This window comes from Muntiacus reevesi, chromosome 15 (genome assembly GCF_963930625.1).
Source record: "Muntiacus reevesi chromosome 15, mMunRee1.1, whole genome shotgun sequence".
Classification (NCBI taxonomy): Eukaryota; Metazoa; Chordata; class Mammalia; order Artiodactyla; family Cervidae; genus Muntiacus; species Muntiacus reevesi.
In genome coordinates this window covers 10,762,775-10,906,953 of record NC_089263.1, presented here as the reverse complement: position 1 = coordinate 10,906,953, position 144,179 = coordinate 10,762,775, and the positions used below count along the sequence as shown (strand labels likewise).

General features: G+C 39.2%; 1 long non-coding RNA gene across 1 annotated transcript; it reads right to left on the bottom strand.

Moving 5' to 3' along the window:
- Window positions 1–40,793: 40,793 nt before the first annotated feature.
- LOC136147482 (uncharacterized) lies at window positions 40,794–132,743 on the bottom strand. Its single transcript, XR_010659194.1, has 5 exons — window positions 132,686–132,743; window positions 88,051–88,151; window positions 58,963–59,028; window positions 49,178–49,241; window positions 40,794–41,162 (listed from the first exon to the last, which is right to left on the bottom strand). It is a non-coding gene; the product is annotated as an uncharacterized lncRNA (long non-coding RNA).
- Window positions 132,744–144,179: the final 11,436 nt, after the last annotated feature.

The window sequence follows — 144,179 nt, the reverse complement described above, 5'->3', positions numbered from 1 at the left end:
AAAAGCATCAATTTTTTGGTGCTCAGCTTTCTTCACAGTCCAACTCTCACATCCACACATGACCACTGGAAAAATCATAGCCTTGACTAGACGGACGTTTGTTGGCAAAGTAATGTCTCTACTTTTTAATATGCTGTCTAGGTTGGTCATAACTTTCCTTCTAAGGAGTAAGTGTCTTTTAATTTCAAGGCTGCAGTCACAGTCTGCAGTGATTTTGGAGCCCTCTATATAACAAGGAATTGTTACAAAACATTTGTCAAGTCAACAAGAAGCAGAATTTACAAGTGGTAAGTGCTGTGGAATGAAGTATGTCTCTCAAATTTATATGCTAAAAGCTCTAACCTTCAGTGTGACTGTATTTGGAGACAAAGCTTTTAGGAGCTAATTAGATTAAATGAGATCATAAGGGTAGGGACTTAATCTGATAGAATTGGTGGCTTTATAAAATGTGAAAAATTTCTGTTTCTCTTTTTCTCTGTCTCTTTTCACCATATGAGAATACAGAGAAAAGGTAATTGTCTGAAAATCAAAAAGAGAGCCCTCACCAGAATTAGATGGACTGGCACTTGATCTTGAACTTCCTAGCCCCCCAAAACATGAGAAAATAAATTTCTGTCTCTTAAATCCCTCAATCTATGATATTTATTATGGCAGCTCCAGCAAAGCAATAGTGGTGGAATCTAAAATAGTATAGCTGCTATGAGAAACACTATGGCAGTTCTTTTACTTTTTCAAAAATTTAAAATAGAATTATTATATAATTCTGCAATTCACCTTCTGGGTATATATCCAAATTAATTGAAAACAGGATATGTCAAAGGATATTTGTATACCCATGTTCATAGCAGCATTATTTATGATACTGAGGAGATTAAAGCAAACCAGGTGTCCATCAATGAATGAATGGATAAAGAAAATATGATGTTCGCATGTGCTGTACTGTGCTAAGTCACTCAGTCGTGTCTGACTCTTTGTGACCCCATGGACTGTAGCCCGCCAGGCTCCTCTGTCCATGGGATTCTCCAGGCAAGAATACTGGAGTGGGTAGCCATGCTCTCCTCCAGGAGATCTTCCTGACCCAGGGATGGAAACTGCATCTCCTTCGGCTCCTGTATTGAGGAGGGATTCTTTACTGCTGAGCCACCTGAGAAGCCCACATGTGTTATTATTAAGCCTTAAAAAAAGGCAGTTGTGACACATGTCATAACATAGATGAGACTGTGGACATCTCGTTAAGTGAAATCAGCCGGTCACACACACACAAAAGAAACAAACAAAAACCAAATACTGTGTAATTCTACTTATGTGAGGTATCCAGAGTAGTCAAATTCATAGGAACAGAAAGTAGAAGAGTGAATATCCGGGGCTAAGAAGAGGGAGGGAGTGGGAAATTGTTATTTAATGGGTATAAAGTTTCAAGAAACAATGTGAGCATACTTAACACAATTGAACTGTACACTTAAAAATAGTTTCAATGAAAATTTTATGCTATATGTATTTTATTTTAGTTTTAAAATTAAAAAAAAATCTTAAGAAAGTTTTCTGACTAGATTTACTTTGAGAATCTGCAAAGAGCTGAGTCCTTCACCAAATACATCTCCAACAATCAGAAACATCAGTTGTTAATCACAGTCAACTATTTATTCCAAAGGTCCTGTAAATTTATACAGTTATCTACATTGAGATTAAAAATAGTCTAGAATAATGGTTTGAGGCCCTATATTTTGCACATCTAAGAAAATTGTGTTTCTTTCTTTCTTTGACGGAATTGTGAGTTTGAAGAAAAAAATAATGGAAAGCCTTTGCATCAGGAAATTAAATGCTGCATTGTGCAATATTTGTGAGTCTGAGATATTTAGGTTTATATCATAGCCATGTGTTTTCAATATGTGTACATCAGTGGACACTTTACTCTTTGTATCCTGTTGTGCTGAAGATTTCAAAGCACTTTATGAATAACAATTTCCTGAGATGCAAGCTTCTGGAAACACAATCTGTTTTTTTTTTTTTTTTTTCCTTTCCCCCTTAGAAGGGAGAATGTGCTTCATCTTGAAAGGTATAGTGGGAAAATGTGGAAAAGAAACCTTGCCTGTGTGTAGGGGCAGATTTGGAGAATGGGATGTGAGGAAACAGGAGGAAAAATGTGTTCCCCTTTGGTCTCTGGAGGTAAAGTTTACAAAAACAAAATGAGACTACTTATAATGGCATTTAAAAATGATAAATCCATACTATCTTCCCTGAGTAAATTAATGAGTGAAAGAGTGGACAAAACAGGGAGAACTGAATATTGGGGATTGTGTATGACAGTGAGAAACACTTAGTTCCTGACACTGAAAGCTTCTTGTGTATTGGTTTTCTCTTGCCGTGTAATGAATTACCACAGATGGAGCAGCTTAAAACAACATGGCTATATTACCTCACAGTTGTGTAGGTCGGTCTTTCGGGCAGTGATCAGATGGGTTCTCTGCTCAGGGGCTTGTTAAGCTGTGATGGAGGTGCTGGGACTGCAGTTCATCCAGTGCTCAGAGAGTCTTCCAACCTCACTGCTGCTGGAAGAATTCATCTTCTTGGGGCTGTAGGACTGACATTCTCCTTCTTTCTGGTGATGGCCCTTAGCCCCTGGTACAGTTCAGTTCAGTTCAGTCGCTCATTCCTGTCCAACTCTTTGCAACCCCATGGGCTGCAGCACAACAGGCCTTCCTGTCCATCACCAACTCCTGGAGTTTACTCAAACTCATGTCCATCCATCGAGTCGGTGATGCCATCCAACCATCTCATCCTCTGTCGTCCCCTTCTCCTCCCGCCTTCAATCTTTCCCAGCATCAGGGTCTTTTCAAATGAGTCAGTTCTTCACATCAGGTGGCCAAAGTATTGCAGTTTTAGCTTCAGCATGAGTCCTTCCAATGGATATTCAGGACTGATTTCCTTTAGGATTGACTGGTTGTATTTCCTTGCAGTCCAAGGGAGTCTCAAGAGTCTTCTCCAACACTGCAGTTTAAAAGTACCAATTCTTTGGTGCTCAGCTTTCTTTATAGTCCAACTCTCACATCCAAACATGATTACTGGAAAAACCATAGCTTTGAATAGATGGACACTTGTTGGCAAAGTAATATCTCTGCTTTTTAATATGCTATCTAGGTTGGTCATAACTTTTCTTCCAAGGAGTAAGTGTCTTTTAATTTCATGGCTGCAGTTACCAGATGCAGTGATTTTGGAGCCAAAAATAAATAAATAAATAAAATCTCCAGTTTTCTAAGAAATCTCCACACTGTTTTCCATAGCGGCTGTACTAGTTTGCATTCCCACCAACAGTGTAAGAGGGTTCCCTTTTCTTCACACCCTCTCCAGCATTTATTGCTTGTAGACTTTTGGATAGCAGCCATTCTGACTGGCGTGTAATGGTACCTCATTGTGGTTTTGATTTGCATTTCTCTGATAATGAGTGATGTTGAGCATCTTTTCATGTGTTTTTTAGCCATCTGTATGTCTTCTTTGGAGAAATGTCTGTTTAGATCTTTGGCCCAATTTTTGATTGGGTTATTTATTTTTCTGGAGTTGAGCTGCAGGAATTGCTCGTATATTTTTGAAATTAATCCTTTGTCTGTTGCTTCATTCGCTATTATTTTCTCCCAATCTGAGGTCTGTCTTTTCACCTTGCTTATAGTTTCCTTTGTTGTGCAAAAGCTTTTAAGTTTCATTAGGTCCCATTTGTTTGTTTTTGCTTTTGTTTCTAATATTCTGGGATATGGGTCATAGACGATCCTGCTGTAATTTATGTCAGAGAGTGTTTTGCCTGTGTTCTCCTCTAGGAGTTTTGTAGTTTCTGGTCTTACATTTAGATCTTTAATCCATTTTGAGCTTATTTTTGTGTATGGTGTTAGAAAGTGTTCTAGTTTCATTCTTTTACAGGTGGTTGACCAGTTTTCCCAGCACCACTTGTTAAAGAGGTTGACTTTTTTCCATTGTATATCCTTGCCTCCTTTGTCGAAGATAAGGTGTCCATAGGTCTGCCATATGACCCAGCAATCCCACTTCTGGGCATACACACCAAGGAAATCAGATCTGAAAGAGACACGTGCACCCCAATGTTCATCGCAGCACTGTTTATAATAGCCAGGACATGGAAGCAGCCTAGATGCCCATCAGCAGATGAATGGATAAGGAAGCTGTGGTACAGATACACCATGGAATACTACTCAGCCATTAAAAAGAATTCATTTGAATCAGTTCTAATGAGATGGATGAAACTGGAGCCCATTATACAGAGTGAAGTAAGCCAGAAAGATAAAGACCATTGCAGTATACTAACACATATATATGGAATTTAGAAAGATGCTAATGATAACCCTATATGCAAAACAGAAAAAGAGACACAGATGTACAGAACAAACTTTTGGACTCTGTGGGAGAAGGCGAGGGTGGGAAGTTTCAAGAGAACAGCATCGAAACATGTATATTATCTAGGGTGAAACAGATCACCAGCCCAGGTTGGATGCATGAGACAAGTGCTCAGACCTGGTGCACTGGGAAGACCCAGAGGGATCGGGTAGAGAGGGAGGTGGGAGGTGGGGATCAGGATGGGGATACATGTAAATCCATGGCTAATTCATGTCAATGTATGACAAAAACCACTACAATATTGTAAAGTAATTAGCCTCCAACTAATAAAAATAAATGAAAAAAAAAAGACTCTTGATGAACTGAAAAAAAAATAAAATAAAATCTGTCACTGTTTCCATTATTTTCCCATCTATTTGCCATGAAGTGATGGGACTAGATGTCATGATCTTAGTTTTCTGAATGTTGAGTTTTCAGTCAACTTTTTCACTCTCCTCTTTTACTTTCATCAAGAGGCTCTTTAGTTCCTCTTTGCTTTCTTCTACAAGGATGGTGTCATCTGCATATCTAAGGTTATTGATATTTCTCCCGGCAATCTTGATTCCAGCTTGTGCTTCATCCTGCCCTTCATTTTGCATGATGTATTTTGCGTATAAGTTAAATAAGCAGGGTGACAATATACAGCCTTGATGTACCCCTTTCCTGATTTGGAACCAGTCTGTTGATCGATGTCCAGTTCTAATTGTTGCTTCTTGACCTGCATACAGATTTCTCAAGAGGCAGGTCAGCTGGTCTGGTATTCCCATCTTTTAAGAATTTTCCACAGTTTTAGTGATCCACAGAGTCAAAGGCTTTGGCATAGTCAATAAAGCAGAAGTAGATGTTTTTCTGGAACTCTCTTGCTTTTTTGATGATCCAACAGATGTTGGCAATTTGATCTCTGCATCCTCATGGATTAATGCAAAGCAAACTCATTGGTAACCTAAATTATAGTCTCCATATTTCTCTTCCATATGTAAAGTTATGTAATCACAGGAATGATAACCTATAATATTTAAAGGTTTTATTCACACTAAAGAGAAGGCACCTGATGCAAACAGCTGACTCTTTGGAAAATTCCCTCATGCTGGGAAAGACAGAGGGCAGGAGAAGAGAGTGTCCGAGGATGAGATAACTGGATGGCATCGCCAATGCAATGAATATGAACTTGGTGAAACTCTGGGAGTGGGTGATGGACAGGGACACCTGGAGTGCTGCAGTTCATGGGGTTGCAAAGAGTCAATATGACTGGGTAACTGAACAATAACAAAAGGGAGGCAGTAATACATGATGGAGCAGGAATCCCGGAGGGTTCATCTTAGAATTCTGGGTCCCTTATGAGAGAGTTATTGTTGTCACTTAAGTTGTGTCCAATTCTTTTGCAACTCCATGGACTATAACCTGCCAGTAATTTCCTGCCAGGTACTGTACCTCAGTTCATGGGATTTCCCAGGCAAGAATAGTGAAGCAGGTTACCATTTCCTTCTCCAGGGGATCTTCCCAAGCCAGGGGTTGAACCCATATCTCCTGCATTGCAGGCAGATTCTTTACTGCGGAGACATATGGGAAGCCCATATCAAAGAGAGAGGTAGATAAATATTTAATGCACCATTTTAAAATGGCAAACGTTATGAGTTACCTATTTAGGAGCTGTGAAGACCAGATGAGGGGCCCTTGGCTGAGTCTGAGGGTATAAGATACCTTGGATAATATAAGGCCACTTGTATTGGCTATGGCATAGCCATGGTCATGGAAGCTATGCAAGATTAAGGTAGGCAAAATAGGTTGAGGTGGGCATGGACAAGCTCAGAAGAGACTGGAGAAATACTGCTTCAGACATGTGTTAAGTGGATAAAGAATAACACAGAAGCCAAAGAGGTCAAAAATGATAACAAAGAGTGAGCAATTGTATTAGTGTCCTAAGGTTGCATACTTAAAATACCACAAAATAGGTGGCTTAAAATAACAGAAATGAAAACCCTCATAATGAAATCCCTGGAGGATGAACATCTGCAATCAGGATGGCTAATGGGAATGCTGTATAGCGCAAGAAGCCCAGCTCGCTGCTCTGTGGTGACCTAGATGGGTGGGATGGAGAGAGTGGGAAGGAGGTCCTAGATAGAAGGGATGTATGAACGCTATACTGATTCCCTTCATTGTACAGCAGAAACTAACAGAGCATTGTAAAGCAGTTATACCCCAATTTTAAAAAGTATTGACACAACCGTGTTCCCTGTGAATGTTCCAGGGGAGGAATTTTCTGTTCTCTTCTTTTTTTTTCCTAATTAATTTTTATTGGAGTATAGTTGCTTAACTCCTTTCCTTTTCTTAGTTTCTGGTGGCTGCCTATAAATCTTGCCTTTCCTTGGATTGTCAATGCATCTCTGCATTCTCTGCCTTTGTCTTTACATAATCTTCTTCCCTGCATGTCTGGACACCAGTTATTTCATTTAGGCCCACTCTTATCCCATTCTAGTCCAGTGTGAACTTATTTTTACTTGATGGCATTTGCAAAGACCCTGTTTCTAAATATGTTCACACTAATAAGTTCTGGGATGAGAATTATAACTTATTTTATGGAAAGGGAGGCACAAGTCAACTAATGATCAAGAGGAATAGAGAACAAAGGAATGATCAAAATGTAAAGGTGATTTTTGGCTTTACCTGGGAATTTAAGGGTGAGTTCTGTCTGAGGGGATTGGAAGCCTGATGGCAGAAGGTTGATTGGAGAATGGGTGGTGCAGAAATACAGACCTGGAAGCAAAAAGAGCAAGTGAGAACTTAGAGGAATCCATGTCTGGGATCAAGGGAGGTGTTGACAATTTTTAGGTAAAAACGGCAGCAGATAAAGATAAGTACAGCATACTTACATGGAGGCCCAGTGGTTGAGACTCCATGCTCCCACTGCTGGGGGCATGGGTTCGATCCCTGGTTGGGGGAAGATCCCACATGCCATGCAAAGTGGCCAAAAAAGGAAAAGATGGGTCTAGACATGACCACTTCTTGGGGAATGTCTGGTAATTACAACTCACTGCTCATGGGCTCAATATGTTTCATGAATTAGGATTTGAGACTGAGGAAGAGACCACTGTTGGGGGTTGGGCTCTTGAGGAGAGTAGTGACTCAGCAGTAAAGAATCCACCTGCCGATATAAGAGATTCAGTTTCGATCCCTGACTTGGGAAGATCTCCTGGAGAAGGAGATGGCAACCCCCTTCCAGTATTCTTGCCTGGAGAATTCCATGAACAGAGGAATCTTTTACAGTCCATGCGGCTGCGAAAGAGTGGGGCAAGACTTATTGACTAAACAGTCACAACAACATGAAAGAGAACTAACCTGTGATGCTGAGGCCCAGCTGAAGTTGGAGACTGCTATGTGCGATGCAGACATCAGCAGCTGGGGAAGCTCCTTATCAAGACTATTAGATTAAACCGAACACTACCCTTCTGTGGGAGCCAGGGCTGGCTACCTAATTTGCAGGACCTGGGGCAAAATGAAGATAAGGAGCCCCTTGATCACAAAGCAGGAGGAAGTTTTTTCCTTCCTTCTCTCTCTTCTCGTGTTGTGGTCTTTTTTAATTGACTATTTAATGTTATAGTGCCCCCTCTGACTTCAGAAGACCTGTGGGTGATGTGAACACTCACAAGGTCTCAGGGCCCCACTCCACACTTGGGGTATGGGGAGCAGGCACCCAACCATGACCTTCTCCATCTCTTTCTTATCCAGGCCCCTCTGGCAGTGAAGGCTGCTGGTGGTTGCTGGGTGGGGATTGGAGAACAGGCATGTAAGAGCCTCTCCTAGGAGGGTGAGGAGGGCTCATGAAGGCAGAGAGGCTCCAAGTCCCTGACACCCCCTCCATTATCCCATCGGACAAGTTCTAAGACACAAATGCAAAGGTGAAATTATTAATAATTTCAAGATGGTGAGTGGAGAGCAATAAGTCCCAAGTTGGGGATCGATCACCTTCTGAGTGGGTGACCTTGTGTGACTACACTGGTCTCCTCCCCAGGAAGCCAGCCCCAATGGATACATCAGGTGGAGTGTGTAAGGCAGAGGATAAGGTGGGTTCGATGGAGTCCAGGGAGAAGTTATCCAGAGGGTTCCAGGTTGAGGGTGGAAGGAAGAGATGACAGAAATATTCTGATAGAAGGAGTGCAGGAATGAGGAACTAGGAATGCAGTGGAGTTGAAAAGAGTGAGGAGTGTGAAAGAGCTGAAACAGTAGGAGATGATGATCTCAGAGTGAAATGTGAGTCTGACATTTTGGTGGTCATGGTACAGGAGGCTGAAATGGAATAAAATGCAAAGAATTCTGTTCCTGGCAATGCAGGTGCCCCAAGGATGGATATCAATGTAGGCTTGTCATCATCTTCCCTCCCTGTTCTCCTCCCAACCCCCATTCTTCCATTTACCAGGATTCCTGTAGAAAGTCAGGGGAAAATTGAATCACGATGTTTTAACTCGAGAGCACTACTAATTTTTCACCATCTCCTACGGCTCCCCAAATGTACATACACAAGCCATCAATTTGCGTGAGTTGAAGAAGTGAAACCATACCCTGGAGTTCAAATATCACAGAACTGCTTTCTTTTATTCTAAAACAAAATCACAACTGTGTATGGGAGACGCATAAATGCAACCGTGTGTTATTTGTGTGACCTTGTTCTTGGTATCTCTAAAGGCAACGTGGAAATGCAACACACATAGACAATGTAGGCTGTGTATTTAAGAAAACAGAAAAAGGCTTTATAATATTTAAAGTGTATAACAGAATATCATACATTCATATAAACACCTTAGGTTTGGAAAGGAAGACCAAAATATAGGGCACTATTATTTTCTCTTGTTGTGTTTTGTATTAATCTGTTTTAAGCATAATTGATAATGATAACATATAACAAATACCTCTAACTAGAGAAGCAGGCCACTGAGAAAAAATGGACTCTAATGATTCTTTCAGGATGTTTTCTTATTGTTAAAGTTCACAAAGTTAGCAAAATGCTGGGTGGCTGGATCTGAGAAAAAGCAGTGAGTGCAAAGACAACTATGACACAACTATAAGAAAGAAATGAATGCCAAGGAGCTGTAATTTCCTTATATTTCTACATTCAAAGAACCAATGCCCTCTATCAAATCTCAATTAGAGTTTATATTTTCTGATACATCTTCATCTATAGATGAAAACATTGTACTTAAAGAGAAACCGGCAGACCCACTTGAACTCTGAATGCATATAAGTTTAAGGTTGAAGCATTTTGTTAAAAGGAATTATTAGGATATGGTGACAGCACTTTTTTTTTCCTCAGAGGAAGCAGGTTAAGACACATCATTTGAAGACCAAGTACCCAACAGGAAAGAGTGTAGAAAGGGATGGTGAAAAGGCTTCTTTTTTTTTAATTGCCATAATTATGGGGGTTGCACCTGCCTGGACTCTCTCCCATCAGCTTGCAGTAAGGCACTGACATTTTAAGTGGACATTCGGACGGATGCTAGGAAGGAGGAAAAGGAGAACATCAATGGTACCTCTTGTTGGGTGATTTTAGTGCTACCTGGAATCCTAAGTGCAATCTTGTGGTTAAACTTTTCTGATGGCATTAAACACTGACCAGTAGGTACTCATTAACAATATCCAGTCTATCAGAGGATCAGTTTAATAGCCTGTCTTAGTCCCCTGGCTGAATTTCTGGTTTTAAGTATCAAATTCTTCCTGGTATTTCAGAATAGATGCAATAGTACACAAATCAGGTTACAAAAAATAAACAAAAAGTATTTCATAGAAGATTCTCAATGCTAGTTTTTTTCTGGATCTCTCTTTTGCTAAATGATAGGGTTTCATAGACGAAAATAAAATCCCATTCAAATTTTAAACCAAGTGCAATTTATTATATTTAGATGATGGATGAGATTGTTTTAGGGAAAATGTGCATTTATCTATTTATATAATCAAAACATATTTCAGAGATGTTTAAAAACAGCATCCTGGTGGCTTAGATGGTAAAGAATCTGCCTTCAATGCTGGAGACCCCAATTCAATCCCCAGGTCAGGAAGATCCCCTGGGGAGCAGCTGCAACCCACTCCAGTATTCTTGCCTGGAAAATCCCATGGACAGAGGAGCCTGGTGGGCTACAGTCCATGGGGTTGCAAGGAGTAGGACACAACTGAACGACTAACACTTTCACTTTCTAAAGAGTTGGTATCTTCTTGAAACACAAAGCTTTTTCAAAGCATATCAGTTCTTGAAACAAGAGGCTTGCTGCTCACCTAACAGGAGAGGGAAAGATCCATCAAATCGTCAGACATTAGGGGTTTAAGTGCAAGTGAATTCTTTTCGGCTCATTCAGGTGGCTCCAACCAGGCAATGAATTTGCTTTGCGATACCATTAGATGGCCTGGAGTTCTTAATTACCAAACAAATGGAAAGTTGCTGCCTGGTGCTGACAGCTCCTTTGTGCATCATCTTCACAGAACATGAATGATTAATGGAATTTTCCCAACACAGTCAAAGTTGTTTACTGATGGAATTAAAGCTGAAATTGGCAAGGTCCTAGTGGGAAGACTTTTGTTATAATGTCATGGACCTGCCAAGCTCTCCAGATGAAAAATAGGAACAATTAGTGATGGCTCTTAGCAGTTCTCAATATTCTTTGGGTTTGATCTCAATTGAAAGTCATCTTATTTGGATGCTGTATTGAAGTAAGGTACTGACAGTCAGTCTCTCTTTGTGGCTTATAAACATCAGTGACAGGGTCTGTGTCCTGATGAAAGCCCTGTGCCCAGCCAAGTAGTAAGGTGACACCTTTCCAAAACCTGAGCCAGCGAAAATGATCAAGGTACAGATCTATTCATTTTGGCTTTTTTAGTCTAGAAGACCCAGTACATTTCTTCTTAAGCTCAAGCCAGGTGGTCCAGACATCAGTGGAAGATGTTATCCCAGAAGGGGAAGATTGTTAATATCTAGCTTTATGAATAGCTGTGGCTCTAGAGACAGAATCTTCTTAGTGATTTGGATAAGAAAAAAAGAATGGTAGAAGCTAAAAGAATAACTAGTTAAGCATAATTAAGGAGAACTTTCTGTCTACTCCAGGTTTTTCTCTCAATCTCTGCCTGCTGTGCCCAGTTACACACTTTTAATTCTGTGTCTTATAATTTCTTGCCAAAATATTGCAAGAATTTGACTCAACTCTGTTACCCCCTTCACATGCATACATCTGTCTAGTTCCATAACAAAAATCACTGCAGCTTGATTTTTCTCAGCCAAGAGTAGCTTGCAAACAATCACCTCTCTAATTATTCCCAAAATTAACAGTGACCTCTGTAGCATGGTGGTATTTTTGGACTCTTGGGTCCAATGTTCCAGGCAATTGATTGTGGCAATGCAGATGGCCTTAATGCCTGGGCAATAGGACCAGGAATTTGCCTCCAAGTTAAGAACTGGCTGGTAAACTCATGGCCACTGTTCTTACGATGTAAAACTGATCACACCAAACGGACCCAGAGTCGACATACTTGCACACTTTTTGGTGTTAATCAATGTTGCCATTTCGCAATGAAAGAAAGATTTGGCAGAGTACATAGCTTCTTAATCCCCATCCAGATGAAAATTGTGGGTGCTTTTGTTACTAGTTTTGACTGGAAGTCATGGGCCCTCTGCTTGTACTTTTTGGCTTCGCTTAGCCAAATCAGCATGTGGTTTCATACAGAGAATTTATAAGTTGATATTGAGTCTGTTTACACATACATATATGTGTGTGTGTGCATATATATATATATATATACACATATATATATATTATTTTATTTATTCACTTGTGGCTGCCCTGGGTCTTTGCTGCTGTGTACAGGCTTTCTCTAAGTTGCGGTGAGCAGGAGCTATTCTTCTCTGCAGCGCTCAGGTTCTCATTGCAGTGGCTTCTCCTGCTGCAGAACATGGGCTCTGGGGCACTCGGGCTTCAGCAGTTGTGGTGCATGGATGAAGCTGTATATATTTTACTGAGTGATACACAGTTTAAACAATACTCTGAAGGTGAATTTTCTCACTGTCCCCTGGAATAAATAGTTGTTTTTGAATTTTATATATAAGCCATCATGTGAAATGCTGACTCAGTTTTGGCTTGGGGTCTGGACAAGAGTCAACTTACTTCATTTTTCCAAAGAAAAGTTTCTGAAAAAAACAACTGTTGCACATCAGTGTCTTTGCAGCACTGAACGCTTTCGATATGGAACAAGCTCATTTGCAAAAAAAATAATGTATTGCATCCACATATTAAAGAATCCAGCATTATTGTGTTAAGTATTTGACTAAAAAAGCCAAAACAAACAAACAAACAAAAACTCTTGGAAGACAATGGCTCATTTGTATGTGATAACACCAACCAAGTTCCAGGTAAGATTTGTGCTTGATAACTTTTCTGATTTGGGGGTTGGTATGAATAACAGGATATCAGAGTGCTTCATTAGTTTCAATTGTCAATAAACCTTGTCAAGTGTACTGGGTGCCATTGCATGTTGTTTCCCTGTTGTTTATTAAAATCAGCTCCAAATAAATAAAAAAACAAAGGACACATTTTGATCCTTTTAAGGGCACTTGGGGCTGATCCTACATTCAGTGCTTTGCAGATCTCTCTACCTCTGAGTGAGCTGGTGTATTTTCACAGCTTCACCTTTCCATGGAAAGTGCCAGGCACCATGCAAGCAGGCAGATGCTAGGGCCATTAACTAGAAAACCATGTAGATTAACCTCCTCTATTAGCATGTGGTTCCAGTTTGGAAAGGGATGTGTGAGTTCTCTCAGTATGTTTCCAACATCATCAGAGAAATATAATCATCCCCCCTGGGAGAGCAGAAGGAACAACAGATCGCCAAGTATCTCAAATCCCCAAGGGAGGCATTATTGTATAATAACCACATTCTATCTTTGCGTTATCTTACTGTTGGTTCATAACAAAAATTACTTGGGCAAATCAGGGTGTAAAGCACATAATATCTCAGAGAAAAAAGACTATTTTTTCTCCCTAACTCAAAGTCCAGCTAGTGTTTAAAATCTGGCTCCTGACTCAGTTCAGTTCAGTTCAGTTACTCAGTTGTGACCGACTCTCTGCAACACTATAGACTGTAGCATGCAATGCCTCCCTGTCCATCACCAACTCCCAGAGCTTACTGAAACTCATGTTCATTACGTTGGTGATGCCATCCAACCATCTTATCCTCTGTCGGCCCCTTCTCCTCCTACTTATCATCTTTCCCAGCATCAGGGTCTTTTCAAATGAGTCAGTTCTTTGTATCAGGTGGCCAAAGTATTGGAGTTTCAGCTTCAGCATCAGTCCTTCCAATGAATATTCAGGACTAATTTCCTTTAGGAAATCACTTGGATCTCCTTGCGGTCCAATGGACCCTCAAGAGTCTTTTCCAACATCACATTTCAAAATGTGTTTTTTCAAAATCAGTTCTTCAGTGCTGAGCTTTCTTTATAGTCCAACTCTCACATCCATACATGACTACTGGAAAAGTCATAGCTTTGACTAGACAGACCTTTGTTGGCAAAGTAATGTCTCTACTTTTTAATACACTGTCTAGGTAGGTCATTGCTTTTCTTCCAAGAAGCATGTGTCTTTTAATTTCATGGCCGAGGTCACCATCTGCAGTCATTTTGGAGCACCAAAAAAATAAAGTCTCTCACTGTTTCCATTGTTTCCCATGAAGTGATGGGACCGGATGCCATGATCTTAGTTTTCTGAATGTTGAGCTTTAAGCCAACTTTTTCACTCTCTTTTTCACTTTCATCAAGAGGCTCTTTAGTTCTTCTTTGCTTTCTGCCATAAGGGTGGTGTCATCTGCATATCTGAGGTTACTGATATTTCTCCTGGCAATCTTGATTCCAGCTTGTGCTTCATCCAGCCCAGCGTTTCTCATGATGTACTCTGCATATAAGTTAAATAAGCATGGTGACAATATATAGCCTTGATGTACTCCTTTACCTATTTGGAACCAGTCTGTTGTTCCATGTACATTTCTAACTGTTGCTTCTTGACCTGCATACAGATTTCTCAAGAGGCAGGTCAGGTGATCTGGTATTTCCATCTCTTGAAGAATTTTCCACAGTTTGTTGTGATCCACACAGTCAAAGACTTTGGCATAGCCAATAAAGCAGAAGTAGATGTTTTTCTGGAACTCTTGCTTTTTCGATGATCCAGCAGATGTTGCTAATTTGATCTCTGGTTCCTCTGCCTGTTCTAAATCCAGCTTGAACAGCTGGAAGCTCACAGTTCACATACTGTTAAAGTCTGGCTTGGAGAATTTTGAGCATTACTTTGCTAGCATGTGAGATGAGTGCATTTGTGCAGTAGTTTGAGTATTCTTTGGCATTGCCTTTCTTTGGGATTAGAATGAAAACTGGTCTTTTCCAGTCCTTTGTCCACTGCAATTTTCCAAATTTGCTGGCATATTGAGTGTAGCACTTTCAGAGTATCATCTTTTAGGATTTGAAATAGTTCGACTGGAATTCTGTCACCTCCACTAGCTTTGTTCATAGTGATGCTTCATAAGGCCCACTTGAGTTTGCTTTCCAGGATGTCTGGTTCTAGGTGAGTGATCACACCATCATGATTATCTGGGTCATGAGGATCTTTTTTGTATAGTTCTTCTGTGTATTATTGCCACCTCTTCTTAATATCTTCTGCTTCTGTTAGGTCCATACCATTTCTGTCCTTTATTGTGCTCCTCTGTGCATGAAAATTTCCCTTGGTAGCTCTAATTTTCTTGAAGAGATCTCTAGTCTTTCCCATTCTCTTGTTTTCCTTCTCTTTCTTTGCACTGACCGCTGAGGAAGGCTTTCTTATTTCTCCTTGCTATTCTTTGCAACTCTGCATTCAAATGAGTATATCATTCCTTTTCTCCTTTGCCTTTAGCTTCTCTTCTTTTCTCAGCTATCTGTAAGGCCTTGTCAGACAACCATCTTGCCTTTTTGCTTTTATTTTTTGGGGGATGGTCTTGATCACTGCCTCCTGTACAATGTCACAAATCTCCATCCATAGTTCTTCAGGCACTCTGTCTATCAGATCTAATCCCTTGAATCAATGTGTCACTTCCACTGTTTCATCATACAGGATTTGGTTTAGGTCACACCTGAATAGTCTAATGGTTTTCCCTACTTAATAATTTAAGTCTGAATTTGGCAATAAGGAGTTCATGGTATGTGCCACAGTCAGCTCCTGGTCTTGTTTTTGCTGACTGTGTAGGGCTTCTCCATCTTTGGCTGCAAAGAATATTTTCAATCTGATTTTGTTATTAACCATCTGGTGATGTCCATGTAGTCTTCTCTTGTGTTGTTGGAAGAGGGTGTTTGCTGTGACCAGTGCATTCTCTTGGCAAAACTCTATTAGCCTTTGCCCTGCTTCATTCTGTACTTCAAGGCCAAATTTGCCTGTTACTCCAGGCATTTCTTGAATCCCTACTTTTGCATTCCAGTCCCTATAATGAAGAGGACATGTTTTTTGGGTGTTAGCTCTAAAAGATCTTGTAGGTCTTCATAGAACTGTTCAACATCAGCTTTTCAGTATTACTGGTTGGGACATAGACTTGGATTACTGTGATATTGAATGGTTTGCCTTGGAAATGAACAGAAATCATTCTGTGATTTTTGAGATTGCATCCAAGTACTACATTTTGGACTCTTGTTGACTATGATGGCTATTCCATTTCTTCTAAGGGATTCTTGCCCACAGTAGTAGATATAATGGTCATCCGAGTTAAATTCACCCATTCCCATCAATTTTAGTTCACGACTCCTAAAATGTCGATGTTCACTCTTGCTGTCTCCTGTTTGATCACTTCCAATTTGCCTTGATCCATGGACCTGTGCACATCCAGATTCCTGTGAAGTATTGCTCTTTATAGCGTTGGACTTTACTTCTATCACCAAGTCACATCCACAACTGGGTATTGTTTTTACTTTGTCTCCGTCTCTTCGTTCTCTCTGAAGTTATTTCTCCACTTTTCTCCAGTAGCATTTTGGGCACCTACCGACCTGGGGAGTTCATCTTTCAGTGTCATACACTTTTACCTTTTCATCTGTTCATAGGGTTCTCAAGGCAAGAATACTGAAGTGGTTTGCCGTTCCTTTCTCCAGTGGACTGCATTTTCAGAACTCTCCGCTGTGATCCGTCAGCCTTGGGTGACCCTACACGACTTGGCTCATAGTTTTATTGAACTAGACAAGGTTGTGGTCCATGTGATTAGTTTGGTTAGTTTTCTGTGATTGTGGTTTTCATTCTGTCTGCCCTCTTATGGATATGTGTATATTCTGGCAAGTAGTAATTTTTACAGGTGAAGGTTAAAATCAGAGAATATTTGTTACCAAATGTAAGTGTATGTGCGTGAAGCACAGTGATGCCAAATAAGCCAAAACGTTGGAGTTTGGAGCTGAGAAAGGTTTATTGCAGGGCCACATAAGGAGAAGGGTGACTTGTGCCCCCAAAGCCCTGAATTCCTCTAAGGGTTTGAGCAAAGTACTGTTAAAAAAAATTTATTTTTGCTGTTGTTTCTTAGTCACTAAGTTGTGTCTCTTTGTGATCTCATGGACCGCAGCACACCAGGTTCCTCTGTCCTCCACTATCTCCCAGAGTTTGCTTAAGTTTATGGCCACTGTGTCAGTGATGCTATCTAACCATCTCATCCTCTGTCACCATCTTCTCTTTTTGCTTTCAGTCTTTCCCAGCATCAGTGTCTTTTCCAGTAAGTCGGCTCTTTGCATCAGGTGGCCAAAGCATTGGAGCTTCATCTTCTGCATCAGTCCTTCCAATGGATATTCAGGGTTGATTTCTTTTACGATTGACTGGTTTGACCTCTTGCAGTCCAAGGGACTCTCAAGAGTCTTCTCCAGCACCACAAATCAAAAGCATCAATTCTTTGACACTCAACCTTCTTTACGGTCCAACTCTATTTTAAATTGGAGGATAATTGCTTTACAATGCTGTGTTGGTTTCTGCTGTACAACAGTGTGAATTGCCCATAAGTATACACAGATCCCCTCCCTCTTGACCATCCCCCTGCCCCCATCCCACCCTTCTACGTCATCACAGAGCACTGGACTGAGCTTCCTTTGTTATCGGCAGCTCCCTACTAGCTTCCATTTCACACATGGTAATTTACGTGTTTCTATGCTACTCTCCAAGAACTTCCAGATGTTCAAGCTGGTTTTTAGAAAAGGCAGAGGAACCAGAGATCAAATTGACAATATCCGCTGGATCATCAAAAAAGCAAGAGAGTTCCAGAAAAACATCTATTTCAGCTATATTGACTATACCAAAACCTTCGAGTGTGTGGATCATGATAAACTGTGGAAAATTCTGAAAGAGATGGGAATACCAGACCACCTGACCTGCCTCTTGAGAAACCTGTATGCAGGTCAGGAAGCAACAGTTAGAATTGGACATGGAACAACAGACTGGTTCCAAATAGGAAAAGGAGTACGTCAAGGCTGCATATTGTCACCTTGCTTATTTAACTTCTATGCAGAGTACATCATGAGAAACTGGGCTGAAAGAAGCACAAGCTGGAAACAAGATTGCTGAGAGAAATATCAATAACTTCATATATGCAGGTGACACCACCCTTATGGCAGAAAGTGAAGAGGAACTAAAGAGCCTCTTGATGAAAGTGAAAGAGGAGAGTGAAAAAGTTGGCTTAAATAAGCTCAACATTCAGAAAACTAAAATCATGGCATCTGTTCCCATCACCTCATGGGAAATAGATGGGGAGACAGTGGAAACAGTGTCAGATTTTATTTTGGGGGGCTCCAAAATCACTGCAGATGGTGACTGCAGCCTTGAAATTAAAAGACACTTACTCCTTGGAAGGAAAGTTATGACCAACCTAGATAGCACATTAAAAGGCAGAGACATTACTTTGCCAACAAACGTCCATCTGGTCAAGGCTATGATTTTTCTAGTGGTCATGTATGGATGTGAGAGTTGAACTGTTAAGAAAGCTGAGCACCGAAAAATTGATGCCTTTGAACTGTGGTGTTGGAGAAGATTCTTGAGAGTCCTTTGGACTGCAAGGAGATCCAACCAGTCCATCCTAAAGGAGATCAGTCCAGGGTGTTCATTGGAAGGACTGATGCTGAAGCCAAAACTCCAATACTTTGGCCACCTCATGCGAAGAGTTAACTCGTTAGAAAACACCCTGATGCTGGAAAGGATTGGGGGCAGGAGGAGAAGGGGATAACGGTGGATGAGATGGCTGTATGGCATCACCAACTCGATGGGCATGAGTTTGAGCAAACTCCGGGAGTTTGCGATGGACAGGGAGGCCTGGCATGCTGCAAAGAGTTGGACACGACTGAGTGACTGAACTGAACTGATGCTACTCTCCCAGTTAATCCCATTCTCTCCTTCCACCACTGTGTCCACAAGTCTGTTCTCTATGTCTGTGTCTCTATTCGTGCTCAGCTAATAAGTTCACCAGTACCATTTTTCTGGATTCCATATACATGCATTAATTTACAATATTTGCTTTTCTCTATCTGACTTACTTCAGTCTGTGTAACAGGCTCTAGTTTCATTCAAACCTCAGTTCAAATAACTCAAATTTGATCCTTTTTATGGCTACACAATAGTCCACTGTATATGTGGACCACAACTTCTTTATCTGTTGATGGACATCTGGGTTGCTTCCATATGGCTATTGTATATAGTGCTGCAATGAACACTGGAGTAATGTATCTTTCTGAGTGGTATTCTTAGGGTATATGCCCAGTAGTGGGATTGCTTTAAAATATATGAACAGCTCATGCAGCTCAATATCAGTAAAACAAACAACCCAGTCAAAAAATGGGTAGAAACCTAAACAGACATTTCTCCAAGGAAAACATACAGATCACCAACAAACACACGAAAAAATACTCAGCATTTCTCATTATTAGACAAATGCAAATCAAAACTACAATGAGGTATCATATCATCTCACACTGGTCACAATGGCCATCATCAAAAAAATCTACAAGCAAAGAACTTTTAAAGGCGAGGTGAAATAGAGGTGTCATTAGTTGTTGCAAACTTCTTGATGGTTGTTTAGCAGCTGTCCACATAGGTCAGGTCACAATGTTCCTGTAAGCCTCCAACAAGACAAACATTATTCTCTGTTGTGCACTTTCTAGCCTCTATATGAAGGGAACTCTTAAAGATTGGAGCCCTGAGAATATGCTGTTCTATTTATTTCAGACTGCAGGTGACATTCTTTTACAAAAGGTGTAGAGCCAGCATGACTACACATATAAAACAGAACAGAATAATATGGAGTCAGATTTGTTCTTCACTATTACATATTTAAAAGAGCACAAGCAAATGATGACTCTTGAGGCGCTCAGATAAGATACTTCAGCTCCATTTGAGGTACATGCTATATCAATTTGCTTGTGTCTGAGGACCTTGATAAAGCACGCAACAACCTGGTGACCGAGAGAAGTGAACACAGCTCGACCACTTGGGAAAGTGCACTCCATTCTTTGAGTTTCAGTTTCCTCATTAGTTATATGCAGTCATAATACTCAATACACAATTACGGTAGTGAGTAAATGATGTCATCCATGTAACTGCAAACCATAGTGCCTAAAACATAGAAAGCATTTGATAAATTGGCAATTGTATTGCCATTCTGGTCATCATCATTATTATTATGGAATGAAAATGCTAATTCTTCCAAAACTCTTCCGTTCAGAATCCTCTGGAAGTTTTTTTGTGTGTGTAGAAATAGCCAGGTTAACCCAATGTTACATTTAAACGGATGTGTGTGTGTGTGTGTGTGTGTGTGTGTGTGTGTGTGTCTATGTGTGCCAAATCTGAGACCAAGAGTCCAGCACTCGCCATGGTTGTGTTAACTTGGTGATAGAGAATTGAGGCCTCCAGAATAAAAAGCCCATGGGTTACTGTGTCCAACAATTCCCTAAACCTTATGAGCCAAGAGACAGGGGAATGAAAGGAACAGGAAATTCTTTGAACTTGGACTCCCTGAGACAATTGTTTACAACAAACCCCTCTGTATTACTTTTTTCTTTTCCTGCCATAAAAATTTTTTTACAGATATTCTGCTACTTTGAGTCTACAGTCGCATTTGTTTGCTCATTTATTAGAAAACCTGAAAACAAACAGACAAACTCAGGAGCATATTTACAGTGAAGAATCAAGTCTACACGCTGAGCAGGAAGAGTTTTCGTATCGCTGGGTGAAGGTAGCCTGATCTAGGTTTGCAGGGAGGGAGTTGACAGAAGAATTCATACTGGTAGATATGATTAGCTAATGAGAAGACATTGAGGAATTTTTGTATCAGATATTGACAAAGTTCTTGGAGAAAATATTATAAGCTCTCTGAACTTAGGCACGTTGTATAGCCTTCCCATGACTTAACCTACCTCATGTCTAAAATAGTGATAATAATGGTATCTAACACATCAGTTTATGAAGATTTTGTGTTTGTTTTTATAAAATACTTAGGACAGAGACTGGAGCAAAGTAAAAGCTATATAAACATTAATTAAACAAATAATTCATTAAACAAACTAATGAATAAGAGAATAGAAATGCTTTATATGATACTATTTTTCTTCTTACGAGAAATACATTTTAATATATGAAGACATCTTAATACATATGAATAGATATGTATGCATATATATCTATATATGCATGCATCTAGATAAACATATCTAGATATATATACGTACATATGTATGTGTATATATACATGTGTATATATATATATTAAAGACTGCTTGAGAAATATATATATATGTTAAGGAAGTAGTAAGTTGCATTTCAATTGGAAACCTAAACCATAATTTAATTGAGTTTGGTCAGATCTAAATGTTTCAACATTCTAAGTTTGGTAAACATTTCCAAAATTCTCTTTAAAACCCTAAGAATATTGTATCTCTGAACTAAGTTGATTTACCTTTGAAGCTCTTAGAATTCTAAAGGTATGTGATGTTAACAAGTTTGGTACCATACAGAGGGCAACTCTTGCTTTATTTGTTGGTATTATGATCTCCGAAGTGATTGGCTGCGGCTCCTGTTCTATTAGTGAAGGTGAGATGCAGCTACTTTATGATTCTTACTTTCTTTAGAACTTTGGTTTGTGAAGCTTCCCAAACCCAAAATGACATGGGCATTCTTATTTATTACTTATAAAGAAATGAATCACTAAAAGTCAATCAATCCAGGAGCAAGGATAGTCTTAGCTTTCCTTGTTTCTTATTATTGCTTAGACAATTTCACCATAGATCTAAAGAGCTGTATCTCAGCCTTGCTGATCCTATCATATTCTAAGATTCTATTTACATAAGTATCAGAGAAAAACCAAGTACAATTTCAGAGTCTCCTGATTTGAACCGCCAGCCACCAGGGGCCCATTTTGATTGTTAAATTTCAGGAAAATGGTCAGAAGGGGAAGAAAAAAAGAAATAGAGGCAGAGAGCCACTCCAGCATTGCCATCTTTGAGACTGTTGTGTGGTTCATCAGAATATCTTTTTAATCTACCACCTTTTATCACAAGCATGTGGTCCTACTTCCAGAACATTGTCATGCTATTCTAAACATTTGAAAAGTGCATCAACAGACAGTCCCATCAAAATAAACCAGCAGCACATTCAAACAGCAACCACTGTGAACCTACTCACCTCATTGTTTTTTGTTTCATGTTTGTTTTTATTAGGTGAAAAATTGAGGGAAAAGTGAGACCACTGATTATAGGAAGAACACAAACAAAGACAGTCCTATCAGAACCCTGACTTTTCCATCAGGGCAGGAAAGCCTTCCAAAGGAGAGCCACCTGCTGGGTGAATAACCCAACACTGAGCCAGCAGTTTCAACTCATGGTGATGCTTGACCTGATAGTCATTTTCAACTCACAGTGGTAAGAGTAAAGAGTGATCTCACAACAGCTGTCAGATTCTTGATTCTACTCTCCTAGTAACTGCTTCGGTCCGATACTGGAGAGGTAAAAACACCCTATCAGAGAGCCACAGGCTGTTACTGCACTGCTAACATTTGCACTTGGGACACTGGTGAGAGACGCTGAGTGGTCGGAAATTTCCCCACGGGTAGTTAGGAGAGAGACCTACTAACACACCCTCAGACAGCATATGTACACACGCCACATTAGTGCAGAAGTGTGCTTTCCAATTCACTTCCGGCTAGCACGCTCTTGGGAGTGTATCCCCTGCTTGACTCTGCTTTTGAAATGTAGCTGCTAAGCTTTCCTTCGGATTGGTGCTGGGCTTTCTAATAACTCAGTATTCTTAAGTTCTTCCCATGTGACAAGCAGATATTCCATCAGGAGATTTCACTGCACTCAACGGAAAGCTGTATGGTGTTTGCACTGAACTAAGAATTGGGAGGAAGATTTTGATGATATGTGGGTTATTGGATTCATTATTTAAAGGCTTTAAACAGAAAGTAATGGCACTGTTTTTCTTGAGCTCTGCCTTACTGTGAATTGTAGTTATCTGCTTCTGCCTATGATTTACCAATGGGAACTTATACTTAGTGAAAAATAACTTTAGATTGGAGATCAGAACTTAGGAGATCAGAGCTCTTGGTGTCACTCTGCCACTAACTATCTGACATTAGGTCAATATTTTTCACCTCTGTTCAACAGTCTTAACTGGGAAATGGAAGTGTTAGACTCGATAATTTCAAAGGCCCCTTCCAACTCTGACAATCAATGATTATCACTCTAACACATGAGCTAATGAAATAAAATAATTGAACTACATTCTTAAATTTCCAACAATAATCAGCATGATTGGGCTTCCCGATGACTCAGCAGGTAAAGACTCTGTCTGTACTGCAGGAGACACAGGAGACATGGGTTCAATCCACGAGTCAGGAAGATCCCCTGGAAGAGGAAATGGCAATCCACTCCAGTATTCTTGCCTGAAAAACCCCACGACCAGAGAAGCCTGGTGGGCTACAGTCCAGGGAGTTGCAAAGAGTTGGACATGACTGAGCGACTACTCACATACATACGCACATAGGTCAATTCTTCTTAAAATTCAAAGCCAAAGCAATACAAAAAAGAAAGAAAGTAGGAAAGAGAGAAGAAAGAAGAGAGAAAAGAAAAGGAAAAAAGTAAAAAGGAAGACACCATGGCAACATCATTGGTATTACCTCAGATGAAGACAAAAGGATATGTACACAGGCCAAGATGCTTGTAGAGGGGGGTTAAAAGGACAAATTAAAAAAAAACAGAATGCTTAGGTCCACATCTAACCTCAGCTGCCTACAAACTTTCTTCAGCTGCCTGTAAACTTTTCATTTGATGAAAGCTGCCTGAGTGACTTTCATCAAATTGCTCATTTTTCTAGGCATGTTTCCTCAGCTACAAAATGCTTGTAAGTAATAGTGAATGTGTTAGTTGCTCAGTCATGTCTAATTCCTTGCAACCCCATGGACGGTAGCCTGACAGGCTCCTCTGTCCCTGGAATTCTCCAGGCAAGAATATTGGAGTGGATAGCCATTCTCATAACATTTTTAGCACCTGAGTTTAGTCAAGAACAAAGAATCTATTCCATGATTTCAAAATGTATTTTGGGGTGAAAAAAGTCAAAGTATTCTTTTAGCACAGAAATAACAAGAGATAAAGGGGTGTAGTTATTTTTCCAAAGAGAAACAAACTGTTGGAAGGATAATCAGAAACTAATTAGAAAGGCTACAATAAGGGGTGTGTGGGAGGCAGGGTGGAGACAATGGAGATGCGGGGGAAACTTGACTGAGAGCATATTTCCTATAGGCTTGACTTCTGAATGATGTAAATATAAGGAATGACATTAAAAAGAAAACTATTCATCTGAAAATGGAATAAAAATAAAAGAAATGAACAATTTTTAATGAAGTTGATATGATGATACAGAGGAAATAACTATTTCAAGTAATTTTGAATACTACTCTGACTATAACATTTCTGTGGGATGTGTTCTGAAAACAGAAAAAAAATGTAAGCAAATCTAAAATTTACAGAGAAGGATTATTGTTGGTAGTAATAGCCATTGTAATTTTAAATCTCTTTTTCCCTATACTGTAGGATTAGGAACCAAGAATTCCGTTGCAAGGAAAATGTTAGAAATTTGTTTTAAAAAGTAAAAGTTTGTAATGTTAAATTTATTTTGAAAATGTCAATATGAGTGCACAGTTTATACTTGACTATGTCTTTATTTTTATCTATCCACCTATCTATATCTATCTACCTGTCTATCATCTGTATATCTATCCATCTTTAGCTGAGAAATAATGATACTCCACTGATATGACCAAGGATTACCAAGGAAGGTTAAAACTATAAAGTGGAAAGCTTCCTAGGGAGCTGGTTATTTATACGATGGCAAAATATCACTGTTATAGGCAGAATAAAGGCCTCCCAAAAGATACCCATATCCTATTACCTGAAACTTGTAAAATCTTAGGTTATATGGCAAAAGGTAATTAAGGCTGCAGATAGAATTAAAGCCTGTGATCATCTGAACTTTCACATCATCTGACCTTAAACTAGGGGGATTATCCTGGATTAAGCCCAGTTTAATAACAAGTATTCTTAAACAAGAAACTGGAGGGCAGGGGGAAGGTAAGAAAGATGCAACTTGCAAAGGACTTAACCAGCTGTTGCTGGCTATGAAGGCTGGGGGTGGGGGAAGGGCCATAAGCCAAAGAATGCAGGTGGCCTCTAGAACTGGAAAATGCAAGGAAATGGATGCTCCTCTGGATCCTCCAATAAAGGAAATTCCACCAACACATTGATTTTTTAGCCCAGTGAGTCCCAGTTAAATTGAATTTCTAACCTACAGGACTGAGATACTGATCTGTATTTTTTTAACAGTGCTATATTTATGATAAATTGTTATTACAGCCACAATAGAAAACAAATACAATTACCCTAGAGAGCACTTATTAATTACAAAAGGAAAAAATGTACTGTTACAATGGATAGATCCAGTAGTAATCCCATTAACAAAATTAACAAATCAAACAGCCTCACCAGTAAATGGACCACTTGACCTTATGTGGTTCATGATGTGATATACAATGAAATACACATCATTCATAGAGGAATCTTGCCAAAAATGTTTAAGGTAAATGTAATCAATCCCCATATCTAATTGTTAGCTTAAAAGAAATACAGGGATAAGAGAAAAAGTTAAACAATACCCTGAGAAAGCAATCAAACAGATCTAAAATGAAGCACAATCTACAATCAACTTGCCTGGAGTCTTTAAAAAGTCATTATTATTTTAAAAAAGTTAAAAGGTAGGTTAGAAATCTTCTGGTTTAACAGAGACTAAAATGACACAAATCACATGTACTTTGTGACCCGGGAGTGGGTCCAGTTTCAAAACTATAAGTGACATTTTGGGGGTAACTGGGGAATTCAAATGTGTACTACATATTAAATATTAGATGTATAATGGATTATTTTGTATTCTCAAATGTCATAACAGTGTTATGGCTCTATTTGTCCTTATTCCTAGGAGATGCATATCAAATTATTTAATAGTGAAGTGTCACTTTGAAACTTACCCTTAAATGGTTCATAAAAAAATTAAAAAAAATGAAATGTGGCAAAACATTCGCAATTGTTTCATCCAAGTTAGTCTTACATACATTTACTTTGCTACTTTATTCACTTATATTTGACATTTTCAAAATAAATGCTGAGAGATAAAAAGGAAATCATTTCAAGTGGTAGAATGCTTTTAAACAGAGAATTGATCTAAAGATATTAGAAGGGTCTAAGAAGCAAAAACTAAGATTGCCTAGACTTTAGGTTGTATTGAAAAATCAAATATTTAAAGTGCTTAGAAAATTTCCAGACACTAGTGAGCATCAGTCACTGATAGTTTGTGCCTTCATGCCATACCTGTGAGCTTGAATTCTGCATCAAGTCAGTGAAAGGTCCTGGAGGCACTTGGGCAAACAGTGCCTACTAATGGTGATCAAAATAGCAAAGCAAAGCAATTACAGAAGACCCTAACAATGAACAGAAGTAAAATATTAATACAAACTTAGTAGCAATTAAAAACCAAGGACAACTCAATAAGACAGTAGTGATGCACTGACAACAAAGCTGACTTCCTGGAAACTCTGAGAATCCCAACCATCTGCTTGTGGACCTGACTGTAGGAGCTTCACAGCACTGCTAAGCTGTGTGTAGCAGCCAGACTTCCTGGCACCATACTGGATTAAGGTCTAGAGTAAACTCCCACAGCATGCTAATTTTAGTTTATCAATATCACATGTTAGTAACTCTTCATAACTCATTTAATAGCTATCAACATCCAGTGGAATTTCTTGTCATTTGTGCATAAACAGTGCAGAAGAAATCTTCAAATTTTGGGATAAGTTCTTGTGCCTTCCAGAGGACATATAGCCCAGTGGACCAAAAGGTTTGCTTTGCGAACAACTTCTTTAGAGCATAAACATTGCAAGAAAATAAATATTACTCTGTGTATCTATTTAACCCACATCTAAGGATTTGAGTGAAACATATATACCACGTAAGGGTTTTCACACCTCTTCTCTGAAAAGTTCTTTCATTGGGTTACTTTCCCACTTTTGCAAAATTTCTCCTTCACTTTTTGCTAAAAATCCTGTCTCTTAAAAGAATGAACGTCATCTGATCAGAGCTGATGTGTGTGTGTGCGCACACTCAGTTGTGTCTGACTCTTTGTGACCCCATGGACGATAGCCTGCCAGGCTCTTCTGTCCATGGAATTTTCTAGGCAAGAATACTGGAGTGGATTGCCATTTCCTTCTCCAGCTAAAATAGAAAGAATCAAAACAGGGGTTAGGAGTGGTGGATTCATTTGCCTAGAAACAGAGATTCACACTTATTTTGACCTTATTCCAGGCAAGAGGCAACCAGTACCAAGTTCTTTGACCCATTTTAATAAACACTTTCAGATTGTTGGAATGATCTTAATGAGTTCCCTAAAGGTTTTGCCTCTGTTAAATCACCTGCTTCCCAAGATTGGGAGTTCTGTCTTGAAGAAAACAATCACCAACAAACACTGTATCCTTTCCCCTTTAAAGTTACAGTATTGCTACACTTGAGTGATTATAACAGACTCGACACCTCCTAAAGTAATGGGATTACTCTGGCATCACAGTTCACTGGCTAGCCTCATTTCCGAAAATTCATCTCTCTTAACATTCTAGTAAGGCGAGGCAGCCCTCACCTATGAGAACTGAGTTTGGATACTCTGCAAGGGAGGGGCTTAGAGTATCTCAGGAAAATATGCATGGACACGTGTCAAGAGGCAGCTGAGTAAAACAATCTAAGATTTCCCACTAGATCCAGAAGAGTTAGATTTTTTTCAGTGGTGTCATATTCACTGAAAACAAGTGAGAAATGGTGATGGTGAGAAAGAGAGGGCTAGTTGACGGTGTTCAGTGTGGAGCATGTAGACTGTCACCATCTCCGGGCCTGGTCAATAGGGAATATAGGACATTCTTTGCTCAGAACTGTTGATTCAGCAACCATTCATTTCACATCTACCAGGTGGCCATTACTCCGCTAACTCATGGGCTGCATTGTAGACGTTACACTTGGGTTCACTGACTAGTAAGAAATGAAAGTCATTCAAATATCCCAAAATTGTAATTGAGTGTAGTGTCAGGTCAGACTTTGTACAGAGTAAAGGGTTGGGAGGATCAAAGGGAAAGAAACGTTGAATCTTCTAGGGTAAACTTTTCTATGAAGATATGACGCTTAAGTGAAATTTTGAAGGATCATTATCTAGGCAGAAAGAACAGGCTGAGCTGGGGCGGGAGGTGCTTCCTGGAAACCACATTGGACTTGGTACAGCGCAGTGGGTTGAGGGAGCTGATCGTGGGCCCATAAGGGGATTTGTGAGGTGTGCACAGGACATGCAGCCACGCTGACACAGGCGGATGGGTGTTTTAGGCACATCCTTGGGGCAGCAGGGTGGTAGAAATGGGGATGGGCAAACACTTGGAGCACAGGGATGTCAATGAACTAGCTATTAGGACAATCCAGGAAAGACCTCATGAAGAACTGAACTGAGATGCGGGTTGGGCTAAGGATATGCAGAAGCGAGTTATTAATAGAAACAAAAAAGTTACAAAGAGTTCTTTTGTTCCACGGGACTATGCATACAAACTTCAAGGTTCCTCAACAGTCACAGCTAAAGGAGCTTCATTCATGCTGTGGAAGCGTCCACTTCGTTTGTTCATTAAGGTAATATTCCTTTAAGGTAGCATCCATGAAATACCAGTGTGTGTATAATAATCACCCAATAGAACAGATTGATTCCCAGAGGGTTGCCTTATTTATACAAGGGTTCTATGGGTTGAGAGCCATATAAATTGGTGAATTTCAGTTAACTAGTAAGTAATGAACTTTTAGACAGGCAGTATTGAGGAATGTACCCATCTTAGAGATACTACTTGGAAATGCAGGAGCAGATGAAGATGTTGAGAACATACAGAAAAAAATTAAAGGGACTTGTATACATGTCTATATGGAGAAAGAAAAGACCAAAGTCTTTATGATATTTTCCTCAATATATCCCTGAACCATATTGTTTATTCTCATCGTAGCATAATATCCTGGATTTCAATTTAATTTGTTAAGGCAACTGATAGAGCCAGGATTGGGGAGATCTGCTGTTAGAATATAATGGCAGAATTTCTCTGGTGACCAGTGAGTCCAGTTTGACACCGGAACCCAATAAAGCTGAATTCCTCAGTTGGAGAAGCTCGGGCAGAAGTCAAATCTCAGAAGAAGAAAGTGCGATTCTGAAGCTCTCATCTTCCTGAATGTTATGTTGGGCTCAATAGCATAAATATCTGTCTTCAGTTTTCAATCTCTTTGGTGGTGATAAGCTATTTATTTACTGATAAGAGTTTCTAAAAGGTAGCAGTTTAGCACAGCTTTCTTAGTGACCATGGACAGTTCAGGAAATAAAGGGAGAGAAATAGCAGGATCCCCCAGTGGGTACTTGCTATAGGCAGTGTCACAACCCAGTCGATGCCCTGTGGGTGTCCACGAAGCCCTGAGTCAGAAAAGTGGATCTTTGGAAGTTTAGAGATGCTTCACAGGACCATGGACTGTTCCATCATTACTTCCTAGAGATAATTCAAAAACAAATACATGTCCCAGGCTTACTATAGGAAGAAATATGCTATGCTTAGTTGCTCAGTCGTGTCCGACTCTTTGCAACCCCATGGACTGTAGCCCACCAGGTTCCTCTGTCCATGGGGATTCTCCAGGCAAGAAGACTGGAGAAGATCCTTCAGGGGATCTTCCCAATCCAGGGATTGAACCCAGGTCCTAGCACAGCAGACAGATTCTTTACCATCTGAACCACTGAGAAAGCCCAAGAATACTGAAGCGGGTAGCCTATCCCTTCTCCAGGGGATCTTCTCCACCCAGGAATTGAACCAGGATCTCCTGCATTGCAGGCAGAGTCTTTACCAGTTAGGCTACCAGGAAAACTCCTAGGGAGGAATGCCTGAATATTAAAAAGTGATATAACTTAAAAATTTAACAGTTGAAGAATCCAAGTTGCATTTTTGTCCAAAAAGGGCTGGAGAGTGTTGATACTGGTCTAGTGTTTAGGCAAGCAGCATGGTGCTCATGTTATAAGCACAGGAGAGATACTAACCTGATTTTATAGCAAAACTATCACATGCAAAGGTTTTCTTATTTCCAAGTGAGATAATTAAACAGAAAACAAGTAGCCTTAAAAGGAGCTAGTTGTAGTTTACATTTTAAGAAACAAATGTCAACTAAATAAGTCTACTTCTGACAACAAAATTCAGTTTTCGACATATTGTGCTGCAATACTTGAAATTACTAATATGTCTCTAAAGCTGCTTTATGCATTCATGAAAACAAATTAAACCTGCTTATTGTAAAGAAATTGCACCAATATATGAGATGTTAAAACATACAATATTTCTTTTTAAGTACTTTCTTAAAGCAGGCCTTTAGGAATGTATGATAAAGATTGGAAAGTTTGTTGCTTTTTTTAGCCTTAGCAAAGCCATTTATTTTTACAAATGCCATTCTAGAGTGGGCTCTGGAGTAGAAGTGATCTCTTCATAGTATGTTTAAAAACCTGCCTGCATCTATGGATAGAAATGGGATATGATGCTGAGAGCTTCTGATCTAACCTAGTAGATACTGGGAAAAATAAACCTTTTTTCATATTAGGCCTCAGAGAACATGCACGCTAAAAATTACATTCAAGGGATGTCACCGTTTGTATAATTGATCAATTTAGAATGTTTCAAGTGTTTGTCATGTTAAAAAGGAACATCCATAAAAACCTGGAATTGAAAATGTTTAAAACAAAAACCCTCATGGTTAATCAGTCATTGAAATGATGTATCAAATTTAAATCTCCTTAAACTTGCATGACATCATGCCCCATGGGAGAGAGCTGAAATTAATCAAGGTAATTCTGTTGTATGACCTACTTTGGCATTTTCATCTGACGGAGCCAGGAAATGGGCTCACTAATAGTCCATTTTGTAGTATTCTAAGATCCTAGCAATTCCATATTTAAGGAGGTTAATAGGATACTAATTGGGGCCTAGGTGAAAAGTTCACAAGAAAAATGAACTCACCTGGATCTGAGTACAATTGCCTCCTTTTAGCAATGACTCTTCCTAACAGTTTCACCTTGGAACTCAGAGGGCAAGAAATCTCGCACCTTGGGAGACCTATGAGGCCAAAATTTTGTCCTCTGTCCCCTAAATAGCAATCACTGGACAAATGCCAGGGTTACAGGCCAACAGCAAGATCAGCACTCCGCTTATGAAATGCTTAAGGAAAGAAAAACCCCAACAGGGGGAAATTTGTATAGAAAATAAAGTCAATTTCAGAGCTGTTATGAACTTTTAGGAAAACAGTTTTTGTTTTTTTTTTTTGAGGTTTAGAAGTTCGAATTAAAGAGAATCAACTTCTCTTCATCACCTCTGCTGAATTAAACCATGATGTGGATGAGTGGTGTTTTAACAAAAATAGAAATCCTAGGCACAGGTCATTATTGACTAGCTGGTGGTTCTATTCATCAAGGCCAATATGGCAGAGAAGATAATATTCTTTCTCTATTTTCTGCTCCGTTGGTGTTTAGTCATTCAGTTGTGTCTGACCCATGGACTGTAGCCCCCCTGGCTCCTCTGTCCATGAGAATCTCCTCTGGAATTTTCCAGGCAAAAATACTGGAGTGGGTAGCCATTCCCTCCTCCAGGGTCTCTTGGGCTACAGGCAGATTCTTTATTGTCTGAGCCACCAGGACAGCCCTCTCTCCCCTGTAAATATTTGCAGTAACTCCTGGATGACTTGGGGAAGTTATCAACAGAAAAAGCAGGTCCTTGAACTATTTCAAGCTCTTCCTACTGCTCTGTGGTTCCTATGCCAATGTTCGACGATCCTGACACTATCTCACAGCATCTTTTCTTACCTTGCTCTGATTACAGTGCATCCATAGATAGCACATTGCATTGTGCTTTCCCTAATATTTCTTCAGTTTCATATGTACAGAAAGAGTTAAGACTTTTCCCTGCGCTAAAGGCTCATGGCATGTCTTTCCGTCTCCCTCTCAACGTGCAATCCATCTTCCAAGTTTCCAGAAGGGGCTGAGGTTTTTAAAAACAGCTGTAATCTGCGGCCATTGATGGTGGAGTAGATTGTTTGCCAAACTATTACCATAACTGTCAACCGAAATCAGAAAAATAATCTCATTGTGCTGGACAGATGCGTTTCCTGCATTATTGATAGAGTCACTCCAGAGTAATAGAGAAATATAAAGCATTGTTCTATTTACAAAAGGAGATTGGCCAAGTCCTTGAAAGTGAGCATGAGAGACAGGCACTTACAGGAAGTGAGATATAGTCAACTCAGTAAAAGTTATGTGTCAGGGCCACGTGACCTCCAGAGTCAGCCGTAGATGCCCAGCGCTCTCTCCCTGCCCATCCCCACCCTGTGTTTTCAGGCTGGCTTTGTGGTTTGCTCTCAGAAGTGATATACTGATGAAACCTGTGGAGTTTGTTGTGTATTCTTCATCTCTCACTAACTGTGTCCCTGGATATGCAAACAGTTCTAATGTGCTCACTACATAACTCTCCATTATCAAGTGAATTGCCCTGGACCACTACCTCACAAGATCATTGAATTTGTTTATTTCAGGCAGAGGCTCCTGACATTCCACAGGAGCAGTGCGTTAAACATACCTTACGTCTTCTGGCTTTGCAAGGAGGGTCAGTCATCTTCTTTGCTCAGCAACTGGTCCACCATCACTTGCATGGTGAATGATGCTGAGTGATTCTATTGGTTGAGCACATAACCTGTGAAGGACCAAACTCTTCACATTTATTATCTCTAATCCACAGAGCATGCTGACCAAAATAGGGATATCTTTTAAAATCTCTATTTTAGATTCAAAGAAATGGATGTTCAAAGAGTTTCCATAGATTGTTTGAGGTCACACAGCTTTTAAGTAATTTATTTGGAATTTGAATCCAGCCCTAAACCCAGGTCACAATTCCACTAGATCATTTTTTCTTCCATTTTATTGAGATATATAAAAAAGTATACTATGTATCAGAATATTTGTCTCTGCCCAGTATATTTTCCCCAAGTATTAATAATTACACACACACAGAGCCATTTTTTTTTTTTCCTTATGGAAACAAAAGATGATGCCATGGCTGCCCTGTGCATGAACTAAAGGGCATTTGATGTCAAATTCCTTAATGAGCTCATTTCAACACCCAGACTCTGTACCTAGTAAGATGGTTCCACACATTTCTGGGCAGAAGTTGGTGAATGCTGACATAGATCCATCCTGAGCACAGGAGTGTTCAGTGGGCAGTCAGGAAGTCTAAATTCTAACCTGGACTGATTAAAGTCTCTAAGGTTTCCTTTGCTGTCTGTTTGGAGAAATGCATAATCCTGACACTCTTTTTAGAGTCAGCATGGGGATTCATTTATTAACAACCCAGGAATACATTATAAACAGAAACTCCTGTAAAAATGTTGTGTAGTAGCCTTATGCTGTGCGGGGCTATGATGTATCACTCAGTTGTCTGATTCTTTGCGACCCCATGGACTATAGCCCACCAGGCTCCTCTGTCCATGGGATTCTTCAGGCAAGAATACTGGAGTGGGTTGCCATGCCCTCTTCCAGGGGATCTTCCCAATCCAGAAAAGATTGAACCCAGATCTCCCACGTTGCAGGTGGATTCTTTACCATCTGAGCCACCAGGGAAGGGTATAATATCCTTAGTGGAAACTTAAATTAATACTAAAATTCAAGGCCATATAACAAATTAATTCACCTGCCCCCAAAATCTGTTATTATTACTGTTATATCTTTTGTTGGGCTTCCCTTGTGGCTCAGTTTGGAGAAGGAAATGGCAACTCACTCCAGTACACTTGCCTGGAAAATCCCATGGATGGAGAAGCCTGGTAGGCTACAGTCCATGGGGTCACAAAGAGTCAGACACGACTGAGCGACTTCACTCACTTATATCTTTTGTTAATTAATATTTTCAGGAACATGGCTCAGTATTTTGGGATTCTGAAATAAAACTGAGCATGTGTATTAAAGCTAGTTGGAAAGATCCCTTATGCATCTATTCTAAAATAGATTTTAAAATGATTCTAAAATGATTTATTGTAGTTTTTCCTGTGTGATGGCTTTAATCTAGCTAAAGTCTCACATTACTTGTACCATTATCTTGCCATGAGGAGACCCCTACGTATAGGTTTGGCCCACAGACTGGCCCTCCTGCATGGAGTCTCAAGCCTGTGGTCAGAGCAGTTGAGTGAGTTAACCACTGGGATTCAGTGGGACCACTGGCATCGTTTTGAAATCAGCCACCTACAGAATCCAGGGTATAGGCCTGTCAAACTGCAGCAGATAAGTTCTGCCTAACCTGAAGGCTTTCTCTGCACATCTATTGTCTTTCAGATTGACAACTGGTTATACTCAGGAAAGAAAAGAAAGCAAATCCCACAAGTTTGAAAGGCAAAGAATGGATGCAGAAGAACAAAAAGTATGGAAGAAAATGATATGAAGCAAAAAAGGGCATTGTGTTAAAAAAAAAAAGTATTTCAAACAAGAACACCATTTCTATACATCTGCATACCACACATTCATACATTTTTCTCATTTTAATGTCAAAATATTCCTTTAGGATCATTAGTTTTTCTTGATGAATTGAGTCTATGAAACACTTCTCTTTATCTCTAGCATCACTTTCTATTTTTAAGTCTACTCTGTCTGATATTGATGTAGCTATATTAGCTTTCTTGTGCTTGTGGATTGAAGGGTACATCTTTTACATGCACTCTTTTATTTTCAATCTGTATGTGTTTAAAGTATGTTTCTTGTAAACAGCAAAGATCTTTCTTTTTTTTAAATCCAATCTGACAATCTCTGCTTTTAATTGGAATAATTAATCCATTTTCATTTAATGTAATAATGTATATGATTTTATAAGCACCCTTCTTTGTCTTTTTTTTTTTGTATCCCTTTTTGTCTTGGTCCTCTGATATTTTTCCTGCCTTCTGTGGGGGGGTGACGGATTTTTTAATATTCCATTTATCTTGTGTGTTGACATTTTAGCTATTCCTCTCTTTTTAGTGTTTGCTCTAGAGATTACAGTCATCAGCTATAACTTATTATGGTCTACATTGAGATCACATTATAATTCTTTTTATGCAGTTTGAGCATCTTACCATGGTACCATTTAACCAGGCTTTTTTCTTTTTTTTGAAAAAACATTTTTTTTTTTCCTGGGATGTCAAATACAAATCCTACAGATTAGCAGTTCATAGCTTTTATTTTGGGGCATAGAACATTTTGAGAAGGAGAGGCATGCTCAGGATCCCCAGTACATATATGCACATAGTCACACACAGTTTTGCGTGCAACTCCAGGAGGTTTTTACCTACGTGGAAGCCTTGTTCATGGACTCCTTGTATAGGATACAATTTACATTTTTAACCAATGTTAGTGTGGAATCTGAAGCAGAAAAGAACAGAAAGGTAATCAGAGAATGATGGTTAATAGAGGATGGGACTCAGGAGGAAAAAGAAGGAAAAATATAAATTAAGAACCATTCCAAAATCCATTTATTGACATTTTGAAGCGTCTATTATCATGCTCCTACCATGGATCGTATAGGATGCCAGTGTTTTAACCATGGGCTTTATAAAGTTATCTTGGAATCTCCCAACAACCAGTGAGATTTTTGATTTGTAAACTTTCAAACTAATAAGTTTGGGGAATTTAAAATTTGCACAAACTGGTTTCCAGAGAGTTGAACTAACCTGTCCATAACTCCACGGACATACTTCAATTCAGAATTAATATTGCCCTCTTCCTAATTCAAAACTCTCTTTCCTCTACTCCAGATGGTCTAATAAATTTCCTATCATCTTGTTGTCTAAAAACACATATTTTAGCTTAGGACAAATAGACTATAATGGTGCAAATGTAATGCAGAGCACCTTTGTTGTGATAAACGCAGTGAAGTGATTTCTGCTAAGGCAGGACTGGGGGTCCGTTTTTCCATAAGCTGGTTCTCAGGACTCTTCTCCTATCCCAAGCACTTGGTGCCCCAAGAGCACCCAGGTACGTAAGAGAAACAATTGCTAAATGGAAAGAAGACAAAGTGACTCCTCTTCCAGGTGAGGAGGACGTTAATTGCTCTGCTTATGGGCATCATAAATCATGGCTTGGTATATTTTCTGATAACCCATGGCCAAGAGAAGGATGCCCATTTTATTGACAAAATTAGGCTTGTTCACCCAGAAGCACAGTATCCTGCTGATGTGCATAAATAACTGATCACTAGGGTTAAGGTGTTTTCCACTGACTTGCTGGATTAACTTCAAAAAAGCACTGTGCACCTCAAAGAGTCTTCTTATTTAAACTGGAAATAATACCTTCTCAAAAATATTTACAAAACCGTTAAAAAATGTCTTCTTGAAAGAATTGTGGTAGGAAAGTTCTATTTGTCCATACACAACTATTTTTGAAACATGTATGGAGACTCAAGGAAGTTACCAAAACAATTAAGAATTGATTCAATTAACCTTTGTATCTTAATGTTGACCCAGGCTTTATAACTGCCTCTTAAACTCTGGAATACCCCGAGCCCAGTGTGTAGGCGTATTTGTTTGCACATGCATTCACAGACACACACATATACTCTTGCTCAGATACACCAACTGCAATAGCATTTTTAATTGAAGTGCATAAATTTGGACTGCTAAATCTATTAACGATTTGTTTTAATTAGGAACCCAGCTGCTTCCTGAGATTTTGCAGTCTGGGTTTCAGAACTTTTGCCATCTGAAAATGAGTCTCAAGTGGGTTGCTTCAGTCTTTCAGATCAGCATTTTTAAAGACTTGTTGGAAGAGGGAAACTGCAAATGCTCTCTGCTGTAAAATTACAGCTCCCTTTGTCCTTGGGTGAGGACGGGACTGCTTTGTTAGCCTAGCCAATGCCCTGCCCCTGACCCCTCACTTGGGCATGTGAAGTCTAGCAGGCTGCCTGATCCTTGGATCGCCTTGCTTTCAGATCTTGCCAACTTGGCTCACAGAGATGCAGCATAATGGTGATTTTGAGGTTCCCTACTTGCCCCACTATCAGTAGGGGGAGCTGTTACTTAATTGAGGTGGAAAGCATCGATTATTATTATTTCTTTTTCTAATACTTCACTAGTTGAAAATATAGATTCTGTGGTATCTCAGTTCAGTGAAGGAGGGTCTGAGGAGCAGTCACTTTTTTTTTTTTTAACCTCTTTTCTGGTGTTCAGCTCATGTCAGCAACATATCTTGTTATTTGGGTAACGTTAAACGGAGTATAACGCTTTCTGTTCATCAGTCAGTGTGGAAGCCATTCATTAGTCTGTTCGCTCACTCATTCATTTGTTCAAGTGTTTGTTCAATCCTTATTGGTTGCTGACTATGTAAAAATGCACCGTGCTAGAAATAGGAAGATTACTAAGGCAGTACTTTTGCCTTTCAGGAGTTTATGGTCTAACAAATGAAACAGAAATAATAATTAGCACAGAGCATAATAAGCACTAATAGAAGTATGTACACAGGGCACTGGGGCAACAGGATCATTGGTGTGCAAGCAAGCAGGTCAGGAAACACTTTGTGCCTGTGGTACTGAGAACGCTGTCACTAAATGTGTGTTCCATGAATACCGATAAAATGACGGGTGGAACAAAGGAATGGATGGAGAGAAAAATGAGTTGATTGGAAAGTGGAGTGAAGAAAATCAAGCTGTCCAGGAAAAGTGGTGTAAAAGCAAGCTTAATGAAAGAGTGTGATGAAATTGGCAACTATGATAAACCTGATATGTTTAGAGCTAAGAACCATAGAAAGAGGCTTGACAAGAGGTAACTCTGGCAAGAAAAAAAAAAAAAAGGAAAGATTTGTGGCATTCTAAACAATTTGGATTGACCCCCAAGAAATCACTGGATCAGAGAGATGAAGTCAGATCTGCATTATAAGAAGGTAATTTGGGCACTCATCTACATGATGGTATAGAATGTAAGGGCTTCCCAGGTGACTCAGTGGTAAAGAATCCATCTGCCAATGTAGGAGACACAAGTTTGATCCCTGTGTTGGGAAGATCCCCTGGAGATGCAAATGGCAACCTACTCCTCCTATTTTTCTCTGGGAAGCTAGAGTCCAGAGGAGCCTGATGGGCTCGCAGTCCACGTAAAGAGTTGGACACAATTTAGCGGCTAGACAACAACATAGAATGCAAGGCTAAAGGCAGAACAGAAAAATACACCTGAGATATTTTCAATAATATGAAACTTATCCAGAAGTCTGAACTAAGGATTGTGGCAGATTGGAAAGATACTTAGAAAACAATTCAGCAGGACCTAGCAGCTAAATGAATGTGAGTCATTAACAATTTAAAGGAAAAAAAGGAACTATATCGAACTCCTTGGTAAGTATAGACATCTTTCTCTGTGGAGAAGCATTTTCCTAAACAGTGGTGTATATAGATTAATTATAATGGATTTCTTGCTAGCTATTTGCAGAAGTCACCTGAAGAAGCCATACAGCAATTAAAAAATGTAACAATGTAGTATACAGCTTGGGCAAACCAGTGTGTATATTTGTTTAAATTCAATTATGGATGGAATATTTAGAAATACACATTTGTATTTAAAGAGCCATTTATTAATTCATTTAAATGTGTTATTTATCACTTAATTTATCAATATATTAGTTCAGCATTGATATAATAGGAAATAACTATAGAATAGGAGTTGGTAAACAGCTCTTTGTGGGGTGCACCCAAAGACCATCCTTCCTCACCTCCTCTTGTCAATAAAGTTTATGGAATAAAGTTTTATTGGAACACATCTACATTCATTTATGTTGTCTATGGCTGTTTTCCTGCCAGAATGGCAGGGTTGAGTAGTCAGTCAAGACAGAGAATGCATTGCTTAAAAAAATATTCTAAGTCTTCAGTACCTACTCCTTTATCAGTGAGTTTGCTGATCCCTGCAGTAGAATATCAGATCACTCTTACCCTGCAGAGCATGAAAACAGGAAAGTCAAAAGGAAAAATAAATCATTTACTGGAAGACCAATGTGTTATTGTCCTATTTCTTCTGAACTCTTGAGTGAAATTGGAGGGAAAAAATGTTCAGAACACCGTGGTAGAACATTTGTTCATTCAGTCCATGCTGATGGGAGGTAAGTCACCCATGTGAGACCAAGAACAGCAAGTGGAATGTGGGGGTGACCTAGTGAAAGGGTCCCTGGAACCTGCAGGCATAACTAAGATCTGGACACCCCAAGGAGCAGCCACAGGAGGGCAGCAAAGTCACATGACATTCAAAACACCCACCTGAGAGCAATAAGCAATAGGATGGGGAGTAAAACGCCATTTGGCATCTGGTGTCACGGGCACCAAGCTCCCCAGTGGAAATTTCTTTTCCATAAATATATAATGCCCAACAGTCTCTGGTGGATCCACATGAAGAAATATTCAGAAATAACATCTGCCTTGGGGAGAAGTCAAACACTTAACAAGAAGAAAGAGCTTTGAATAGGATGGGAAATGCCAAGTACAGATACTGAGAATATTTTACTTCATGGAGCGACATTGATGTACATTCATTAAAATAGCTAGTGTTCACATTTTGACTCTTTTGACAGGAAAACAAGATGGTTCTCCTCATAGTTCATAACTCTTCCATGGAAAAATATAAATAATGTCTAAATGTTTTAATAATGAGAATTGAGTAATAGTATTTCTTTCTTTTTTTTTTTTTTTTTCTATTTTTGCTCCTCTCAACATTTACTGATTTATTCTGTAGCGTCTCTGTGCCAAACATTGCACTAGAGACGGTGGCATATAACTTAAGAGTAAAAAGAGAGTGGAATTATTTTATAATTTTAAATTTATAACCACACCAAAAGTAAAAACATCTCTGAAAAAAAGCATGAAATTACATTTTATATTTAAAAATTATATTTTTTGCTTTTTCTTCAATTCTTTGCCTTAATTTTGGCCATATATTAAGCCATTTCTCAAAGTGTAGACAAACGTGTTCATAATCTTTGATCTGGTGAAGAGAAGTTCTTAGTTTTAATGCAGATAAATTTACCCCTATCTTCGGTTATGAAGTCTTGCTTTAGATATTCAAAACATTGGTTTGAGGATTTGTAGTAAATGTTTCACTAAAATTTTAAGTCATTAGAATATTAATACCTACATTACAGCTTAACAAGTCATTTGTTTTCTGTGACTGGCCCACTGTCGACCCTTCCCTGTTTTATCACTGGTAGCTGCTTGTTGTTTGCTCATAGTGCGTCTACAATACATGTTTGCTGAAACAACTATTTTCTTTATTCCTGATATCTTGAGGGAGAAGGTAATAATTATTTGTAACTTCTCGATCAGGGTAAATTTTAACCAGATCTCTCCAACTGAAGAGAAATGATTAGCAGCTAAGTATGACATTTGAAAATGTAAACATTTTGCCCTTTGATTATTCCAAGAGTTAATGCCTTAGACTTCAGGAACTAGAAGGAATTTTAGTAAAAATAATTAGTTTAGTAAAATCATGGATTTGTGTGTTTGTGTGTATGTGTGCGCATGTGCATAAGAGAGACATAATGTCTCAGCTTTGGGGTAGCCATAGAACAGTGTACACAGGTATTTATATCCATGATTTGCTGACCATAATCCATGTAATCTCTAGAGGAAAAAAAAAATTGTGAGAAAATAGCACATTCAAAAGCTAAATACCACTTCCCCCTTTCCTGCTTTATTTTCAATAATTGCTCCAGTGTAGCATGACTTTCTCATCGTGAATCCTCTGAGATCTGCTTACAAGATGTTTCGGCAGCCTGATGGGGTGAAAGACCCCCGTCCTTCACCCTTTAGCGTACTTTCCCACCCGCTCACTGCATGTAGGTTACAAAGACTATCTGGCACTTAGGGAGACTCAAGTGGGAAATCTTGGTTCCCCCATATGAGTCACAAGTAAAAGGGTCCCTCAGCCTGAGCAAGCAGATGCGAACCTCAGTAAACAAGAAGATGATGATGATGTGGGATTTTAGTGGAGCAGCCCCAGGGCTCAAAGAGACATGTCCACAGCAGAGAACGCGTCATTCAGTGGCCTCCACAAAAGTCATCACCTCTGTTCACCATCATGGGGTACCGATGCAATTCCTCCGAGTCACAGAAAAACTGTTGTTTTCACAAATTCTCTCCTAAAGACACATATTAGAATTATAACCATACTTTCTCTGACTAAGACGAACAAAAATCAAATGAAGAAGTGAAAAAAGACAGAGGAGTAGGTAAGTATTTTTTAGAAGCATATATAAGCTTTGCACTCAGATCACCATATAAATGTTCCTTGAGCCCTTTTATATGGGAATGTGGATTAGAATAAAAGCTAAGATTCTTGCTTTTGAGAAGTTTACAGTTTAAGTAAAAAAAGGTACAGTGGCATTTCATTGCATGGTGATATGTGGCATTTGGACTTAAAAAATGTCCTGGGGCTCTAGATCAGAAAAAAAAGATATAGCTATTAAGAAAAAAAAAAAAAGATTCTATTTTCTTAGCAACTGGTCAGCATATAATATGTGTATTTACATTACAGATAAAGATGCAATGTCTATGTTCCTGTGTAGCTGGAAAAAGAAAAACATATCACCAAACACTGGAACACAAAAAAGACCTTATTTAAAAAGTCAGTTAGGTCCTTAACTCAAAAGCTTCAGACAGTTATTTGTGTTGCCAAGGAAACAATTAATAATAGGCAAACAGTTTTGAAAAATGAATTTCAGTAATATTTAGTTAAATTGAAAAGAAAACTCCTGTTGGTATTTTGATTGGGTTTAAATAGTAATTATTTAGTAGTTTAGGAAAATTTGACAAATTTACAATATTTTCCTCCTAGTCAAGGACAAACTATTTCTTCTCACTTATTCATGTCTTCTTTTGTTGTCCTTAAAAGAGGTGTAAATTTTTCTTAGTAATATATATATAAATCTACATCTATCATATATATATCTGTATTTTTAAATATCTATCTCTATACATATTTCCAATTAGATTATGTATTTTTATTGTTGTCATTTTTACTTAAATTTATTTTTATCTGGTTATTTTTGTAAAGCTCATAAAAATACATTTGAGAATTAGTAAGATTTTTCTGAAATGAGACTAGTAGGAGGCTTGGTTAACCTAAGCATATAATAAAATATTTTTATATAGGTTCAATAATTAAAGAGATTTGGTAATGACTAATGAATATACAGATCAAACAAATAGGGTTCAAAAATGGATCTAATTGTATAAGGGAATTTAGTAGTTTATAAAACTACCTTTTCAAATTAATGGGAGGAAATGCACTTATTCTTAAAAACAGTTCCTTCCTAAGCATTGCATATGAGCCAAAAAGGAAAAGATAAATAAATCTACGCACATAAAATTTTGAAATTTTTGATGGCAAAATAACACAAGTAAGGTAAAATACAAATAGCAAACTGAAAAAAAAAACCAAAACTTATGACAGATGGAAAACTAATTACATGAATATACTAGAAGGCAAAAAATCAAATATAAAAATGAGCAAAATATTCAAGGAGCAATCCTCAGGAAAATAAAAACAAATGACTAAATAAAGGGGGAAAGACCAACTGTGTTCATTCTGGACAAATGAAAAACGAAACAAAATTACATGGCAGTTTTCTCTCATGAGATTGTCAAATTTTTAAACTATTTATTTTACTCATTGTTAATGAATGTATAGAAGGAAAGTCACTTTACTCTTTTGAGAGTAAAAGTTGTGGTAAAATTTGGATAACAACTTGGAAATATCTTTAAAATTATAAATCCACATACTATTTGATGCAGAAATTTCAATTATTTTACAGCAATATTAACACGAGTGATGAATGAGTTATATATGTAAATACATTTATTGCGGTGCTCAGTCCCTCAGTCACGTCTGACTCTTTGCAAACTATAACCCGCCAGGCTCCTCTGTCCATGGGATTTTCCAGGCAAGAATACTGGACTGGGTTGTCATTTTATTCTCCAATATTTATTGCAGTACTACTTGAAAAACCCAATAAAGGTCATTTTGTACTTGTGTATGAGGTCTGTTAAAGATATAATTATGTAAAACTATATTTTTATTAAAGCATTATTAAGTAATTGTGTACATGTATTGATTTAGAGAGTTCCAGAAAAACATCTATGTCTGCTTTAATGACTATGCCAAAGCCTTCAACTGTGTGGATCACAATAAACTGTGGAAAATTCTGACAGAGATGGGAATACCAGACCACCTGACCTGCCTTCTGAGAAACCTGTATGCAGGTCAGGAAGCAACAGTTAGAACTGGACATGGAACAACAGACTGGTTCCAAATAGGAAAAGGAGTATGTCAAGGCTGTATATTGTCACCCTGCTTATTTAACTCACATGCAGAGTACAGTATGAGAAACGCTGGCCTGGATGAAGCACAAGCTGGAATCAAGATTGCTGGGAGAGATATCAATAACCTCAGATATGCAGATGACACCACCCGTATGGCAGAAAGTGAAGAAGAACTAAAGAGCCTCTTGATGAAAGTGAAAGAGGAGAGTGAAAAAGTTGGCTTAAAGCTCAACATTCGGACAACTAAGATCATGGCATCTGGTCCCATCACCTCATGGGAAATAGATGGGGAGACAGTGGAAACAGTGTCAGACTTTATTTTTGGGGGCTCCAAAATCACTGCAGATGGTGACTGCAGCCATGAAATTAAAAGATGCTTACTCCTTGGAAGGAAAGTTATGACCAACCTAGATAGCATATTAAAAAGCAGAGACATTACTTTGCCAACAAAAGTCTGGCTAGTCAAGGCTATAGTTTTTCAAGTGGTCATGTATGGATGTAAGAGTCGGACCGTGAAGAAAGCTGAGCGCTGAAAAATTGATGCTTTTGAACTGTGGTGTTGGAGAAGACTCTTGAGAGTCCCTGGACTGCAAGGAGATCCAACCAGTCCATCCTAAAGGAGATCAGTCCTGGGTGTTCATTGGAAGGACTGATGTTGAAGCTGAAACTCCAATACTTTGGCCACCTCATGCGAAGAGTTGACTTATTGGAAAAGACTCTGATGCTGGGAGGGATTGGGGGCAGAAGGAGAAGGGGATGACAGAGGATGAGATGGCTGGATGGCATCACCGACTCGATGGACATGAGTTTGAATAAACTCCAGAAGTTTGTGATGGACAGGGAGGCCTGGCGTGCTGTGATTCATGGGGTCGCAAAGAGCCGGACCTGACTGAGTGACTGAATTGAACTGAACTGATTGATTTAGAATGGTGTCCAGGATATTTTGATCTGAATGTTCATTGGAAGGACTGATGCTGGAGCTGAAGCTCCAATACTTTGGTCACCAGATGCAAATAACTGACTCATTGGAAAAGACCCTGATGCTGGGAAAGATTGAAGGGAGGTGGAGAAGGGGATGACAGAGGATGAGATGGTTGGATGGCATTACCAACTGACATGAGTTTAAGCAATATAAGGGAGACAATGACGGACAGGGAAGCATGGAGTGCTGCAGTCCATGAGGTTGCTAAGAGTCGGACATGACTGAGCAACTGAACTGAACTGAACTGAGGTGTGGTATGCTCTATTTGTGTTGAAGATACACATCAGTGTAGTCACCAAGGTCTAGGCATGGGATGGAGAGGATGATTACAGAAGGATGATAGCATGAGGGGTTTCTGGAGTGGTGGAATTGTTCTGTATTTCGATTGCTACGCACCCTGGTTGTGGTGGTGACTACACAAATCTACACATCTGTGAAAATCCATAGAACTGGAGTTACATCAGCAATATTGCAGGCATGGAAATTCTAGACTCTTGTTCTCCCATGGAAACACTAACTAAACAACTAAAAACAAACTAATTATAGGAGCTCTAGAAGTCAAAGTTCTATAGTGACCAAGCCAAATGAAAAAAAGTTATGCTTAAAATGGTAGAAAAATTCATGCATTTTTGCTCATCCCTGCTCCTTCCTCTCCCTGGCCTGATATTGTAGAGGAGGAGACAGCACCCTAATATCCAGTTCCTTCTTCAAATCAGAGGGAACAGAGTGGACTGAATTTGTTCTAATCTGTTAGGAATCTTCAGGGATTGATCTCTGTTTCGCGTAATTTGATGCCAAGATGGCCAAAAGAAGCTCAGATCTCAAGGTAGAAAAAGATATCAGAAGGAACTGGCATGGTTACATAAAACTGCAAAAAGAAACAGCTACATGAAAACTATAAGGGGATTAAAAATTAGAGACATCTGGAAGCCAGAGATTGTAGACAGAGGAATTCAATAGACTAGCTAAAGCTCCAAGAAGAAGAAGAAAAAAGAGAGATTCTTAGGGAAATTAAAATAATTAAAAATAACCATGGAATTTGGGGAAAATTCAATTCACACAAGCCCAGGGAAGACACCTACTTGGCAAAGGCTTCAGAAGACTTGAAGTTTTCATCCTGAGCTGACCAGTGAGGGTCTTCTACTCAGAGCCAGTATACAAGATTGAAAGAAGTGGCTGTTTTTTGTTTTTTGTTTTTGAAATGTGCAAAAATGTGCAATTACCAACAAAGATCACAAGGCATAGGAAGAAACAGGAAAACACGACCCTTTCCAAGTATCAAAACGTATCTCCAGAAACTGACCCTGAAAACTCTCAGCCTGCAGACTTAGCAGACAAACACTTTAAAACATATTTTAAATATGGACAAGGAGCGAAAGAATATCAGGAAAGCAATATATGAACAACAACAACAAAAATCATCAAAGAGATAGACATTATGCAAAGAAAACAGCCAAATTCTGGAGCTGAAAAATACAGTAACTGAATTGAAAAATTCACTAGAAAAGTTCAAGAGCAGATTCGAACAAGTAGATAAAAAAGAATTATCAAATGTAAAGAAATTTGAAATTATCAAATCTGAGAGGCAGAAAAGGAAAAAAAAAAATGAAGAAAAGTGAATAAGCTTAAGGAACTTATGGGTCTCTATCAAGTGGACCAATATATGAATCATTGGAGTTCCAGAAAGAGAAGAGAGAGAAAAACAGGCTTATTTGAATAAATAATGGCCAAACATTTCCCAAACTTGATGAACAGCATGAATATGTATACAAATGTAATCAGTTCAATGAAATCCAAGTAGAAAGAGTTCAAAGAGAACCACATGGGAGACACTGTAATCAAAAACAAAGACAAAAGGAGACTCTTCAAAGGGGTAAGAGAAAAGCAACTTGCTACAAGGTATCCTCAGTAGATTTTCAGATGATTTCTCAGCAGAAAACTTGCAGACCAGAAGACAGTGAAAAAGAACTGAAAGTAAAAAAAAATCAACTGAGATGGATATAATTCTTTACAAAAATATAAAAATGAACAATCATTATTGGTTGTAACTATGGAGTAGGAAAATGGGCCTGGAATGATCCTGAGATGCTTTTTTTTAATTGAACTATAGTTGATTTACAATATTGTGTTTGTTTCTGGTGTTAAGCAAAGTCAATATACATATATATATCCTTTATATATAGATTCTTTAATATATATTATATAATATATTCTTCAATCCCAAGCTCCTAATTTACCCTTCACCCTCCTTTCCCTTTTGGTAAATATATATATTTTCCTATATGTGTGAGTCTATTTCTGTTTTGTGAATAAGTTCATTTCATTATTTTTTGGATTCCAGATATAAGGGATATCATATGATATTTGTGTTTCTCTGTCTGGCTTACTTCACTTATTATAATAATCTCTAGGCCCATCCATGTTGTTGCAATGATGTTATTTTATTCCTTTTTAGGGCTGAATAATGTTCCATGGTACATAGATACCACAGCTTCTTTATCCATTCATCTGTTGGCAGACACTTAGGATGCTTCCTTGTCTTGGTTATTCTAAATGGAGCTGCATATGAACTTGGGGAAGCAGGTATCTTTTCAACTTTCTCTGGACGTGTATCTAGAAGTGTATCTAGGATCATATGCTAACTCTATTTTAGTGTTTCTTTCTTTATTTTTTAGTGGAACCTCTGTACTCTTTTCCACTGTGGCTCCACCAGTTCGTTTTGGGTCTTGTTACTGTGCATTATTAATTCTGTGTCTTTATTCTTAAAATCATGAGCTTATTTTATTTCAGAGTTTAATAATTACCAATTAAAATATCTTTCCCTCATTCAAGAAAAGTCGTATCTATCTTAGCAGCATGTCTTATTCTTATTTGCCCTGAGCTCAAAAGGGGCTCAATTTTAACTCTGTTAAAACAGGATGCTTTACAAATGGCTCCCTTCCTAGCACTTAGGAAAATATTTTTTTTTCCTCCTTAAGAGTTTAGAGTCAAAGTACTGTTTGTCTTGGCAAGTGAATGGGATGTATGGGATGCGGGGGAGGGGGGGAATGGGAGGAGTGTGTGTGTGTGTGCGCATGCTCACAGTCACACGTGCATGAATCTATGGGAACCAACAATTACCAACTAAATTAGAATATCAAAGAGGTGTGTCTGCCACCAACCTTAGTGACAACACTTCAGCAAGGACAGGATACAAACTGCTAATTCCAGTTTCTTATGCAAGACTTAAAATAAATCCACCAGCATCCTTATTCTCCATGCCACTGAGTTTTACCCACAGTCTGTTCTGTTACAACTCCCAAGGCAGTGTTCCAGACTAAAAAAGTTACACTTGGGTAGAGCTCTAGGTGGGAAAATGTATGAGATCTTGAGGTGAGGTCAGCTCCTGATGGATGGGGTGCCATGAAAAACAAATGGAGGCTTGCAACGCAGAATGTGTCACAGACATTCCCCAGGACAATCTGTTTAGAGATACATTTACAACAAAACTTGCTAATAGTGTAGCAGTTTGAATTCTGGTGTACAGCCTATGTTGAAGATGTAAGAAGGGCTTGACTTTTAATAATATCATTTGGAAAGTATTGCTGATTTTCTTCTGCATGGGCAGATGAGACATTGAAAATTTGGCCAAGTTTGATAAGAAAGAACAATTGTGTTCAGTTATAAAAAGGGCCTCATTATGGCCTGGGGTAGTAGAACACACATTCTCTGTTAAACTTTTGCTGCTTCACCTGCTGGACTGCTGAATCACTCTTCCCTGCTCCTCCCAACAAACAAGGCAGACCCAAGTCCTAGAGGAAATACAGCTGCCTGGACAGCCCACTGCCATGGTCTCCACCAACAGTGGGTCAGGGGTGAGACCTGTAACTTCTTATTTTTCTTAAAGCTTTGTTCTTTCCTGCTTTCCCTCCATACTGCATCTGAAAGGAGCTGGGATTTATCAATAAAGCTTTTTGTTTTGTTATACACATACCATGTTGGTCTTGTTCTCTTTACTTAAAAAAATTTCTTTTACAAGTGAAAGGGACTCTCTTTTTTTATTGAGTATAATTACTTTGCAATGCTGTGTTCATTTCGCTGTACAGTGATGTGAGTCAGCTGCAGTGTACATATTATATCCCTTCCCTCCCACCCTTCCCCGTCCCACCCGTCTAGGTCTCCACAGAGCCCTGGGCTGAGCTCCTGGGCTTTATAGCTATTTCCCACTAGCTATTTGTTTACACACGGTAGTGTATATATGTCTATCCATCCCCCAATTTGTCCAACCCTCCCCTTTCCTTCATGCTAAGTCAGAAAGAGAAAAACACTGTATATTAATGCACGTAAGTGGAATCTAGAAAAATGGTACAGATGAACCTATTTCCAGGGCAGCCATAGAGACTCAGACATAGAGTCTTGTTCTCTTTAATCAGGAGGGTTATTTAATCAGGATATTGCTCTCGATTCTATCTTTGCGATACGGAAACTAATTTTTCATCAGTATAAAAAGCAGAGTTAAATGTTCACTGCGTGATCACAGAAAGGGAGCATCCTTGAGGCCGAGAGAACAATGTTCGAAACCAAACATTGGTGTGTTGTGTACAACTGATATTCGTGTACAACTCTTTGTTTGCTTGTTATTCTTGTTTTGGTCACTTTTGGGGATTTGCCTTTCCCCTGACTGTTAGCCACCTGATTCCACATACACTTTTATGTCAGGTGTAGGCTCTTGAATGAGTTCAGACACTCAAGGTACTATACTCCTCTGAACACAGTATTAGGATTGTATATGGTCAGTTTTATTGATTTAACCCACATAAAGAGCACTTACTATGCATCAAGAACTGTTGTAAACGTTTTACAAATACTCACTGATTTAATAGCAGAAAGTAGACTCCAACTCAGACAGCACAGGAGTTTTTAGAGAAAGGATTATCTTAAGGCAACGAAAGGAAATAGTGTTAGGAGAGCAGTGAGGTTTGGGGCTTGGAGATGGGTCCCTCTTTGGGAGTTGCATTCTTGGAGGGACCCAGCCAGCACCACAGAGGTGGCCCACAGCAGGAGGAAACAGGGAAAAAATATGACAATGTCCGTCTCTTCTTGCCCTCCAGACTTCTCCCAGGGCCCCCCGTTGCTCCAGCCCCACTGGAAAGCTGGTGGTCAGGTAGCCAGGGTTATGCAGTCCATCAGGGTCTGGGCACAACACTGGGCAGGGCAGGAAATGAATCTGGGGCAAATGGCAAATAAAAAAAACAGCCAACACACACCTCAAGTCACTTCAGACACTAGGCAGACAACAAATAACCAAAGCATAAAATAAATATCAATTTAAAATTGGTTCTCCCTAATCTTATAAGTATGCATCTCCTCCTTGACCCTTACAAACGACTGAAGTCATTATGGTCTATAAATGTCTTGGTTCTAGCCATGAAAATTCGACTAGAATACCGGACGACAGAGGACGAGATGGCTGGATGGCATCACCGACTCAAAGGACATGTGTTTGAGCAGGCTCCGGGAGATGGTGAAGGACAGGGAAGCCTGGCGTGCTGCAGTCCATGGGGCCGCAGAGTCGGACACAGCTGAGCAGCTGAGCAACGGCAACCCCCTCCTTTCTAGGAGGTCAGGCTTTCAGCAGGCTGGGCAGTGACTTGCCATTTCCCATTTCCCTGTGCCAGATGCCTCTAGGGTTAATCTCTCAGCCTCCCCTCGTGCTAAGCCAGCCTGTGATACTGACACTTAAGCAACACAGGGCTGTTTACATTTGGGTGGAGAGCTCATACTATCAATTTGCACATTAGTGAGTCCAGCCATTGCTCTCTTCTGCTGGGATCTATTGAGTGGCAGCTGGAGAGATATCCACAGCTAAAAAAAAAAAAAAAAGAGAGAGAGAGAGAGAGAGAGAGAGAAAGAAAGAAAACTTAGCTGTCTGATGAAATGTTTTAAATGCATAGGGTTCACCTTGGGGTTGGCCGCTGTTCAGATTTTATCCATTAATAACACAGAGGGCTGGCTCTGTACTCTCCAGGGCTAGCAGGAAACGAGCACTGCTTACAGGCCCTTGCTTTGCCTTGGGGAGTGTATTCCAAATGCAGGCTGCGCCGTCCTGTGTACACACACCTATGCGCATGTGGGCACATCGAGTTCCCACGTACGTAAGGGTGCTTCTTGGAATTTTCTTTCATTAAATGACACATAAGAGGATTTTTCCATTATACAACATTCCTTCTGATAGGACCATATTTAGGAAAGAAGACAGTGTGTGTGTCAATGTGAATGCCCAACACACAGAGCTCCGTTAGCATTTTCACTCATTTCCAGTTAATATTTTTTTAAATTAAGGTTGAATTTTATTGTTTGTAAATTATACCTCAATGGCTTCCCAGGTGGCTCAGTGGTAAAGAATTTACCTGCCAATTCAGGAGATGTGGGTTAGATCCCTGGATTGCGAAGATCCCTGGAGAGGTAAATGGCTAGCCACTCCAGGATTCTTGCCTGGAGAATCCCATGGACAGAAGAGTCTGGTGGGCTACAGTCCATGGGGTTGTGGAAAGACACGACTGAGCATGCACACATGCATCAAATGTAACAAAAAAACAGCTAGGTCGAAACATACATAAATATAAACATATATAAGTATACATATATATATGTAGATATATAAATACATATATAGTGTACACCCTAAAATGATTGTTTCTCTGGATAATGGGGTTATGCATATTTATCTTCTTTGTATGCTTTTATGTATTTTCCAACTTTCCCACTTTTATGAATCAGAAAAGTTTTTGTCCATTTTTTATTATAAACTTTTTATTTTGTACTGGAATGTAGCCAATTAGCAATGTTTTGATAGTTTCACATGGATAGCAAAGAAACTTAGCCATACATATAGATGTATCCATTTCCGCCAAAACTACTCCCCCCCCCATCCAGGGAGCCACACTGGAAGTGGAAGTGGAAGAGAAGCTCTGAAACTCTAATCCCATTTCAGTGTTTGCCCTACTAGACCTTATGCTGACATCTGAGGCTAAAAGAGAATTGGAATTGCTACAAGAAGATGGTATAAACGCATTATGTGTGAGTTACTGCATAGCATTTGTGTTCTTACCAAAGTGCTATATTTATCCTCTTACTTTTTCTTTGAGACACTTTAAGAGAAAAAGATATTTAAATGAGAGTCACTATTAAGTTTCTGCTATAGGTTAGTTTTCAGATGCAACTTGTGAAGAATTTGGCTTCATTTGACTAAAAAAGGATTCTATGCACAATTCCTTGGACGTTGATGATGGAGTCATCTGAATTGTATTGCATAGTTTTCTCTCTTTAGGGGACTTTCCTGGTGGCTCAGAGGGTAAAGCATCTGTCTACAATGCGGGAGACCCGGGTTCGATCCCTTTTTAGTATTTGCTATGGAGAAAAGTTATTTAAGTATTATTTAAAATGATGAGTCTTTAATGTACAAAGCATGTAAAAGATAGGGAATAAAGGGTAAGATGATCACTGAATTATCTACTGAAAAGTTTGGTTAGGCACTTACATTTAAAGCAAGAAAAGAATGGCTTAGCTCTTGGCAAGTAAGTGAGGTGATTTACAAAATTTTCTTTCCTCTAAAACTCAATTGCTTCAAGTTAATGAAAACATTTTCCACTAAGTCATTTTAAACTTAATGTTTATCTAAAAAACTCCATTAGGTCTTATAGTGTCCAGGTCTTAAGTTAAGCAAAGAAGTGTCCCTACTTCCATTCCTAGAAATGAAACTGATTGTCTCAGAGAAGTTATATCAGATACTAAACAATTATCAACTTTGGATTATTTGTGTTATATTGAGCATTCTATTTTGTATTATCTACCCTGAAAGATAAATCTCAAGCTGAACTGCCCTATTTTTTAGCAAAGAGAGTTCCTTGAATTAGCATGGACTGGAAAGAATTGAGTCTACAGTCAAAACTGCTGTTGAATCAAGACTTAATACTACCGACTCACTAATTAAGTAAACCCTAAAAAAATGCTAAAAGACCATGATGTCTTAGAAATGTTTCTACACATATGGCATGTTTATTTTTGGAGGCTTCTTGTGTTTTTTTCCTTTTAACTTGCCATAGATGTGACATTAAATTCCTGGCTTTGACACTAACTGTGTGACCTTGGGCAAAACACTTAGCCTTTTTAAGTATCAGGTTTTTAAATCTGTATAGTGGAGATAGAAAACACTTCACAGTGGTTATGTGAGGATCAAGAGAGCTAAACTATATTTATTCTTTTCTAAAAGCTTTTGGTAAAATGTCATAGAGAATATGTTTATGGTGTGAAAGAAAATGACCACACTAAGAAGGAAATAGACTGAGGGCAAAATTTTATTTCTCAAGCCAGTCTTCTTGCTTTTTAATTATTAATTTCCACCATCCAAAAGGTCATGGAAGGCATAACTGTAACAAAAATATCATTAGAATCATGATATAAGGACAGGAGCCAAGTGGTGAAATGATGAAATTTCCTCTTAAATCAAAGACATTCAGAGTTATGGGCAGCCGAAGTCAATGTCGGCAGCACAGCTATGAGCCTCCTCATTACAAAACAAGCCAAAACAACAGGGAGAAAATGGGGTCTACGTGGAAATTCCACACTCAGCATCCCTTGAAGAGAGTTGATGCCTAACTCTGAAAAACCCCTGAGATTAAAAAAAAGAAAAAAGGAAAAGCAACAAATCCCAGCTTAAAAATCTCTCACACTCCCACAGCACCATCCCAAATGCATGGCTGCCTGGAGGGGCCCCCCGCTGTTTTTGAAGGTATCAAGAAAAACTGTGGAGAAATGCAGAAGAAATACAGAAGCTAGTGAAGGGAGGCCAAGTTTGTTCTCAAACTGCCTCAGTCTCAGTCTAGAGTATACAGGTGGATCTAAGCGTGGATTGTAGGGGAGATTTCTCAGGATACAAGTGACAGTGGCAGGCTGAATTTAACAAGGCAGTGTAATCTGAAGATATGACTGAAAGGGATAGTTTTTAAAATGCATAGATTGTAGGACAGAAAAAAGATGAGAGAGAGAGAGCACTATTTGCAGAGGACATTGAAGAAAAAGGGGCTTCCCTACTGGCTCAGACAGTAAAGAATTTGTCTGCAACGTGGAAGACCTAGGTTTGATCCCTGGGTTGGGCAGATCCCCTGGAGAAGGGAATGGCTACCACTTTAGTATTCTTGCCTGGAGAATTCTATGGACAGAGGAGCTTGTCGGTTGCAAAGAGTCGGACACAAGTGAGTGACTAAGACCTGTGTTAGTCAAAATTCAAAACACTTCACTTTTTTTCTTTCATTGAAGGAAAAACCGGAAAATTCTCAGAAGAAAAATTTGAGACACATACATTTCCCCACCCCTACTAGTACCACACACACCCCTTCAAAACAAATTCACAAACTAGCCAAAACATCTGCATTCTGATAGACAAGGATTCTTTTAACTCGAAAGCATGTAAAACATCTCATGCTATAAAATTAAACAAATGGAAAGTCAAATCCATTCAGAGTTACTGTAGAAAATCAAGAAAAGAATCTCATATATATTAAATGAGCAAAGGTCCCTTTGGGGGAGGGCGGGGAAACTATGAAAGAGAAGAAAACTATAAGTTAATATTTCAAACAGAATTAAATATATTCAAACAATAATGTATGGAAAGGCAACATGCACCAGAAAATTCAAAAATAAAACCAAAAGGGACAAAACACTAGGAAGACATGAAAATAAAGTTGACAATTCAGGAGAGAAATCAAGACAAAGATAAAACTGACTCACAAATAAAGTGACACATTGTAAGATGCCCAAGGAAAAATAGACTCAAATGACAATTTAATAAGGGTCATTGAAGAAAGACAGAAAAACAGTCATGAGAATGAAAATGAAAGGGTCAAAGAGAAAATAGCTGAAATGGGAGAAAAGCACAGAAAGAATAATATTTATTTTGTCAGTCTCTAAAGAAGGAAAACAAAACAAAACAAAATAAATGAACGGAACTAATACTTAACACTATAATACAAGAATATATTTAAAACAATGATCAGAGGAAAATTCACAATATTAAACCAATTCATTAGAAAAATAAAAGACTGAAAATAAATTAATTAAATTCTCAGTTCAAAAACTAGAACAAGAAGATAAAAATATACAATAGAAAAGAAATAATAAATGTGAAGAAGAGATCAATAACAAATAGAAAGGCAATAGATATAATTAATAAATCTATATTCTGGTTTTGTTAAAAAAAATTAACAACATAGACAAATCATTAAGTTTATCACCAGAAAAGGGAGCTACAAAATAAGGAATAATAGCAAGAAAATAACAACTGGAATGGAATATAACTTAAAAATCATGAGACTACCTTGTAGAATTCTATACAAATAACTACAGACCAGGGTTCAATCATTAGGACAGGAAGATCTCCTGGAGAAAGGAAAGGCTACCCACTCCAGTATTCTTGCTGGGAGAATCCTATGGACTGAGGAGCCTGGTGGGCTATAATCCAAGGGGTCACAAAGAGTCGGGCATGACTGAGCAAATAAGCATGATGAAAATACAGGAAAAAAATCATTTCTTAAGGAAATACATTTGACTGAAATTGGCCCCATTGCAAACAGAAAACTTAAGAAGACCAAATTCCAGTGAAAGAGGAGCAAAAGCTATTAAGGAAATGTGCCACCAAATGCACTAGGCCCAGATAGCTTCATAGGGTTTCTAGTGTATCTTCAAAGGCCAGAGAGTAACTCTTTAAATTATTTCAGAACACTGAAAAGGAAGAGAAACATCCTAAATTTTTTTCTGCAACAAGTCTAACACTGATATCTAGACCTCATAAATGCAGCACAAAATAGAAAACCAAGATCTGTATTTCCCATATATCAAAGCAAAAACATGCATTATATATTGGCATACAGAATACAGTGCTACATGAAGAAACTAATACATTCTGATCAAATTAAATTTATTCTAGGGACCGGTCAGCTCTCCCACCAGCTGCTCAATGACATATGATGCTCTTCATGCTACTTGCTGGGTCTCCCTGCTTGCCTCCCACTTCACACTTGTTTACCTTAGTTTTCAGTCTCTCTGGCCATGAGTCCCTCTTGAGGGTGACATCATTTACTGGTCCTCACAGGGGAAAAATAGGGTAATTAGAGTGCTTTGAGTGAGACCCAGGTTGAAGTGGACTCAATTTGATATTTCACTCTCAGAATGGAAATTAAAATGAAATTCCAAATTGTATTTGAAACAGTTCATTCTGCAGAGCTGCAAAATCTTGAGTGCTCTGGAATGATTGGTTAATATGATCATTTCACACTGTATATTCAGAACTGAGAATCTGATGTGGAGATAGACAAATGCTTCAGACAACACTCTGGAAAAATTCCTATGGCAGTTATTTTCCACACACTCTATTGTGAAAGCCTTCACTCTTCTCCTAACTACTATTTCTCAGAAACAATTTTTGATGTTGTTTTAGAAAGGGCTTTCTTGGTGGCTCAGATGGTAAAGGATCTGCCTGTGATGCAGGAGACTTGGGTTTGATCCCTGTATCAGGAAGATAGGCTGGAGAAGAGAATGGCTACTCACTCCAGCATTCTTGGGTAGAAAATTCCAAGGACAGAGGAGCCTGGTGGGCTACAGTCCTTGTGGTCGCAAAGAGTCATACACAGCTGAGCAATTAACACATTAGAAAGATGCATCCGAGATGATTTAAATGTAAAATGACTTCTTATTAGTTAATAGCGAGTTCTTTTATACCATTTTTCTGAAATCATGTTTAATTTAATTGGCTTAATTACTAGGCCAATTCCATTGTTTCCCTTGATTATTTTCAAACTTCTATTTTAATTGTCCTATTTTTCCCTACATTTCAAAATGGTGTTAAATTTTGTAATAATAATTATATGATAATATACAGTATTATTTTTAACAAAAAAGAACACTCTTTAAATTTATAATTCTTCGTTAGGTTTCCTAGTTCTCCACTGAGAAGATAACATTTGATTAAAAGGCCCAGATTTTGTGATGGGATGATTTCCAGGAGAGGAGCAAAAATGTTCCTCTTTATTTATAGCAGATCTGAAGTGAGAATTTTTTTGAGAATTTCTTGCCAGGAAAATCTTTGTTTCCCTAAGGAATCCAGTGTGCTTTTTTTCATGCTTATGGTGAGAGCTATGTAAATTACTGAGTCGCACATTTTCCCCTCATTCCTGAGAAAATCAGACTCTTACTTGATATTTATTTATAGCAAAAAAATATTAGTTCATAGGAAGGGAATAGTTCTTTCTCTTTATTTATGGTCTCATTTTACCTATAGCATTTTATTGAATATATGTTTTACTATAAGTTGTCTCATATTTTTTGAAACTACAGTGAAGAAGTTAAGAAATTATATTTAAAATTAAGATATTAATATTCTATTGTCCCTTAGAGTTTGCAAAGTATAGGAGAATACTTTCTGTCAGATTCATCTATTCTTTTTCTATAACTTGTGCAGTTTTACAGACTTTCATGCATGCATTTTATGCTTAATATGATCTGGAAAAGCAATATCTTCCTCAATCATGATCTTACACTTGAGTTGGAGGAAGACAATGAGGTGGTAAGACTTCAAAGAGGATGGGTGTCCAGGACCACAGAAGAAGTGGCCCTGAAGGAATAATTTCCACTTTCTCTTTAAAAACTTTAACAAGGTGTTGGCAATAACAGTTGCGGAGACCCCAAGGTCTTCTGAGACCCTGGGATCATCTTTTACTGCTGAAATAGCCTACATAACAAATAGTTCCACATCTTTGATTGTAGAAATCATGTAGTGTGTGGAGGGTACCACAGAGTCTGCTCAGCCAAATGAGATATGATGCCCGTGGGTATGGCTGTGTGACCTACAGCGGGAAGAAACAAGCAAACTTCTCGAGTGCTCCAATTAATTCCCCAACAGTGATGAGCAGAGAGACCCAGGGTACCAGTGCAAGCAAGGGAGTTTGGAGCATGAGACTTCTTTTCCTTTGAAATATTAAAAAGAGCAACCAGTATCCTTAGTAGCATCTACTGGGTGTGAAATGTTCAGAAATCTGGGGAGGAAGAGGGGTGGTATGGGTATAGTCTTGACTGTTACCACTAAAATCTTTGTCTCATGTGTATCCTGAGCAATAAATGCAATAAATACCGGGCCTACTAAATGAAATTGGAAGACAACTGTTCCTTGGAAGGAAAGCTATGACAAACCTAGACAGTGTATTAAAAAGCAGAGACATTTCTTTGCCAGCAAAGGTCGCATAGTAAAAGTTATGTTCTCTCCAGTAGTCATGTGTGGATAGGAGCGTTGGCTCATAAAGAAGGCTGAGCACTGAAGAAGATGCTTTCGAATTGTGGTGCTAAGAAGACTCTTGAGAGTCCCTTGGACAGCAAGGCAATCAAACCAGTTAAATCCTAAAGGAAACCAACCCTGAATATTCATTGAAAGGACGGATCTGAAGCTGAAACTCCAATACTTTGCCTACGTGATGTGAAGAGCTGACTCATTGGAAAAGACCCTGATGCTGGGAAAGATTGAAGGCCAAAGGAGAAGGGGGCAGCAAAGGATGAGATAGCATCACTGACTCAGTGGACATGAATTTGAGCAAATGCCAGGAGATGGTGAAGGACAGCAGACCTGGCGTGCTGCAGTCCATGGGGTTGCAAAGAATCAGACACAACTTAACAGCTGGACAACAACAAACTGAATGGGAAGGGCCAAAGATAAAAGAAAACATGGGGAATTATCATTGATCAATCTTTTAAGACACTTCATCACAAAGCTATTTGAGCAGAAGATATCACTGATCATTTTTGTAAGAACCAACTTATCTTTTTAAGACCAGATCTAAAAATCTTTAATGATGTTAATCAAGAGTATTTCACATGTCTGTTTGTTTTCTGGTGATTTTTAATGCATTGCATTTTTTAGCACCTACTAGATCCCTGGAAATCTACTAGGTGCAAGGACACACAAATACCAGAGATAGTGTTTTCATTCTCCAGAAAAAAAGAGAGTGACTCTTATTTGACTCTCTCTTCCATAGGCAAGTCAGATAATTGTACAAAATCACTGTTTGCTTATGTGAAAACTATTAAAAAGGAAGTGCTTTCATAGTGAATTCTCTCAGTCGTGTTGGACTCTTTGAGACCCCATGGACTGTAGCCTGCCAGGCTCCTCCGTCCATGGAATTCTCCAGGCAAGAGAACTGTAATGGGTTGCCATTCCCTTCTCCAAGGGATCTCCCTGGCCCAGGGATTGAACCCAGGTCTCCCACACTGCAGGTAGAAGCTTTTTACCATCTGAGCTACCAGGGAAGCCTTTATATTGCTATGGAATTAAATACTTTTCAAGTATAATATTGCAAAATCATTGTCAAATGATACCTTAAAACTAAATATTAGTTTCATTAAATCAAAGGGGAAAATTTTACTTTGAATATCACCATTGCATGTCAGAAATCATAGACACACCATGGTTTCTATTCCTCATCCTTTAAAACTTGCGAGTCCAATGATACATCAATGAAGAAAATATTACTCTATCAATTTATCTCTTTTCACATAAAAATTACTCACAGACACAGCACATAGACATAAGCATTCTTAAACAGTCTTCACTTTACCTCGGAATTCTAACCCACTAGGATGTGCTGTCCTGGAGTTCTCTTCATCAGATTTTCATGGGCTTCCTAAGAGGAACAGTGGAAAAAAAGATTAAAACAGGGAGCTGGCCCTTAGCACTGAGGCTTCAAGGCCAGGTATGTTATTCAGTACCCCAAGCCAAGAGGAGGGCCTGGGTGTACCCGTACACTTGCCCTGAAGATATCTGGGTTCCATCATGGAATTCTGCCTGATGATCGGAGGGAAACTTCTGAGTGGATATTGAGAGGCTTAACTTTTCACCCATCTTCTGGTCCAAGTTCTCCTAGAGGGAGGCTGAAGTCCAGGGTCCAAAGACCACCGGAAACATACAACATTACTTTATTAACTTGTCACAGCTAAAAAGAAACACTGGAGAAAACCATGCAGTTTTTCAGGAAAATAGATTTGGGAAAAATGATAGAAGATGGGCACTTTCAGGAAGATTTAAGAAAGCCGGAACCTTTTCTGAATTGTGTGTTGTCAGGAAGAGGGGGCGATTTAGTGACTGGGCATACTAATTTTTATCCAGAGGATCATAAAGGGAGGTGTTGTTGTTGCTAAATAGGCAGTAGGGAGGGAATATTTGGTCATTTTCGTGGAGGTACAGAGGTCTTTTTATGTCTTCTTTGAGACATAATTACAGAGCGGTCTTGTATTTGTCTTCTGTTATCACTGTCAAGGAGCCTGATTGTTGCTATTCTGTGAGGTTGTTTGTGTTAAGTGGGCAACACCAGTCTAGCTAGTGATTGCCAGTGACTAACTGTTAGAAGGCTCAATAAGCAACCCAGAGAGTGGGTTTAACTTCAAAGCACTGTCACATTCAGAACATTCAAGGAGTGAACAAGGCTACCCTTTGGCCATCTTGTGTTTGGACAGGCAAGCAGGGAGGTTGTCCTCAGTTATTCTGATGGACATACAGCTAATGATGTCATCAGTAGGACACTGGACGTACCTCATTCATTCATTCAAATATTTTTGTCAAGCTTTCTGATGAAATTGGTGATGTTAATAGTAATGGTAAACAAAAGCAGTGGTTACAGAGACCTGAAGTCAGAAAACTTCTTTGGAAAGACTAGGGATCTCTTCAGGAAAATTAAAGATATCAAGAAAACATTTCATGCAAAGATGGGCACAATAAAGGACAGAAATGGTATGGACCTAACAGAAGCAAAAGATATTAAGAAGAGGTGACAAGAATACACAGAACTACACTATATAAAAAAGATCTTCATGATCCAGATAACCATGACGGTATGATCACTCACCTAGAGCCAGACATCCTGGAATGCAAAGTCAAGTGGGCCTTAGGAAGAATCACTACGAATGAAGCTAGTGGAGGTGATGGGATTCCAACTGAGCTATTTCAAATCCTAAAAGATGATGCTGTGAAAGTGCTGCACTCAATATGCCAGCAAGTTTGGAAAACTCAGCAGTGGTCAAGGACTGGAAAAGGTCAGTTGTCATTCCAATCCCAAAGAAAGGCAATGCCAAAGAATGCTCAAACTACAACACATTTGCACTCATCTCACATGCTAGTAAAGTAATGCTCAAAATTCTCCATGCCAGGCTTAGGCAGTATGTGAACTGTGAACTTCCAGATGTTCAAGCTGGATTTAGAAAAGGCAGAGGAACCAGAGATCAAATTGCCGACATCTGCTGGATCATCAAAAAAGCAGGAGAGTTCCAGAAAAAACATCTACTTCTGCTTTATTGACTATGCCAAAACCTTTGACTGTGTGGATCACAGCAAACTGTGGGAAATTCTGAAAGAGATGGGAATATCAGACCACCTGACCTACCTTCTGAGAAATCTATATGCAGGTCAGGAAGCAACAGTTAGAACTGGACATGGAACAACAGACTGGTTCCAAACAGGAAAAGGGGTACATCAAGGTTGTATATTGTCACCCTGCTTGTTTAACTTATATGCAGAGTATATCATGAGAAATGTTGGGCTGGATGAAGCACAAGCTGGAATCAAGATTGCCAGGAGAAATATCAATAACCTCAGATATGCAGATGACACCACCCTTATGGCAGAAAGCAAGAAAGAACTAAAGAGCCTCTTGATGAAAGTGAAAGAGGAGAGTGAAAAAGTTGGCTTAAAGCTCAACATTCAGAAAACTAAGATCATGGCATCTGGTCCCATCACTTCGTGGGAAATAGATGGGAAACAGTGGAAACAGAGACAGACTTTATTTTTTGGGCTCCAAAATCACTGCAGATGGTGACTGCAGCCATGAAATTAAAAGACGCTTACTGCTTGGGAGAAAAGCTATGACCAACCCAAACAGCATATTAGAAAGCAGAGACATTACATTGCCAACAAAGTTTCATTCTAGTCAAAGCTATGGTTTTTCCAGTAGTCATGTATGGATGTGAGAGTTGGACTGTAAAGAAAGCTGAGTGCCAAGGAGTTGATGCTTTTGAACTGTAGTGTTGGCGAAGACTCTTGAGAGTCCCTTGGACAGCAAGGATATCCAACCGGTCCATCCTAAAGGAAATAAGTCCTGAATATTCATTGGAAGGACTGATGCAGAAGCTGAAACTCCAATGTTTTGGCCACGTGATGCAAAGAACTGACTCATTTGGAAAGACCCTGATGCTGGGGAGAGACTGAGGGCAGGAGGTGAAGGGGACGACAGAGGATGAGATGGCTGGATGGCATCACCGACTCAATGGACATGAGTTTGAGTAAACTCTTGGAATTGGTGATGGACAGGGAGGCCTGGCATTTTGCAGTCCATGGAGTAGCGAAGAGTCGGACAGGACTGAGCAACTGAACTGAAGTCAGAAACTAGAGCGTGTATGAGCACAAACAGAGGGATGTGTCAGATACCGAGGATGAGGGGTGTGAGCTATTTGCAACATCACATGGGGCTTGGAGTCCTGTGTGATCTTATCACTATAGCAGTTACGCACTTTGGGAGTCTTTCCAGCTGGGAAGGCCTGGGCTGTGATCCTGATTAACTGGTAGAAGAAGACTGATGGTGATGGGTTCAGAGAGCTTAGGGAAACTGGAATGGACAAGGAAGAAAAATTATGAATGACAGGACAGGACATCTCAAAGCAAAGGGTCACATAAAGAGAGAAAAAAACTGAATGGAATCAGAGACTATGAAAAAGACAGACACCTCCCTCATCTAATCTTCACTCACATTTGATGATGCTGCATATTCACCAACAATGATAGCTAGTTTAATATCTGTTTTAGTTAGGAAGAAAATATTAACATTTTATGGAACAAGAGAATCCTGAATCAGCCCATAGCACTGTCATGATAACTTGAGCAAAGCAAGTATTGACGATTTCAAAATGGCCATAACCATGTCTTCATTAGATCTGCTAAGTATGTAGAATGTCTATGAAGTGCTCCTTTAAAAAAAAATTAAAAAGCTGGATTTCTTTGGCAGGAAAGTAATCGTGAAGTTTTTAAGTAAATTAAACGGCTCTCTTTGCATTGAAATGTAAAGCTCCCATTTCCTCTCTTTAAATGTTTAAAGGATTTTTTGTCAGTTTCAGCATGAAGAAACATTAAAATTCATCTCAGCCAAAACCCATAGTGGATAAAAAAAGATGTTAAATATCAGCAAATGGATCTGATAATCTGCAGAGTATTTCTGCTGTCAAAGAAGGACCGTGGGATAAAAAACACATGTTCCAGATTTGACATCCCTTGGCATCTTGTAAATAGCCTCCACGAATCCATACCTTAAAACTGCCAACACCAGCAAAATTGTACCCAAGTTTCTAGTAAGTTAAGCAAGCAAAGCAGAGAGAGGAAATGTGGCTAGATTGCATATAAAAACCCAAGGACCCCGAAAACTGACCTCAAACTCATTTTACCAAAATATCTGCACTTTTGCAGTGTTGTCCATTTATTTATAATTCGAAGACTATTTTGTGGTATGTATGTATGATTAAATAAGAATATACAGAATGCATATATTAGGAGGAGCAAGGCAGGATGATGGGTTAAATGTAAAGAATTTTCCTTGTTAAAAAAAAATAGCATTGCTGAATGATACAAAATAGATGTTTTTCATTATTAAAATTTCTGCCTGAAGAGAATGTTTAAGAGATCCTTTGGCCTGAATTTCTAACATGTTAATACCACCTTCCTAGATAGGAGAAACAATGAATTTATCAGTTTGTTGCCAGATTCAGAACTCAAAAAGATGAGTTTACCTTGATTTGTCAAGGCTATGGTTTTACCAATGATCATGTATGGATGTGAGAGTTGGACTGTGAAGAAAGCTGATCACCAAAAAATTGATTGTTTTTGAACTGTGGTGTTGGAGAAGACTCTTTGAGAGTCCCTTGGACTGCAAGGAGATCCAACCAGTCCATCCTAAAGGAGATCAGTCCTGGGTGTTCATTGGAAGGACTGATGCTGAAGCTGAAACTCCAATACTTTGGCCACCTCATGCGAAGAGTTGACTCATTGGAAAAAACCCTGATGCTGGGAGGGATTGGGGGCAGGAGGAGAAGGGGATGACAGAGAATGAGGTGGCTGGATGGCATCACCGACTTGATGGACATGAGTTTGAGTAAACTCCGGAAGTTGGTGATGGACAGGGAAGCCTGGCGTGCTGTGGTTCATGGGGTCTCAAAGAGTCGGACACGACTGAGCGACTGAACTGAACTGAACCGAACCTGGATTTGGGAAGTGCTTTCTCCCTTCCTGTGCAAATCACTAACAAGAAGTCCTCCTCTAGAGACGAAGAGAGGGCCCATGACGCATCCTGTCGAGTGATGCTTTAGGTGACTAATGTCGTTCCCCAAACTTGCGTTCAGTGGCTTGCTGCTCAAAAGCCAATAATTCGAGAGTGAAGTGTCAGTAGAAAGGAAAGATGCGCTAATCGGAAAAGTCAGCAATCTGAGGAGAAGGTGGACTCATGTCCAGAGACCAGCTCTCAAGATTCTCTGCTTAGCCGTGACAGATTTTAAGAGAAAAGTGAGGAAGAATCTCAGTGGCTCAGCAAGGCAGGAGGTTGGGTCTGCATCATTTTCTATTGCTTGCACACTGGCTGACTCTCTCTTTAAATGGTATCTCATCCATGCGGTCTGCTTACAGGAATGCCAAGGGAACTGTTAGAGGTAGAGAGCCTGTCATTCTTTATCTACTTAATTGTTTACTCTTCCTTTTATCTAAGCAATGCATCCTCAGGTTAATTAGGTTCTTTCAAAGTTAAAGGGGAACAGAAATAGGCAAATGAGAAGAGGCTACAGAGTTGCTACATCCTGAGAGATCTAGTTGATGGTTTCCCCTAAAATACAAAAGTTTTGAAAAGTTTGTTTCATCAACCCTTTCTGAGTAATATTCACTCATTTTTCTAAATTATCAACCAAGGAAACTGGCAATTAGAACTTATTAGCATATTATACACTGACATTACCTACAGTGAGTTTGAAAGCAACTTTCTTGCCTCATTCCTGTTTGCCCACTTCTGTTCCCCATCAACCTCGGAAAAAACCTAATTATAAGATCACTAGGAGATTTAGCATAACTCCTGACTTCTGCTTTCCTGAATGCATACCATGCCTTGCCTAATTTGTTGATTTTTCCTCTAGATTAAAAGAAGTAAGAATGAAGAATTAAGTAGTTAAAGAATGACTAGGCCTTTCCTCCGCAAAAGTCCCCTTAGCAATCCTACAGGCAGAACACATAGGTAAGATGACATCTGAAGAGAAAGTTAACCAGTCTGCAGGCAATGGAGAAGGATCTAGAACCCAGCCTCCTGTCTCACTGAGATTAATTGGGATTCTGTGAAATTTCCCCATGCCTACCACCACCTTTTGCCTTTGGAAACTCATGGCTAAGCAGAATATTTAGAGCTGGCTCAGGATATGAGTCCACCTTCTCCCTGGCTTTTCTGATTAAATTGACTTTCCTTTCTACTGACACTTGCCTCTTGAATTATTGGCTTTCAAGCAGTGAACGGCTGAACTCGAGTTTGGTAACAAATAGGTATTTTGGCAAAAAGCAGTCACCTTTTTTCTTGCTCTTTGAAACTTTATTAGAGTAAATTGTGTCTCCATACATGAAAAATGACAGTGGCATTTATTCAGAATACACTGTGAGGGAGATAATTTAGAAATATTATTTTAAGTAATTCTTAGGACAAGTCCAATTAGGAATTAGAGAAGAAATGGAAGTTTACAAAGTTGTTCACATCTCATGTAGCCAGGGAGGTGCAAAGCTTGATTTTGAACACTGATCTGCAAGATGCTAAAAACCCGTATTTTCCATCACTTCTCGCTGCCTTTTTGACAAATAGTTTAGTTGCCCTTGGTGTATGGATGACAAAGTTTCTGGGGATTTCAGCTTGAACACATCTGCTTCTCTGACCCTTCTCTGACCTTTCCATCTTCTGACAAAACACACTTAGAAATGTTCCACTGCGGCTTCCGGTAAACACAAATAAACATGCGAGGTTCATGAATAGCCTGATAATAACATCACTTTCCAGCTTGCATTTTCTGTTAATACATATAGATCCCAATTTTTTTTTCAGTGATTGTTTATGATGACACTGTCCTATAATTTATTAAATATTCGATAAGCATTTAGACTCTTTTCCATTTCTTTTGCAAACAATTCTGCAATAAATACAAGCATTATTTTGTGGATTTGCACAGATATTTCTGATTCCTAGCCTTCATAATTTTGGACATGTGAGCCCACATATTTTAAAATTTGAAAAATTGCTAAATGGCCCTTTAAAAAGTCAAAATGACCTTTAAAAAATTATTTTTAAACTGAAAGCAGGTTTATTGGGAGAGGTACACTTTCCATAGGCAGAATTTGGTCCAGTTTGGAGAGCAAGAGTGGCCCCAGAACATGGGGTCATCTCAGAGAGAGTGGATAAAAATCAAAACCCCTGCTATTCCCATCAGTGCTGTTGACGACAATCTACTTTCCAGTCCACTGGCCAATCTGGTTATTATTGAACTCTTACCAACGTCATAGGGGAAAAAATGTGAGTATGCTTTTATTTTGTTTCTGATTGTTTTATGTTTAGTGCTATTTCATAGATTTTATTTGTTTGTTTTACTACTTATATACTTTTCTGAGAATTGCTTATATTGTTTACTCAAATTCTCTTTTATTGATTTTAGGAACTAATTATATGATATGGATATTAATATTTCATTAATCAATTTTTGTCATTAAGCTCTCTTTAAATGCTTTTTGATATATATTTAGATGAAAAGTGCACAGTCAAATTATAGATGCTTCCAATCACTTGACCTATGAACTTTGCTTTTAATATTTCCTATTTTGCATGAATGAGGAAACTGAAGAACACAGAGACACCCAGTAGGCAAGTTGCCAGGATAGGTACTCAAGAAGTTTGACCCAGGGCTGCTAGAGCATATGGCCTTTTCTGCTGATTTGTCTCCCCTTAAATGCTTCTGAATTGAAGATGTATTCAAAATAGGTCAGTAGAATTATTAAGCTCTTCAACTTTGCAGAGTAAGAGAGAAGGCTTTGAGATGCTTGTCTCATGTGCCACGAAAGGTTTGGACTAACAGCTGTAGAGTTTGTTGCCTTTGACTCTAGTTCTGGGTTGGCCTTCCCATGACAATGGCTAAATAACCAAAGCGGGCATGGATGAGTGAGTCAAATGATGCCTTGGGAACATAAGCTTACAATTAGCACTATATTCCCCAGGCAAGAACACTGGAGTGAGTTGCCATTTCCGTTTCCAGAGGCTTTTCTTGACCCAGGGATTGAATCCACATCTCCTGCATTGGCAGGCTGATTCGTTACCATTGAGCCACCACGGAAGCTTAAACACAGACAAACACACTGTCCCATGCAATTGCAAACCTTGCTTTGAACAGTTAGCAAGGGAGAACATGGCCAGGTGGAAACTCAAAGCAGAAACTTCGGGAGCAGAAGGCCCAGGCAGTTGTAGTTCAGATGAGGCTGCTCTAAACTGAGATGGGGATTGGGCTATCTCACTGCCGCCTGTGGAGCTGGCAGGCCTGTGCAAACAGTTTTGCTTGCTCTGGGAGCATTGGTTCAGTGGTGCCAGAAGGAGCTCCCCGACTTGTACCCTGGGGTTCCTTGAGCTTCTTGTCCACCTTTGGTATCTTCCTTTGATCTCTGAGGTTAGTGACCTTTCTGCTCAGGTGGTGGCCTCTTGCGGTTCTTCTTCTTTGTTCTTTTCATTCAAGATTCATCCTGTCTGTTCCAGTCACCCTCCAGCACCTCCCAGATGATGATTCTTTGCTGCGGCAATGTCCCCAAGCACAGTTCAAGGGTTCCTGCCAGCCTGAGCTCCGCAGCTGTGCCCTGAGTGATGTTCCTACATCATTTTTCATAGGTCACTGACTCCTTCCTACCTCCTGAGTTACCCTTTGGAGATATCCCCTGAGAATTGCTGGCCTGCGTTCCCTATCCTCCTCCTCAATTACACACAGCCTCTGGTTAGCAGTGAACAGTGGCTTTCTTTCTCTATCAATTCCTGAGGCCCCAGATATTTCCCTGTTGTGTGTGATTTCATCAAAACATACCTACCTGCTACATCTAATCAGCTCATCTACACAAATGATAACTGGAGACAATGACTTACTGCTCTTCTGTCCTCCAAAGGATCAGATAGCAAGTCTGCAGGACCGTTCATTAGATAATGCCTTAGCCTCTCCAAAAGGACTCCAGTGATGACTGTTCCACTTTCACTGCAGGTGGACCTTTCAGCGTCCATTAAGTGCCATTGGATAGGTAAGCCTCTCTTCTCACTCTGCTTGGGATTATGTGTATATGTTAATCGCACAGTTGTTTCTGACTCTTTGTGATTCCATGGACTGTAGCCCACCAGGCTCCTCTGTTCATGGGATTTTCCAGGCAAGAGTACTGGAGTGGGTTGCTGGTTCTTCCTCCAGGGGATCTTCCCGCCCCAGGGATTGAACCTCGGTCTCCACATTGCAAGAAGATTCTTTACCATCTAAGCCACCAGGGAAGCCCTCTGTATGGGCCTAACATAATGTTTGTGTAGGTCAGAGATTTTTTAAAAATCTCTTTTCATTTCACAAATGAGAACTGCTCTTCTTTTTTTGTGTTCAATGTGTCTACGCCAGAAAAATGTCCATACTTTCCGGCTCTGCAAAGCTTGTTACACAACTCCCCGACACAAAATTTGATATGTGAAAATTGGTTCTTTTAAAATTTTTATTTGTGTTTTTCTGGCAGGCTTTGGGAAAGGCCCGTTTCCTGGCACTCAAAGTCGCTAGTCTTGGCGTGAATAGCTCCTGACAATTCCCAGCATATGGTAAGAGAAGATGCTTCTGCCCACCCATCAGGTAAGTGCCATCTTTCTGACTGCAGCAGTGATAGATGTCGTGCTTGGAGAGGAGTGACTGCTGGGAAAAGTGCCAGGCAGCCAACTGGCCAAGGCTAGTGAGCTGGTCAGCATGTACCAGGCCCCTGGGTGAGGCAGCCCTGCCCATTCCCAAGCACACTGAGGCCTTTATGCTGGAAAAATGTTCTCAGCCGAGTCCTGAATATGGCTAAGGAGCTAAATATTATTATTTGTTTTGCTAATGTAGCCACAGCATTTTCCAACAAGAATGGTGGTATTTCCAGCTAAATATACCTGCGGAGAGCGTTGATTCCACTTTCAGACAAGAGCTCCATCGTAGACCCTCTTCGGCATGAAGCAGACTTAGGTGTCTCAGAGCAGAGGGGCCTGACATCAAAGTTTTTGCTGCTCAGTTTATCAAAGCATTTTCCCTTCTGCACTGACTCTCAGGGCCACTCATGGGGTCATTTTCAGTCTTCTGGAAGCTACTCTGCTGCTTCACTAAAAATAACATGCATATCCTCAATGTAGAAAAGTCAAATAACCCTCAAAGTGTGAAGAACAAAAATATTATTCAAATACCTCTTGTGCTCACGCTGTTGCTAAGTCGTGCCTGACTCTTTGCGAGTCCATGGACTGTAGCCCACCAGGCCCCTCTGTCCATGGAATTTTCTAGGCAAGAATACTGCAGTGGGGTGCCATTTCCTTCTCCAGGGGATCTTCCTGACCCAGGACTTGAACCTTCATCTCCTGCATCTCCTGCATTGGCAGTCAGGTTTTTCACCACTCAGTCGCCTGGGAAGCCCTTCAAATACTTCTATCTAGAGACAATCACAGCTAATGTTTTGAGAAATAGGTTTACAGAAATCTCTCTATTCACATATACGATATTTTATGAATGAACTTATGCCATGTGCACTCATTCATAACTAGCATTTTTCAACCAATAATATATCATGAATATTATTTTTTAATTGTGGCATCAGAGAGTATTGCATATGTGTGCAAATATTTACTTAAGCAGTCCCCTAGGAAAGACATTTAGGTTCTTTCCAATTTTCTAATATTATAGCAGTGCTGCTGGGAATGTCTTTTTGGGCTTATGTAATTATTACTTGAGGAAAAAATTCCTAGAAACTGGATATTTGGCAACATGGTAGAAACACTTTGTCCTTTGATGCATTTCTAAACTTTCCAAAATAAATACTTTATTACCTTATGTATTCTTAACAATACTGGGTTTTATAAGATGTTATAATATTTATGGATTAATTTTTATTTGCAATATGGGGAAAATAGCAGTGGTAATTTTTAGGTAATTGGAATAAAGTGCATGCATAGGAGATGGATTAGGAGTCCTTTGGAGGATATTTGATATCAAATGGGGCCATTGATAAGAAGCTGCCAGAAATCTCTGTTGAGAGCTTCAGGAAATAAAAATATGAGGTCTTCAGAATCAGCCACTTCAATCAGTGCTAATGTGCCTCAGTATCCAACCGTTTTATCTTGTTTGGGGTTTATTCCCGCACTGTTTGCTCTTTCAAAACCTCTCATTCTTGTCTGATGGGGCTTCCCTGGTGGCTCAGCAGGTAAAGAATCTGCCTGCAATTCAGGAGACATAGGAGCCATGGGTTCCATCCCTGGGTGGGGAAGATCCCCTGGAGAGGGAAATGGCAAGTCACTCCAGTCTTCTTGGTTGGATATTTCCACGGACAGAAGAACCTGGTGGGGGTATAGTCCAAAGGGCCGCAGAGTTGGAAATGATTGAGCACAAGCGCATTCTTGTCTTATACTCCTCCATTATTTCAGTAGATGGCTTCTCTTAAAACTTCACCAAGACAAAGCAGAAACTACTAGAAAGGAAGTTTTTCTTTGCCAGCAAATTTATATATATTTGTAGATTTATATATATTACCTTTTTTTATTCTTTTATTGCATTGATGAGGACATGCAGAGCAATGGTGACTCATAGATGTAAACAGGAAAGGTTTTAATATTCCACCAAAGTATAGTGCTCACTTTAGGTTCCTCCTGGGAATATAGCCCTGTGGTTCCCACCAGGGCAACGCGGCCACTCCCCTGGAGACATTTGGTAAAAGACCTGGAGAGTGCTGCTTTGGGAATCTGGTGTGTGGAGGGCAGTAACTGCTAAACATCTGTAGGCACAGTAAGACCCTCTAGAAAAATTATCTGGCCCCAAATATCAGCTGTACGAAGGTCAGGAATCCCTGCCCCAGTCCACGGTACAGCTCAGGGTCTAGGAAAGAGAACTTGGGAGACAGACTGGCTAGATTTGAATTCTGGCTCTACCACTTACAAAGAGTGGGGTTTGATCAAATGAGGTTAGGATTCTTATGAAGCCCGAATTATGTGTACGTGACCCATCATTGACTTTTTTGGAAATCATGCCACATACTAATGCTAATATAATTAGAAAACAGCTAGCATAGAGAAAGCAATAATTAAGGTGGAACCATTTGTTGTCCATCTGGCCCTACTTGGGGAAACACTTTTGGAAGGAGTTTGAAATGGGCTTGTCCCACAGGCAAGAAATGAAGTAATGAAGAAAGAATTTGAGTCAGGCACGAAATAACTTGGGTGGAGAACTTCTAGGTTCTGCACTCCTTCTGCATTCTTTTCTCTTTTGGACTTTAGTCAAATCCAAGGCAGATAATTAATCTTGTAATTCCACATTCTTCTGTCATGCTCCTATTAGCAACTCTGCCTCTGAAATGACAAAAGATTAAGCTCATTCTCTTGTTGGCCAAGATGAGCTGGCTTGGGACGAGAATAGCTATACCAACTTGGTGCATATCTTTCTCTCCCTATACTTAATATAACCCAGGAGGGTTAGACTGATTCCTCCCAGAAGGGAAGGAAAGAAGAGTGGCATCAGCATCTTCCATGATGTTTCATTTATTTCTCATTTCTCTTGCCTCCTTTGAGTTGTGTTCTGGAAGAATTCCCTTGCTTTTCTGCTCACCGAAAATTGTTCTTGAGTGGCGTTCAGTCTGTTTGTCCCATCCATTAAATTTCTCATTGTTTAGGCTTAATTTTTGCATTTTGGCCATCATATTTTCCTTTTCAAGATCTTTATACATATAATATTGAAATATTTTTTGTTGTCCAGTTAAGGATTGTGTCCAACTCTTTGAGACCCTATGGACTGCAGCACGCCAGGCCTCCCTGTCCCTCAGTTATCTCCCAGAGTTTGCTCAAGTTCATGTCCATTGAGTTAGTGATGCTATCTAACTCACTCATCCTTTCATCCTCTATTGATATATACAGCTAGATATAATTTAAAATCTTGAAATATATATATATTGTATCCTAAGATATGTGATATTGTCTGTTCTTTCACTAAAGATATTGAGTTATCTTTTAATCTTTTCCATATAATGGAGGTTTAACTATGCGTGTATTGTGTATAGACATTATGCACACTTAGTTCTTCTCATCTCCTTTCTTGACTGTTCCCATAGCCACCTATACTGATCCCCTATTCTGTCTCTTGCCGACCTTCAGCTTCCAGAGTGGCTGGGATGATATTGTGCGTCAGTTGAATGTCACTAAACTGTTGGATGTGTCTGTGGTTTCTTGGTGCGCATGGGACAAAGCCCTGTTCTCCCCCTGATGGAGACCATCAACTTCACCAGCCTTTGCCCCCTTCTGGACACTCCAGCCACAAGGGCTTTTCCTCAGCTTTTCAGATTCACTGAGCTCTTTTTAATGTCAAGGATTTTAAATATTCTCATCACTTCCTTTCCTGTTCTTAGCCTGGCTACCTCCTCTTTCTTCTTCATGAGAAAGGAAAAAACATCCTTGAATCTAGAATCCTTGAATCGTTCTGTCATTAATATAATAATGAGAGATGATAGCATTAATTGTTGCTTAGTCACTAGGTCTCATCCAACTCTTTTGTGATCCTCTGGACTATAACCAGCCAGGCTCCTCCATCCATGGGATTTCCCAGGCAAGAATACTGGAGTGAGTTGCCATTTCTTTCTCCAGGGGATCTTCCTGACCCAGGGATCAAACCCGCCTCTCCTGCTTGACAGGTGGATTCTTTACCATGGGGCCACCTGGGAAGCCCCAGTAATATAATTACCCTCTTTTTTTTTTTTTTTTTTTTTTTGGCCTTCTTACAATAGAGTAAATGGAGAAAATTCTACAGAGTGAGTGATTATGTTTAATGTCCATCTTGTTCTTATAGGCAGCTCATTTAAGGTAGAACTGTGCTGACAAGGAGCTTTATCTTGAGCGCCTAACTCAGGCCTGACCCCTTAAATGCTGCAAGGACATCTGTGATAAATGCACGAATAAGCAAACAATCACATTGATGACTCCAGTTTCTACAGAATGGCTTCTTATACTGTGTCGAGTAGGTCTGCCTGCATTTGGCCAGCAAACCCAATCAAATTAATAAGGAAGAGTTCCATTGTGCTCTTTGCCATCTTTGTGCGAGGGATCACTTCCGGAAACCCTGTTACCACGGCACACCACCCTGCCGGCTTTGTCTGCAGGAGGCGGCATGTCCAGGGACCTGGCAGGCTAGTTGTCCCCAGGTATCGGCACTTACTGCTGCCTTGGGGGCCGCAGGCAGCAGGAAAAAAGACGTCTGTTCAAGTCAGGCCCCCTCCAGGCTGAGCCTGTCTGCAGATCTCATCAGCAGAGGCACCAATTAGTGCTCATTATAAAGGTGTTTGGGGGTTTTAATTTATTTTGTTTTCCTGATGTGGATAGCAGGCCTGCAAAGCGTGGACTGCAAAAAAAAAAAAAAAAAAAAAGCAATGTGTTCCAAGAAAAGACCCAGTGCTGGGGAGACAGCTGCATTCCAGACCCCGCGGAGTGAGGCTACTGTGGGCCTTAATGAGGACTGGTTGCAGCAGACCCTCTCCGCAAAGGAAAGGGTTGTGCCTGCGGGTCCAGTGCCCTGTGGCTGAGCGCGTCATCCTGCCGAAGATCACTGTCACTTCATAGGGACGGGCCCCGGGGCCCCCACAGCCCGTGCTAAGAAACAGCTGACGGTTGGCTGTAAAGCTGGGATGGCTACACATTGTTTAAATGGCTTATCCTTTACGGATACCGCAGGAGGGAAGGGTCGGAGTGAGTTTCCTGGACTCGATTGCGTCTGCCTTATGGGTCTTGTGGGAAAGCAGGTGAGAAGCACTGTTCTGGAACAGTGAGCAATTGTTCTTTCTTTAATGCGTGTGTGTTCCCCTGCTTTTTCCATCTACACTCTTTCGCAGGGTAAGTGTTACTTTTCCTTGTGTAATTTCTATTTTGCCTGAAATAGCACAAAGAGGATATGGATTAGAAACAGAGGATATCTTACTAAGAACCACTGAATTGTACATTCTGAAAGGAGATGAATTATATCTCAATAAAACTGTTTAAGCAAACAACCAGGGGGTAAAAAAGGAGGATATCTAAGAACACAGGGTTTGGCGTCAGGCTACGCCTTAGCCCCGGCCATCGAATTCTTAGCTGGGTGACCTTGGGCTCATGATTAACCACCGTGAGCCTCAGTTTCCCTGAGAGGTAATAATACTTGCTCTGCGTATATCACATGATTGCTGTGATTACTGGGCTTCTCAGGTGACCCTAGCGGTAAAGAACCTGCCTGCCAATGCAGAAGACAAAAGAGTTGCAGGTACAATCCCTGGTTTGGGAAGACCCCCTGGAGAGGGCATGGCAACCCACTCCAGTACTCTTACTTGGAAAATCCCATGGACGGAGGAGCCTGGTGGGCTATGGTCCACAGCATCTCAAAGAGTCAAGACACAGGCTCAAAGAGACGGACAGTCTCAGAGAGTCAGACACGACTGAAGTGACTTGGCATGCACACACAAGAGACAGGATACTGAAATTACACTGAAATAGAAATTATTGATGGCTCAGTGTGACTACCAGTGATGGTCAGGGGAGTCCCAATGCCCAGAAGAGGTCATAGGTGCATCTGGGGAGAGGAAGAAAAAGAGGTAGCAGATATGGGAAAATAACCCCTGATAGAAAATCGAGCTATAGGACATGCACTGGCTAAGTGAGCAGTTTTGCCTCTGAAAGGTCCTTATTTAATTACTCAGTTTAAAATTACTATCTAAATTTGAATGATTGCATTTCTTCATTCATTTCTTCACTCACTTCATAGCAAGTTTTCCTAAACTGTGGTGTGGTGGTTGGTGATCTAGGAGATCTAGAAATAATGTAAACCAACCTTCTGACTTCAAGGGATTTGCTGTCTAATAGGGAAGAGAAGAGACACTAGAGAAATTAGTGTGATCCAACGTAGAGAGTAGCAACCTTTTACATTGTGGATTTCAAAGGATAGAGTTTCTAAATGATACCTTGGAGACAGGTCCAGTTTTGGCAAATGAGGATGGATGGTTAAGAGTTTTCCAGGTGGAGGGGAGAGCATGAGTAAGAGCTTGATGATCTGATTTTCAACTGGATACTCACACTGTCTGGTCAAAAAGTCTTCCCAACCTTTCTGAGGACCTTCTTCAAGACCAGCCTGCACTGCATGCAAAGGGAAGGCGGATCCTCCTGGCCCCTCTGAGAGCAAGGCTGCCCCTGCTTCCCTCTTTTCACTAGTGAAGGGTGACTTAACTCCAGGTGTTTTCACTTCAGAGACTCCACTAGCCACCATACGCTCAGCACTTGGAAGGTAACAAATTTGCTATGTCACAATTGATAATCAACTCTAGTAAAAGAATGTCCAAATCAATTGAGCTTTAGCAAGGGCAAACCGACTGGACGCAGGCGGGCTCCCAGCTAGAGCTGGCTGGGCTTGATAAATTTGCCCTTATTATGGCTATTGATGTTTAAATTTCTTCAGGGATGTTGTTACATGGGTGCCTGGTGGTGACAGAGGTACGGTGACCTCCTTCGATCCTTAATCTACACCTGTTAGTTGGCTCCCTGGTTGCCTCTGAGTATACTCAGGCTTAAAGGTTAACAAAAGAAAAACAGGCCAAGTTTACGCGGCGGCAGCCACGGATCAATGCAAGTAAATAACCTTCTCTGTCTTATTTCCCCAAGCATTATTGATCCACGTTCTTTGTTCTTTGTCATGTTCCTGTCCTCTTTTCCCAGGGGACATTCAACGATCAGCTCGTATTGGACATGTTAACTGGCACATTATGACAGCTACCATTTTGTCACCCGATGTGGTCACACACACACACACACACACACACACACACACACACACACACACACATATTTAATTTTACTTTGGTGTAGGAAGATGGTCTACTTGCCGTAGACTGGCAAGTGAATCTCTGACAAAAACCTCCTTTGCTCCAATTTCTTTTTCTTCTGTAGCAAGCAGATGAATTCTGTGAACCTCTATTACATTAACAGGTTTATTTGCTGTTTTTTTATACCGATCAAAATGGGTATTAAGCTAATGGTTTAAAAATAAAATCACCATCAGCTGAAGCTTAGGACGTATTCTAGGTGAGTTGTACATGTTCATATCTGGTCTCACTCCCACAAAACTTATGTTTCTTTAAAAATTGGGTCCCTTTTTTTAAATTTCCCTGGTAGTTTTGAAAGGCTATTTGTCATCTTACCTTCATTATCTCTGTGAAACTGTAGGGGATGTTATAGTGATATTTCTTGCCATCCTGAACTCCATCCTTTCTCCAGTAAGGGTCTGCTTGTATACCCAACCAGACTGGTGCTCAAAGTGATGAGTGTTAATTTGGACGTGCTAGTTTTCTTACCAAATACATTGGTTCTTATTCATATGTGTCTGCTGTATGTATATCAATCCTAAAATAGAATTTCCACATAATTTAAAATATTCTATAAAAGCAAGAACGCTGTTTTCTAAAACCCGTTATATTTTAAGACACATTTGTCTAGCTCAGGGCTTCCCTTGTGGCTCAGCTGGTAAAGAATCCACCTGCAATGCCAGAGACCTGGGTTTGATCCCTGGGTTGGGAAGATTCTCTGGAGAAGGGAAAGGCTACCCACTCCAGTATTCTGGTCTGGAGAATTCCATGGATTGTATAGTCCATGGGGTCTCAAAGAGTCGGGCATGACTGAACAACTTTCACTTTCTTTCTTGTCTAATTGAAAGGAATGACCTCCTCTTTAAGTTACAGAATAAATAAAGCTAGGTGAATGATAAAATCATAAGTGTGTACCTTATTCTGTAGATCTCCTGAGTTATATGATTTAATTCTGAAAAAAATACTTGAAAGAACTTAACAGTACTATAAGGTATTTTTGTGTTTGGCATCCTGGGAGGTAAGACCAATACTTTTAAGCTAAAAACATATTTGAATGAAAAAAATAGAACTCAGTGTCTGTAATTGTTGCCCTGAAACTGAGCATTTATAATGCCAAACAAAATAGAGCCAATACTAGTTATTTTGCAAAGAAAAAGTCCATTAACAACTAGTTGCTGCCAATATTTCCTCTGTGGACAGCTTTTAAAAAATTAAGCCAATATTGGTGATCTAATGTGTTGAAACAGACTGTAATTATCTAAAGTCTTTAGGGTCAGTAGCGTAAAATCTTGTCTCTTAAATTATTTGACCAAACAAACTTCACTTGCCCAGGGATGTATGTCAATAGCATGCGTCTCTCTTTCATTCATCAGTCATTAAAATGACCCATGTATAATAATTACTATATTTGTCTCCTAGAACCCAATTTAATATTCTGTTTAATCCACTGAAGGGTCACCTTTTAAGTGATATGTTGGTGGAATATGAAAGCTTATTTCTAGCATTAATCTACATGCAAAAATCACTGCAGGCATTGCTTGAGAATGTGAAATTGGTTATCATTGATGTTTAGAGCTTTTCATCCTTGATGTGCTTTGCAAACACTAATTAGTGAAACTTCATATGACAGTCACATCCAATGAGCTGTCAACATTCTGTTCAACAGATCAGAACCCTTGGATTTTGGCCACTTACTTAACCTACCTCACTATTTCAGACAGCAAGCTGCACAAGTAATGGTGCCAGGATTATAGGCTCTTGGTCCTGGGTGTAGTGTACTGGGATGCTCTGTCAAATAGCAATGTGTCTTCTTCTTGGATATTCTCATCTTTGAGCATCTCCTCTCTCTTTTTTTTTTTTTTTTTGTCTTTAGGTTATGTCATCTCTAGTTTCACATAACCATATAACTATAAATACTATTAAAAACATTTTGTTAGCACTTTTTACAAAATTATTATTGGAGTATAGTTGATTTTCCATGTTGTGTGAATTTCAGGTGCACAACAAAGTGAATCAGTTATACATATCCATATAGTCACTTTTTTTAGATTCTTTTCCCATATAGATCATTACAGACTATCAAGTAGAGTTTCCCATGCTATACAACAAGTTCTTATTAGTTATCTCTTTTATACATAGTAGTGAATATGTCAGGTTCAGCCTCCCAATTTATCACTCCCCCTTCTTAATCTCTGCTAACCATAAATTTGCTTTCTATATTTGTGACTCTTGTCTTGTAGATAAGTATATTTGTACATGTTTGTAAAAAATATTTCACATGTGAGTGATATCATATGATATTTGTCTTTCTCTGTCTGACTTAACTCACTCAGATGACAGTCTCCAGGTCCATCCATGGCATTATTTTGTTCTCTTTTATTGCTGAGTAATATTCCATTGTATGTACATACCATGTCTTCTTTATCCACTGCAATGTTAGTGGACATTCAGGTTGCTTCCATCACCTGGCTATTGTAAATAGAGTTCCAATGTACATTGAGGTCCATATATCTTTTTGAATTCTAGTTGCATATGTTTTTCAGGAGATTATATCATGTATTTTAGACATAATTTTAGAATTAGGCTTTATTTTTATGGTGTTAGTTTTTGTTTTTTCTTTTTTCCCTCAACCACTGGCCCTCCCACAAAGGTCAGTGCAGTTTTAGAAAACATGGTCAAATTTTGAACAGAAATAATGATGGAGTCAACTGAAAGTATTTTAACCTTAGAATTTCTGCCAAATAACCTCTTCTTTTCTGTCCCCTAAGCTGTTGTTGGAAGTTAAAGAAGGCAAAAGGAATATTTCAAAGTTTTAAAGCATTTGGTTTTATAGAAAGAGTCTGCTCGGAGATTGTTTATCCCCACAAATGAGAATTTTGTCAGTTCATGCCATACTATGAAAGAACCAAAAATTTCCCAGAAATGATATTCAAAGACATCTTTAGTGTAGAGAATGAAAACATAATCATTGCTATTTTTACCATTTCTACAAGGCTTCTATTTATTTATTTTTTTCTACCCCTTTAAGATATACCTTTCTTATAGGAGTTTCGGTCTTAATATAAACCTTGTAAAATACTTAAATATTCCCAGTTTACCCTAGTCATGAAACAGCTCTGTAGAAGCATAGAAGCTTTGTTTGAAGATTAGACCCATGTCAGAAATAATAGAACAATTTCTGACACGGATCTGATATATATGTATATATATTTAAAGTCACTTCAGTCGTGTCTGACTCTTTGTGACCCTACGGACCATAGCCTACCAGGCTCCTCTGTCCATGGGATTCTCCAGGCAAGAATACTAGAGTGGGTTGCCCTTTCCTCCTCCAGGGGATCTTCCCAACCCAGGAATGGAACCTGAGTCTCTTTCCTCTCCAGCACTGGCAGGAGGGTTCTTTATCATTAGCGCTACCTTGAACCATAGACACATAAATGGTTTACCCTAGTGACTCAGGCAGTAAAGGATCTGCCTGCAATTCAGGAGACTCAGGTTCAATCCTTGGGTTTGGAAGATCTCTGGAGAAAGGAATGACTGTGACTATGTTCTCCAGTACTCTTGCCTGGAGAATCCCATGGACTCAGGAATCTGGCGGGCTACAGTCCATGGGGTCACAAAGAGTCAGACATGATTGAGTGACTAACACTTTCACGCATACACACACACACATAGACACATACATATAAAACTTCGCTTATCCAGAAAAAAAAAAGGAATATTTTAATACACAAAATTTGTAATGTCGTTTTTTTTGTGTACATACATAGGCTGCAATAGGCGAGGCATGCTAAAATAAATCTTTCCAACACACTCAACACAGTTAGGCACCTCTGGGTTCTTTCTACTAGTTTTCCCAAGAAAGTTAAGTCTGAGGAATCCCATAAAGATAAGATGCCCTGCTGTATGAAACTACACGTATATCATTTTTAATGTGCTCCCATAGAAAGAATGTCTACAGGCATCAGAGGCTTGGTGGATTAGAGCCATATAAACATGCACCATAATTCATCTGCATGAGAAGCATGTTCAGTTCAGTTCAGTTCAGTTGCTCAGCGTGTCTGACTCTTTGAGACCCCATGGACTGCAGCACACCAGGCCTCCCTGTCCATCACCAACTCTTGCAGCTTGCTCAAACTCATTTCCATTGAGTCACTGATGCCATCCAACCATCTCATCCTCTGTTTTCCCCTTCTCCTCCTGCCATGAGATGCATCTCCATGACATACATATTAGATGATAATTATCATGAGTATTCTCATTGAGCATGACCTTATTATCAATGTACGTCGTTTAATATCCCTTTCTGTCCCATGAGCCTTGTTTGTGTTTATCAGGCAATATCTTTAAAATCATTGTGAACTTCTTGATGAGAAAGGCTGTGTCTTGATTGTTTTTGTAGCCTCAGTGTCTAGCAGTGTCTACACATCGAAGGTATTTTTAAAATGTCTATATGGAGGCTAATACTCACAGCCCCCAGCATTAAATTATCATACCACTTTACCACTTGTTGATAGTTATCATTAGTGAGACTTGGAATACTAAGAATATACTAAGTCATTGAGTCACATTAGAAAAGGCTTGGAATCACACACAAGGGGATTTGTGGCAGCTCCAAGCATGAATAAAAATCACTTGGAGTAGATCTGTAAGGACCCTACTGAATTTTGCCTCATTCCCTGAGAGATTTCAAATTCAACATGTGCAGGGCTGAAACTCAACTCTAAATTTTGCTTCAAGTTTCAGTAGGCATCCTAGACCTGGGAGTTTGAGCTCTGTGACAAATGGACAGGTTTCTCCAAGTCTGACAGAAATAACAATAGAACAATTATTATTGCTTTGGGGGATATACACTCCAGTTGGTTCTGAACTAATACTGAGGAATCATTGGTTCCATGAGCTTGAGGGAAGGCCATGTGGTGTAGCAAAAAGTTCTCAAACTTCAACAAGCACACAAGTCAACCAGGAACCACTGAAAAAATGTAGATCCTAAGTCAGTAGATCTGAGGCTTGGTTTGAGATGCTCCAGTTTTAACAAGCTCTCAGATGGTGTCATTGGTGGTGGGGTAAGGAATACACTTTGAATAGCAAGGGTATGACATATAGGTATAGACTTTGGAAACAGAGAGACCCAGGGTTCAATCCGAACTGCGCTACTTATCAGAAATAGAATTTTGGGCAAACTTAAAACATTCCAGAGTCTTGATTTTCCTAATTGCCAAATGGTATTACTAATTCTTATCCAACTAAGTTTAAGATTAAATAAGATGGAGCATAGAGTATGCATCCTAGTTCTAGCTCACCTTCCCCCCACTTTTTAAGGGTGAAAAATGTAACCCCCTTGTTTCTTTGAAGACTTAGTAGATGTCTGAAATAGGAATATTTTTGTAACCTCTTTAAAGTTAAGTGTTTCTATCTATGAAGTGAAGATCATGCTACAACTTCTGAATATCTGAGATCACAAATGAAAAAGTCTCTAACCATTTCTAGAGCAAGATACATGCATGCTAAGTCACTCCGGTCGTGTCTGACTCCTTGTGACCCTAAGAACCATAGCCCACCAGGCTCCTCTGCCCATGGGATTCTCTGGGCAAGAATACTCCGGTGGGTTGCCTTGCCCTCCTCCAGGGAATCTTCCCCCTAGAGCAAGATAGGTACAACAAAAGTAGTATTCTCTTTAGCTCTGCATGAACATAAGTTAAGAAAACCAGTGTATACCTGTAATCCCATGGTGGTAAAACAAAGGTTGGAACACTGTTTCTCATTTTGCATACAGAAAACTTAAGCTCCCTAAGTATTCATGCATTATTTCAAAGGCAAAATTAGTTGGGGAATCTTCTTACGCTTCTAATCTCTACTCTTATAGAGGAATTGCTATGTAAGGAATACAGAGTTTTGCTCCATCTTGTCTTGCATTTTGTTTTGCAACTGGGAAATGGATGTGCATAAGTGAAATTTAAAGTATTTGTTATGTCTTAAGGCCCAATTCTTTGTTCCTGTTTGATGGTCATGCAGCTTAATTTAACCATTATTTAACTTCTTGAGACTTACACAGCAAATAGAGTCAGTCAGAATAGGTTAGCTAGTTTTGCAGTCACAAATTACCTTGAAATACTCATGGTTTAAAGAATAACAAGTTTTTGCTTATCACTTTTACACTGCATGCTATGGAGCAGCTACCATCCTGATTTTTGCAGTTGTCATTCCAGAGGGAACTCTGCAAGGATCTTTTACTGGCAACTGGATGCTGTAGCAAAAACGATTTGCTCTCACAACTCACTGGTCTCAGTGAGACATATGGCCCTATCCAAGCAACACAATGGACAAGAACTATGATCCCACCATGGTCCTGGAAGGAAGATACAAGAAATCCACAGAAACTAGCTCAAATGACCCCCATACTTACTTTGTCAGGCACAGATATTTATGCTTCCCCATTTTCCCCGAGATGCCTCTACGATGCCACTAACTACTCACTCATTCTGACGCCTTGACTTCAACAACACAGAAGCCAAACAGACAAACACTGGGGTAACTGGACCCTTCCATCCCCTTCAGACTTTGAATGCAGAATATGGACTCAGACATTACTGAAAGCCTCGGAAGGAAAGAGATGATACCAATCAGACATGTGTTGGCTGTTAAACCTCCCCCTACAACTTACGAAGTGAATTTTGATCAATGACAAAGAGTAAATTTCCCTCCTTCACACATTTTAAGGACTGCTCTGAGATTTTACCTTGCAGCATTTCACAAAAAAGCAGACAGACCCAATGAGTAGGTTACTGCATCCCACTGTGGCTCCTCATCCACAAAGGTCAGCATCACCATGCATCACTTGAATTGACTCACATTTCCTCTTGCCTAAAGTTGTCTTTTTCCTCATCTTTGTCAACCTGGGCTTGCACCTCCCAGCTAAAGTATTGACCCTTGCATCCTTCCTTTAGACTAATTTCTCAAGCACCTAGGTTGTGCTGCCTAACAGATGTGCTTCTTTTTCTGCTAGTAAACAGTATAATTTTGAAATTCTGACCAAACTTAATATTTGATCCAATATGGAACCAAACCAGGTCATGTTTATTTGGTGAGAAACCTCCAGTGGACCTCAATATTGCCAAATAGCATTTTTTATCATTTTCATATTTGACAGCTTGGCCAGTGAGCTTATCCAATTATATCAATAACTGATTGAATCATTATTAAAATTAAAATGTTACTGTGGAACTGCTGACATTTTAGGGTGACTGTTTCTCTGTGGTGGGGTCTGGCCCGTGCACTGTAGGATGTCTGGCAGCATCCCTGGGCTGTGTCAGTGTCACTTCCAGCTGTGACAGTCAGAAACGCCTGTTGCTGTGGTGGTCAGTCGCTCAGCTGTGTCTCACTCGTTGCCTCCCCGTGGACTGCAGCACGCCAGGCTTCCCTGTCCTTCACTGTCTTCCAGAGTTGGCTCAAACTCAAACCACTGAGTCGGTGATGCCATCCAACCATCTCATCTTCTGCCACTCCCTTCTCCTCCTACCCTCAATCTTTTTCAGCATTGGGGTCTTTTTCAGCGAGTTGGCTCTTCATATCAGACGGCCAAAGTACTGGAGCTTCAGCCTCAGTCCCTCCAATGAGAATGCAGGGTCAATTTCCTTTAGGACTGACTGGTTTGAAATATCTACATACCTTGTCAAAAATACCCTGAGGGTAAAAAATCAGTCGTAGTTGAGAACCACTAATATAAACAATTTGGTAGCTTACACTTTTCAAGGTAATTGCATTTTTAGCCATGATTTAAAGATATTGTATTGATCTTTCTTATTGTTACATGTAATATGAGATACTATACTATGAGATACTGTGTAGTTTCCCTGATAGCTCAGTGGTAAAGAATCTGCCTGCCAATGCAAGAGATGCAGGAGATGCGCATTCGATCCTGGGTTGGGAGGATCCCCTGGAGTAGAAAACGGCAACCAACTCCAGTATCCTTACCTGGAAAATTCCGTGGACAAAGGAGTTTGGCAGGCTACAGTTTGTTGGGTCACAAGGAGTAGGATAGGACTGAGCTCACACACACACACACACACACACACACACACATATATTCCCCAATAAGTTAAATACAATGAAAAACACAGAGGGATACCATTCTAAATTAGTGAAGATGTAACAGGGCAAAATTTAGATATGTGAGATAGAAAGACATACAGATGGATTGATGTTAGAGATAGATAATAGAAAATCACAATACACTGAGTATTTCTAAATAGATATTATGCTGAATATACCTTTTTCAAAGTATAGTTGCTACATTTGTATACACATGAATGTTGCTAAATTAAAAAAAAATGTTCAGGTGATGGATGATAGTAAAAGTTGCACAATAATATGAACATACTTAGTGCCACTAAAGTGTACAGATAAATATGGTTAAAATAGTATGTTTTATATTATGGGACTTCTACCACAATTAAAAATATTTAAAAAGAAATAAGCATAAAGAAAAAGATAATTTATATTCTAGCCTTTATTGGGATTATTTTTTTCCCTACTGGGAACTTTTTTCTTAGGCAATGAAGAACAGAGTAGCTTGTTCAAATTGTCATGAAATTCAAATGAAGAAGTCTAAATTAATGAGGTTTAGCTGTGCTTGAACATATGCTGAGGACTGATATCAGATCATCTCCAGACTTCAACCAATAGCAATTACACTTGTATCTTTAGTGGTGTCAACCTGAATTAAAAATTGGCCGGCTTTATTAAGAATACCCCTAACAGACTTCTTAATTAATTTGGAGATACTATCAAGTAATGTAGTTCACTGCAGCTTCTAAGATGGATAACATAAATACACCTTTCTACTTTTTACTTTATTATAAAGTCAAGATTTTTAAAAGTAGAACATAATAATTGCTCAACGTAAGTCAGATCCAGTGGGAAAAACTCATGTTAAAGATTCTTTGTTTAAACATATTTCTAATTCCTCTGTCCATAGTAATTGTTTCTTTATTATTAAATTTAATTACACTAGTCAATCAGATAATCTGGGTGTTCTATCTTCATCATTGTTCAGTGGCTCAGTCATGTCTGGCTCTTTGCAACCCCATGGTCTGCAGCACACCGGGCTTCCCTGTCCTTCAGTATCTCTTGGAGCTTGCTCAAACTCATGTCCATTGAGTCAGTGATGCCATCCAACATCACACCCTCTGTCACCTCCTTCTCCTCCTGCCTGCAGTCTTTCCCAACCTCAGGGTCTTTTCCAGTGAGTCAGCACTTCACATCAGATGGCCAGGGTATTGGAGCTTCAGCTTCAGCATCAGTCCTTCCAATGAATATTCAGAGTTGATTTCCTTTAAGATTGACTGATTTGATCCCCTTGCTGTCCAAGGGACTCTCAAGAGTCTTCTGCAGCATCACAGTTCAAAAGCATCAGCTGTTTGGGGTTAAGCCTTCTTTATGGTCCAACTCTCACATGTGTGTGTGATTACTGGAGAAGTCATAGCTTTGACTCTATGGACTTTGTTAGCAAAATGACGTCTCTGCTTTGTAGTACACTGCCTAGGTTCGCCATAGTGTTTCTTCCAAGGAGCAAGTGCCTTTTAATTTCATGGTTGCAGTCACTTTCTGAAGTCAGTGTTCTACTGATTTCTCCAATAGTCAAACTGATGCTATAAGTCTTATTAAATTGACTCACTTGCTCGAATCACTCTTTGCATATACATGATACCTAGTTAAAAATGACTTCAAGATAAAGATATACACTATGAATGTATAATATTGTATGTGTGTGTAAGATATAAAATTAAGATGCCTAAAAGGATGCCCTAGACTATTAAAAATGGCTCTTTGAGTGGTGGGATTCAAAAACTTTTGAAAAGAATGCTTCCTTTATATTTTTCTGTTTAAGTTACTTACAATAACTGTGTAGTATTTTTTCACCAAAACATTCTAAATACTCTTAAATACATGGTTTTTTGCTTATTGAAACACTGTCCATAATGTGTCCAAAATGCTATCAATTTTCAATGTATGTTTGGCTTCCCTTGTGTATCAGACAGTTGAGAATCTGCCTGCAGTGAGGGAAGACCTGGGTTCAATCCCAGGGTCTGGAAAATTCCCTGGAAAAGTGGATGGCTACCCATGCCAGTATTCTTGCCTGGAGAATTCCATGGACAGAGGAGCCTGGTGGCTATAGTCCATGGGGTCACAAAGAGTTGGATACAACTGAGCAACTAACACTATCATATATATTTAATTTCTCAAAATATCCCTTCAGAAGTGAAAAAGGGTGGTTTATTTCCAAAAATACCATGTATGAGTATAGTAATAAAGCATAAATTTCTTCTCACATTTTAAAATATATTTGAAATATTGCTAGTTAAGCAACAACAAAAAAATTTGCGACTTAAAGCAAAAGAAATGTAATGCTGCTTTTTCCCAACATTTTAATTTTAATTTGATGTCTTGATTTTTATTTCTTTTATTTTTGCAGGTCTATAATTCCCTTTCACTGAGATTGATTTGCACATACAAAAGCACACATACTTTTTGAACAACAGCAATGAGGTGATAATTTCTTCCAGGGAATTTTGTAATTGTATAGAGATTATTCATTCAAAAATTATATATATACTTGTATTTAATTTATAATGTCCTTTTAAAATTAACTTTAGATTCATGTATATAATGCAAATGCACATATATAAACAAAGGAGAATTCGTTTTGGAATGAAATCTCAGAGGACACTGCATTGACTCAAATCATCATTTTTATAATGTTACTTAATATATAAAAGTATAAAACTGAGTAGAAAATATCCATGATTATAATTTCTTTATAACTAATAATTCTCAGCAAATTCATAAATGCTTGCAAAACTAGAAAGCCAGGAAAGTTTATTAAACCATTTTTTTTAATATTTGAAGTACTTTATAATACTTATATTAGATGTGCAAATAGTGATTCAATATTTTTATAGATTATATTCCATTTAAAGTAATTATAAAATTTGGCTGTATTTCTTGTGCTGTATATTACATCCTTATATCTTAATTTTATACCTAGTCATTTGTACCTCTTAATCCCCTTCTCCTATCTTGCCTCTCCCCTGTGTTCAGAGCATCATTATTTACAGCAGCCAAAATATGGAGGCAACTGGTATCCATCAACAAATGAATGGATAAGAAAGATGTCACACACATACACACACACCCAAATGGAATGTTACTCAGTCATTAAAATGAATTTCATTTTTGCCATTTTTACCAACATAGATGGACCAGTAGGATGCTATGCTTAGTGAAGTAAGATTGACAAAGAAAGACAGTGAACCATTATTGTTAATAAAGTGAAGCATTATTATTAAAGTTAAGAAGTTGGAGTTCCTATTGGACACCAGTAGCCTCAGATATGGTTCACCATTAAACTTATCTTTGTATTTCAACTTCAATAATCTTACTACAAATTTTGTATGTTTATACAGATATATATATATATATATATATATATATAATATATTAAACAATTGTTGTAACATGCTGGCTTTTGGCTTAGTCGCTCAGTCTTGTCTGACTCTTTGCTGACACCATGGACTGTAGCCCCCCAGGCTCCTCTGTCCATGGGGATTCTCCAGGCAAGAACCCTGGAGTGGGCTGCCATGCCCTCCTCCAGAGGATCTTCCCAACCCAGGGATCGAACCCAGGTCTCCCTCATTGCAGGCGGACTCTTAACGACTGAACCAGCAGGGAGGCCCAAGAATACTGGGGTGAGTGGCCTATGCCTTCTCCAGGGATCTTCCCGACCCAAGAATTGAACCAGGGTCTCCTGCATTGCAGGCAGATTCTTTACCAGCTGAGCTACCAGGGAAACTCAAGTAATATTCAAACACGAGTTCTAATGAATTATTTGGTATATCTGTAAGGCAGTTTTGTTCTCTTGAATATAATGCATTATTGATAACTGTCTTAAATAAACATCTAATTCAATTGCTACTAAAACTGGGAACTGAACATTTTTTATGGTTTTTTATTTTATTTTAAATCATTGTACCTACTGATAATGAAATGGCACATGCTGTTCTAGATAAAAACATGATCAAATAAATGTATGCCTCCAAGATAGATATGGCATTCCTACTTAACATTATATTTTTGTTTATAATAAATTCAGGTGCAATTTGACCTTCATTTCTGTATAACACATCAGAAAAGGCAAATTACAGCATTGAAACTAAGTTGCAGAAAACTAATTTCCATTAAATGATTTTTGAATCATTTAAAAATGAGAAAGTTATTGTATAGGATTGAAGATCTCAGAAAGCAAATTTCAAGAATATATCCCAGGTTGAGAACCCTTAGTTTAGTGGAAGATATGAGTTTAAATCTCAACTGGTTTTTATTCATTAATTCACAATATTTTGTGAATGTCATCTACGTGGTGCTAGGTGTTAGATGATGGACATAGATGTTTTCTTAGGCCTCTTGGCGCTCACAGCTTAATGGGAGTTAATATAATGGGGGGGAAATTAGACTCTCTTACTGTGTGATCTTGAGCTGTCTCTCAACTTGCTCAGTTATCCGATGAAGGGAGTATCCACTCTCACCATCAGATGAGAAAGAGTCCTTTAAAGTTTTAAAGTCCTGGAGAAAAGGAGAACATTATCTGTCACATTTTCTCATGCCAAATGAAACCATATTCAACATAACTACTGGGACATCCATTTCCAAAGTAGGTCAACTCCCATCACAGTACAGTAACTACAATCAGCAAGCTAGCCTATTTGAACTCCAAATCCAAAGCGATAGTTCTGATGACATCATTATGCTCAATATTAAAATCAGTCATGTCTGGCTTGTGATATGACTGTCTAGCTGTATGCAATACTGCAGACAGATAAGGCTGGTAACAGGAGAGCAACATTTTAGCTGAAATTTCAAGAGGGGTAACATGTGGCTTTCTAGCTTGGAATGCCTCCAGGATCATTAGAATTACCAGCCGTCCTGTACTGGTGGAACATAGCATGGGTGCTTTCATGATCATCTTGACTTTCCATCTGAAAGACATCATCTCTCACAACCAAGGGTCTAATGGTTACAGCACAACACATGAGGAATTAGCAGGGCAATAAATCACTGCAACAATTTCGGCAAGAGAGGTCTTGCTTCAGCCCTTTTGGTGCAGAAAAGTCTGAGAGCTTGAACTGCTAATGCAATGAGCTGATTTTTGCTCCATAGCCACTTTCCCCAGCATTAGTGGAATTGTGCTCAGGGAGTGCTAATTTTAATATTGCCTTAAGAGAAGCATAATTAGAAAGGTAAATCTGCAGAGGGGACAATCAAATGAGATCTTCCATGTGTATGCTTTAACGAGAATATTCCAAATTGTGTCCATTTGTCTAGCACCATGGTTGATGAATGTATGAATTAACCTCTTCTAATATTTAAGAATTATCAAAGGACAAGTTTTATTGCTATGCATGTCTAAAATTGTCTGAAATCAGTTTAGGGATCAAAGCCATATACACATAGTTTCAAATTACATGCATTAACAAAATTTTAATCAATATATTTGTATTTTCTGATTTAAAATTAAGAGATGCTTTCAGTAGAAAATTTTTAAAATATGAATAAATAACAACTGGGTTAATAACTACAATCCGCCCACTGCATCCTCAGGTTCTGCAACCTTGGATTGGTTGGTAGATTCAACCAACCTTGAATCTAAAATATTGCCCCCAAATCTAGAAAGTTCTAAAGAGCAAAACCTCAATTTGCTGTATGCCAGCAACTATATAAATACTGATACTAGCATTTACATCATATTTATAGTTTTTAACATAGCATATACATTGTATTAGATATTATGAGTAATCTGAAGATGATTTAAAGTATATGAGAGGATGTACCTAGGTTATATGCAAGTTCTATGCCATTTTATATAAGGGTCTTGAGTAGAGCGGGAGTGGGGGTGGTTCCTGGAATATACCTTCGGGCTATCTAAAGTCCCCTGTATCAGTAATCTGCTTATCAGTTGATAGCATTATAGAATTAACATGTAGATGTATTTACTTAATTTGTATGTCACTGTTGTTGTGTAAGGCTTCCCTGGTGGCTCAGAGGTTAAAGTGTCTGCCTGCAATGCAGGAGACCTGGGTTCGATCCCTGGGTCGGGAAGATCCCCTGGAGAAGGAAATGGCAACCCACTCCAGTATTCTTGCCTGGAGAATCCCATGGATGGAGGAGCCTGGTGGGCTACAGTTCACGGTATCGCAAAGTCAGACACAACTAATCTCTAATTCATGTTGGACTCTTTGCAACCCTATGGACTGTAGGAAACCAGGCTCCTCTGTTCATGGGATTTCCCTGTCAAGAATACCAGAATGAGTTACCATTTCCTTCTCTAGGGGATCTTCCCAACCCAGGGATCAAACCCACGTCTTCTGCATTGGCAGGCAGATTCTTTACTACTGAGCTGGATAAGGACTGGAGTGGATAGCCTTTCCCTTCTCCAGGGGATCTTCCCAACCCAGGGATCAAACCCAGGTCTCCCACATTGCAGGTGGATTCTTTACCAGCTGAGCCACAAAGGAAGCCCAAGAATCCTGGAGTGGGTAGTCTATCCCTCTCCAGCAGATCTTCCCTACCCAGGAATTGAACTGGGGTCTCCTGCGCTGCAGGCAGATTCTTTACCAACTGAGCCACCAGGGAAGCCCTTTTAATTTGTATGCATGTGCATAATTTAAATTGCACATGAATTTGTATCAGTATTAGAATGTTTTCATTGATTGTACTTGTCTTCTTTTTATTGTTGTTGTTGTTTTCTGATGCTACTAAAATTGCAGTCTCCCCTTACTGAAAAATGAGGAAAATATTTTCTAGAATAAATCCAGATATAGCATCAAGAAAATATATTATATTAAATTAAATGTTTAATATAAAAGCAGATTAGCATGTTGTGTATTTAGGAAAAGTCTACTAAGCCAATTTAGTCTTGGGTCAACACAATTCATCAAGAAAGGGCAGAGAGGACTAAAAATGCTGTAAAATGGTTTTTTTTTTTTCCTTTAGTATAAAATAGTGCTCCCTTTTTATTCAATATCATTATTCTGGCTTTGCAGTATAAAGCAGAGATGCCTGGAAACCTTATTTAAAAGTTTGGGAAAAGAAAAGTGGAGAAAATATAATGATATTAATGTGTTTCATTAATTGTAGAGAGTGTAACCTCATTTACTCAACTGCCCTGGGGAGACTGTTGCTGCTTTAAATGGAGAGCAACCAGCAAAATTGGGAGCCAAGAGTCTGTAAGCTTAAAACAGAATTTCTCCTTTAGAGACAAAAAGTCGTGTTCCAAAGAAGGCATAGTCTCTGTTTTGCCCATTTAAAGCTGAACAAAATGTAGTGGAATTGAAGAATGCAAGGGAACATGGAACAGCTGTGAAATCTTGGGTGGGGGGTGGCGGGCAAAGAGGCTAAGTAAAAGTGGAATTTTCGATAACTCCATCAGCATTATCTTTCCCAGTGGTGATTGCCAAAACTGTATTTGTTTATAGTTCCTTGAAGATAAAGAGCTAACTTTGAGCTGAGGGAGAAATCCTCTATTTCCCTGAGAAATGAGAGCATTGGAGATTCTCTTGCAGAGTCTGGAAATCATGCCTGACAGGCCTGCCCGTGGGGTATTTCCTGCCTAATTTTGCAGCCCTAAAGGGTCGTGCTATGCTCCAGAAAAACATCCATATTAAATTGGGCTATTAATTGGGGAAAAGGTCAGAGGTGGGGATGATGCACTTGCATACAGTTTGCCTAAACAGCCTTGAGTCTGCAAACTAGGGTCTTTCTCAGGCTGAGTGTCTTCAGATGAGCTCTGTGGTTGGAGGGGAAATATGGGTGACCCCTGGTTTGTAAGCCTGCAATTCATTCCCTTGTGAGTCATGAAATTTCCATCATGTTGTGTCACATTATTTTATAGAGCTTCACATAGAAACAAAACCCTTTTAGATGGTGCCTGACACCCTCCATGATTCAGCCTTAGCCCCAACATCCTCCTTCCTCTTTCTCAACATCTTTCTCATGAGCCAGTCACCCTAAGTCAGTAGCTCCCATCTGTGCTCTAACTAAACCACACTCTCTGGGCTGAGCAGATGAAGTCTCCAGCTTTGTACTACCTACAACCTAGCACAGGACTTCGCACTTTGCATTTGACTGAAACCAATGCACGTTTATTTATTCACTGAATTTTCAGACTTATACAGGTGACAGTAAAGTGTGCATTGTCAAACACATATGGATAAAAATGGCCTTTTTTCTTTTTCCTATTGGAAATGTTTCATAGAATGGGATCTGCTTTCATAGAACATACGTGCAATAAGAATTTTTTTTTTTCCCTGTGATTTTTCAAAGGGATAGTTCTACTAATATAGAAAAAATACCTAGGGGTGCTTGATCAGGCTTCAGATGAAAGATATTCAAGCACTTTTTGTGAGTTCTTTAATGTTAAATGCCAAATACAGTGTTCCATAGCAATGAATAAGGAACAATTTCTTCCCTTAAGGGGTTTGCAAGAGATGGAAAAAAAGACATATTGGGCTGCAATAAGATCAAACCAGTCAATCCTAAAGGCAATCAGTCCTGAATATTCATTGGAAGGACTAATGCTGAAGTTTAAACTCCAATACTTTGGCTACCTGATACGAAGAACTGATTCACTGGAAAAGACCCTGATACTGGGAAAGATTGAAGGCAGGAGGAGAAGGGGATAACAGAGGATGAGATGACTGGATGCTATCACCAACTCGATGGATATGAGTTTGAACAAGCTCTGGGAGTTGGTGATGGACAGGGAAGCCTGTTGTGCTGCAGTCCATGGGGTCACAAAGAGTCAGACACGACTGAGTGACTGAACTGAACAAGTAGATTTTATCAGATAAACTGTGGTCTGTATTGTGAAACCCTGAGGAAGAGTGATTCATTCTTACTGGTTTATGGAAATGTGGCAGTTAATGAAGACCCCAAAGAACAGGTAGCTTTGGTAGGTGGAGACAAAGGACAGGACATATTGGGAGGAAGAGATGGTCTGGGTAAAGATACAGAAGCAGCAGAAGTATTCATAGCTAAGCCCACCATGCATTAGGGCGGATGAAAGGTATCAGGAAAAAACTGCTAAGGAAATAGGGAAGGACTGAGCCCTCATTCTTCCAGAAGCATTTTGGGAATATCACAGTGATGCTGCAGAAACTAGTGATGCTGAGGAGACAAAGTTGTCAGAGCCCACTGTTTGAGATGCTGTTAGGTGCAGAGGTAGCAGAACTACTTCTCCTACCAAGAAGGAATCAGGACCTGGGAGGTCTGAGGGGTTGCACGATAGACAGTGTTGCTGCGTGTCCTCACCTGGAACGCAGAGTAGGGGCCCTGTTGTAACAGAGTTTTTCTATTGGCTTATAATACCTTCCGATGGTGTGTTAGTTTCTGCTATACAGTGAAGTGAACCAGCTATATGTATGCATGGATCCTCTCCCCGCAGCCCACCCCTCCGGGTCATCACAGGGCACCCAGCTGAGCTCCCCACTAGTGCTAGGCGGCAGCTTCCCGCTAGCTGTCTGTTACACACGGCACTGTGTACAAATATCAATCCAGATTTCCTGGTTCACCTACCCTCTCCTTCTTCCTGTGTGTCCACGTGTCCACTCTACATCTGCATTTCTATTCTTGCTCTGCAAACAGGTTCATCTGTTCTATTTTTCTAGATTCCAAATATATGTGTTAAAATATGATATTTGCTCTTCTCTTTCTGGCTTACTTCACTCTGTATGACGGACTACCCATAGCTAATGCGCACAGAGGAAGACTTGTGGCTGCAGCAGAGGAAAGCAAAGTATATGAGAAATGTACAAGTTAATGAGATTATATTTGGGAATGGGGAGGTGTAACACCCAATGTAAATAGCATTTCACATGTTATCTCAACACAGAACTGGTGAAACTTTACTCCATACAGGGGCCGAGCTAGGAAGCAGAAACATTAGGTTTAATACTTGCCTTTAAGGATCTCCTGGTCCACTGGGGGAGATGAGTGTATATAAATAAATTACAGTTTAATATGACAGGTATTTTCAAGGATTTAGTTTCAAGACACCTTGACATTCTTAAAAATTATTAAGGAGAGTTGCATCCAACAGATTTTGTTTGTATAGATAATAATCTGTCAATATTCCCTGCAATTAGGAATTAGAAGGGGAAATAAGCTTAAAATATTTATCCACAAAATTTATTTTAAAGGAGCAATTAGGAACACATCACAGGTTACGCTCAGAGTGGTGATGTCATCCCACATCCCGTAGTCTCTGGAAAATGTACAGTTCTGAGGAAGGAGGGTGCAAAAGGCAAATAATGGTTTAGTCTTCTTAGGAAAATGGCACTAGACTCATAAGTCCCTAGAAGGATGTCAGGGACCCTGATAGGTTCCTGGACTACAGTGCTAGAACCACGATGAAAGGAAAAGAGCTCTAATAAGAAAAAAAAAAAAAAAAAGTGTAAAATACAGCTGGTACCCACACTATGTTGCTGATGCTCAGTCACTAAGTCAGTCATGTACGACTCTTTGTGATCCCATGGACTGCAGCACACCAAACCATAGAACAGCTTATACTGTCTGCAGAAGAATGAATAATAAGTGTTACTAGTTGCTAAACCCATATAACTCATTTAATATTCAAAACAAGTATTAAGTGTGATTTAATATCTGTATTTTACAGATGAAAAAATTAGCCTCTGAAGGTATAAATAAATTGCTCAGAGATAAACAAGTTAGTGGCAGGTCTGGAATCCAAACCAGGCCCAATTCAGTTCAGTTGCTCAATCAGGTCTAACTCTTTGTGACTCCATGGGCTGCAGGACGCCAGGGTTCCCTGTCCTTTACTATCTCCTGGAATTTAGTCAAACTCATATCTACTGAGTAGGTGATGCCATCCAACCATCTCATTCACTGTTGACCCCTTCTCCTCCTGCCTTCAACCTAAACCAGACCCATCTTACCCCAAATGCACAACTATAACTCTATCTAGCAGCTCAGCGTATGATTAAATGTTGTTGTTCAGCTCCCCAGTCATGTCTGATTCTGTGACCTCATGGACTGCCGCATGCCAGGCCTCCCTGTCCCTCACCACTTCCTGAAGTTTGCCCAAATTCATGTTCATTGTGTCAGTGATGTTATCCAGCCATTTCATCCTCTGATGCTCCCTTCTCTTTCTGCCTTCAATCTTTCCCAGCATCAGGGACTTTTCCAATGAGTTGACTGTTGGCATCAGATGACCAAAATACTGGAAATTAAATAATTAATATTAAAATAATTAAATAACACTATCCAATTCTTAATCAAGCCTTACCATTTGCAAGTCATTGGGCTAAGCCTCTATGCTCAGAATCATTATTTCATTTAATCCTTACAACATTACAAGATAAGTGCCATTATTATCCCCATTTTTTGTCTGTGAGGTCCTGTTGGAAAAAGCTTAGTAATTGGTCTAAAGTCAGAAAATTAGAAAGCAGTAGAGCCAATATCAGTGCCCAGATTTTTCTGATGTCAAAAGGAGTTTTATTTATTTTTTTAGTACAATACTCCAGACGAGTATCTATCCTAACAAAATAACAATTCAATAATGGCTAAGATGCATCAAGTGCAAAGCCCTTTCGATACAATAACCTATTTAATTCTCAAAGATGAGTCCTTATTAAAGCTCAAAAAATGCTAGAGAATCAAAGTAGTAAAAGATCGGAATGACACATGAAACTGAAGAAAATCAACCAAAAAGTAACCTTACAGAGACATTGGTCAGGAAGACCATTCACAGGCCAGACATAGCATCAAATATCAGGAGTGGGTAGGAAATAAGTTGCTTAGGGCTCATCATAGTCCTGGAGGAAACAGCTCATGATTTGAAAAGAACAATGACCCCAATATTTTTAAAAGGCGAGTGTTCCATTTCTGTTTTGTGTATAAGTTCATTTGTTTCTTTTCTTTTTTTTTTTTAAGACTCCATATGATTACCAAAAGGCTTGCTGGTGGCTCAGAGGGTAAAGAATCTGCATGCTATGCAGGAGACCTGGGTTTGATTCCCTGGGTCGGGAAGATCCTCTGGAGAAAAGAATGACAACTCATCCAGTACTCTTGCCTGGACAAGAGTACTATGGACAGAGGAGCCTGATGGACTCCTGTCCTCATGGGGTCGCAAAGACTGAGCAACTAGTACATATATATAAACATATATATGGTGCCTAAAGGGGAAAGGTGAGAGGAGAGATAAATTAGAAGCTTGGTATTAATATATATACATTACTATATATAAAACAGATAACCAACAAAGACCTGCTGTATAGCAGAGAGAACTGTTCTGAATATTGTGTAGTAACATATAAGGGAAAATAACCTATAAAGGAAAAAAGAAAAACAAACTATAGTTCAATTGAAAAACAAAGAGGCAAGTGGTCTATTTCTTTTGTGTCTATAAGTTAATTGGTATCATTTTAATTTTTATTTCTTTTTTAGATTCTATATGGTTACCAAAGGGGAAAGCTGGGAGGAAGGATTATTTAGAAGCTTGAGATTAATATATGCACGTTATTGTACATAAGATAGATAACCAACAAAGACCTACCCTATAGCACAGGGAACTATACTCAATGTTTTGTAATAACCTATAAGGGAAAAATATCTGAGAAAATATATCTATATCTGTATCTCTAAATTCCTTTGCTATACACCTGAAACTAACACAAGTTGTAAATCAACAGCACTTCGATTAAAAATAAATAAATAAAAACAAGAGGCAAATGGTCCAATTTCTTCCCACCCCTTCTTGCCTTTCTTCCTCACTTCATTTGACTACAAAGTGGGCTTCTCCCTCTATAGCTCCAGCCGGGGTAGGATGCCTCGGGTTCTGCTCCCAGTGGTGAAATGTCACCCAGCCGGCTATTTGCAATGCAAATCTCCAGGCTGTGGCATCTGAGATTGATGTCCCCTGTGAGAACGTACTTAGTTGCTGGGCTGGCGCTGAGTGGAAGTGACACAGGTCTCCTCCAGCCTCGAGTGGTTGTCAGAGGTAACCAAGCAGGCTGGGGAGAGATGAGCTGCACGCCCTTTAGACCCCAGCCATTAACAGCACGTGGTATTAATGCATCTAAATCTGGCTGGGGCCACCAAGTCTGGGCGGAGGGCAGATGGCATACCCGAGATGGGGCAGAGGACAAGGGGACTTTCCGCAGGCTATTCTGGAGACGAATGAGAAGGTGCAGGGCCCCTAGAGGCAGAGCACCTGTCTGGGTCAGACTCCCATTTGCATTCCCTGCATTTCTGGGCAGCACAGGGTGGTGTCCTGGGGTCTGCAGGCGAGAATCAGGGTTCCCTGGGAAGTCAGTCAGTCCTGACTACTGAGATCCGCCGGCTGTGTGCCCCTGGGGTGGGGTGTACAGGGTAGGGTTGGGGCACTTGAAATTGAGCTAGGCTCTTTAGGGGCAGGAAATTCACAGGAAAGCCTGGAAATTATCTGGGAAAAAAAAAACCATCTTTTCTTTTATACTGTAAGTTGTTGCTATTTTTTAAAAAGCAGCTTTTATTTAATATATGATCATTTGTGAAGAGTTTGATTTACTGACAGCAATGTGGGAGGAGGCTCTTCTGTCAGGGCCTGGAGACAGCAATTATGCAACCATACCTTGGCTCAAGTTCTAGATTTTTCTTAAGAATGCCAAGAAAAAGAAAACATACATCAATGAGAAATAAAGCATAGCTGCAAACTCCTTTTGCAGTTATGGATTATAGGATCAATATAGAAAACAGAAAATATCCATAGGAAAAAAATAACTTCTTTTGGGAGTCAAAAAATTTCTAAATATCTAGAAGTGATGACTGTGAACATTTTGTCTATGACTTTCTAGAAACACACACACACACACTCCCAGAGAAAGGCACACTCAGCTTATAAATGAGCATAAACACGTGGCAATTGCAAGAAATAGGAAATAGCAATTTTCTATCATTTTATCAGCTGGTGAGCATTACATTGTAAACATGCACCATCATCAGATTTACTAGTCCTCCTGAGCTGGGCATTTAAATTTGTTTTGGTATTTTTTAAAAAGTTGCAATAAATATTAATGTGCTTTCATCTTTAGGCATTTGTCTGGTTAAATATTTCTATTTCTAAATACGAAATTGTTGAGATCACTTTTTACTCTATTATATTCTATTGGTCTTTCTTATTTGCCCTCATTGCCTCCAGGCACCATTTAAATAAAATGATTTGGAAGAAACTTTCCTTTTTTGTCAATATAGACTTGGCAACATTTCTCTCAACTTTCAAATTTTGGTCACCTTGGCAACAGGCAGAAACAGAAAGATGATGCATTAGTTTTATCACCTATACTGGATTCTCAAAAAGTATTTTTTATAATTGTTATGGACTGTGTGTTTATAACCCTCCTAGTTTACATGTTGAAGCCCTAACCCCCAGTACCATGATATTAGAAGATGAGGTCTTTGGAAAGTGATTAAGTGGAAGCTCTCAAAATGGGATTCGTGTCCTGATATGAAGAGAAAGAGAATAGATCTTTCTTTCTCCATCATATGAGAAGATTACAAGAAGCAACCATTTGCAAACAAGGAAGAGGGTTCTTACAGGAACCAAATTGTCCAGCATCTTGATTTTGGATTTTCCAGCCTCCAGGACTGTGAGGAACAAATGTTTGCTGTTTAAGGCCTCCAGTCTGTGGGATTTTTGTCATAGCAGCCTGAAGACAATGACTAAGACAGTAATTTTCTTTTATCTTATCTCTCTCAAACTATCAATTCAGTGTTTATGGTAGCAACAACTCACTCATATTTAATCCATTTGTATATTCATTAATTAAAATATATAATCACAATTATAAGTGAAAAAGTGAAAATATTAGTCGCTCAGTCATGTTGACTCTTTGAGACCACATGGACAGTAGGCCACCGGGCTCCTCTGTGCATGGGATTTTCCAGGCAAGAGTACTGGAGTGGGTTGCCATTTCCTTCTCCAGGGAATCTTCCCAACCCAGGGATCGAACCATTTTGAACAGACACAACTGGTTTTTGGTCTGCATAATATTAATTCTTTTTAGACACTATTCCAGTATTTTGCTAGGAAGTCCAAATGTGGCGGTCCAGTGATAGTCTTCTCAGCACAGGAACACAGGTATATGGCTGTGCCATAGACAGAGAACTAACAGTGCATGCTAGCCTGCAATTCATGGCGTGGAGTTTGGTGCCCTGACACCTTTGACCTTGAGGGTGTCAGAGAAGGGAAGACCGTTCTCAAAGGAGGAGAGATCAAGAAAGGAAATTACTAAGTCTTCTGGTATGAGGTAGTAGACATTCTCCTATTCTCAGTAGAACTGAGGCAAGAAGGGGGCAGGGCACAAACCTTAAAATGATGACATAGCCTGAGGACGTGGCGTAAACTGATTACAACCGAATAGGTCCAGGATGGCAGAGGAGCTGCCTCCCATGTAGCACATCAGCCAGTTAAATGACACACCCATAGGCGCTGTGACAGCTCGAAGGCCATAAAGGTCAAAAAGTGGGTGGTGACCCAATTTCTGGACATCCCTACTCCTTCCCCAAAAGCTCCTGCCACTCATTAACTTGTGAACTTACCCACCCCTATAAAAACTGGCTTCCCACATGGCACTAGCGGTAAAAATCTGATTGCCAATTCAGGAGACATAAAAAATGTGGTTCGATCCCTGGATCAGGAAGATTACCTGGAGAAGGAAATGGCAATCCGCTCCAGTAATCTTGCCTGGAGATTCCTATGGACAGAGGAGCCTGGTGGGCTACAGTCCATAGGGTCACAAAGAATCGAACATGACTGAAGTGACAGCATGCACGCAGCGTGTAGAAAAACTGACAGTCCCATACCCTGGTGCCTCTCTTGCCTTCTGAGATGGTCCACATCTGGTCTATGGAGTGCGTATCTCCCTGAATAAATGTTCTTTCACTTTACTGTGGCTTCCTCTTGAATTCTTTTCTACACGAAGCCAAGAACCCACATTTGGCAGCCTCCCTAGGGGTTCACCTGAGACCTGGGACATGACCATCTTCTCTCACCTCACACTCTTTCCTGCAACAGAACCTGATATGTGTCCAATCTGGGGTTTGAAGACCTCAGAGAGGATTCATGAGAAAGAGTCAAAGAGAGGCCAGGGGTAAACCTTTAAGAAACGAAGACATAGGAAACCACTGATGGAAGGCAGTATTAATAAACAGCACTCACAAGAGAAGGGTTGGACAGTCTTTTCATGATGGAAGTCAGAGAATTCCTATACCTAAACCTTTATCACAAAGAGAGAGTTTAGCTCAAGTGGGCCTAGAAAATGCCCAATGACCACTGAGGGATTAGGGCAGCAAAAAAAAAAAAAAAAAAGGTTAAAAAATTGACATTAGAAGGCTGAATGATAAATAACATGATCAGTTACCTTGAATGTCCTTTGGGACACACTTAGAAATCTATTTCCCCTTAATGTTCAATAGTAGTGTAATAAGAGCAAATGTGTACACATTGCTTAGGACTCAGGATTCTTTAAATCCAGGTACTACTTAATTATTCTAATAATTTTAGAAAAGGGGTGCAATTCTCATTCTTGTTATTGACTGATGGATCTGAGACTTGGAGGGTTATAATAACCAAGTCAAATAATCTGAAATTCTCATTAAGGACCACGACTCCAGCATCCTTGCTAGGAACCACTGCTATACTTGGTACTGCCCATATTCACACAGACCTTGAAGGATCTGGCTTTTGTTCTTAATTCTTAATTTAGACAGTAGGAGTAAGAGAGACATTTAGGGGACAGAAAAATTGAGACAAGTGGCCCCAGCGATCCCTTGGTACACAGCCAAAGCCATTCTCCTTCTGCCTGGCGGAGAGAGTAGATTCTAAATGCCCCTTCACTCACTCTATGGTCTCCATTAGAGATTCCGACAGTTACTAGATAAAGTTAAAGACTCATGTAGTGATCTTCACACTAATTGGACTGTAATGTATAGCCTCGGTCAAGCACATCTTTCCCAGCACTCCTCTCTGCAGACGGCAATCAAGCCACTTACAGAAGATGCATTGGCTGCCGAGACCCAGGGGTAACCTTAAGCTGCACTGGCATTTTAGCGGAAAACACAATTAATTTTGATACTGAAGGGCAATTAAGACTGGGGTTAAAATAAAAATCTTTTGGAACATGGAATGTCAAAGACTGGATAGGAAATGTTTTTCTCTCATGTATCTTAGAAGCCCACAAGCATACCAACCTCTGGTAGCCCCATGTAAAGTTGCCAAATTTCGGTTTCATTTCTGTAAATGTGAATTGCAATGAATAGCTGTGCTAGTCCTGTTGTGATTCTGAAAGGAGATCGCTTCCATCAACTCTTTTACCAGCAGCAGCTCTGAAAAACACATGTGTGCCTGGACACCTGTTACATTCATACATTTGTAGAAACAACTACACAGAGTTTTTTTTTCAAACACATGCACACATCAGTGGCTAACACACCATGTGTTACTAGTTGCTCTAGCTAATTTCAGCTCAGAAAAATCTTCCTAGAAAAATGTTTTTGTTTAAATAAAAGGACACTCCAAAAGCAGGAGGAACACACTGCTGTTACACATGGCTTAGGGAAGCAGAGACCCAGTAACTGCAGGACGAATTGGAAGAAAAGTAGAGTAGTAGAGAAAGTCTGGGTGTGGATTTGGGAGACATGTGTTCAAGCTACTTTAGATCACTTACTTACAAGGTGTCTAACTACCAGGGAGTCAGTTAGCCTTTGTGACACCACTGGTCATGGGAGTTTCTTATTCAGTGAGTTTTCTATTCATACTTATTTTCCTATGGTTTTCTAATGGAAATATTTTTTTTCTTATCAACTTGCAGAAGGTTTTAGTGAATGTGCATTCTGGCCCCTGAATTTTGTGGAATACATACATGGCAAATATCTTGACCCAGGCTGATTGCCTGATGCCATCAGTATATGATTAGAATGTGAGAAAAGGCAGTGGAACTACACTTTGGTACCATTCTTTTGAGCTGGATATTGCATGTTTTATCATTCAGAAATTTTACAAGATAGGTATGAAGATGTTTTCTGCAGCATTCTTTGTAGTAAGAACTAATTCTTGCCAAGCTCTTACTATTTCTCAAGAAGCCTTTTAAGCTTTTTATTTGTATTATGTAATTCAACCCTCAAATTTACTTTACATGGTAGGCGCTATGCTATTGTTATACTCCCATAAGTAAATTAAGACACTGCAGTTAAATAATTCCTCCCAAATTAGAAACAAAAGTAACCCAATAAGGATTAAAGATGAGGATTTTTGGCTTCAGAGCTCACACTCACAACTACTGTTCTCAGCTGTCATTTGTGTGCGTGCATGCGCGCTAAGCCATTTCAGTCATGTACAACTCTTTGCAACCCCATGGACTGTAGCCCACCAGGCTCCTCTGTCCATGGATTCTCCAGGCAAGAATGCTAGAGTGGGTTGTCACGCCCTCCTGCAGGGGGGTCTTTTTGACCCAGGGATCAAACCCATATCTCTTAAGTCTCCTACACTGACAAGCAAGTTCTTTACCACTAGCAGCACTTGGGAAATAAGACTGAATAAATATATTTGATAATTTAATCAAGCACTATTTTGTTAAACTGTAGATTTACATCCATCAGCACAGAAGGAAATGGCACCCCACTCCAGTACTCTTGCCTTATCTTTACTTTACTTTACTTTATCCTCTCTGGTATAAAAGCTATATAAACTCTGCAAGTGAATTAAATCCTTGCAAAATCCATGACATGCTTATTCAAGAAAAACAACTAAATTTTAGTAACAACAGTGAGCCTTGCAGTCCTTTAACTTGCCACAATCCCACTACTCTCTCCCCAGCTCCATAGGAGCTTTGAAAAGCAATAGTCTCGCAAGTATAGTAAATGTGAAAATGAGTAATCTACCAGCCACTGAAGGAGCCACAACAGTTTGATGCTTCCTAAAAAAAAAAAAAAACCCAGAGAACTGTCACTATTTGACTTGCTTGCAGCATGCTGGAAAGTCCAGTCCAGTGCTTTTTACCCGACCCAACTCAGAACTCACTTTTTGTCAACAGCCCAAACCATTGCTTAACCCAACTATTTACTAAAAAGAATCAGCAGCAATTGTTTAACATAATGATTACCATTCAGAGGTAAAACTTAGAGCTTTGCTTGCCAAAGGATTAAAGACATACCCAACAGAGCCTCTCAGCAAAGGCTGGGGGTCTCACTGGTTCAAGGCATTTAAGAAAACCTCTGTCTATTTGTTAGCTTACAAGTAGGATAACTGAGCACACATCAATTTCCAAACATGACAAATACACACTTTAAAGAAATAGCCCTCAAAATTACTAGACAATAATAATAACAAAGCAAATAACAATGACAGCAAATCCTAGTAGGAGAGAGAATTGATTTCTAGAGGTGATACTTAACATTATTCTAAATGTCCAGTTAATCAATAAAAACTTACAAGATACGCAATGAAACAGGAACATATAAACCATACACAGACCATGGGAAAAACAAGCAGTCATTAGGAACTGACCCTGAGAAATCTAGTAAGGTGTTAAACTTACCCACATTTAAGCCAACTATTATAAATATGTGCAAAGAACTGAGGGAAAATATATATAAAGGATGAGAAATATATATCACCAAATAAAGAACATCAGTAAAGAGACAGGAAATTTAAAAAAGAATTATGTAGAAATTCTAAAATTGAGAAGCAATGCAGCTAGAGAGGTTTATCAAGGGATGACACTGACAGAAGAATCAGCTACTATGAATAAAGGTCAATTGAGATTATTCAGTCTGAGAAGGAAAATATCAGGAATAATGAAAAATAACAGAGCCTTTTTAGGTTTATGGGACATGATCAAGCATGCCAACATATGGATAATGTGGGCTCCAGGAGGAATAGAGAGAGAAGGACATGTATAAAGACTATCTGAAGATATAATGGCCCTAACATTCCCAAATTTGACAAAAAGTAGTAATCTGTAATCCAAGTAGCTAAATAATTTATATGTAGAATAAACACAAGAAGATTCATGTGAGAGACAGCTTAGTCAAATTGTTGAAGGCCAAGATAAAGAAAGAATGCTGAAGTAACAAGAGAAAAACAACTTATCATCTGCAAGCTATCTTTAGTAAGATAACATCTGACTTTTCTCTAGGGATCTAGCTGGTCAGAAGGTAGTGCAATGACATACTTAAAGTACTGAAATAGAAGACTGTCAACTAAGAATTCTACATCCGGCAAAAGTAACCTTGAAAAATAAAGTAGTGATTAAGACATTCTCAAGTAAACAAAATCAGAGAATACATGTGTAGCATGTCTGCTCCACAAGAAATAATAGTAATAATAAAAGCTTACTTCAGCCTGAAATAAAATGATATTAAACAGTAACTTAAATCCACATGAAGAAATGAAGAACATTGGTTAAGGTAAATAATAGGTAAAAATAAAAGACATTATCAATGTATTTTCATTTGTAACAGTTTTTTAATCTTTTCTAATCCAGTGGTCATGTATGGATGTGAGAGCTGGACTGTGAAGAAAGCTGAGCGCCGAAAAATCGATGCTTCTGAACTGTGGTGTTGGAGAAGACTCTTGAGAGTCCCCTGGACTGCAAGGAGATCCAACCAGTCCATCCTAAAGGAGATTAGTCCTGGGTGTTCATTGGAAGGACTGATGCTGAAGCTGAAACTCAGTACTTTGGCCACCTCATGCGAACCGTTGACTCATTGGAAAAGACCCTGATGCTGGGAGGGATTGGGGGCAGGAGGAGAAGGGGGTGACAGAGGATGAGATGGCTGGATGGCATCACCGACTCGATGGGCATGAATTTGAGTAAACTCCGGAAGTTTGTGATGGACAGGGAGGCTTGGCGTGCTGAGATTCATGGAGTCGCAAAGAGTTGGACACGACTGAGCGACTGAACTGAACTGAATTATTAAAAGCTGCATAAAACTATCCTTATAAAATTGTGTTGATAGGCTTATAGTTTATTCATTTGTAATTTGTATGTCCATGGCAGTGGAAGTGGAAGGAGTAGGAATAGAGCTTATTAGAACAATCGCTTTGTAATTAGAGGTATGTGGAAATGAAACATGTTTCTAAGTAACCCATGGGCAAAGAAGAAACAATGGGATTCATCTTTGTAATTTCCTTTATAATTCAAGGGAAAATTACAAAATACTTTCAACTGAATTAAAATGATAACGCAAATCTTATGAGACGTAGCTAAAACAGTCATTAGAGGAAAATGTACAGCTGTAAACACTTATATTAAAAAAGAACTTTCATTCTGTATGACAGACTCTCTAGATCCATCCACATCCTTACAAATGACCCGGTTTTGTTCTTTTTTATACCACATCTTCTTTATCCTTCCATCTGTCGACGGACATTGAGGTTGCTTCCATGCCCTGGTTATTGTAAATAGTGCTGCACTGAGCTACTGGGGTGCATGCATCTTTTTGAATTATGGTTTTCTCCAGGGCATATGCTTAGTAGTGGGACTGCTGGATCATAGGGTAGCTCTATTTTTAGTTTTTTAAGGCCCCTCCATACCGTTCTCCATAGAGTTCCATAGACTTACGTTCCCACCAACAGTGCAAGAGGGTTTCTCCACACCCTCTTCAACATTTATTGTTTGTAAATTTTTTGATGGTGGTCATTCTGACCAGTGTGAAGTGACATTTAATTGTAATTTTGGTTTGCATTTCATCTAATTACTACTGATGTTGAGCATCTTTTCATGTACTTCTGAGCCATCTGTATGTCTTTTTTAGAAAAATGCATATATGTGAAATCTAGAAAAATGGCACAGATGAACCCATGTGCAGGGAGGGATAGAGACACATACACAGAGAACAGGTGTGTGGGCGTGGGGGGAGGGTGTAAGTTCAGGGCTTGAAACTGATGCTTGTGCACTACAACGTGTAAAACAGGCAACTAGTGGGAACCTGCTCTGGGTGCAGGGAGCTCAGCTCTTCATTCTGTGGTGACCTAGATGGGTGGGATGGAGGTGTCGGAGAGAAGGTTAGAGGGAGGAGATATATGTGTACATATAGCTCATTCATTTTGTTGTACAACCTTGTAAAGCAACTACACCCCAATTAAAAAAAATTAAAAGAAAAAAAAGAACTTTCCTAATAACCAAATTTTCCACTAGAGAAAAACAAAAATAAACAAAAACCAACACTAGTTAAAGGCAAGAAAACTAAACTGAAAGCAAGCAGAATGAAGGAAATAATGAAAAAGAGTGCAGAAATTAATGAAAAGTGAAATAGAAAAAACAATAAAGAAAACCAACAAAATAAAAGTTGGCTTTTGAAAAGATCAACAGAATTGACAAACCGTTATCCTGCCTAAGAAAGAAAGACAATTCAAACTAGGAATAAAAGAAGGGCCTCACCTCAGATATAAACAGATAATTAAAACACAAGGGAATATTATGTACTATTATGTGCCATCAAATTGAAAATCTAGATGAAATCAACAAATTCCTGGAAAGATACAAACATTAAAGCTGCTTTAAGAAGAAATAGAAGATATAAATAAACAATAAAAAGTAAAGAGAATGAATTAATAACAAAAATTATTTTCACTAAGAAAAACCCACCTGCATGAATTTTTTTTGTGAATTCTACCAAACATGTAATGAAGAATTAACTCCAGTCCTTCACAAATGTTTCCAAGGAAATTAAAATTGAGGAAACAATTCCCTATTCATTCTATAAGGCCACTATTATTCACAATGTATATTAAGATCTAAACACTATAACAAAATAGAATATGCTACAGAAATTCAAGGTTGTTTCAATATACTAAAATTAATTAATATACCCCATGTTATAGAATAAATGACAAAATTCACATACTTATCTCAAAAATGCAGAAAAGTTACAAATATTCAATACAGTTTCATGATAAATCACATAACAATCCTAAGAGCAGTATAGAATTTGCTTAACTTTATAAAGAGGAACAACAAAAAATCCACAATTAACTTCATATTTAATGGTAAAAAATTACATGCTTTCCCTTAAGATCAAAACAAAACATGAATTTTACCCTCATAACTTCTATTCAACAGTGTATGGTAGATTCTAGATAGAGAAATTAGACAAGAAAGTGAAATAAAACATCCAAATTGGAAAGGAAGTTTTAAAACTATCTCTATTTGCAGATGATATGATCTTGTGTATAAGATTCTGCCAAATCCACCACAAGACTATTGCAATTGATAAATGAGTAAAACAAGATTGCAGGATATGAAAAATATAAAAAATTCAATTTCAGAAATAATTATATCCACAAGAGCCTAAAATAATAAAATCCATAGAAATAAATTTTAAAAAAGAAGTGCCACACTAATACACTGAAAACTGAAAAATATCATTGAAATAAATTGAAGATGATCTAAACAAATGGAAAGACTCCCCATGTTCACTGAATTCTGTTAAAATGTCATTACTCTCCAAATTGTCCTAAAGAATTAAAGTGATCCATATCAGCATACCATTTGGCATCTTTGCAGAAATTGAAAAATTCCAAAATTAGCATGGAAACTCAAGGGACTGAGAATAGCCTAAACAATCTTGAAAAATAATAAAGTTGGAGGATTCACACTTCCTGATTTGAAAACTTGCTGTGTAACTACAATAATCAAATAATATGCTGCAGGCATAGAATACACATGTAGAGGAATGAAACAGAATTGAGTCCAGGAATAAATACTTACATTTATGGGGAGCTGAGTTCTTGACAAGAGTTCCGTGAAAACTGAATGGGGAAAAGACAAGTCTTTTCAACAAGCGTTGCTAGGACATTAGGGTGTCTCCATGTGAAAAATGAAGTTGGACCTTTATCACCAACCATGTACAAAAGTGAACTCTAAATGGATGAGAAATCTAAAGTGAAAAGTGAAAGTGTTAGTTACTCTCTCGTATCCCACTTTTTGCCACCCCATGGATGGTAGCCCTCCAGGCTCCTTCGTCCTTGGGATTTTCCAGGCAAGAGTACTGGAGTGGGTAGCCATTCCCTTCTCCAGGAGATCTTCCCAACCCAGTGACTGAACCCAGATCTCCTGCATTGCAGGCAGATTCTCTATGGGCTGAACCACCAAGGAACCCTGAGGGCTAAATATAGATGCTAAAACCATAAAACTCTGAGAAGAAAATGTAGGAAGAGATCGTCACGACCTTGATTTAGACAACAGTTTCTTAGATATGACAGCAAAATCACAAGAAAAAATGGGGATAAATTGAACTTCATCAAAATTAAAAATGTGTGTCAAAGAGTGTCATCAACTAAGTGAAGAAAGAATTCCTTCATCTCAGAAAATATTTGCAAAGTGGGACTTCCTTGGTGGTCCAGTGGTTAAGAATCCGTTTGCAATGCAGGGGATGTGGGTTCGATCCTTGGTCAGGGAACTAAGACCCCATATGCTGAGGAGCAACTAAGCCTGCATCTGGAACTACTGAGCTCTTGCTCCACAACTAGCGGGTCCCTGGGCCACACAAAAGATCCCACAGGGTGTAACAAAGATCCATCCCCCCCACCCCAAACTATTTGCACACCGTGCATCTGATAAAGAAATGTTTTCTGAATATTTAAAGAACTACTGCAACTCAACAATGGAAAAAATCCAGTGAAAACATGCAAAAATTCTAAAATGACATTTCCCAAAAGAAGATATAAAGATGGCCAGTAAGTAATGAAACTGCTCAATGTCATTAGTTATTAAGGAAATGTAAATCAAAACCATGATAAAATACCATTTCCCACACACTTTTATGAGCATAATAAAAACGATGGGCAATAACAAGTTTTGGCAAGGATATGAAGAAACTGAAACATCATCTGCGGCTAGTGGGAAGACAGAATTATGAATCTATGTCGAAAATCAGTTGGTTAGTTCCTCAAAATATTAAACTTAATAATCATATAACCCAGAAATTTCACCCTAGGTGTATATCCAAGAGATATGAAAACATATGTTCACATAACAAATTATACCAAAATTATATTAATAATGAAATTAAAAATTAATAATAGCCCCAAAGTGGAAATAACCCGACTGTCTGTCAACTGATGAAAGGATAAACAGAATGCAGTATGTACACAACGATGGACTGTTCATCACAAAAAGGAATGAAGCTCTGAATATGCAGCTCCAGTACTTTGGCCACCTGATGTGAAGAGCTGAAAAGATGTGGATGTTGGGAAAAGACTCTGATGCTGGGAAAGATTGGAGGCAGGAGGAGAAGGGGGCGACAGAGGATGAGATGGTTGGATGGCATCACCGACTCAATGGACATGAGTCTGAGCAAACTCCAGGAGATGCTGAAGGACCGGGGAAGGACCGGGAAGCCTGTCATGCTATAGTCCCTGGGATTGCAAAGAGTTGGACACAAGTTAGCAACTGAAAAACAGAAACAACAGAGGGCCTGAGGGAAGAGGGAGATGAGGAGTTATTGCTCTTATACAGAGGTTCTACAGCCTCTTTTTGGGGTGATGAAAATGTTCTGGATTAAGATAAGACTGATCTGTATGCAACTTTGTGAATATTCTAACAAAGATGCTGGAGAGTATGCATTAAATTAGTGAACGATATGGTGTGGAGGTATATCCTAATAAATGTATTATTAAAAAATGTGAAGCAGGCACCTTTCACATTGGGGTGGGGTAACTGTGCTGTCAGTACTGATCAAACTAACTGGACAATCAAGAAAGCTTTCAGCAACTTCGGGCCATGAAGTCACAGCCACAATCAGATACCTCATTTTTAACCACAGGCCTCTGCCTGTTTGTAATGCTTACAAATGCTTACAAAATATGAAGCTGGTGTCATAAAGAACCATGCTATTCTTATCTCTCCCCAGTATGAAAAATTTCCACACCATATTTGAGGGGAAACTGCATAATGATGGTGAGCTCAGGAATAGAAGATTATGGTAACTGTTCAAGTGGAATGGATATGATACATCCCAAAGTGCCAGGCTTCCATAGACCTTTGACAAAATCCCTGTTGTTGAAGTAAGGAGACAGAGATTCAAGGTCTCTCCTCTCACAAGCTAGGAAGTCTGAATCATGGGCTGTGTGTCGACAGAGAGCTGCTGAGATTCATCACTAATGCAGTCCCTACAAAACTCTTGTACTCATCAACTTGATTACTATCTCACTCCATTGCTTACAGCTGCTGTCTCCATAGACAGTAGAACAGACAGATATATGGGCCTCTGTCTCCAAGCTTTTTTTTTTTTTTTTACTTGTTCAAACTAGATCCTTATATTAATTCTCTATCTTGACTGGCTTATAAGGTAAAAATAAATGTATCTTTATCAAGATAATTGGAAGTCAGGCTAAATAAAAATGTCCTTGCAGTAGAAGTTTTCAGTCTTGAGGGTATGGAAGAAATCTTGTAACTTAAATTACTGAAATTACAAGATACAGGTAGTAAAAGTGCCTCACAAATTCAGACGGCTTATGAAACTGCGCTTTAACCTGACACACAAGTAAACAACATGTATGTGTGCTCAGTCACCCAGTCGAGTCTAGGGCCAGGCTCCTCTGTCCATGGGAATTCACAAGCAAGAATACTGGAGTGGGGTGCCATTTCCTCTTCCAGGGAATCTTCCCGTCCCAAGGATTGAACCCGTGTCTCCTGCATTGTAGGCAGATTCTTTACTGCTGAGCCATCAAGGAAGTCTCAAGTAAGGAATAAACATTATAATTATTTATCACGATGGCGTCTCCTTCTTCATCTTTCATCCCAAACATACAGTGGTTTTTGATGAAGCACGTGACAGAGTACATGTAAGCAGAGTATCTTGAACAACTCTGACCAGACCTTTCTGTACTTTTTTAACTTTTAAAACTTGATATATAGTTGATGTTCAATATTTATGTGTTACAGGTATACAATATAGTGACTCACAATTTTTAAAGATTATTCTTCATCTATAGTTTTTATAAAATATTGGCTATATTCCCTGTGGTATATAATATCTTACTGTAGCTTATTTATTTTATCCATTGTAGTTTGTACCTCTTAAACCCTGCCTTGCCCCTGCCTACTCCCCTCTCCCCAATGGTAACTAATAGTTCATTCTCTATATCTGTGAGAATGTTTCCTCTTTGCCATATTCACTAGTTTTGTGTGTTTTTTTTTTTAGATTATACATATCAGTGATAACATACAATATTTTTCTTTTTAACATACAATATTTTTCTTTTTCTGTCTGACTTACTTCATTTAGCATAATACACTTTAAGTCCATCCATGTTGCTGTAAATGGTAAAATTCTGTTCTTTTTTATGGCTGAGTAGGATTTCATAGTTTATATCTTCTTTAGCCATCTGTTGATGAATATAGAGATTACTTCCTTATCCTGGTGATTGTAAATAATGCTGATATGAGCATTAGGGTGAGCGTATCTTTACAAATTGTCTACAGTCCATGGGCTTGCAAAGAGTTGGACCTGACTGAGCAACCAAAAATTTCACTTTCAATGTTGCCAGTTAGTGTTTTCATTTGTTTCAGGTATATGCACACACTCATATGTACATATGTATATACCCATACACCCTGGAGTGGGATTCCTGGGTCATTTTAGTGTTTTGAGAAACCACCATATTATTTTCCATAGGGACTACAAGACTCTTCTGTTTTTGAAATGAACAAAGACAACATCAACATGAATACCTGTCCTCACTTAAAATCTTAGGCAGTCAGTCAGTGTTACTACATTTAGTTTATTCTATTCCAGTCCAAATCAGAGAAACTTTACATTTTGGTTATCCTGCTTGTCTTACCTATAGGCAAATGAATAGTTTCAGTCAGGCTTTTCAAAACATAGGAAATAGCCCTTGGTCTCCTATTGCTGCCTTCCTAGACATCTAGGGATCTGAACATTTCAGTTCAGGATGTACTGGTGAGGAGGAAAAACTCAACAGCCCTACATTCTAATTCCAACCACTAGCTTTCTTTCTAGCCTGATAATACCATGTGCTTGTACATGCTCAATCATGTCTGACTCGTGGTGACCCCATGGACTGTAGCTGGCCAGGCTCCTCTGTCCATGGGATTTTCCAGGCAAAATTATTGCAGTGGGTTGCCATTTTCTCCTTCAGGGGATCTTCCTCATAATAGCAAAAAGAATGGGAAAGTCATTCTAAAATCGTGACCAATACCCCTTTGCACAAGGCAATCAGGTGTTGAGCAGGTGCTTGGTCTTATCTGGTGGCGCAGTGGTAAAGAATCTACCTGCCAATGTAGGAGATGTGGGTTTGATCCCTGGGTCAGGAATATCCCCTGCTGAAGGAAATGGCAACCCACCCCAGTATTCTTGCCTGGAAATCCCATGGCGAGAGGAGACTGGCAGGCTGCAGTCCATGGGGTCACAAAAGAGGTGGATACAGTTTACCAACTAAACAACATGAGTGGTGGTGTTTATTACCATATGGTATAAAGAAGGTAAAAGTTTTCCCCACCAATTCTTCTTTTAAACAAATGGAATTCATAGAATCTTGGATGAATATTTTAGACAAATTTGCTTAAACAATGGCCCCAGAGAGGTATGTTTTAATTCCTGGGACCTGTGAATATGACCATTTCGGGCAAAATCATCTTTACTGATGTAATTAAGTTAAAGATCCTGGAGATGAGCTCATCTTAGGTTTATCTGGATGAGCCCTACAGTCAATGACAAGATTCCTTATAAAAGAGGCACACACAAAAGAGATACAGAGAGAAAAGGACCATACGAAGATGGAACCAAAGATTAAATCTTTATAGCTACAAGCCAGGGGATATCTTGTATTATGAAACTAGAAGAGGGAAGGAAGGAATCTCTTCTAGAACTTTCAGTAGAAGTGTGGTCCAGCAGATTTTAGACTTGTGGCCTCCAGAGATTTGAGAGAGAATTTCCTGTTGTCTTTAAGCCAGCACTTTTTTTGTGACAATTTGTTACAAAAGCCACAGAATACTAATACACTTGCTTCAACACCTAATAAATAGCTTTTTACACATAGATTTGTTCTCATTCTGCAGCAGTGTCATCAGTACTGGGATGAAGATTGCACCATCTGGTGACCCAGGGTGACATGTTTTCAAAATATTCTACTATATCCTGGTTTAGACATGTTTCTTTTTCACAAGTCTATGTGGTTTCACTTATCCAGTAATGAGTGCTTTTAAAGCAAAAGTAATAACAATAATCATCCTTTAATTAAATGAAAGAACATCACCTTTAATCACAATAATACTTGTGACAACAACAACCACACCAGGAAAAATATAACGACTGTGACAGCAAAAATTGCTATATGTTGTAGAACGATTTGAATTCTTCCTGTTAGGCCTGGGACTCTCTGTGCCTCTGTTTACTCATCTATACAATGGGGATATTAGCAGAGACATATTGGTGTAAACTTCATGCTGGGTTCCTTACTGTAGTTGTGGACACTCAAAGCCTTTACCCCTCAATATTGTTATCACAACATGAATTGAATAACAAAAGAAAAGAAGAAAAAAATAGAACAAATTGATCTGAGTTCTTCTGGATTCTCTCTACTAGTAAAAAATGACTCAGCCTAGAGGTTAACTTTAAATAGTGGAAAAGACATTAATACTACAAATGTTGCCGTACTGCCAAAAGAAATATACTCAACCCCTACTACCATTTTACTATCCCCCAATAATTACCTCCGGTCCCACCCTTCAACTTTAAAAAACAAGTTTGGTTGTGTTTACCCTATCCCATCTCTAAATATCCCAAGCCTCTCCTTGCCCATTGCAAGAAGTTCAAGCCACAGACTACACCAGGTCACCATGCTTCTTCACATGGTGATCATGCTACCTGTAGTGATCAGCCCTTTTCTTCTTTCTATGAACCCTATTTTCACTTTGCCATTTTGCAGTTAGCACTCCAGTCCTGCTTGGCTGGGAGGCAGGACAGTATCTGCTCTTTATTTATTTATTTTTAAACAGACTAGATTTTGAGAACATTTTTATATTTGCTGAAGAGTTAAGCAGACAGTATAGACTGTTGCCTTATATCCCACACCCACGTTCCCTTATTATTAACACCTTTCATTAGTTATTAACACCTTTCATTAGTTATTAACATCTTAAATAGCTTCGTCACAATCAATGAACCAATATTGGTACATTCTTATCAACTAAAGTTCCTACATCCTTCATGTCTCCTTAGTTTTTGCATACTGTCCTTTTTCGGTCCTAGGATCCTACCCATGACACCACATTGCATTAGTTTGCCATGTATCCTTAGGCTTATCTTGCGGGTGAGAGCCTTTTAGACTTTTCTCACTTTTGATGACCTTGACAGGTTGGGGAATACAAGTAAGACATTTTCTGGGATGCCCCTATATTGAAATTTATCTGATTTTTTTTAGTGATTAAGCTCATATTATGAGTTAATAAAAGAGAGACACAGAAACAAAGCCCTATTCGTCACATCGTGAGTATATACTATCTACATGATACATGATTTATCAACATGGTTTGATTCATGTTGACCTTGACCACCTTGCTGAGGAGTGTGTGCTTTCAAATCCCTTAAAAGCAAAGGATTTATTGATGAAAAAGACAAACTTCTGACACTAAAAAGAATACATTTTAATGACAGAGGGCTGTTTCTTCACTATTTTTCGACTTACTTTTAATACTCAGTATAAACATCACCACCTTTTTGAAGACTTCCTGGATTCCTCCAGCCCTTAGCAGACCATTTAATCCATTTATTAGTTATTAAACATTTGTTAATCACTCACTACATGTCAGTCATGGTGCAGAAGTGAGGGTGCAGCAATTTAAATAAGCAATACATATTTCATGAATTAAATTACTATATGCATTAATGGTTTTATATGTAAGCAGAGTATTTTCTCCTCATATTTATAAGCATTTATATATTCAGTTCAGTCCCTCAGTTGTGTCCGACTCTTTGAGACCCCATGAATTGCAGCACGCCAGGCCTCCCTGTCCATCACCAACTCCTGGAGTTTACTCAAACTCATGCCCATCGAGTTGGTGATGCCATCCAGCCATCTCATCTTCTGTCGTCCCCTTCTCCTCCTGCCCCCAATCCCTCCCAGCATCAGGGTCTTTTCCAATGAGTCAACTCTTCACATCAGGTGGCCAAAGTATTGGAGTTTCAGCTTCGGCATCAGTCCTTCCAATGAACACCCAGGACTGATCTCCTTTAGGATGGACTGGCTGGATCTCCTTGCAGTCCAAGGGACTCTCAAGAGTTGTTTCCAACACCACAGTTCAAAAGCATAAATTTTTCAGCGCTCAGCTTTCTTCACAGTCCAACTCTCACATCCATACATGACCACTGGAAAAACCATAGCCTTGACTGGCTGGACCTTTGTTGGCAAAGTAATGTCTCTGCTTTTTAATATGCTAAAATTTATATATTAAGCACCTCTAATTTAGGCAGTATTATATGATAAGTATGAGGTACAAAACACATTTAAAATACAGACCTTACTCTAAAGCAGATGTTGTCAAAATACAGCCCTCAGAGCCAACCTGACCACTACTTGATTACGCAAATGAAGCTTTATAGAAACCCAGCCACATGCACTCACGTATATGTCATCCATGGCTTCACTGACCCTACAGCAGCAGAGGTGAGTGGTTGCCCACAGAGCCTGTATGGACTGCAAAATGTAAAATCCTTACTATCTCGCCCTTTACAGTAAAAGCTTGCTGATCCCTATCCTAAAGCATAACACTTGATGATACACATGAAAACTCATTGCCCTTGTTAGGTAGTTGTAAAAATAAACATTCAACTCTAAATAAGAGAGGTAACAGAGGAGCTTAATATATTTTTGCAAGCGTTTTTTGGTTTACCTATAAATCTGGAGTAAGAATTGATCCTTGTGGATGGGAATCAATAAACACATATTTATTAAAGACATTATGGGCCAGCACGGTGCTGAAAGCAAGGGATTTATTGATGAAAAAGACAAACTTCTGCCACTAAAAAGAATACATTTTAATGGCAGAGTGCTGCCCTACCCAATACAGTAACCAGCCACATGTGTTTGATGAGCACCTGAAATCAGTTTAGTTTGAGTTGAGATATACAGAGAGTATAAAATATATAAAGATATTGCTAAAGACTCATCATGAGAAAAATGTTAAACACCTCATCATCAACATTTTAATGTCAAATACTTGTTTATTTTGTTTTATAAGATGACCTAGTGATAAAAGAAAAAAAATATTATTAAAATAATCTTTTTTTAACCTTTTAAAAGTGGCTACTAGAAAATTTAAAAGCACATGTGTTACTTATATTACATTTCTATTGGATAATGCTCATCTAGACTTTAGAATACATAGTCAATACAATCTGCAATATGTGTTGCCAATACATAGCCACATGTTTCCATTTACATTTCTATTAGTTAAAATTAAATGTGCTATAATTAAAAATTCAATTTTTCTGTCACGCTAGCCATATTTCATGTACTCAATGGACACATATGGCTGTTGGCTACCCTATTGGTCAGTTCAGATATAAGGAATTTCCATCAGTGCAGAAAGTTCTGTCATATGGTGCACTTGTAGAGAAATATGAGAAGGCTTCCTGATTTTTTTTTTTTTTTTTTGCTGATGATAAACACTCTGTTAGGAAGGCAGAGCACTACTCATAAAGTTGGAGACATCAGTCAAGAGCATACATGTTTTAGAATGTGAATTGTTTCACATGCAGTTCTTTGCATGGACACGTTAGTGTGCCTGCTCAAAGGGACCACAACAGCCAGTATACTACTACTTAAGAAGAAAGAGAAATAACCTCAGGATAAAAACAAAGCAAACAAGACTAACAACAAAATAGACAAAATAATGCACATTTAGCTCTAAGGCCCTAGAAAGAAAAGTGTGATATCTTCAGTATTAAACACACACACACACACACACACACACACACACATGTTGGAGTATTTGAACTGGAAGAGCCGTATAACTTTAAGTGGATAAAACATTTTCCCTGGATATGGAGGGAAATCATTCTAATGGCAGGAAGATGAATTTTCTTTATGACTACTGTTAGTTTCAGTAGCAGAAACAATACCTGCCCCTGGCCTTAAAAGCAGTATGTCAGAACTAGAGCTTCCACAGGTATGGAAAGAAACGGAAGACATACTCCAAAGGCATGAAACAGGCAGCACAGAGGGGAACAAGGTCTAGACACCAGAGTTGCTCTTTGGGTGACAAGATTATTAGTTTTGGAGCTTCAGAGAATTGCATTTGAATCTTTTTACAACCACGTACTAGCACTGGAATAAAGATACCAGCACCTATGGAACTCTTATTATGTTTCAGTCATCTTATGTGTATCATCTCATTTAATCCTCCAAGAACCCTATGAGACAGGTTCTTTCATTACCCTTATTTTACAGAAGAAGAAAACAAGACTTTGTGAGATTAATGTTTACATTCTAATGAGAACATAGGCAGACTTTTTCAAGAGACTCAAGATTCCATTCCTCACCAAGACGTTGTACTGTCCTCTGTGTGTGTATGTGTGAGCTTAATTGCTTCCATTTTACCTGACTCTGTGACTCCATGGACTGTATCCCACCGGGCTCCTCTGTCCATGGGATTCTCCAGGCAAGAATCCTGGAGTGGGTGGCCGTGCCCTCCTCCAGGGGATCTTCCCGACCCAGGGATCGAACCTGCATCTCTTATGTCTCCTGCATTGGTAGGTGGGTTCTTTACCACTAGCGCCACCTGGGAAGCCCACTATTTTCTGTGTAACCTTGGTCAAGTCAGTTAGCTGCTCCTTGGACTCACTTTCTTTATCCAATAAATAAGAATAATAATATCTACCTTACAGAATTGTTATAAGTTTTCAACCAGATCAGTTAAGCATCTAATTGATGTAGGCATACAATGTAAATGTTAGTTCACTCTAGCATTCATTAGGAAATGACAACGTTGCTACGATTTTAAAATACAGTATCTAGAAACCAAGGTGACATATTTCTCTTGCTCATGGCAGACCTAGGTAAGTGTTTCAGCTGGTAGACATTCTGCTCTGTGTTCCTCTGGGGACCACTTCCTTAATATCTGCAAATTAGTTGCACCCTGTCTGGGTTCCAGCAGGTGAAGATGGAGAAGAGAGTAGAAAGAAGCCAATACCTCAATCATAATGCTTGCATCTGAAGATACACACACATCACTTGTGCTCACACTCCATTGAGGAGATGACTCAGATGATAAAGCATCTACCAGCATCACGGGAGACCTGGGTTTGATCCCTGGGTCAGGAAGATCCTCTGGAGAAGGAAATGGCAACCCACTCCATTACTCTTTCTGGAAAATGGTAGGCTACAGTCTATGGGGTCGCAAAGAGTCTGACACAACTGAGTGACTTCACTTTTTTTCTTTGACTTTCCCTGGCTGAGAATATGGCCAGCTGGGAATAATGTTGCTGTATGGCTAGCTTCAACTCAACTATTGTGGAAGGAAGAATAGATTGTGGTGATTAAGGGACATATTAGGGGCTGTGTGTTTGTGCTTTCTCAAAATTCACATGTTGAAATCACAACCCTACTATGATGGTATGGGGAAGGTGTAGCATCTAGGAGGTAATCAGGTCAAGAGTGTGGAGCCTCAGTGGGATAAATGTCCTTATAAGAGGAAAAGAGTTAGCCCTTTGTCTTGATGTTCATCCTCTGAAGATACAGGGTGAGATTGTGATCTGCAAATAATAACTGGGTTCTCGCCATGCAATGTATTTGCAAACACATTGATCTCAGACTTCCAAACTCCAGAACTATGAGAAACAAATGTTTGTTTTTCAATCTAGCCACTCTATTGTAACTTGTTGTAGTCACCCAAAATGACTGGAAACAGGACCACGTTTTAAATTGTCAACAAGCCAACTTCTCTTCCATGTTCCTTGATCCTTTCCTTTAGCGTTTCACTTCCCAGTCATGTCAACTCTCTCCTTTGCTGGTTTCTGAACCTGCCCATTTTGGGCAGGAGTCCATGCGAGGTTTCCTTGGACCTATTCCCTTTACTCCACACCAGATGGATAACACACTAGGTGCTCGGGACTTCTGAGACTAAGTACCCCTCTCCTTGTCTTCATTGACAATGACCTTTCCTGGATCCATCAGGGCTTTCTTAAGTTATTTTCATCTTCCTAAATATAGCTAGATATGGAGCCTTGTCAATTCACCTCTAACATTTGGTGATCTCAACTGTCATTTAATTCTTGAGCTGAATTGCACGTATCTGTAAAACTGGAATAAGTAGGTTTACTCTCATTTTCTTGGGGTCTCTAACTTTAAAAGTTGCAACAAAGAATGAAAGAAGTGTTTTACAACTCACAATACCCAACATGCTCTTACAATGCTTGTTGGAAGTAAAACAGTGTACCAGATAAAGTCATTATTTGTTGTTTTTTGACTACATATTAAGATAGAGACTAATTTTCCCAATTACAAAATATTCTATATAAATAGAAATTATATAAATAAATAAAATAGAGCATCTCTCTGTTTAACTTATCATTTTGGTAGATATAAAAACATACTACTGTATTTCTGGATCAAATGGTATGATTATTTTTGTTTTTCTCAGTCTATTGGTAGCTTGCTTTCCAAAGCATTGATACAAATTTATACCAATTCATGCTAATAAATGCAGGCTCTGAAGTGACTGTACTCGTAATTGAATGGAAATAATCATTCATTTTTAATTTACTTATTTAGTATGTAAAAAATGATCCAAATATTATTATATTGTTTTGCATCTTTCTGAGCTTACTTCAGTATATTTCTTTATTTTTCGTTTCCTGTGAATTTATTCATATCTTTTCTTATTTGATTTTTATATACTTATCTTTGTTTGTTTCTTTAACCCTTCTAAAATGAGGTCTCATGGATACTTAGAATCTTGACACACAGTTTGATTTTTTGCAAGTAGAGCAAGAAGACAAAGGAAGAATCAGATCCCCAGCCCCTTTATATCCAAAAGGGTTGGGTTTTCCTCCTGAATTCTCAGGCCTCTATTTCCCTCAGGTCTCTTTACAGGATTGTCACTGCTTTCTCTTCACAGGGTTGTGCAGTGTTCCTACAAGTTGTATGGAACCTACTAACCGATGTTAGATTTGCACAGTGGGTAGTTTCTGTAAATGTTTCCCTTGTAAAGCCATCCTGGGGAAATCCCGGGAGGCATGTGGATAGCACAAGGCTTTCTAGCTGCTGGAGATTCCCAGGGTTGAATCCTTGCTCTCAGGAATTGATTCAATTTCTGTTCTGTTAGTGGGTTTAACTTCAGGCTGTAGTGTGCTCCACGATTTCATACACAAAAGGAGTATGGTAAGAATTGAAGGCAGGATCCCAGAGAAAATGTGAGCCAGCACACCACCATGGAAATCCTACACATTGCTTGACTCCAAAGTCTGATACATGGGCTCTTCATACAGACAAAAGGAAGAGGGGCCTGGGGCTAATGATTGCATTATTAAAATGAAAATATTATTGATACCAAGTATTTAGAATATTGAAGCAAAATTGAGACAATTAGCTTTTGCCTGGAAAATAGAAAATTATTGATTTGTCTCAATTCCCATATCATTTTTCAGGTAGCCCAAGTGTTAGCTTAGGTGGGGTATTAGGGATATAATGGGGAGACCCCTGGCTGAGACCTACTTAGGGCATGAGGTCACTGGAATTATTGCTATTAACCATTGAAAAAACTAATGTATTGCACCAGGCAGTCTCTCAAAATCCGTCATTCTTTTAGGGCAATTTTGGCCACTGTCTTCTTTTTCTAATATTAGTTTTTGCTAAATAAAAAAAAAATGTGAAGAATCATGAGATGCCCCTATTTAATCTTGCAGGTATGCCAAAGGGGTGCATGAATTGCATTTGATTGAAACCAACAACAACAAACTCTACCATAGAGGCTTTGATGTGTTGGGAAAACTCTGCTACAATGCTTCTAAGAACTTACTCAAGAGACACATGAAAAGAAGCCTATGTATGAGTTTTTAAATTTTATTTTTGCCTTTTAATTTACAGAAGGTCAACAGATTCTGGGAGTAAAACTCCCAGAAATCAGAAAGTCCTACAAAGAGCTCCATAGGTCCCAAGAGCACCAGTGTGGGATCTTTGAGTTATTGAAGCATTTTAAAGAGACAAACAGAAACCATGCCTTCATTTTTATGAACTTAGAGGAATGTTGAAGTGATCTGCTGTTGATATGATGATACAGATTCATTATATCTTAATGGATCCTGATCTTAACTCATCCTGATCTTAAGCTCTAGTGGGCAGCTATATAAGCTTTTGGTTAAGTAAAAAAGAACACGACAAAAACAGCTTTCTATGTAAAACTTTCTATGGTGCAATTCAGTTCAGTTGTTTATGAGGAGGAAGGGCTGGAAGAAAGACCTAGGAAAAGATGATGTCAGAACGTGATCTGTTCCACAGTTGTCAGGCACCATTGTTCCTCAGGGGTCCCAGAGCAAGGAAAACCTTCTTGTCTGGCGGGATGCTTCAGCAGGGTCGTTTGTCGTGATGTGGATGGACCTAGAGACTCTCGCACAGAGTGAAGCAAGTCAGAAAGAGAAAAACAAGTTATCATATATTAACGCATATATGTGAAATCTACAAAAGTGGTAGAGAGGAACCTATATCCAGCACAGGAATAGAAATGCTGATCTGGAGCATGGACATGTGGAAACAGGGCAGGGGTGGAACAAATTGGGAGGTTAAAATTATATACAGTATATATAGTACACATACATACACTGCCATGAGTAAAATAGACAGCTAGTGGGAACCTGCTGTAGCAGAGGGAGCTCAGCTCGGTGCTCTGTGATGACCTAGAGTGGAGGGATTGAAGGTGAGTGGTGGGGAGATTCAAGAGGGAAGGGATATATTTATTCATAGAGTTGATTCACTTCGTTGTACGGCAGAAACGAACACAACATTGTAAAGCAATTATACTCCAATTAAAAAATATCATAAAAGGCAATGAAGAGTTAACCTTTGAAGAAGGTGGTGAAGCATGTTCCAGTAAGCAAGGTCATGTCTGTAAAGGCAAGAGGTGTCAAAGACTTTGGTGCATTTGGAGAGCTCAGAGCAGAGAGTTTGAGGGAGAGTTTGGTAAGAGATGGGCTTCCCTGATATCAGCTCAGTTGGTAAAGAATCTGCCTGCAATGCAGGAGACCCTGCTTTGGTTCCTGGGTTGGGAAGATCCCCTGGATAAGGGATAGGCTACCCACTCCAGTATTCTCAGGCTTCCCTGATGGCTCAGCTGGTAAAGAATCCACCTGCAATGTCAATGTGGGAGACCTGGATTTGATCCTTGGGTTGGGAAAATCCCCTGGAGATTTTAACTTTGGGCTTCCCCTGTGGCTCAGCTGGTGCATCTGAACAGGCAGTCAGGGGTTCTGTGATAGGACAAATGTGATACACAGAAAGATTAGGTATTTTTTCATGGACAATAGGGCATCATTAAAAGGTTTAAAGTGAGAGTAAGACAAGATTGTTTTTATATTGTTTCTATAGTGAAGAAGAAAAAATCCTTGTAGTTGACAAATTTAGGAACAACTGCACCTAAGCAGCTAAGTAGCCATTTTACGTTTTCTTATTTTTCAGCACATCATCTTTTACTCCACGTAGTTGCTTCAACATCCCTTGTTGTGCTAAGCTACAGCAGTGTCAATTAGTCTGAGAGTCTTTGTATATTTACAACACTATTTTACACTGATTCAAGACTTTCCATTATCCAAGTCCTTTAATTCAAACACCTTCTTTTCTTCCCAAAAGCTTCCTGAATTTTTCTAGGACCCAAAGATAGATTGTTTTTAATATGACTGGTGTATTCATTATTTCTTCTTGGTAGCGAAAATGCCAAAATGTAGCAGACATGACTGAGCGACTTCACTTTCACTTTTCACTTTCATGCATTGGAGAAGGAAATGGTAACTCACTCCAGTATTTTTGCCTGGAGAATCCCAGGGATGAGGGAGCCTGGTGGGCTGCCATCTATGGGGTCTCACAGAGTCAGACACGACTGAAGTGACTTAGCAGCAGAAGCAACAACAGCAACTTAAAATAGTCATCATTTATTATCTCATAAATTTCATGGGTCAGGCATCTGGGTCAGGCTTAGCCAGATACCTCTGGTTTTGGGCGCCTACAAGGCTGCCATCAAGATGTTGACCTGGGCTGTAGACATCACTCATTTTACCAGCTCATTTCTTCTTACCACCCTTTGCATTTTTCACGAGTACTTTCCTTTTCCTGAATAACCTTTTCTTCTCTTTCTATATATAAAATTAACCCTTCAAATAATAAAATATGGTATAAACATTTTAGTCAACAAATGAAAAAATAAATTTAGGATGAAACAGTTTCCAACCCAATAATTCTGTTAACATGCTTGACTGCTTTCATTCATAAATAACTAAACAACATTTAATGTAGGAAAAAAACCTAACTAAATATAACATTTAATTTAAATATAAAATAAATTTAAAGAATGTTTAGAATGTTCTATATTCTGTTCCATGACTGATGTTATCATTATTCTTTTTTCCTTCTCAATCATTGTTGTTTAGTATGTCCAACTCTTTGTGACACTGTGGACTGTAGCCTGTCAGGCTCCTCTGTCCATGGAATTTTCAAGGCAAGAATACTGGAATGGGTTGCCATTTCCTACCTGCTATCTTTCATGTTCAGCGTATGAATTACTCGATTCATCTTGTTGCTTTGAGATTTATCCTATAACTGACTTCTGAGAACGGCCATTTTACCAAGTCTGTGCTGTGCTTAGCTGCTCAGTCATGTCTGGATCTGTGACCCCATGGACTGCGGACCTCCAGGCTCTTCTGCCCATGGGAATTCTCCAGGCAAGAATACTGGAGTGGGTTGCCATGCCTCCTCCAGGGGATTTTCCCAACTGAGGGATCGGATCCAGGCCTCCTACTTTGCAAGCAGATTCTTTACCATATTAGCCACACGGAAGCCCATTACCAAGTCTACCAGACCATATTTGATTATGGTAGTTACAGGGGTTTAAAAAACTGTTATGATAAAGAGGGATAAAAGGGGCCTTGCCATTTGTTCACTGAAGATCTTGATAAATCAAAATGTTTTTAAGAAGCTAGTAGCTTTAAATTGTATTTATGGTTTAATTCTTGGAAGGGGGGAAAGGCTGTAGTCATGAATATGAATAGCCAGTCAAGGATAGACCCCAATCAAAGAAATAGAAAGTGCTGAAATAAGCTCTCCTCCATAGTTTTAGAACACAGTTTGGGTCGTTTATTTCTGGTGTTTACTACTTACACTTAAAAGCTGAAGGCATTTAACAATTGGAGAAAAGAGAGGTTCTAACCAACACTTTATGTGTTCAGAGTGATTGTAATTAATTCTACAGCCATCTCCCTCAAACTCACCCACTCCCTATATGTAGTAAAGGAAATCGGACTATAGGGAAGGTGAAGTTACATTGAGGCAGTTCATTTTTAAAGTAAAAAGTGCAATGGGAGTTTAAATAGAATATTAACCTCCAGGTCTAAAAGAAATGTTTGTAGGTAAAAGGGCCATATTGAACAAGCAGAGAAAAATCCAAGTTTCTTAAACAAAAAATTTAAAAATGATAAATCATGTATTAAATTGAATCAAGAAAATATAATAAAGAGTTATAAAGAATGAGTAATAAAGATGAAGACATACATTACTGAATTAGAAGAGCAGTAAAAATTGATCTGAAGTGGTTCTTTCAAAAGATCTATAAAATCTGAGAATGGTTTCTTGAATAAGTCTCTATTATCGAGAAGAGAGACAGAAAATCCACATAAAATTTTAAAAAAGATTGTATCTAGGAAATGAAACCACTCTAATGGCAGAAAGTGAAAAGGATTTAAAGAGTATATTGGTGGAGAAGAAAGAGGAAAGTGAAAAAGCTGGCTTAAAACTCAACATTCAGAAAACTAAGATCATGGCATCTGGTGCCATCACTCATGGCAAATAGAAGGGGAAAAACTGGAAGCAGTGACAGATTTTATTTTCTTGGGCTCTATAATCACTGAATGTGGTGACTGTAGCCATGAAATTAAAAGATGCTTGCTCCTTGGAAGGAAAGCTATGACCAACCAGACAGCATATTAAAAAGCAGAGAAATAACTGCAGACAAAGGTCTGTATAGTCAAAGCCGTGGTTTTTCCATCAGTCATGTACAGATGTAAGAGTTGGGCCATAAAGAAGTCCGAGAGTCAAAGAATTGATGCTTTCAAACTGTGGTGCTGAGAGTCCCTTGGACTGCAAGGAGATTCAAGCAGTCTATCCTAGAGAACATCAACCCTGAATATTCACTGGAAGGACTGATGCTGAAGCTAAAGCTCCAATACTTTGGCTACGTGAGCAAAGAGTCAACTCACTGGAAAGACCCTGATGCTGGGAAAGATTGAGGTCAGGAGGAGAAGAGGGAGACAAAGGATGAGATGGCTGGGTGGCACCGTTGACACAATGGACATGACTTTGAGTGAATTCCAGGACACAGTGAATGACAAGTAACTCTGGCATGTGGCAGTTCATAGAGCTGCATAGTCATCGTGACTGAACAACAGCATTGTATGTATTATATACGCATTCTACATATTACATATGATCATCATCGAGTATTCATAGGTAGCAATATACCTTGATGTGATATTTTTGGAAGGCATCTTGAACTCATCATTTCTCTCTCCAAGAATTTGTCACAAGGAAATAGTCATGAACATTCATCATGTTATACCTAGAAATATATCCACCATAGTGTTGTTTATAAGAGGTCAAAATTAGAAAACAAAAAACAAAATTAAGGTTTCAGATATGACTGAACTTATTCAAGATATAATAATTGAATGAAATATTATGAAAATATTAAAAGGAATGAAAAAAAATCTAATGAAGCTTTTTTTTTTTTTCCAAAAGGAAAATCTAAAAGAATAAATAACTATGAGTAAGTGAAGTGAAAGTCTCTTCGTCGGGTCTGACTCCTTCTGACACCATGGATTATACAGTCCATGGAATTCTCCAGGCCAGAATACTGGAGTGGGTAGCCTTTCCCTTCTCCAGGGGATCTTCCCAACCCAGGGATTGAATCCAGGCCTCCCACATTGCAGGTGGATTCCTTACCAGCTGAGCCACAACGGAAGCCCAACTATGAGTAAGGGGACCAACAAAAAGTGATCTCTGGGGACAGGCCTTATTCCAACTGACTTAAAACACCCTAACCTGCTGAGAAACACAAAATACATGATTTTAAGGAGTCTTACAAGGACTTTAAATGATCTGTTTCTAACAGATTTTAGTTTCCTCATGGGGAGTCTCAACCACACCCTGGGTTGACTCCTTGTAGCTCACTGTGCTTTGGCCGCATCTGGTGGTCTTCTAAACGATGTCAAGATAATTGTGGTCTGATCTAGCATGTAGAAGTAGAATGCGGTGCTAGTAAAATATCTGAGGGAGATACTGAAGGTGGAAACTGGAATCACATTAATCAAATGCACAGAACAGGGTGGAGGGAGATGCCTCCTGGGTTTGCTAAAGGGTAACACAGCCTCACAGCAAAGCCCTCCTACACCCTGCTTCTCCAGCCTTCCTAGAACCCACTTCTCCAGTTTTGATACCGACTGAACACCAGCCCTCACCTGCCTTCCAGAAGCCTGTGCTAACAAGTCCACTAGATAACCTGCTACCAGGATGTGGGGAACTTGATTGCTGCTGTCTAGTGGGCAGGCGAGCAGGAGGAAGCAGAGATTTTCTCCTATTTAAAATTTTGAATCCACTTCTACACACACACACATATATAAACCAATATCTAGTTTTTGAGAACAATTGGCAAATGCTTCTGTTTATTAAAAAAAGCGGGGGGGGGGGCTTCCCTCGTCACTCAGATGGTAAAGAATCTGCCTGCAATGCGGAAGACCTGGGTTCAATCCCTGGGTCCTAGAGATCCCCTGGAGAAGGGATCTCCCACTCCAATATTCTTGCCTGCAGTCCTTCAGGCAAGAAGGACTCTCTTCACAAAGAGTCAGACACTGCTGAGCGACTACACTTTAACTTTCTTTTTTCTGTTATGAAATATTGTGTGCTAAATGAGTTTTTTTGGACTTAACTGCTATGTATATGCAAAGCCCCACTGTTATGATAAAATGCATGCAAAGTTGTAAGCATTGACTGACTTAACGTGTAGTAAATCTTGGATTATTTGGTTTGGACTATTTAATATATTTAGTATATATTTAATATAGGGGCTTCCCATGGTGCTAGTGGTAAAGAATCTGCCTGTCAGTGCAGGAGACATAAGAGACTAGGGTTTGATCCCTCAATGGGGAAGATACCCTGGAGGAGGGCATGGTAGCCCACTTTGGCATTCTTGCCTGGAGAACCCCATGAACAGAGGAGCCTGGCAGGCTAAGGTCCCCAGCATCGCAAAGTCAGATACCACTGAAGTGATGTAGCACACACGCATATAATTAATATAAGGGCAAGCTATTTAAGGTGGAAACAGTTCTGAATTTTTATTCAGTCTGTTTCCATATCAGGAAAGTAAAATTATCAAGCCCATGGTGTGGAAAGTAATACATAAATAAGCAACCTACACCTTAAAAATGTATCTAAGTGTTGATCTAGTAATTTTATTCTAAGTAAGTGAGCATCTAAAATATGCCTTAAAGAGTTGATAAATAAAAAAGGGTCTCTTCCATTTTATTTATAATTTTAAAAATGTAAAATCACAATATAGAGGACTACTTAAGCAGACTATGTAATGTACCATGTTAGAATACTTTGCAGATACCACAAACATTTGATTTTTTTATAAACAGGAGGATGTATGCTACAACACTACATTAGATATGAAAAATTAAATATGTTTTGTGTCCTCAACTTTGAGAACCATCTCTGGGGAAAATATCAGATTTCTTCTTGTTCCAGGTTTGAGGCAGGAGGTAGATGGGCCTCCTCCAGGGTAAAGCAATTGGAGATTCATTCCTCGCGGACTGAAATTCCAAGATGAGAATGTTATGCCCGATGTCCGAATCCCCGAGCGGGAAGAGAGAAGGCTTCCAAGACAATGCAACTGGCAAAAAAGGGAAGTTTATTACTGACTCGAGCCAGGGCCGTGGCTCGAATCAGTAATAAACTTCCCCTTCTCTCTTCCCGCTCGGGGATTCGGACATCGGGCATAACAGAGAATAGCAGGACAATTAAGAGAGGAGGCTGGGCGCTGCCCAGACCACTTATTTCCCATTCTTGAAGTCAGGAGAGCTCCCTGACTACTCGTGCACAGAAAGGCTCCTTGGCGAGCCAAAGGGGAGTGATGCTAACTGATGCTCACTGCCCAGAGGCCCCCTGGAGGACGGCACGCAACCCACTCCAGTATTGCCTGGAGAATCCCCATGGACAGAGGAGCCTGGCGGGCTGCAGTCCATGGGGTCCCAAAGAGTTGGACATGACTGAACAACTTAGCACAGAATAGCACCCGTAGACCTCTTCACAGAATCCATCTTGGCTAAGAGAGGCGTCACACACAAGGGAGGATCCTGTGATATGCAACTATGGACTCTGAACCAGCAAATCAAAAGGACTGGCCAAAGGAAAGCCAGAAGAGATGCCCCATATAAGTGATTTAAATGGCTATACGGGCATGACTCAGGGATCCTTCCTGAGTCTGCCTGTGTGTCTATCCACACACACTGTACTCCTTTTCCTCTTAATAAATATTGATACTTTACTTGTTTCACTGCTTTCTGCCTGTGGGAGCTCTTTTTCTGCAAAGCTGAAGGGCCAGGGCCTTGTCACCGACCGCTGGTCTAGTAGTTAGGAAGGGCGTCCCTGGTGCCTCAGATGGTAAAGAATCCGCCTGCAATGTGGGAAACCTGGGTTTGATCCCTGGGTTGGGAAGATGCCCTGGAGAAGAGAGAGGAAACCCACTCCAGTATTCTGGCCTGGAGAATTCAGAGGCCAGAAGAGCCTGGTAGGGTATAGTCCATGGGGTCGCAAAGAGTTGGACACGACTGAGTGACTTTCACTTTCACTAGTAGTTAGGATTAGGTGCTTCCATCACCACAACTTGGCCTCAACATCCGGCCTGGAGCTGAAGCGCCACTTCAAGCCACTCCAGGCCAAGGCCACCCGAGATCAGGTTGGAGAATCAAAACTCAGCTCCTCCTCAGATAACTCAATAATCTGTGTATGCAGGTGAACCTACTGTCTGGAAAGACAGTCTGTGCTTAATAAAGCCCTGCTGAGTGCTGCCTTGCCAGACACTTGACACATAGCTTTCGTTCCTCTCAGGGAATTCTACCATATAGGTACTCTAAGTCTCTTTTTTAATGGAGATAACGGCACGTGAAAAGAGTAAGTAATTCTCCTGGAATCCCACTGAGGTGAAGGGGTAGACTTGGGATCAGACCTGTGTTTGTCCAAATCCTGCTCACAGTAACTTTTGTTACCCTACCCCCCACTCAAACACTTTGTAGTATGGGTATGTTGATATTTATAGGAAGTGTGTGTATTGTCCAAATTTGTGAAAGTGTGTCTATGTTGACTTTAAAGTAAAAGGTAAATCTTTGCTTCAGCTTTTTGTTTCATTCTTTCAATAAGAAAGTGAAGGGTGTAACATAAAAAGGAAGTTAAGAGTAGAAAATCAAAATGATATTGATAAATATAAGCTCTCAGTTACACTGATGATATAGCTCTGGAGAGGATTGCATTCTTAAATGTTTCGGATTTTTTTCTGTTCCACTATAAGACTTTTCTCTGTTCCATTTATTATAAGAATCCTAAATGGATCAATATGTGTATCGTGATACTCCTTGACTCAAAAATATGGCCCTTAGACAGTGATCTCGTTCATGTCTCTGCAATGCCCCCTTCAGTTGCTTTGATTAAGGCTGTGGAAAGATTTGCCTGTTTTGTTTCGCTTTACTTTTTTTGGATGCGTCAGTCTGTGGGCTGGGGTGTGGCCCAGGAGGAGGAGGAAGAGCAGCTGAACTCGACCAGAAGGCGGAAAGCCTGGGTTCCCCTCCCTGCCACCCACTTAACCTCTAGCTGTCTCATTATTTTCCTCCATAAAATATTTACTTTCACTATGCACCCTTCAGTTGGACAATGGAGAAAACAGCTTTATACCTTTAAAGTAAATGCAGAAGATTGCTTGTCTGTGTCCCTATTGGCTTGTCCATTTATCTCACCTATCCTCTTTTTTATTTCTCTCTGCCTCTTTCTTTCTTTCCTTCCTCCACTCTCTCCCTCCATCCCCACTCCTTCCATCCCTCCTTCCTTTCTGTTTTCCCTTCCTTCTTTCTTTTCCTTTAGCTCTGGCCCCAGGGCTTGGGCTTGACCACAAGGGATGCTCAGAATGACCAATTGCTTCTACTGACCTGGAGCAAGCACTAGGGTGAGCTATGACCCCTCTTCACAATGTCTAATTTCTCTTTCTCCACTGCTCCTGTTTACAGACTCCTCCCTCCTTAACGTGGACACTACCTTTGATGTGTTATTCCATTAATTCTGACACTTAGACGTGATGATAGTAAATCAAAGGCATTCATGTATTCATTAATCTACTCTTGCACTTTTCAGAGCATCCTCCTAATTGTCTTGAAAAGCTCAAGCTCTCTAGGTTGCTGCGTTAAATATGCTTTGTCCCCTAAACCATGTCAGGCATTGCACTCCTGAATCCTGAGACCCATCCTGAGCCGGGGTCTCCCCTGCTATGTGACTCTGAGGCCCCATTTGTAATCACCATAAACCAGAAGGAAGAGTCACAGGGCTACCATTAGCCCAATGGAGATGGCATAGCAGAGGAGTCTAATTACAGAAATTAAGGTGTGTAAAAGGAGTTGTAAGTGAAAGATCTGCAGGCTCCTTGAGAGCCATCGTCCAAGGATTTCTGGGTCAGAAGAATGGAAATATGCTCACATTAATTACCCTGTGGCACCAAAAGAGAATAATTAAAATGCAAAAAAAGAATAATAATAATCTCACTGCCATTTTGATGGAGAAAAGTTGTCCTAGATTGAAAGTTTGATTTCCATGTCAGTAGCCTGTGTGCTTGTTCCTTTCAGCAGCATGAGAGATTGCGGAGAGAAGGATGAACACATATCTTGAATTGTAGCTCTGCCTCCTGCTATGTGGTCTTTGACAACGACCACTCCTCCCTAAGTTTCCGTGTTCAGCTTTCTCACTTGTAAAGTGATGAAAATGGCTCTCGTTTTAATAAGATACTGTGAGGACTGAATACAATAAAGTTGATACTGTCTCCGACGGATGAGAAAAGCCGCAGGCACGTTCCACCCTCCAGAAACAGTTGACTATCTGCTATGTGTGTATCCAGGCATCTGTGCGCATATAATTTTTTTTTTAAACCAGGTCCTTTTCATCTTGGTATTACCATTTAGTCAGTTCTGCTGGCTGTTATTAAAAGGCTTCTCAACACAATAGCAAAGGTTGGTTAACAAAGGAAAGCACAAGAGGCAGTGAAAGCTATTGAGAGGCGCACACGCACCCTCCCCACACCCTTGGCCCCCAGAAGCAGATCAGTAACTTCTCTCCTCTTCGCTTCCCCTTCCTGTGTCCACAGCGAAGGGAAGTTGGCTGCAACCTTTTGCTGATACTGTGACACAGGGCTCACAAGAGCGGAAGGGAGAAAAGCATTTCAACAAAAGGCTGGGACTTCAGTTTAGGTAAATTCAGGAAGGAGAGACAGAGGAAATGGCAGTAGCCTTGCCTGGGACTAAAGGAAAAGGATTCTGGTATCAGCCCCGGAGTGAAATGTTAGGTCATCTATAATAAGGGCTGGGTGAAGAACCTTCAGCTCAGAAAGAAAGATACAGGGACACAAAGAAACTTGTCAAGGCTGCTTTGAAAGCAGTTAAGAAACCAATTCTTCTTTCCTAAAGAAGGTCCTCAGACAAAAGAGATTCCCTGATCAGCGTGTGTCAAGTTCCGTGGAGGATAAACCCTCTTCACAATCTCACGAGCCAAGTTTCCGAGCCAGTTTTCTTATTTATGAGGGAAAAGGAAAGGAAACAGCAACTTAAAAATAAAATGGAGTAGATAAAGCAGGATTTTCCTCAATTAAATGTGTTTAATAGGCAGTTTCTATTTTTGACCAAATTTCTCATCATTTAAATGTTCACAATTATCATCAGTGGCACTGGCAGATTACAGTTGGTAGTCTGTCTACATATAAAATCAGAATATGTCTTATTCTATACACTGTGGTCACTTTAAAATTTGAAGGTGAGGTAGAGAGAGGCAGAGACAGACAGAGCGAGATGTATCCAGGAAAAGGATGCATTTTTTTCCTAAAGAGTACACAGTTTGTTTCTTCTGGCACTGGGAATGCTGAACTTCTGAGGAAGATGTTAATCATGAGATTAGAGCTGAATCTTGACTGAGAAAGACAGACTAAGTTTCAAACATCCCCGGTCTGAAATGATTACCTTTCATTGCTCCTAAAATTTGATTTAATCAGATGTGAATTGGAATCATAATTCTACATTAATTTCAGATTGTTTTCCAACCAGTCAATTACAAATGAGCTAGTCCCCTTGCACAAAGAGTTTAGACCAAATGGCATAGCAGAAACCCCTTCTTGGTAGGAAAAATGTTCTGATTTCCACCTTAGCACCTTACGTGTTAGTATTCTATACTTAGTTATGTTGAATCACTATCTATCCACTATACCCTGGAGTTGATAAGGAGAATTAGTAACTATCAGTAAAACTGCTAACTGCCCGGAACACAGTACCTACTGCATGGAAAGTCACTTGAATTCATGTTAGAATCCCCTCTTTGGATCACAGGTCATTCTGACTTATAAAGGCTCACATCTGAAACTATACAACATGAAAAAGAAAAATAAAAGCCCAGACTTATTTAGCCATTTAATTAGAGCTTTAGAAAATCTATGTGGCTTTCTATTCATTATCAATCCTGTCTATGGCTACATAAAACTTTTTTTTTAATCAATTCAATTTTATACATAAATATGCCCCAAACTTACATGGTTGCAATCCAAATTTCTCACTTCTCTCCACCCCCGACACTAAGTTCTTCTCAGCTGATGTGGTTTTAGAGCTAAGCATGTTTTCTTTCTTTTATAGCTTAATGTTACGCAAGATTTCTCTGCTTCTTCCAACCTCATGCCATACATGACATTCTGTCCCCATCAAAAATCAGATCATTTCTCAAAGAAAACTGGCATCCAGGCAAACCCTAGAGATAAAAGGAAGGGTTAAGTTTACTTCCAATATTAGGGAATGATTCGGAAATAAATGTCGAGGTTAAAAAGTCCAGATGGTAATTCAGCTGTATCCTTACTATAAACATGATTTGATTTATGGGAACTACTAATGGTATCTCAGTTTAGATCTGGATGGCTTTGCTTTCTCTCATCTGAGTTTTAAATTCATCAAATTCTTTTACTCCCACTATCAATCCTTCACTACAAAGGCACACTCCTAATCAAGAATTTGGGAGTATTTTAAAATGCAGAAATTGATAAATGTTAACAACCCTAATCCATGCAAATTACTGTCTGTTGTCATTATTTATAACCTGGCGGAAGCGCTTATTCAAAAAATCCTCAAAGAGCTCTGACAATTCATGCTTCCAGTTGTGAATCATCTTTTGCTCTTTTTCTTTCTTTCATAAGGGATCACACTGAATAAGTTTTCACTTTTTTTTTCTTTGCCTGACATGGCAATTATTAGCTTTCTTGGCTTTGTCAGAAAAATCCATCGGAAATGTTTATCTCCTGGGGCAAATCTCAGGGAAACAGCATGTTTATCACTTCAAGGGGCTGTAATCCGAAGGCAGCCCCAGGCCCACCAGTTTTATTGTACAAAAACTGGACAAGAAACAGCCACGTGACTGAGCAGCTATGGTACAATAATCCTCTGTCCTGAGCTTCAGAGATCTTGCCAGCCCCTCTTTGTTCTCCAACCTCTGCCGATTAAATGTACAAGCTGAAATAATAGTAATTTAATCTTTTTTTTGCAACTGACTTTGTCAACTAACAAAGTATTGGTCTGGAGAGTGGACACTCTTCACAATCACGTCACTTTCTTCCATAGTGAGAATCAATGTGTTTTATGTAGTGGCTAATATCTCATCTGAATATCATCCCAGGAATAAAGGTCAATGAAAATAAAAGGATCAGATCAGCTGCATTTTTCTTTGTTCCATTATGGGGATAAATGGAACTGAAATCTCTTGTCTTATGATAGACGTACAATTTTGCATCACTCTTCATGTCCTTTCAAAGCCCTATTCTATTGTCATGTCTGTGATGAAACCTATACTTGTTCCCAAAGCTGAATAAACTACTCCATCCTCAGGACTCCTAGTGATATTTTGGACATTCTTTGGTTCATTCAATACCCAGCGCATGTTTTAAAGGTTCGAGGCATGTGCTAGAGCTTGAAATATAATCAAGACCAAGACACAGTTTATGCACTCCAGGGAGGGAGGTAATGGGCGGTTACAATAAACTACCCATAAGTGGTAAACTCAATATATGATCCGAACATGTAAGAAGGGCATCTTCCTTGTTAAGAGCATGACCCTTCCAGAGTTCACAAGGAGAGTTTGGTCCCAGTAAGTAAGAAGGCAGAAAAAACCTTCCTAGTATAAGGGAAGAATTCACAATAATTTCTCATCTCAGAAGTGAAGGAAAAGATGTGGGGGAGAACTGCAAATAGGAAAAATTGATTAATGCACAAAATTCAATATTGAGAATTTTTAAAAATAATACTGGACAAATAAATAAAAGTCAATTCATAAAGGATTAAGTTAAGAATTTGCATTTTATTATATGGGCACTAGAAGCTAGGACTTATGGTAATGATAATGGAGTTTTGACTGTAGTAAATCCTTATGGGGATAGAGAAAAGTACAGAGAGTTGTCAATTATTAGAAAGCAAAATCAACAGAGATTGTTGACTATCTGAGTACGGGAACAAAATATTGACAGATGTAAACACAAAGGATGATACACAGGTTTCTCTCCTGAGAAGTTCGGAGGCAGTGACAACTTTGGCTGAGACAGGGAACCCGGTAGAAAGAACCACTTCAGTGGAGAAACCAAACTGAGTTTGGTTTGGTGTTGAGTGTAGGTTGCCTGTGAAACATTAATTTGAGATATCTAACTGATGGAAGCTTGTATGGCAGGTTTACCTTCAGAAAGATCATCTAGACTGCAGATGGATTCTGAGACTCAACTACCATAAAACTGGAAACTGATAGATGAAACTACTTAGGAGGTGCATAGCATGAAAAGAAGAGAGCTGAGGTTGTAACATGGAAGGAATAGAACAATTCTAGCCAGAGAGGAAAACCGAGGGAGTTAATTACCACCATGGAAACCAAGCAGAAAGAGTAATTCAAGAAAGAGGTGAGGTCGGGGACTTTGCAAGGAAATAATGGAAAACAGAACCAGTAAGTGCCCATATGGGTTTCTCTGGTGGTTCAGTGCTAAAGAATCCACCTGCCAATGCAGGAGATGTGGGTTTGATTCCTGGATCAGAAAGATCCTCTGGAGTAGGAAATGGCAACCCACTCCAGTATTACTGCCTGGGAAAGTCCATGTACAGAGGAGCCTGGCAGGCTACATACAGTCCATAGGATTATGAAAGAGTCAGACATGACTTTGCAACTAAATAATAGCAAAGCATTCAAATAAATTTTAGAAGTAAATTTGTGGACTTGGTTTGAGCATTTTCAGGAGTGTAGGAATCAAAGACAATTTGCAGAACTATGAACAATGAGGGAAAATGGAAACGTGTAGAATCGTTTTACAAAAGACTTGTATAAGGGAGATAAATACCTTTATTGTAAATCACACAGTTTCTTTTAATGTTCAGAGTATTCCCCTTCCCCGCTCACTGTCCCAATTCACAACACTAGATTGAATTCCTGTAGTCACCTGAGCTTTTTGTACATTTAGGGAGTCTCAGTAACTAGCCTAATGCCTGGAGCTCCATAGATATTGTTAAATAAATGAGTGACTGGAGCAGAAGTGATGAACATTTTTTCCACCACTATTTTCCAGGGAAGCACCAATTATTTGGATAAAAATTATGTGTGGAGGGGACTGGAGTACAAAAGTAGGTCAAGTGAATTAAGTCTTTATGAGGCTAGAATGCTACATGTTTAACTACATTTTCAATGGAACTTAGTGATATCCTTCTCTCTGATGGAAAACTGACTTTCCAAATAATTAAGTGAATTAACACTTGTGTATGACAGGATTATTACACAAGCAACATCCCACTGCAAGTACAGGAGACTGTCACTGCAGTAACTGAAGAGCTAAAATAGATGTCTATGTAGACAGCTACACAATTACTGCCTGAGGCTCAGAGCCAATCATAACTCTAGGTGAACTCAATTCCTGAATGCGCCAGGGGAAGCCGAGGATCCTTCCAGGTGACCTCTGGTTGACTGGCTTCTGGGATAAATATAGCTCAGGCTGAAGTGTGCTGTCAAAATTCAGCACTTAAGTATTCTCAATGCCATTAAAATATTCCTTTCAAAAAGAAAGAACTGCAGACTCAATGCTGGAAGAGTCTCTTTCATGACATGTTGGATCTGCAGCTCAGTGCTCAGATGTGGGTATGTGGATTTGGACAGGACCAGTATGGAGATAGTGACTCAAATGAGGAGGGTCTGTAAGAGTGAGCAGAGAGCATGGCATCATTGGAAGAGGAGAGGATTGACTTCAGAACCCTCTGGTACACTGGAACCGAACACTGGGCCGGAAGGGAGGTCTTAGACGGACTTAAGAGAAGCGGCCTACATGCTACAACAGTGTGCATGACATTTCTAATCTTCCTCCATTTCATTTTGAAAAGGGAAAATACAATTTATCAAATTAGGCATCAGTCATTTCTTGAGCTATGTTTTAAGATACGATTTCTTTCCTTTAAAATATTGTTCTGATGTATTGCATTTATTGTTTTTGACTTTGCGAATACTCAATCAGGACTTATTGAACAACTATAATACTCGCTGGGCTTCCCAGGTGGCTAAGTGGTAAAGAATTCACCTGCCAAACAAGAGACATGGGTTCGATCCCTGGGTCAGGAAGATCCCCTGGAGAAGAAAATGGCATCCCACTCCAGTATTCTTGATGGGAAATCCCATGGACAGAGGAGCCTGGTGGGCTACAGTCCATGGGGTCACAAAAGAGCTGGATATGCCTTAGCATCTAAACAGCAGGAATACACTCTATGTCTCAAGAAATATACACTTAAGTTTGAATTATGTTGTATAGTGGCCACCATTGGTGTAGAAATAAGAAATTAAGGCCCCAAGAGAAAATGGCCCTGGATTACATACCAGGAGGCAGAGTCAGAAATTGAACTCGTGTTTTTTGAATGCTGTGATCTTTCTATGATGGTTGCTATAGCTATTTGATACACATATTAACCGAGAGAAAAACTCATTTTCATATCTTTCTCAAGATTTTGAGATTCCAAGGCCTGTAGAACAAGTCATGTCATTATACAGTGAACCTAGAAATGTTGTAAGAGGCGTCAGATATATAACACTCTTGCTTGCTTGCTTACTAAGTCGCTTCAGTCATATCTGACTCTTTGAGACCCTATGGACTATAACCCGCCAGGCTCTTCTGTCCACGGGATTCTCCAAGCAAGAATACTGGAGGGAAGATCCATACTGAATTAAAACACTGAAATGAAGATCCTTATTTCCTTCTCCAGGGGATCTTATTGATCCAGGGATCGAGCCCATGGTTCTTACATCTCCTGCATTGGCAGGTAGGCTCTTTACCACTAGCATCAACAGGGAAGCCCAGATATTGGCACAAGCATCTCTGCTTCTTTCAGAGTCTGCATGACAGTGAGTTAGAGGTATATTACTGAATGATTATCCTCTGAGTTTGGTTTTCTCCAAATCACAGTGTGTAGAAACACATGAGAAAATATGTATATTAAGCTGGCTCAACATCAAACACGAAGAATCATAGCATATATGTGACATAGAGAGTATGGTTTTCTGTGTTTTAGAAAGTGTGCTGGGCATGCTTTTACTTAAAGCATCATCTCTAACAATTTGAAGTTCAAGCCTGTTTGGTCCTTTCAATCAGCGGGGGGTGGTTTGATTACTTCATAGAAGAAACATAGGGAGTTTAAACAAGGTAGGACATACCAGCCTCCTTATTTTGACAAGAAAAGAGAGACTTTTAAGTGGCAGTCCATGTTCACAAAACATTAGGTAACGAAGTGAGATTTCAGGAAGAAAAACAAGGGAGAGACTAGATGCTATCAGATTTCAGGGAGATCAAAGAGGAATAAACTTTTTCTCCAGAAAATCATGGATGGAGAAGACGGCTATAGGCATCCGTTCTGTGATCGTTAAGCAACCTGACGTGTAGATAAAACTCTCAAGATGCTTGACAGTTTCAACTATTTATCCTTATATGCTTTAATTATTGTGGTTATAAAATGCACACACAAACACCTTCAATGACACAATACACAAGAGCTCAAAGTGGTATTATAAAAAGATACATTATAATCAGCAAGTACTTACATTTTAGAATGCTCCCCAAAATCTAGCTAGTCCTCAGCAAACTCCTTCCCAGTCACAACATCCTTCCTTCTCCCAAAGACCACTACTCTTGTGACTTTAAAGGAAAACTTCCTTTCCGTTCAGTTCAGTTCAGTCATTCAGTCATGTCCGACTCTTTGTGACCCCATGAACCGCAGCACGCCAGGTCTCCCTGTCCATCACCAACTCCCAGAGTTTACTCAAACTCATGTCCATCGAGTCAGTGATGCCATCCAGCCATCTCATCCTCTGTCATCCCCTTCTCCTCCTGCCCCCAATCCCTCCCAACATCAGGGTCTCTTCCAATGAGTCAGCTCTTCACATCAGGTGGCCAAAGTATTGGAGTTTCATCTTCAGCATCAGTCCTTTCAATGAACACCCAGGACTGATCTCCTTCAGGATGGACTGGTCGGATCTCCTTGCAGTCCAAGGGACTCTCAAGAGTCTTCCCTGGTGGCTCAGACAGAAAAGTGTCTACCTACAGTGCTGGAGACCCGGGTTCGATCCCTGGGTCTGGAAGATCTCCTGGAGAAGGGAATGGCAACCCACTCCAGTATTCTTGCCTCCTCCCCCCCCAAAAGGGGCTCAAAGCTGTTTTGTTTACCTTTATCCAATTCTTAAATCTTTGATTTAATTTTCTTGTTCATTTCATTTAGTAGTATCCATACGAAGCATATTTTTATTATTGTTGCTGTTTCTAGTCTCAAAATGAGACCTTGGAAAAGATTATCATGAAATGTGCTTTTCTGATGTGTGTTCTGACATATACTCTCTATTAGAGAAAATAAATTTATCTCTATTCACATCATGCTGATATTTTGAAAAATTTTGTAAAAGATATTGATCTTTATCAGATTAAATTTTATCCATATCATTTGAAAATTAATTCTGCTAAGACAGTAAATAACAATAATTTTATATTTCAAATGTCAAACTAACCTTCTTCTTGGGATAAGACTATGACTCCAAGTTATTTATTGTATTTTATAATTTTTATTTGATAGCTTTTAATCTATATTAATGTTTGGCATAATTAGGCTATAGTCAATTATCTATTATCTTAATGTTGTTTCAGGTTATATCAAGGTTATGCTGACTTCATAAAACAAATTAAGATTATTACCTCTTTATTTATCCTCTGGAATACTCTGTGTGAGATTTTTAATTTTCCTCACAGCTTTGTGGAATCTTCTGGCAACAAAAAAAATTCCTGGAATTTTTCTTGAGGAAAGTATTTCAGTTATTATTTTTTCCCTAAAAAAAGAAGTATTCAGCTTTTTAATTTATTTTATATTCAGTTTTTAAAATAGTATTTAACAAATATTAAGTGTTTGTTAAGTAATTTTCTAGGGATTTGTCTTTCATCTAAAATTTCAAATTTATTGGCACATGTTTCCTCAACATATCTTCTTTTCTTCAAATACCATAGTATCAGTAGTGATGACCCTGACACAAGCTATTTGTTCCTTTACATGTATTTCTTTAACTAACTCATCACAGCTACAGTAATTTTATTTTTTCCAATAAACAACTTTTGATTTTTTGATCCTCTGTATTATGCATTTATTTTCAATTTTTATTTACTTCTACACTTATATTTATTACTTCATTTTTTTGTACCTCTTTTGAATTTAGTTTGTTGTTCTCTTTCTAACCTGAGATGATATTTAAGATTATTACTTTTCTCCCATCATTTTCAAAGATGTGTATTTAAAGCTATAAGTCTTCCTTTAAGCATGGCTTTAGCAGTCTTCCAAAAATTTTAAGATATTTTACCTTCTACTGTCACTTGATTTCAGATACTTTTTAAGTTCTCATTTTGATATTTTTCTTTGACCACTGGATTATTCTTCCATCTCCTGGAAGAAGATGCATGTTTCCCTTAAAATCGATGTGTGATAGCTACAGTATCTCAAGCCCTTTGTGTAATGTCTGAAGTGTCTTCTGCTTTTTTTTTTTTTTTAATTGCTTTAATTTCTTCTAAGCTGGTGATATCTCATTGCTATAAATTACACTTTCAAAGTTATTTATAGAAATAACACAAAACCTAGTGCATCTTCCCCCAGATATGATTTCCAGTTATCTCTATCAGTTATTAGGGGCATTAGCAATCTGGAATTCTCTTCATCCAAAGTGCTGATTGAGAAAATTCAAAGTTAAGTTTCTATGAACTGCAATCTCTCCCTAGACTAGAACTTTTCAGTGGCTCAGCCTAAATGAGGAGTTTCATCTGGGCCCCATTTACTAAGTTGCAGACTCTAGTCCCTAATTCTCTGGCTTCCACAGATGGCTAGAAAGGCTGATGATTCCTTCATCCACTCAAATACCAGATGTTGCTCTTGTTGTTTTGGTCCCTAAGTTTGTCCAGCTCTTTTGTGACTTCATGGAGTATAGCCTTCCAGGTTCCTCCGTCCATGGGATTTTCCAGGCAAGAATACTGGGGTGGGTTGTCATTTCCTTCTCCAGGGGATCTTCCTAACTCGGGGTCTCCTGCACTGGCAGGCGGATTCTTTACCACTGAGCCGTTAGGAAAGCCCCCAATACAGGACACTGAATGGCAATGTGTCCAGGGGAAAAGTGGCTCCAGATCTTAGACCCACTCTGACTGAACCTCTATCCCCCTCTGCATCCTGGCCTAGTTATTTTCAGAGTCCTGTTAGTAATCTTATACTTTCAAAATAATATATGGCCGGCTTTTCTCTGGATGAAGAAGAAATTGAAATTGCTTAGTTCATCATTACTAGAAACAGAAGCCCAGCCAGAGATATTTTTCTTTCCTTAATATAAATAAATGACAACAAGAGTGTCCTTGTTTTGGATAAATCAAGTTAACTAGGCAACATAAGTTACAAGCTTAACTTATTCACTGTCTTAGCTTTTGTCCTGATGCAACTGGATCTTAACTCAATTATATCATTTCAGCATATTGCTCTGAGCAACTTTTCCTGTCATAAGCATATGGTGTTTTTAGTTCTACTGGTAATTCTTTTCCACTGGTCTTGTTTAAAATATGCTCATTTTGGATTTCGAACCTGGGATACTCATGCATACTCCCTAAAATGCCTGGGGACATCCTCAGGAGATGAAATTATGAACTGGTCACTCAGATTTGCATAGACTTTCCAAGACTTACTCATAGAATTATCGAGTGCCAAGTATTCAAGCTTGAGAAAGGAGCTGTATCCTGCCTCACTAGACTGGGAAGCATGCTTATTTCCTGTGGAATGTCTTTATCAAAGCAAAAGAAAAATGAGAGCCTGGGAGTCCTCACTTGAGGGAATATTTGACTCTAAAGTTGTATGAAACTATTATCAAATTAATTCAGGGTATTCAATACAGACTCACAAGAATATGGAGATGTGCACCTATGTATAGGTCACGGTGAAGCGGATTACTCAGACTTCTATAAAGCTGCCAATCAAAATGAGGGAAAAGAAGTCATTTTAAGAATGTAGAAAGCAAAAATTCTTCTGTTGAGATTTCTATTTAAAGTGAATATTTGTTGTTTTGTCTGTTTTGAGTCTCTCGTTCTTTGGGAAACCTCCTCTGCCCTACCTTGGAGAATTACCTTCTCTTTCACTTTTCAAATATGTGATCTGAAAAGGTACCGTGGTCAGCATTCTCTGATGGTCAATCTAGTTGATCTAGATGTGGAAATACTTCAGTCTGAAGACCATCTTCCTCTTTCCACAGCCATTGCTCGGAGGTGTGGGTGACACATTCTGCCAAAGTGTCTGGCAGAATGAGACCCTCAGAGGTAAGGATGCTCATGCAGAGAAAAGCAAAGGTGAACAATAGCGCACGTTCTGATAATGCTTAAGCACCACGCCCTGCTGAGCAGGAGGCCCAGGGGTACTCCTTGCCCTTCTGCCAGTGGGAAAAACCTTCCACTAAGTTCCCCTTTTTGGTTTAAATTATTTTGAGTTGGATTCCTTTCCTTTGTGACTAACTTTATAGGGTTGACAGATAAAAGAGAGAATAAAAGAGAGGATGCCTAATTAAACCTGAATTTCAGATAAACAGCAAACCATTTTTAGTTTTGTTGTAGGATTTGAATTCAAATAAACATTCAGCTAGATATGAATTGAGATAAACAGAAATAATGTTTAAGTAAGTCCTACTTATTACATGAGACCTACTCATACTAAAAATTATTTTTATGTATCTAAAATTCAAATTTAAGTTGGCATCCTGTATTCTTATTTACTAAATCTGACAATCTTGAATTAAAAGAATCTTGATTAATGGACTAATAGCATGTCATTTGAGGTGAAATAAGTTAGACAAAGACAAGTATTAAATGATATCACATATGTGTAATCTAAAAAAAAAATACAAATGAATCTATGGGCAAAACAGAAACAGGCATAGAAAACAAGTTTATGGTTACCAAAGAGGAAAGCAAGAGTGAAAGGGATAAATTAAGAGTTTGGGATTAAGAGTTACAAACTACTGTACATAAAATAGATAAGTAACAAGGGTTTTCTACATTGCCTAGGGAATTAAGCTCGATATCTTGTAGTAAACTATAATGAAAAATAATCTGAAAAAGCATATAGGAATAGCTGAATCGCTTTGATATACACCTGAAACGAACATAAGATTATAAATTAACTATATTTTAATTAAAAATCAATCAAATCAATCATCTTGTTCAGGATAGCATTCTGGTTGTACATTTTGATTCTTCATGGATCAAAAAACACACTTTTTCTTTCATCAAAAGTATGTTAAAAATAAAAATGTGCTAACTTTTATTAACTAATTTATTCTTGTAATGACTAGTTTATTTTTTACTTTAACTCAATTTAACAATTTTCCTTTCATTGAATTTATTCTGTTTGCAAGACTGTTTGCAGGTTGCAGTAAGGGATGAAAACACATGTACAATTCTTGCTTCTAAGGACCTGAAAATCTACTTAATAGAGAAAAACTAAATTTGTTGCTATAATTTGTGAAAAGTATAAAACAGGAGAGTACAACCTTCCAATTATTTAGCACTGGATAATCTATAGTCTATTTTCAGATAACTGTTCTCATTGAAATCTTATAACTTTGTGACATCAAATTATTATATTTTTTCCCATCTTTGTACAGAGTAAATTGAAGTTCAAAAACATTACATGAATTTCCTAGATCTCTTAAATGACATGGAACATGACCAAGTTTTAATTCGTTATTTTTACTCGGAAGTTTTCCACTGTGTTCCTCTAACATTAATGATTCAGTAAATCTTTGAAAAACATGGCAAACAGAATAGACCAAGAGTGATATAAGGAAATGCTAGGTGGAGTCTGCAGATGACTTTATGAAGGAAGTAGGATGTGAGAAGGGCTTTATAAATAGATACAATTTAAGTATAAGAAATAGAAAGGTATTTGGAAAAGAGGAATACAAGAGATGAGGAGAAAGAGAGAGCATCCATTTATAAGAGGCCACTGGAGTGAGCAGCCCTTCTGGGATAGAAGTCTCAGCAAGTTGAACTCTACCTGCTTTGTGCCTGAACTCAACATGGTTGAAAGAGAAACCATAATCATGAACTTAAGTCACCGACAGGAAATCCCAGCACATACCACTGACTTGACTTCTCATGGTTTTTCTTTCTTCTTCAAACTTACAACTCACCCTTCTTCACATACACACTCAGATGATAGCCTTTATTTCTAGTTCACTAGGGCAACAGAAACCATTAGAAAAGTATTTGCTGATGACTCCCAAATTAGACTTCAGACTATTGTCTCAACTCCCATTTGTCTCTTTAGCTGCCTATTCAGTACACTCATTTGAATATCCCATAAGTTCTCCAAACTTCTCCTAACCAAAGCCAAGAGTTTGCTTATTTTCTTCCCCTGTTCCTGCTGTCAGCAAGTGGTAATGCCATCAATCTATATGTTTAAGGCAACGTATTCAAACTCTCTCCTTCC